Raw genomic sequence first — 144,179 nt, forward strand, 5'->3', positions numbered from 1 at the left:
TACGCCTTTAATCCCAACACTCAGGAGGCAGAGATAGGAAGGAATGAGGCCATCCTGGTCTATAGAGCAAGTTCCAGGACAGCCTCCAAAAGGATAGAGAGAAACCCAGTCTCAAAAAAAAAAAAAAAAAAAGAAAAGAAAAGAAAAGAAAAAAGAAAAAGAAAAAAAAGAAAAAAAAAGAAATAAAAAAAGGGTAAAATAAGAAATAAAATAAAAAATCTCCAGTCTTTCGCCTGATCCACTGAGGTCAGGAAAGTAAAGGGGAACTGAGAGATCTAAAAGGCTAGCCAGTAAGGCTATGTGGATGTGTTAAAAAGGGGTACCAAGCTAGGGGTACCAGATTAAATCTCCAGGCCTTAGCCTGACACTAAGGTCGGGGGGACCCTGAGAGATTGCCCTCAATTGGAGGGTGGATTGTGTAAATCTTAAGGCTTTTTGAATGAGGGAACATCCTGGGTTGAAAGTTGGATTGAAAATGGGTGAATAGCCGGGCGTTGGCGGCACACACCTTTAATCCCAGTACTCGGGAGACACAGGCAGGCAGATCTCTTGAGTTCAAGGCCAGCCTGGTTTATAGAGCAAGTTCCAAGACAGCCTCCAAATAATACAGAAAAAAAAATGGTAACAAGCTGGGTGGTGGTGGCGCACGCCTTTAATCCCAGCACTTGGGGAGGCAGAGGCAGGCGTATCTCTGTGAGTTCGAGGCCAGGCTGGACTGACAGCCTCAAACAATACAGAGAAACTCTGACTTAAAAAAAAAATGGGAAAAAAATTTGTAACAGTAAAGAGGTACTGGTATTAAGTAAAGAAAAAGAAAAAGAGAAAGGTATATAGAATGGAAATTTTTGTTTACATTTAAGTTCTATTTTGTGAGTCATCTCTAAAAACTTTTGGCCAAAAGCTTGGCCTCTCTACCTTGCATCTACAGTTACAAGGAGTAGGTACAGCTGTACCCCATGACTGTAGCTCAAATGGAGGAATGATAAAGAACATACAGGACTTTTTAACCTTTTAGTTCAAGGATTGGCTGGAGTTGTTCTTTTACATAGATTTCAATTAAGGAAGCTTCATTGCAACAGACTAATCATGACCTAGGGAAAAAGGATGACTGAAAGATGCATGTATGTTCTGAATGTATGGTGTGGCCACACCGGTATGTATGAAATGTGATTGTGAATGCGTGAGTGTGAACTGCTTATATGATTAAAAGGATACTTAAATCCCTTCAAAAATAGTTAAGAAGCTACCTAGATTGCTTGAAATATAGACAAAAGGAACATCCAACCAGTCTGTTAATGTTTTAACAGAAAAATTTAAGATACAAATGAGGCCTTGTCAGCTAGTGAGAGCTCTACAGGTTAGATTGGGAAAGACTGCTCACAGACTTCAAATAATTTTCAAAAGTTATTTGGACACAGTATAGCTTACAATCTTTGAGTGATTTTCAGAAGTTTTTGGGAAATATTTAATGGATATGTCCTTTTTAATGGGCATCTACAAATAATCTAAGTAGTAATCCCAATTTACCTAGATAGTTAACCAAGGAGGGTAGACAAATCCTTCTACTGTTATGGTTCAGCTTCAACAGTTCAAAAAAGAAAATTTTTTTAGAAAATAAAAAGGGGGGAATAATGTCCCCAGTCCCCACATGACTCATCAAATAATACACTCCTCATTTAAAAATTTTATAATGTGAATGCCAGTGAGCTTCAGACAGATTCTGGCATGATGGAACTTGAGCAACTATTGCTCAGGTCAAATGGAGACATCCATGCACTAAACAGTGGAGAAGACCCTAATTTGGGGTCGAGGGCATGTTTGTGTTTTCTTGTAGGAAAAGAATAAAAGCTTCGACATGGAGCAGAGAAAAACTGGACCTGAGTCCATGGGAGCCTACCTAAGCCAGTTTGAGTGAGATCTCCTAAATCAGTGTTCCTGAACCTTGCTGTCATCGAATCTAGAGCCCAAGAAAGAAAGAAAACAGTCGGTTCGAGATTTCCAGTTTCTCAACAGACCTGCTGCATCAACCTTCCGGACCCATGAGTTTTCATCATGAAGCCAATAGAGAAAAAAGGACCCATTTAAAACCTTTGGACATTCGTATGGACGGTGATGAGGGGCTAAAGCCTCTTTTCAGTAATTGAACAGGACATGGTCACTTGAAATATCAGACTTGATGGTTCCTGTTTCTGGAATCACGACTAGGCCAGTGTATTTTTCTGGAGAGATGCAACTTGTCCTAATGCGACAAAAAGGAGACTTTGACTCAAGTTGCATAATCAGCTGACGTTAAATCAACAAACTGCATCACCACAGGAACAAATTGGTGCTCTGTGGATAGTGCAACAAGCCTATTGTTCATATTTTTCATAATGCTACATGTGTAACATCAATGATTGTACCTAATGTATCTGTGCAAGTGCACTTTCTAAATGCTTTCCTGAGCAGATCTTGGAACAATTGTAACTTTATCAAATTGTAAATCTAAGTCACATGCAGGTTACCCTTGTAACAGAATGTAAATCACGTACATGTTACCCTTGTAACAGATGAAGGCTGGTAGAATGTTATGGCCCAGATCTGGTGATGGGTACGGTGATGGAGAGGCGCTATGTCAATGGGGGTCCTGGAAATGGTGGCAGTGGCGGTAGGCATTCTGGCTTTATGCCGGGCTCAAACGTGCCTTGTCCCAGAGGCAAGAGATCCGTAACCAAGTATTGCTTAGCCTAGCCCATGGCAATCCCGATAGCCATGAAGGTTGGTTACAGATGATTTAAAGTTGGGGTGCTCTGATGACGGGCCACCTGTGGGGAAGACCCCTCCCGCCTAAGACAGGGGTTCAAGGTCCCCCAATGACGGGAAAGGGAGGGTGACCCTACTTGACCTAAGCCAGGAGTGCCTCATTTAAAAATAAAAAGGGGTGAATTGTGGGAACACCAGACCTTGAGCAGAGACCCACTTCCCCTTCTGCCTGGGAGTAGGCAGCTGTAAGACAATGTTTACTAAAAACAATACAATGCCTGGGGGCATTAAGTTCCTGGAAAAGGCCTGCCCGCAGAAACCACCCTGAGCTCGACCTTGTCCAAAGACTAACCGCCTCTTCTGCCACGCTCAGATCAGTTTCTGGGGTCAGAGCAGAACCAGCCAGGGTAGAGGAGAGAGCAGAAGCTTCTCTGGTGGGAGCCTTTCTTAGGAAGTTTTCTTGAACCTTTTTGGAGCCTGCTTAAAGTTTTCTTTACATCGTTGAACGAGTCTCTGTGTTGTCAATCCCCGACACCCTCCGCACGTTCTCGGACACAGGCCGCGCAGCAGACGCGACACGAGGCCATTGTTCTTGTAAGATAACAAGCCACCTGTTTCCACTCCCCTAACGAGTTAGGTTGACCCAGCTGGGCTGGATGTGTTGATCACACATAGGTGGGAGGTACCAGGCAGGAAACATGCCAGGATGTATGCTTGCCCCTGATTGGATGTAGGAGGCACACAGGCAGAGAGTACGTCAAAATATATGCTTGCCCCTGATTGGACCCGATGGCAAATATGGCGGCCTTATGGATGTGCCTTTATAAGCCTCAGCAAAATGTGACCCTTAGTCATTTTCAGGGAACCCAGGAATGGACCTGGCTGGAGTCTATCATCCTGGCCAGAATTTAATTAATGATTGCTTCAAATTTGGCTCAAAACTGTGGTAGTGGGTTATTCTCACTCCTCCCTCCTGTTTCTGATAAGAGGCTGCAGGGTGACTCTGGGGTAACATCTAACCGTGATAACATGTAACCATTCACCACGAGGCTTGGGGGGGGGGGGCTCAGGACACATCTTTTACTGTAAATGGGGTTCTGATGAGATGCTTAGACAATCGCAGGTTTATGGCTGACAAGGGGGAAGGCCACACACACTTAGCCTTAAGCTTAGCTCCCTGCTGTTCAGCATTCTTCCTTGAAAATGCCTCTCTATAAAAGAATGTCACCTCTGTGTCAACAACCTTCACAGCCATTGTTAGTAACTGTGCTAGCAGTCTTGATTCCCAGCTGGGGAGGGGCTTCAAAGGTTCTGCAGCCAGGGGTCTCTTCCAGGGGTCCCAGAATTTTCTCCGCCTTTCCATCCTGCCTTGCTACCATGAATGGGAATGAGTCGGGGTAATCGTGCCGTCCACATTTCCCTGATTCCCCGTGAGTGTAGCACTAAAGAGTGTGAAGTCCACATCCATACAAGAGCCTTGGTGGGCATCTCAAGTGACGCTCTTCCTTCCCGAAAGACAGGCAGACTCTTGCTAATCTTGTCTGAAACCGACAACACCTGCAGTTATTAAAGCAATATCCTCCGTGCCCCCATCGCCCTGAGGCTGGAAGACATTGGCTACACAGCATTGTGGATCTCCACACGCGATCTCCACGAAAACCAGCTTCTTCCTGGCATGTGTCCATGAACTAATCCATTCTATAGATGGTCTGGAGGACAGTCCCCGGGGATCAAATGACCCTGCTCTCAGAAATTCCCTTACAGAGTAATGTCAGAACCAGCCGGGTTCACAAGTTAGGCCCCCAAGGAAATGGGTCAGCCCTCAAGCAAGCTCTGGAAATGAAAACGTGGCCTTGGGCTCAACTGCTGGGGAGAACTTTGAGTTGAGCTAAATGTAACAACCAAGCTGAAAGACAGCCAGTGCTGGGGCCCTGGGCTCTGTGACTAACAGAGAGAACTCTAGGAGGCTTAGTTACCACAGGTGGGCCACAGGGTTCTTTTAACTCTCTTCTGAAAGTAAATGATTAATGAGTCTAACTCCTAGTGTTGATTGTATAGTCATTTTAAAATTGTGGTGGAAAAAAAGGTAGTGGGGGCAGGGAGAGGACGTTATTTGTGGGAAGTTGAGGTGCCTCTCTGGAGTTGCTCAGGGGTGATTATGCAAACTGATTTTCTTTCTTAGAAGATTGCTTACCAGGACCTGTTTAATTTTTTCTTTACAGTAGTTACAGTGTTGCATAAAGCCAAGGGCAAAGCATTTGACTTGTTGTGTTTCTCATTTCCCAAAGGTGTAGGATGGGGTGGGCGTTCTGTCTCCTGGTGGTGCTTGTCCTGCTTCATGTTTCCTCTTTCCAGCCACAGGGAGCCCAGCATGGAACCCTCCCTATGCAGATGCAGGGATGCTCAGATGAGGGCGTGGTTCAAAGGGCTAACAAAGGGCGTGGCGAGTAACCCCCACTGAGGAATCTTAGTATCTAAATAATCATCTTGAATAATTCAGGTGATAACAGGTACCCTCACTGCTTATGAAATGCTTCGGCCAACCAATTTGACATAGAGTATCAGATATAGGTTACTAGGGACAGGGTACTGTTAGTTTTATAAAAACCAGTAGATGGGCCAGGTAGCTCAGGCCTATAAATCCTAGTTACTTGGGAAGCTGAGGCAGGGGCATTGCTACTGTGGGCCATGGAGTGTGTTCAAGACCAGCCTGGGCAACGTGGTGAAGTCCTATCTCAACACTTAAAAAATAAAAGGGAGTATATGTAGGTCGTTGAAATTTGCCAAGCATTCAGGGGACACTGGGTTCAACCTGTAGCACCACCCAGGGGAGAAGGAGAAGCAGCCATCCTGTGAGACAAGTCACAGAGAAGAGCTTACCTTATTGACTACAGAAATATGGAGGGATGACTCTGTTCTTAACCGACACTCTAAATAGGTCCAAATTTTCATTTGTTTAGATTTAAAGTCAAACGCGTCTTCTTCACCGCAGGTGAGGTAACCCAGGGGACTTTGCTCTGCCACTAGAGCCCAGCTCTGACGTAAGGCCTCTATTTGCGCTTCTCTGTGGTCCTCCATATTTTCCTCAAAGGTGGCTGCACTACCTGTGTAGGAGAGGTACGTTTCCTCCAACTTCCTCCACCAGGATAGGCAAAACATTGGCAGGAGGAAAGGGAAATAAGCTATTGGCTTATTTATATCCACACAGTGCCCTTCATGACAAAGACGTAGCTGAAAGAAGCAGTTAGGGCCAAAGGCGTGTGCGGTAAGTTTGACGTAGAGGGGTAAATTACCTAGTGTGTCCAGACAAAGGTGCTTGGGCAAAGGCAGCCAACTGTGGCTTCCTTTAACAAAGGCTGGAATACAGATTTCTCTTGGCCTCAACTCCCCCATTGTGAGTTCTTAGGCACATTTTTCAAAGAGTTTAGGGGCTGACTCAGAAGGGAGCACAGGGATCATTTTATTCGAGTTTGAGAGAAAAACCAAAGGGCAGGCAAACTATAAATTTAGGCAGCTGCCATGAGGAGGGAGAAGACAGAAAGAAGCCTTTGAAGTTGGCCACACAGCTCGGCAAGCAGGTGAAGAAAGGGCGGGTCTTCTGGGACCCAGTGAGAAAGCCCAGAGTTTCAGAGAAAGCATCCTTAGGCTTTGGGCTAGTATCCAAACAGAGAAAAAAGAAAGAGATGCTTAGTTCTGGGTCCCGAGGGCAGCCCATTCCAGACTCTTGTGTCCCTGGACAAAGGAGAGCACCAGGTCACTTGCTTAGAAATAGAAACTGCATTAAGGGAAAACCTCCCATGACTAGGAGCATTAGTGAGCAGAGGAGAAAATCCCCCAAACCCCGTGTCACAGGATGGTTACCTTTTACAGGATATTTACACCACATCTGTGTATCACTGTTTGCTGATGTCCTGTTAGTAAAATGAAGCCCAGGAGGGGAGGCTTCTATTCGTTCTCTGACTCTGCCCAGATTAACCCTGACACTGCTTCTGCAGGCCTTATACTCCTGCAATACCGGCTCTGGCTTTAAGAAAATCTCTCTCTCTCTCTCTCTGTCTGTCTCTCTGTCTCTCTCTCTCTCTGTGCTGCAAGGAGGGGCCTTGCATATGCTTTTAGGAAGACAAAGCAAGCCTAGGCAGCCCCTCTCCAATTTGCTGTTTGTCAAGAGCCTTTAACTCAAAATGATCAATATCCCAGAATGCCATGTGGGGGCAGTATGTCCTGCAAACGTCTTTCCTACATCTCCTAATTCAGCAGTTGTGTGTATTCAGGGAGCTGTGGAACTCACTGAGAACTCTCAAATTGGTAAGAGATTTCTCACAAAGCCTTCGAATTGAGTTTTGCAGCCACAAGTTGAAGAAAACACAAATAAAAATAGCAGAGCTGAGTCAAGAAAGCCCTCCTTGCTCTGAGCTCAGTTCACTCTCGGCCATTAAATTCCTACAAATGTAGGCGTATGATCCTTCAGCAGTTTCTTGTCCTCTCTTTTGCTCCATTTTTGTTTCAGTTCTAGTCTCTTCCTTCATGTTTTCCTCCTAAAACTCCTTTTAAATGGGTAAGCCCTGAGACTTTCGAGTCTTCGTGTGTCCTGCATTTTGTTTTATTTGCTGTGAAGATTCTCGTCAGAATCACTGTTTGGGTAGTCACTGCTCTCCAGAGGGAAAGGAAGAGTGTGTGAGACAAGGGTCAGGGCTGTGGAACTAGGCTCAGCTGCGGGCTGTGGAACTAGACTCAGCTGCAGCCACTGATGGATACCACAAGAATGCAAGCTTTGCTTCGGGTGCTACGAACCAAAGACCCCAGTTTTCTTCGGTTGAAGCTTCAGTGAGGCTGACTGATTTGAATAACTGCGGAGAGTTTGGAATGTTGCAAGTCCAGAGCCAAACTATCTTGAGCCATCTCTAGCCCTCTTACCAGCCATACATTATTCTCCTCTGTACCTTAACCTGGAGACTTTGTGACCAGTAGACAAATCATTTGGATGTTCAAACAGCCTTGGTTTCTCATAGGGTTGTTTTAACTTGGCAGGCACCAACACAAAAGCCAAAAGTGTCAGCCCCATCTAAGGCCTACAGCAGATGTTTCTCCATTTTGCTGGAACCCGCCTCTCTGATGTTTCCACCAATGATTCGAAAAGTGTCTTGATTTACGACTTTCTTTGTTCTGCTACTTTAAACCCTTAAGGAAACTACTTCCATGATGGAACACGGATTTGGAGATAACCTACTTCCATGCTCCTGGGTCTTGGTCACTCATATTTAGCTACAGAACAAAATCTCTCCCTCCCTCCCTCCCTCCCTCCCTCCCTCCCTCTCTCTCTCTCTCTCTCTCTCTCTCTCTCTCTCTCTCTCTCTCTCTCTTTGGTTTTTTGAGACAGGGTTTCTCTGTGGCTTTGTAGGCTGTCCTGGAACTCGCTCTTGTAGACCAGGCCGACCTTGAACTCATGGAGATCCACCTGCCTCTGCCTCCTGAGTGCTGGGATTAAAGGCGTGCACCACCACCGCCCAGCCAAACTTTCTCTTATCCCCTTGAAAGTTGTGCTTTTTCTCTCATAGCCTTAGAAGACTGACAAAGGAAAGGAGAGGTGAGGATGAAAATTTACCTAGATGCTGCTCTAAAGGGCTTAGAGTTCTCTGAAAACAGCCCAACCCTTTCATTCTGTGATTAGCAGGTGGTCTCCCCTAAGGCCACTGTGGCGGTGGGGGTTGTGCCCACAGCTGGACAGGGAGCTCTGCTAAGGAGCCAGCAGTAGTCAAGTACCTCAGAAAGAGCTTCCCAGCAGGGATGCCCTTTACACATCCGTTTGCTGAGCCCGTCCGACGAGGATGAAATAAACTCCTGCCATCCACTGAGCACCCTAGAGGTGTCCTCTCTTCTCCTACCAACCCTTCCTTAAGGCAGAGTCCACAGTGCACAGTGCACCATGAGCTAGCTGCCCTGCCGCGCCTGTATCGGAGGATGTGTGGAGTGAGGAACTGTCTTTTCCCAGGTATCTATGCTTTGCCTTCGTTTGCAAATATAGGGACTATAAAGGGCCACGCTGCTGAAACATTGGCATCACTGGGGGTTTGTTTCAAATGAAGAGCCCCCCATCTACCCCACCCCCAACTCCACACCCCCAGGCTTCACCTCTGACCCATCCTATCGGAATCCATTCTAACAACATCCTGGTGAAGTGCGTGGACATTAAACACAGTTTAAGATGCTGTGACCACAACCTGGGGCGCTGATTCATCTTTGGCTTGCACGATGATGTACCTTTTCTGCCCATTAAGAGAGGGAGGTAGCCGGGTGGTGGTGGCGCACGCCTCTAATCCCAGCACTCTGGAGGCAGAGGCAGGTGGATCTCTGTGAGTTCGAGGCCGGGCTGGTCTACAAGAGCTAGTTCCAGGACAGCCTCCAAAGCCACAGAGAAACCCTGTCTTGGAACCCCCTCCCCCCAAAGAAAGAGAAAGGGAGTGAGAATTTGGGAATCAGCACCCATTTCTTCTCTTTAGTAACTTTACCTGAACAATCCCCAGGACACAGTTTGCCAGTCCCTGGGAAGTTGTACAGTTTGCTCCCGAGGTTGCTGGACCGGAGCCATCCATCTGCCAGGTGGGCATCCCCATACTGGTACATGTCCGGAAGACTCCAGAGGTGCTTCTTACCATCACTTGGGCCTTAACCTGGTGTTGTGCTACCCGGGGTTCTGCTCTTGAGGGACAAAGCCCCTCTCAGGTGGCAGGAGTGTTAATGCTGCCTCCAATTACCCACAGACTAAGAGGGACCTTCCCTCCCTCTGCTGCCCGCAGAGTGCTATCCCTTGGAGCTTCTCCCCATGTCCCTTCCAATGGCCCCCTCAAAGCGGGAGAGCAGGCTTGAGAGAAAGCAGGGAAGGCTCCTGGGCAGGCAGAGGAAGGAGTGAGCACATGGCAAACTGCTCACCAGAACGAGCGCCGGGTGTTGGAGAAACTCATCTGGGAACATATCACTCAGCAGTAAGGCTTTCCCTAAACTCTCCAAGCTATGCTCGCATGACCATACGAATTTTAGCAAACTGTTGCTAAAAATCTGCTCCCTCGATACTTTCATGAGATGGAGTCTGGGGTAGAAGGTGTGGAGAGGAGAATCTCCTCCTGAGCGGGCTCTAACACTTACATTTCAGTGGCGGTGAGAAGCTGGGGAAACGTTAGCCATGGGACTGTAACCCTCCAGAATTCATAGGCGTCTCCCTGGCGTGCCACGTTACTAGATTAGACAGACCGAGTGGATTAGGAGAACCTGCCATTATTATTGTGAAGGAAGGATGATCTCAGAAGACCGAAGGCACTGAGAACACTTAGAAATAATGCAGCTAAGCATAATAGTGCTGTCTCCTTCCAAGACATAAAATCTCACTGGAGAGTAAGGTAGACTAAGTCACTACGGGCAGGACTCTACCTGCTCCTGGCCCTGAAGCCATGAATAATCAACTCACCTGTTAGATTAACTGCCCTCCCCCAGGTCTCTTCATCATTCCCTGCAATCGGCTTTCACCCCTTTCTCCCCACCCCCCACCCTCCACCCCCGGGTCTGTCCCATGGGTTTGCAGAGGTGTAAATGCTAATTCTGGACAAAGCTCAAGATCCCACTCATGGGATTCCACCCTTGGGCCCAAAATCATCGGTGTGAACAAGCTACCTCTCCTCCTAGGTATAGTGGAGGAGAACGTTTATTGCAGAAAAAAAGAAAAGGGAAAGCATAGCCAGAGGGTAGACCGGACCCTGAGCCATGTGGGGAGGGGGGGAAGGAAGTGGAGAGAGAGAGGGGAACAGGTATACAGCCACCAGGAAGACAAAGGTACCAAAAGGAGCGAGTACCAAAATGGCTGGACTATATAGGGAAGAGAGTGCGGGGGAAGTGTAGCCCAGAGGGTAGAGGGAGGGGTGAACCAGCCACACCTGGTGTTACCATAGGGACTGAGGGGGGCTGGGAGAGCCTGGGGACCAGAACCACTTTGCTATGTTAAATAGGTGACTCAGCCATTTCTCTTAACACCTTCCCTATTCAGTCCCCTGACTACTAAACTACTAACACACACACACACACACACACACACACACACACACACACACACACACACAGAGCCCTCACAAGGGACGACCAAGACCTTTAGGCCCTCGGGCACTGTGACTTGGCACAAGCTCACAGTATAAATCCTTTCTTTCTCCAGGAACCACAAATGCTTCACCACACCATCTTGATCTGCAGACTCTGGCCTGGGCTGGTTGGTTCTCCATCTTTACAGAGTGTGAGACTCTCTTGGGGTGGCTGTGAAAAAGGAAGACTCCAGGGCCTCTGGTGGAATTTTTTTAGGCACCGGCTCTAGCCCTTGGCTTTTATTTCCAGTGTGCCAACTCCAAACGGCCCACTCCCAGGCTCTTTGAAGCTCGCACTCGCTGTTCCTCCGAAGCCTTCTGATTCTCTGGTTCCCTTCAGAGTCGCAGTCCAGTATGTCTGCTTCTCCCCACCGCAGGCCTCAGTCCTCTGTCCCTCCGGCTCAGGCTGTGCCCTCCTCTGCTGCCCTCCTTTCTTTACAATACTTTTTCTGGAAGCATCTTCTAGTTCTCATAACTCTGCTCTTTCCCCACACCCACCTCCCTGCGGCCCTTTCATTTTCCCTGTAGGAAACTATTGCAAACCTTTTCCATTGTAATTCTGAGAACCCTAAAGTTGTTTTTTGCCACTAAATGACAGGATACTACTTCAGCAGTTTTATAGATATATTCAGGTTTTCTTTTAAATGAAAAAAATTGAATATTAAGAAAAGTATTTTACGCTGGGTGTTGGTGGCACACATCTTTAATCCCAGCGCTTGGGAGGCAGAGGCCGGTGGATCTTTGTGAGTTTGGAGCTAGTCTGGTCCACAGAGTTCCAGGACAGGCTCTAAAGCAACACAGAGAAACCCCGTCTAACAAAAACAAACAAACAAACAAACAAAAAAATATATATATTACTAAATAGGCTAAGGAAAAAAAAACAAAACAGCAAACTTAGGTCCTAAAAGTATGGTGCATTTTTGGGAGTTTTGGGAGAAAACATGTCTTAGGAATAAAACGGAGGTTTTCCATTTCAATCATTATTTGCTCATTTAAATCCTTTTGGTAGTGATCTCCAAAGGGATGTAGCTTAGTTGGTACTGTGTTTGCCTAGCATGAAGCCCCTAGTTTTTGTAAACTGGGTGTGGTGGCCCTGTAATCCCCGCCAGTTGAGGGGCAGAGGTTCTCTGCTATCTATGCAGTTGGAAGATAGGCTAAGAAACCTAAGGTTCTGTCTTGACTATTAAAAAGCACGCAGGGCAGTGGAGGCTTATTCCTTCCATTCCAGCGCTCAGGAGGCAGAGGCAAGCGAATCTCTGAGTTCCAGGCCAGCCTGGTCTACAGAGTGAGTTCCAGGACAGCAAAGGCTATGTCCGAGAGATGACCTGTCTCAAAAAACAAACCAAAAACTATATAGCATTCAATCTAAAATAGAATTAAGAATTAAACCATTAAAACTTGAAAAGACAGGTTGTACATTATACATAAATCTTTTTAAAGTGTAGTTTATTATATTCCATGAAAGTGATTATAAAGGTCAGGTGTTGGTGACACACGCCTTTAATCCCAGCACTCAGGACGCAGAGGCAGGCGGATCTCTGTGAGTTCGAGGCCTGGTCTACAAGAGCTAGTTCCAGGACAGTCTCCAAAACCACAGAGAAACCCTGTATCAAAATAAAACAAACAAACAAAAAAAAAAAAAGAAGAAAGTGTTAACAAAGAATTAAACCATGTACATTATATGTAAATCTTTTTAAAAGAGTAGTTTATTATCCTCCATGAAAGTGATACCATGAGATAAGATCACTCTGTTCCACTACTTTACTGACTATGCAAACGGGATCTTGAAGCTTCAGGAGAGTTGAACTCCTAAAACAGTCCCAGCCCAGTGCAGTATGACTGCCACCTAGTGGCCAGATATCCTCAGCACAGGGGTCCTGACTGCAAGGCTCATTCTCAAACTAAGGCTACCGCTGGGGGGCGAGAGTGGTTCTATTTTCTGCAATGCCAATTCTCACAGCGTCCAGGGTTGTTGTAAGAAATACATATTCGTTGGTCTAATTTCGAAGAAAGTTGTACAAGGACCTTTAGTGAGTCGAAGTAGTACTCCCAAAAGCACATTGCCAAGGCCTGTCCTTCCTGTTGACTTCATTTTAGTTCAGTAAACAGTTTGCAATTTTAAAAACAGCACTATCATTTGCTGGGCTTTGAACTGCTGGAGTCAGTAAGGAAAGAGCAGTGGTCTAAGGAGACAGACAACATGTCAAACCCTTCGTAAATTTGGCACGAGTACCTCCACATTCCCAAGCTTCCGTATCTTTCAGAAGTTCCAAGACCCGCCCATTCTTTTTTTTTTTCATTAACTCTTAGTTTTTGAAATTTCAACATAATTACATCATTTTCTCCCCCTTTTTCCCCTCCGGCTCCTCCCATTTGCCCACCCCTTGCTTTCTTTCAAATTCATGGCCTCTTTAACTACTGTTACGTGTGTGTGTGTGTGTGTGTGTGTGTGTGTGTGTGTGTGTGTGTGTGTGTATTCCTAGAGATATAGATACAGCTGCTAAGTCCATATAATGTTACTTGTGTGTGTTTCCGGGGCCGACTATTCCTCCTGCTCTCAGCGTTCCTTGGTTGCCTGTGTTAGGGTTGATGCCTCGTAAGCTTTCTCCCTTCCGTATCATCGCGTCTATTGATGTTGTCCTTGTTCAGGTCATGTCTAGGCAGCCATGTTGGCGAGTCTTCCTGGGGGCAGTTTCACTGACATTTCTAGGAGATGATCTCACAGCAAAGTTCCGGTTTCTCTGGCCCTTCCAATTGTTCTGTCCCTGCTCTGCTGTGACTCCAGAGCCTTAGGTGCAGGAGCTGTGTTGGAGCCGATCCATTGGGATTTAGCGCCATGACTCCGCATTTTGGTCAACTGTGCTCTTCTACAGCAGTCTGTCTGTTGCAAAGAGAGGTTTCTTTGATGAGGTGTGAGGCCTATATATACCTGTCGGTATAAGGACAAATAGTCAGGGCTTATGCTGTTTTGGTAAGGTGTAGGCTCCCTTCCAAGATCCATGACTTCATTAGTGCCAGGGAGTTGGACGGCTCGGTTTTCAGTACTAGACATGGCTTCCCTCTTGTTGAATGGGCTCCCAGTCATTTCTGAACTCCAAGCCCAACGTGTTCAGATATCGTGGCTGAGCTGTCTCCTCAATCTTGCCACCATTAGCAATTTTAAAGCTGACCCATATTCATGTTTAAGTTATGCTGATGCCTCTAGGAAGCCAAAACTCTTACAAACACCACAACTGGCCGGTTGCTGCACTCATTTTTGCACATTGTCACTGGCATCTATTAACCAATAGATGAGGGCCAACAAAGTAATAGAAGGATAAGGCCCATAGCGTCCAACAGAGCTCAGCTGACTTGCTTTCATTGTGTTGAGCCAGTGGCTGCTTTTGCTGCCGAAATACAATAACTGGAAAGTTGGGGTTTCATTTCAGCCCATGCTTTCACTGTTCAGAAATCAGTGCCGAGATGAGTTAGCACGACCTTTCCATGCAGATGGTGTCTCGCTTCATCAGCACGAACAGCACCTGTCACACTAACCCTCAAATGCAGATGTTAGCATATTTCAGGACACCATGTCTTAGAGTGGAAAAGTGCAGTGAAGGCTTAGCAGGAGTCTACTGATCTGTGCTGGAAGGCTACTCTGTGGTTCTAGGGTACTCAGGAGCACGGGCAGTGCAGTGCTCTTCATGCCCCAGGACCACGTGGGCTTTCTGGTTGCTGGAACGCTGTGGAGACACTGCTGTCCAAAGTCACGTGGCTTTCCTGTGATGGGAGGTTAAATGTTAAATACAGATGACCCTCAACATGGACACAAAGCCTCTGTTGTGCTTGGGTGTGGAGGAACTTAAGTAACTCTACATATTTGCTCTTAAAAAGCCACAAGAAACAAACCTTCCCCCAAATAAATATTTTCTGTATCTAATCAATAAATCAAGAAAGAAAAAGTGTGTTTCATCTCAACATGGTAGTGTGACAGAGATATACAAGTACATTCCACCAGAATGGATGTTTGGCCATGAGGAAATTCACATAATTTATTCAATAGAAAGTAGAGCTAGAAAAACCATATCTTCATGGTTGGAGTTACAAGAAAAGGCAAAGCTTCTGTTGGGCACTTGACAAGTGAGAAAGAGTTGACCCCACCGTATAGGGGAAGGACATTCTCAACACAAGGAGAGATGGATATAAGCATATGAACACTCTTTTACTGGATTAAAATAAATCTGGTGTTAATTATAATCTTCCATGGAGATGAACAAAGGTGATAATAACTCAAGACATCCTCTCATAAATGACCTGTGCTATGCTGGAGCAGAGCAAAGTTTGGAGGCAAAATATATATACTAAAACTTTATTATTATTTCAAAATTTCTTACGAGTATATACTATATGTTGAGCATATTTACACTCGCATTATTCCCACTCTCCATTCCCCACCACTCCCCATTTCTACAAGTCCTCTTTGTCTCCCCTATACGATTTTGGATTTGCTTTCATTTAGAATAGATAGATATAATTTGTGTGGCTATCTGAAATGCAGAAACTACAGACAAGAGAAAAAATAATATTTGTCTTTCTGAGACAGGTTTAATTCGCTTTCGCTTCATAGCACTATCTCCAGCTGTATTGTCTGTCTCCATCTCCCACAAATCATGTAATTGCCTTCTTCTTGTGGCTGACAAGTATTTCTATTGTATACGTAAATTATATTGTCCTTCTCCATTCCTCTGTGGTTGGACGCATGTCTTGGGTTCACAGCTTCCCTATTATGAAGCAATATGGAGTCTTAGCTCTTTTTTTAAAAAATCATTAGTTCTTAGAAATTTTCACATACTATTTTCTCTTAATATTCACCGCTCTCCTAAGTTCTCCCAGCCTCACTGTACTCTGACTGTTTCCTTTCACCCATGAAGTCCGGTTTGCGCTGTCCATGTATGCTTGAATGTTTGGTCTTCCATGGGAACGTCGCTGGTTTACCAGGGCCACACTGTTAAAGAAAACTGACACTTCCTGTCCTGGCAACTATCAGTTCCCATTAGCTCCTTGTCTGGGAGTGGGACTTTGTGCCCACCTTCCCTCTCCATGTTGGGATTTTGGGTCTGCTTGAGCTTGTACAGATTTTACATAGGCTGTCACAGCCACTGTGAATTTATGTGTGCAACTGCGGTGAAAAGCTTCTATTAACAGTGCACAGTGGTTAACACAGAGACCCATGACTGCATGCAGAGAATAAGTGATTGAAGAAAATTCAGCCCTCAATGGGACCTCAGTATCACATGCCTTCCTCCCAAGGCTGGGGGTGGGGTGGGGACTGAAGGGGTGGGTACAACAGCAGAAGATCCAGACAAGGTCGTTAACTACGGAGAAACAGAGTCTCCCAGACACAATAGGGCAACTGTAGACACGGTTCTTCAACCTCCTCCAGCTTCTGCTATGGCATAACCCTTCTGTGCACTGTGTGAATCTGTGTCGCTGTGATTGGTTTCATAAACCAGACGACTGGCCAGTAGTGGAACAGGATACAGTTAGGCAGGAAAGCCAACGTGAGAATGATGGGATGAGGAAGGGTAGAGTCAGAAAAGTCATTAGCCAGATGGAGAATAAATCGGACACACAACACGGGATAGAGATAAAAGCCACTGGCCTCAGGGCAGCATGTGGATTAATAGTAGTGGGTTAGGCCGGGCGTTGGTGGCGCATGCCTTTAATCCCAGCACTCGGGAGGCAGAGGCAGGCGGATCACTGTGAGTTCGAGACCAGCCTGATCTACCGAGCGAGTTCCAGGACAGCCTCCAAAACCACAGAGAAATCCTGTCTCGAAAAACCAAAAAAAAAAAAAAAAAAAATAGTAATGGGTTAGATTACAAGAGCTAGTTAATAATAAGCCTGAGCTATTGACTGAGCATTTATTATTTGTATTAAGTCTCTTCCTAATTATTTGGGAGCAGGCAGTGGGGACAGGAAAACTCCACCTACAAGCTCCCTGCTCTTTGCCTACTTAGACCATTTATTTTGCATGAGATTGTAGAGTCTGAAGTTGTAATATAGACATACACAGGTGTGACTGATGGACTAAGGAAGTCAGCAAAACTATGTCTGCTTAAAATCACCCTTGATCTCTCTGTTTCCTGTTCCACCAAGATATGGGGCAGTAAGGAGTCCCAGATACATGCTCCCCTGCTGTGGACCTACCTACTGCCACGCTTTCTCCACCACCACTAACTGTGTCCTCTCAAACTGCGAGCCAAATTACATACTTCGTCCCTCAAGTTGCTTCTTGGCTGCCATTTGGTCACAGAAATGAGCGCTGTACCAAATAAGGAAAACTGATAATGAAAATGAGAGCAGTAATTATGGCTAACACTGACCATGTGGCTCTTAGACCTTGGGGGATGTTTTTTCTGAGAGAATGCAGCAATGTCTAGAGTTGAGGGATAAAGCAGAACTAGAGTGTTGTAAACTTACACTGGAGCTTTCTGGTGGTGTTCAGAACACAAGAATGCCCAATGAAAGATTAAGTTTGTGAGGGTTTACAGCAGAAACCAGGAATCTATCAGGAACTAGGCTATTCTGGGAAAAGATCTGAAAATTTGTGTGAGACCAAATTCAAAAGTAAGATAATTTGTTTGGTGGAAATTTGAGAAAGCATAATATCCACATTGTGGCATAATATCCATATCTTAGTCAAATTTCTGGTTGACAAAGAGCAGAAAGATACGAACATTGAGCAATAATGTGAAAAAGGAATGCAAGTTTAAAGTTATAGACAAATTGGCTACAAAACAAGTATTTATCAATGTTGAAGAGGTTAAATTTTATACCGAGTCAGACAAGTTATACTTATATGTAGGTGGCCTTATCTAATGTAGAACCTGGGGCTGCTTATATGAACAAGAGAATAAAATGAAATAGAGCACAGATAACTTAGAGCATAAATTGGCTCAGCCTTTGAGATCATTTCTTGTCGTAGCAGAGATCACAGAACTGACTGACCTGAAGTAAAATTCATCCTTTCATATTTAAAAGCCCACCGAATTAGGAGGGGCTATGGTGGACATCACGTTGGGAAATTGGCTGCAGTGAAAAATGATTGGCAGTTATTTCTGTAGCTCTCAGCTCAGTGTGAAATGAAGACTGTCCTGTCCATGAGTGGGAAGGACAGGCAGATGGAAACAGAGGGAGGGTCCTCGATGGTTAGTCTGTTAACTGTATTGGAGACACTCAGATTAGTAAAACACACCTGTGTGTGGTCTGTTGGGGTGATGCCTGAGATGGCTTAGTCCACCGATGGATCCAAAACTTGAGTGGATGATGGGAAAGTGGTGAATTAAGGAAAGTGGAGCCTCGCTGGTGGGTGTGGTCACTGGAGGGAGTCCTTGAAGGGTATGGCTTGGTCCTTCTGTGTCCTTCTCCGGCATTCCAATGTTTTCTTGCCTGTGTTACTTGTTCAGGTGGGTTGTCGTATCACCAAAAGGTTGACTGACATGGGGCACCTCATTCCTCAGCTGTGGCAGCTTTGGTCCTTGCGGTCCTGGGCACAGCTTAAGTCCTTCATTTCTCATTCACACTGCGCATGGAGATAAAGAGGCCATGTTTAACAGAGCTGAGGTGTCCAGAGGACCGTTCTCCCTGTTGATGGGAACAATGGGTTTGTCAGGTGGCTAGATGAAAGTCAGATATTGTGATCTGTGAGTCTGGGAAATGTGGTCAAGGGCAGATAGTCGCCATGTGATCCCGGGAAGAGAGGACGCATGAGGCTGGCGTCCTCAGTAAGTAAGACCTTATAGAAATGTGTGTGTGTGTGTGTGTGTGTGTGTGTGTGTGTGTGTGTGTGTGTGTGTGTAGTTATGGGTAATGCTTAAGACAGAACTAGGCAATGAGAAGCCCCAGACACTGGTCGACAACATTGTAACTAATAGAATCTCTGTGTGTTATTTGGGATTGACGTGGCTCTGGGCCTAGGCTGGCGGGAAGAATGTTCATTACACTCTACCTCTCATTAGAGGACTGTCAAGTATTAGGTGTCTTTCTTCTAATGAAGTATATTTTTATATTTGGGTTTTTGGTTGTTTGTTTTGAGATAATGTCTCATTCTGTAGTCCATGTTGTCTTGGAACTCCATATGTAGCCCAGGTTGGCTTCAAGCTCATGGTGATAGTCCTAGCTCAGCCTTCCACATACTGAGATTACAGATGTGTGCCACCCAACTTCTAATGAAATTAAAATTTGGACAAATTAGCACTGTCTCTACTTATTGTTTATATAAGCAGTCATGATGTTAATGTCATAACTTAAAGAAAGGCTTACCAGATTTTAATAAATAAAATGTTTCTGAAAAGATGGCCAAAGGGATGAGGGGATGGCATCAAGGATAAAGTGCTGACTCTGTGACTGTGAAGTCCAGATCCCAAGATGCATCTGAAATCTAGGCAGGAATGGAGGCTGCCTGCATCCCAGTACTCAAAAGGCAGAGACGAAGATCTCCAAGGCAAGCTGGCTAGTTAGACTCACTGAACTTGGCTCAGAGAGAGACCTTGCTTAGCTAATAAAATGGCAAGTAATCAAAGACACTTGGCACCAATTTTAGGCTTCCACACACCCACAAATGTGTGAGCACATCTAACACACACATACACACACACACACACACACACACACACACACACACACACACACACACACACACACACTTGATGATTCCAGATGTAACTCATTGGTAGAATGTTTGCCCAGAATGCTTGAGGCCCTAGGTTTAGTAGCCAGGATAGCTGGGGGAGGGAGGGGGAGAGAGGAGGAAGCTATATCAACAAAGAATAAGATAGTTCAAAATTGTTTAAACTACTTTGTACATACATACCTTGAGAGGGTGTCTGAAAGCAAAAATCAGGTTCCTTAATTTTAAAAAAGAATTGGAGAGAGATGGCTGAGTAGCACCAGCTGCTCTCACAGGCGGTCACAGTTTATTCTCAGCACCCACATGGTGGCTCACAGCTGCCTGTAACTGCAGTTCCTCCAGTTCCAGGGAATCGGATGCCCTCTTTCGACGTCTGTGAGCACTGGGCTTGCACACAGGGCCCATGCAAACATAGAAGCAGACAGAGCACTCATGTGCATAAAATAAATAAACTTCAATAAGAGCAACATCTAAGTGATCTAACATAAAGTGTGCTGTTAAACACGATCTAATGTAAGGTGTGCTGCTACATACTGCTATGCACATCCAGCATTTTGCAGACACCAGCTCTTAATTGTGGCAGATAGTAGCCAGCAGTGCTGGCTGGGCAGATCAGAGGGTAGGGCTAAGGAAGGTAGAATGCCTGGGGAAATTCAGTGACAGGGGGAAGGCTGTTATCAAAGGAGAAGGCAATAGATAGGGAGCAAGATAAGAAAGGGAGGCCAAGGAGACTGAGAAAAAGAAAGGGGTCTTCTCAGGTTGTTATCCCCCCCTTCCCCCCAAAAATATGAAAAATGGAAAGCCCAGATGTGCTAAAGTTGGAATGTGTGAAGAAGATAGTGAAACACTGAACAGGGGGCTACAAGAAGGGAGAGGCAATCTGTTGTACTGGCTGTCCTGCTTCCTCTGCCCAGCACACACTGGTCCCTCCCGCTCTGCAAAGCCCTCTAATCAAAAGGACTGTAGCTGCTCGCGTATGCTCTGCTGTGTGTGTGTTATCAGGGCAGAGTCTCCCCAAGAGTGTCTCTGGTCACTGAGGAACTTCTCAGGGGCAACCAGAGGAAGCCTGGGCCTCGGGGACCACTGGAAAGCAGAGATGAGAGGAAGATTCCTTAGGAGACATCAGCTTCTGACTACTGTGCAGTCAGGTCTTCATTCTAGCAATTTCCTTATGATCCCAAATGGAATAGCCCCCAGTGAACCCTAGTTCCACTGGCAGATGGAATTCTCCCCTGTGTAAGAGTCTAGATGATACCACAGCATCTCCAGCATGCATCAGCCCAGTGAAGCCCAGTGAGCACTGATGTGGCCCTCGGGTACCTGCTTTTCTGCAACTTTCCTGTCCCTTCTCACTGAATCCTTTCCCTTGTTTGTTTGCTTTTGGTTTTGTTCTGAAACAGGGACTCATACAGAGTAGCCTTGAACTTGTGATCTTTCTGCCTCTACCTCCTGAATGTGGGGATTACAGGATTCTATGTAGTGTTGGGGATGGAACCCAAGGCTTTAGTGTGTGTGTGACAGCCTCAGCCCCTAGTCCTTCTACCTAGTTCCCCAACCTAAGCCTCAAAGGGATATTGGAAAGAAATCCTGAGACAGTACCAAAAACAAGCTAGGAACAAGCAGGAGTGATTGCTTGACTCTAATTTTTTATTTTCAAGACAGGGTTTCTCTGTGTAGTCCTGGCTGTTCTGGAACTCACTCTGTAGTTCAGGCTGGCTTCAAATTCACAGATCCACTTCCCTTTGCCTGTGGAGTGCTGGGTTAAAGGCATGCACCACCACTGCCTGGGTTCTTTCTTTCCTTCCCTCCCTCCCTCCTTCCTTCCTTCCTTTTTTATTTTTACTCTAATTTTGTTTAACCCACTCAAAACATGTTTCTGATGTACAAGCTTCCTTGGTGTTCCCTGTGCTGTTGTATGAGGTGTGTGTGCACATGCAGCCTCCTCTAGAAGCTACAGGTAAACAGGACCAAGGAGAAGCTACAGTTTGGCGTCCTACAAAGAGTTTCAGTAGTCCAATCTGGGTGGGTGGTCTTTCTGTTTGCTTTAGCAAAAGCTGACTTGGTGATGCACTGTGGGTGTCAGAGGTGTCAGAGGTGCTGGGAGTTCGCACACTTCCTGACTGACAGAACAGCCCTGCCGGTGCCTCAGGCCCAGGGTGGCAGTGTCAGTGGGAGGAGCAACCAAGTTTCACTTCCTAGCTAGTCAGCCTCAGCCACGGCAGGCTCCTATCTTACTGAGGAGCGGTGTGTCCGGCACCGAAGTCCACCTCTCCCTACAGCACCCGGCAGGGAGTCAACAATCAGCAGCAAGGGGACGGATGGGCAGAGCAGAACTTGTAGGAGGGAGCATGAGTACCCAGGACCCCTCAGAGCTGTGGGGGCGATCCGATGGAGGAGCAGAGCTGCTCCAGGACTTGGGGTAAGAGCACCTTTTCAGGGAGTGTGACTCGTCACTCCATTCCACGTTCACGTCCATCAGAGGGCATCTTCAGTAAGTCTCTCCCTCTGCCGCCCTGACCCTCACCTGGCCGCGCTATTGACTTGTGGGAGCTTCCTTCTGTGGGGAAGGGCGCTAATTCATTGCAAGTATATGCTATTTTTTTCTCCTAAAAGTGAGAGCAGATTGAGAGAATGAGACAAAAAGCAACTTCTGGGCATCCTTTAACAACTGAGGCAGAATGGGGTGTGTAAGCGGGAATGAAAAGCCTGCTTTCTTCGATAGTGTGCTGGTTTATTATTAACGTGGGGCTGAAGGGTTCCGAGAGCCGCCTCTTGGCAGCCAAGTGTGTCACTGGTTCCACAAACAGCAAGGCTACACTGCAGCACATAAAAGGGATTTTTTTTTCAAAAGAAAAAGAACGAGGAAGTTTGTACGACAATTTCGTTTGATACGGTTCTTTCTTCTGACATGGCAGTTGGTGAACTCTTGCATAGATGTAGTCTGGAAACGAGGTAGCGACAGTTCTGACTTAGATGGGTAAGTAAGGTTAGTTAGGTGAGTTGACTGGAACGCTTCAGAAGGGAGGCTTATGACCCTGCTCGTCCGGACATTTAGTCAAGAACAAAGGGCTATTCAGAGAGGAAGGGGGCTTCCTTGGGGGCCAAGCCTCGCACCCACACTGTGCGAGGGGAAGCTGGACTTGCCATTTATATAAGTAGCTGGAATTCTTCATCACCCAGTGGGATAAGACCTACTGTCATTCTGCAAAGGATGACAGTGAGCACCAGAGGGCTTTAAACCCGGCCCTTATCAGTCACATCAGCGAAATAAAGCTGACACACCTGTTAGAGGCCCTATCCTCCTCTGAAGATGGCTTGAAATCTCTGTTTACACTGAAGAGATTGTATCTTTTTGTGTTATTCTACCGTGAAATCTCCTCGCTCAGCTGGTTCAGTGGGTAAAGGTGCTTGCCGCCCAGCCTGACAACTTGAGTTCCCCCCTCCCCAACCCATGTGGTACAAAGAGAGAACCAAGTCCATAGAGTTGTCCTCTGACCTCCACATGAATGACACGGCAGGCAGGTACACACACACACACACACACACACACACACACACACACACACGCACACACACCATGTACGCCTATAATAAAGATGCAATGAAGATTCTAAAAATAGCTCTCAATAATTCTTTACATTTAAAGCCGAGGTCTCAGCTGAGACCTGTACCCTCAGTTGGCAAACCAGACTTGACAGCTAGGATTTTCAATCAAGGAAACTCCTTATGAGGCCATCAGTCCAAGAATCTCTTTGTGACTCTTGGAATCTAAGACAGGAGAGGTAAGGGCTCCACTGAGAGCTTCCAAACTGGGATTAGGGTCAAGCAATGCAGCTGCAGCCTTACTGCCCAGCTCCTGAGGCTTTGAAGGAGACCCTAAAGGAGAAGTCAGACCCAGGAAATATCCACCTCTGTCTCTAGTTAAACAAATCCCGAAAGCAGGATCTATGCTTCAGAGCTCTGAGCACACAAAATGGGCCTGACCATGTGTCTGTGCCTGGCTCTCATGCAGATCCCGGGGCACAGTGAAGCCACTGCAGGTGACACACAGGCAAAGTATACACACCTGGCACTCAGTCTGGAGGGGCCAAAGTAAGTGGTGCATTTGTGTCCAGACTTCTCGACTTCAGAAGACCTGGGCCTTTGCTTGAATGTCAGAGCTTGGTTTCAAGAACAAAGCACTCTTCAGTTGAAGAAACTGTCCTATAGTGTGGTTGGATGCCAACTTTCTCTGTGCACAAGACAGACAAAAGGACATTTTTATTCGGTTATCTTTTTATTCTTGCTTTTGTGCCTGACAAAAAGCCTCGTGTAGCTCAGCTTCTAACTCAAGGTAACTGAGGATGACTTGAAACTTTTGATCCTCCTGACTCCCTCCCAAGGGCTTCAGCACCACACCCCAATATACGCAGGGCTTCCAGTATTTGAGACAAACACTCCACCAAATGAAGTACTTCTTTGGTCTCTGTTTTGTTTCAATTCTTGGTGCCAAGGCACAAAAACAATCTGCCTCTTGGGTGAGCATTTGTTTCCTTCAGCAAGTTTCTAAAACAGGACTGGAATTGAGAATGAAGGTGTACAATGTATGTTCTATGAAGCGTTAAGCACGGCTTTATCATTTATTTTAATTCTGTTAGGCGTGCCCTTAAATTTTAAAATCACTAGCAAGTCCTGCTGTTCTGTTTGGAAGTTTGAGAGCTTGTGACTAATAAATCATTGAGGGGCATTTTACATAGAAATCCACCCATTTCAACTTCAAGGGTGCAGCTGACACTATAGTAAATGTGAGCATGTTTTCACCTCCCTTGAAAACAGTCAGGAGCACAGTTCATTTAAACATAACCTGTGGTCTACCTGGTGGGGAATTCCTTCATTTCCAGGCACTGCCTGTTTGAGCTATTTGCTCTACAAAGGAATAAACAAACACACAAAACTGCTGGTGACTTAATCTCCATCCTGTAAAACTGAATATTTAATCAGCAGAAGCCTGATCTGGCCCCCAGCACAACAGCAATAGGCTTTTCACAGGAGATAACCGGGGAGTCTTGGCAAGGACCTGTTGCCTCTGGCGGGATTCTGGACCCTAGTCTTTGAACATTTAAACCACTTTGGTGATGCATGCATGATCTGTACCAGCCTCCAGAATAATCCAGGTTTTTCAAAGCTCTGTTTTTGAAAAAAACATTTTTTTGTAATGGATATATAAAAAATGTCTAGGTTTTAAAAAAGAAGATGTCTAGGTTTAATGCCTTGAATTTCAAGTCATTTTAGTGGATCTTTTCAGTCATTAGGTGTGTCTTTTTGTTTTGTCTTTTGTGGTGTCAGGGCCTTGTGTGTTTTCTATAGATGTAAAGAGATAATGTAGTGTCGGTGCACACCAGCAGAAAGGGTGTGGAGTTTATCCAGTTCTTTGGTCCCCATTTTTCTTCAGGCTCTGGAATATGCAAACACTGTGAATTGAACCCAGGACTGCAGCAAATCCGTCTCTGGCCCTCCCAGAGCACACAGGACTTAGCAGAACACTGGCGGCATCGTCTCTAAAGGAGACTTGGACTCATCAACCACTCTGCTCCATTAGAGTGCTGGTCCTCTCCAGTGCATTAGTGAGCCCCAAAGAGAAACAAAGCCCTGTTTGTTGTGTAGGAACAGGGCAGGCCCAGGGAGAGCGGGGGGGGAGGGAGGGGGCGCGGGAACAGCTCTGCTCTGTGGGACCAGCTAGGTCAGCTTTCCACACCAAGAGCTGGGGGTGGGTCAGGCCCTCAGCACTCCCGCCACCCAGCTACGCTCGCTCGCCATGCCCAACAAGTCACAGGGCCCAAGGCCACAGCACCATCGGAACTCTCAGGGCCAGAGGTAGTGTGGGTGGGCCTCATGGCCAGTTTTCCTGTCTTATTTGATAAGGGATTATAACCCAACCACGGACACTCCTACACAGCATGTGACGGAGGAGCAGCTAGGTCACACAGGTGGAGACCAGGGCGGGGGTGGGGGTGGGGGAGGACCACACACACACACACACACACACACGCACACACACACACACACACACACACACACACACACACACACACACACACACACACACACACAGAGGGAAGGGTACGGAGTCCTATGGGTCTTTTCCGTAAAAGACAGGTCCAAGGAAAAGCTCCAGACGAGTCTCTGAGCTTTTAATTGGTAATAAGGTAGAGCCCTGCTATCATAGGAAGATGATTCAGGAAGGACCGCCGTTGGCATGGCAACCTCTGCTGACATAAATGAAAGTGTCTGCAGAGGGTACGATGGATGTAGATTAAGTTTCCCTGCGGAATCTTGCCTGGGAATGCAAAAATAGGACCGCCCCTCCCGCTACCCCCACCCATCGATCCTACTCCTAAGAAAAAGAGGAGAAGCTTACAGTCGTGTTCTTTCTAAGAGCCACCTGAATTTGAGCGGCCACCGCCAGGAATGCCCGTCCCTTCTCCTTCACTACTCCCCAGCCTCAGGCAAATTACTCAAGAGTTAAGACTCAGACCTGGGAGTTGGCTGATTCCAGAGAAAAGTAAAACAAGAGCAGAGGCCTGATTCTTTAAAAATAAATGTTTGTACACACAGGTACATTCTCCTCCAGGACTGACGTTTTTAGTAAGGGTAAATCAGTTTGGGAGACTGAGGCAGCGTAGAGCTGAAATCATAGGTTATGGTAACTTTTAGCTTTTGGAACTAGATGGCCCACTGTTCATTGTGCAGAGACATAGGGAGATTGTTTTTTTAATGAGAGTTCACCTGTCCTTAGAGGTATTTGATTTGCAAAGTGGGTAGCGCCCATTTTGGGATGCTGAAGCAGGAGGATTGGTGAGTTTGAGGTCAGCCTGAGCTTATGGTGAGGCCCTGTCTTTAAAAGGGAGGAAGGGAAACAGAACCTTTGTTGTTTCTCACATGGAAGAGAAAGCCAGAGACTGGCAAAAAACAAAACAAAAAACCCACAAAACAACAACAAAAAGGTCAGATTTTTAGTAAAGTTACAAGTAACAAATAATTTTGACTTCATGACATTACCTCAACGATGATGAATGCAATGAGTCCCCATTTCAAGGCAGCCGCTTTGTGGACCCTCACTCCGGCCTCCCCAAACACACTTATTCCAACTGTACGTGTAAGGAGTCTCGGGACCTGAGTCATGCAGCTGGCTGAAGCTCCAGATGGCCAGGTCCCAGGCACATGCTTATTTTACAAACCGGGTGGTGGCTTCCCTGTGTGACAGTCATCAGCCATGCTCACCCCATTCTGCGGAATTGCTGCATTTAACCTTCAGGATTACCCACAGTGCAGTGTTAGGTACAGACCGTGGTGACTTCCAAAGCCAAGTGTCCTGACCAGGTGGCAGACCTCAGCAGTGGGAGTCAGGAGCATGGGGGGCGGGGGATTAGTACAGCTGATCGATTCCCGCTGTGCAGTGCTGCTTTCCTGAGCCCGCCAATTAAACAATGATGGTGACCATTCCGTCTTGCAGGGTTACCACTCACAACATTCTCACGGCCTTTGCCTGTAGGAACTCATTTAATGCACACCCTGCTGGTGCTTCTGACATGGCAAAGTGAGGAACCTACTACCTCTTAACGTACGCCCAGGTTTACAAAACCCACACGCTTGACCACAAAGCAACTTCCTGATTTTCCCTAAACTTCTCCCTTTTCGTTAAAATGGTACACTTTTTGGTGCATGTGTAAACTGAAGGGAAAGAGAAAGTTCCATGGCTTCTACAAACCAGCACAACTCACTAGAAAAGGCTGCAGTCTTTCACTCCCTCACAAAAGGCGGGCCGCATCCACAGGCCAATATTCCAGCGAGCCAGAACCTCACTGACTTCTGTGTGCGTTCGACTTTTCTGGGCTAGGAAACAAAACAGGCTAAGAACATTTTCAGGTCAGAAGTGTCAACAGAGACATGACACCCGGAAGAGTGATGGGGCTCGTTCTTCTGTGGACTCTTCTGGAAGCCTGAGTTCTAAAAGTGGACGCGGTTCTTGTGTGGCTCTTTGACGTTGTGTAAGCAGTGGACTGTCTGGGATGTTTTGGCTCAAGCCAGTTTCCTCTCCAGTCGTCGTCTCCTCCTCCTCCCATGGGTGATCCCCTTCCGCTTGCACGTTTGGGAAGTCGCCCCACACGTCCTGTCCCTCGCGTCGGGAGGGGCTGCTTTGCTGCATTCTTCGCTCCGTCCACCCATTCATAAACCCATCTCTTGAAGGACATTGGGCAAGCCTGGGAGGGTGTGGAAAGACAGCACGGGCTGTGCAGAAACAGACAGCACCCTGTGCCTAGCAGCAGTGTGGGCCGAGGGCTTACAGTGCCGGGGAAGCCCTGCCCCTGGAAGGACACAGGTGGAAGGGGTGACCCCGGATGTTTGTCAGCCGAATGAGAAAATACAGCACTTTATCGGGAGGGATGGGGGGGTGGAGATGGGGTGGGGTGGGGGTGCGGTAGGGGTCATGAGTAAAGAGGTTCAACTGAGGAGTCTGGAGCGCTAAGACATCCTGGGCATTCGGTCTGGCTTGCTCGAGCAAAGCAACCACCTGACTGCTGTAGAATTTTACTTTTAGGACCAGCCCCACGACTTTGTGTTTTAAACCCTTGCTTTTCACACTCTGGCTCCCGCTAGCTCCCTGCTCTGCCCTAGCCTGGAGCCCTGCTATAGTCTGAACACTCTCCTCAGGCTGCTCTGCTGCAGGCTCTCCCCACCCCTACCCAGTACAAACCCTACCATCACGTTATCTGTAGTCTAAAAAGTTGACACATTTAAAATACATACGTGTAGCCATTATAATTTATATTGGCAAGAGAATCACATGGAAGAATGCTGAATTTTGGAGCCACATAAGGGTTTGTATAGGCCTGACATCAAGATGGAAGAAACCTCCAATCGGGGCTTCCTCCCAGACCCCAGATGAGGCACAAATCACACCCAAACACCTGTTTTCGCAGAGAGATCCTTTATTAAGTGGGGAAGAAAAGTTACAGTGGCTGCTTTCTGACTCATGCAGAAAACAGCGGCAAATGACCTTGCAGGTGTCATTCTTAGGAAGGGAAAGGGGAGGTCCCTGTTAGAATGGGCTAGGATGAGGTGGTGGAGGACATAGGGGACCAGGGGGAAGGATAAAGAGGAGACAGACATGGAACATACCCGTAAAGCCATTTAGTTTATAAAGGTAAAGGAGAAACTCTGTGTCAGGATGAGGCGTTAAATTTTAATTGGGCATGTTAATTGGGTGAACCATAGAGGAATTTTGAAAGCTGGACTTTGGTAGTCAGCCTCTGGAGGAGGAAGTGGCCAAACAAGGAAACAGACCTTGGTGGCTAGCTTTAGGAAAGTAATGTAATGTTTTTTAGCAAGGTAGAGGGATTAAGGACAAGGGCAAGTCCTGTCAGAGCTGGTGTCCCTTCAATAATACATCAATTGGATTTTACAACTGCTCATCAAAAAGTATATAAAAGACACAGCAAAAAATTTTAAATGTATTCTCCTTGCGGAATAGATACTATTGGTTCAGAGAGATGGCCCTGTGGGTAAAGGCAGTTGCCACCAAACCTGACAGTCTGAGTTTGATCCCCGAGACCCATTTAGTGGAAGACCTAATTTCCATATGTTGTCCTCCAGCCTCCATACATAACCAGGGCATGCACACCACACACACACACACACACACACACACACACACACACACACTCATGAACTCAGGCACGCACGCACGAACACTCGTGCACACACATGCACACAAAATAATGGGTATTTTTAAATGTAAGCATTTGTTTAAACTATTTCCTACTTTTCTTTGTGCTTGAAGGTGTTTATAATAAATAGTTAAAATTGTATTAATCTGTTAATTACTAAAAATAGGGAAATAAGCCAGGAAGTGGTGCATGCCTTTAATCTCAGCACTCAGAAGGCAAAGGCAAGTGGATCTCTGTGAGTTTGTGGCCAGCTTGGTCGACAGAGCAAGTTCCAGGGCAGCCAAGCTGTTACATAGAGAAACACTCTCTCTTAAAAATAAATTAAGAGGCCGGGCAGTGGTGGCGCATGCCTTTAATCCCAGCACTCGAGAGGCAGAGGCAGGCCGATCTCTGTGAGTTTGAGGCCGGGCTGGACCAACAGCCTCCAAAAGAATACAGAGAAACCCTGTCTCGTAAAACCAAAAAAAAAAAAAAAATTATGGGAAATAAAAAGTTAGTCTTTTCTACCCAAAGAAAAAATGACATTGTTTAAAATCTTGTCTTATAACTATATTTTTCTGTGAACACACACATGACATACACAGGTTGAATTGTATTCATAATTTTGCTCTTGGTCTTTGTCAGAACAAGCGCTGTGTCTCATCTTGGGCTTAGGGTCTGTTAAACTTTGAATGCTTGGATTAGTCTGGATCCCAGAGGGTCTGAGATAGACTTGGTTAGTGGATGATACAGATTCATTGGTTGTTTGTGGAAAAGTGGAATTAACGACTTGATCATCACATTTTATTTTTCAGTAGGATAATGTGGTAGTTGAACATGATGAAGGGCCATAGTTCAGGGGCCCAGACTGCCTTAGGCAGTTCACAGACTGGTGAATGAGAAATAAAGTGATAATTCAAGTAAGGAATGTGGGTGGGAGCCAGCCATTCCAGGGAGCACTAAAAAAAAAAAAAAAAAAAAAAAAAGTCCACACCCTAACAAAGCTTAGTTCTACTACTTTTGTTTTGTTTTGTTTTGTTTTGTGTGTGTGTGTGTGTGTGTGTGTGTGTGTGTGTGTGTGATCAAAGAGCCTTGAGACCCACAGATACCTTCTAATTCCTCCTTTGTTTGCCTGAGTGCTGTGTATTTCTAAAGCTGCCTGGGTTTGTACTCCTGTTCCAATTGCACCTGTGTCTTTCATGTTTTGGGTTGACACTTGACACTTCCCAGGTGTCAGTGCTAGGGTGTTCAGGGATTAGGCCACCTACTTTACCCCTCCTTTTGGAAGGGAGCCCCTTAGGAGCAGGACTGGAGGTCATTCATTTTACCTTTCCCATATGAGCCTACTTTTTGTCAAAGAACAGATGTGCAAGTGTTTGTCCACCAGCCAAGACTAGAACTCAAGGCTGCTGACTTCAGCCTGGTGATGTCATACCCTCCTTACTCAGTCCCCTTCCATCCAAGGTTCTCTACTGGTCAACTAAACCAATACTGGTTGAAACCACGCAGTAGAGACGAGACGGAATAAGGACGTACAGGCCCATAACTCTGACATCCCTGGAGATTTAGGGCTCTTTCCTCTATCCACAAGGGTGGGTTGCCACTGGCAAGCATACTCCTAAGACAGCTAGCCCTGAACCAGCACTTTCTGAGGCATACAAGGGTGATCAGAGTGAATGCACGATCAACTTAGTTTTCCTCAGAGACAGAGCCTTCTGAGGGAACCTTGGGTTTGCGATCCTTGACAACTTCAAATTGCTACCCACAGAATGGTTTTCCCAGTGCAAACTAAGCATTTCCTCTGTCTCACACTTTGAGGAATGATGCTCTGACACTGTGCAGGCTGTCCTGGGGACTGAACACCAAGAACTTGCAGTGATGAGATGCAGTTTCTACCCCTCTCTCCAGTTAGTGGCTGTGGCCTTCAGCTGCTCCAGTATCTAACTCCTCTGGGCATATGAATCTGTCTCAGGGCTGCACTGTGAGTTTCTCTTTATGTGACTGCTGTGTTCTTCACCTCCGTCCTCTAGATGACTGGGTGGCTCTCTCTGTGTGTTCTCTACATTACTACTTACTGCTCCTAACTGCACACAACACGAATACGTTTGCCTGTTGAGTGAGCTGTGGGATCAAGCGCTCTCTGTCTCCCTCTCTACCCCTCCCTTCCTTCCTCTTTCTTCCTCTTCCTTTCTTCAGTCTCTTCTCTCCTTTGATTCCACTTGGAGGTAGGTCCTGAGGAGAGAAGCGCCACCCCCTTGTTTTCATTCTTTCTTTCCCTCATCTTTTGAGATTTGGGTTAGCATGTAACCTAGCCTGGCCTAGAACTCCTAATCCTCCTGTCTCAGTCCCTTGCCTGCCGGGGTTTCTGACCTACATACTGTGCCCTGCTGTATCTCTGTCTCTTTGATTCCTGTGCCTCTGAGTCACAGCACCCTTTCCTCCATGTGTGGGTGTGTGTGATCTCCCGGAAGCCCTGGTCTCATTCCTCAGATCCCATTAACAGGTTGATCCTGCTCCTTCAGTTGCTAGGTAATTGCATGCTGTGTCCCTGCTGTCACCCATCAGTCACCCATGTCTGTTTCCTAAAGCCTGGGGCAACTAGCCTCACCATTTAACTCTGCAAGTAGGGTACATTAGTGGGACGTTCAGAGCAGTGATAAGGAAAGTCCCAGCCATGCTGGTTCCATCACCGAAAACTCCCTGCTGGAAAGACCGTGGGGAGACTCTGCCTCCCCCAGACAGTGCTGCGCCTACCTGAGCTGTTTTTGAACTTCCTCAACCCTGTGTGTATAGCTTCTGGTTGCCTCACTCTACTTGAGAAGTTAAGTTCAACCCTGTGGGTGTGTGCATTCACACGTTTCTATAGACAAGGCCATCTTGCTTGGATACAGCCTGACTGTAGTACATCACTGAGAGCTCTTGAGCTAAACAAGAAACATCTTTATCCTACAATGACAATTTCCAATGACACACAGAGAGGCCAAGAGCTTTGCCTCCCACACAGTTGAAGCATCCAGCACCGACTCTAAGTACAAATGAACACAAATGAAATCAACGGCCAAGCAGTTCCATGTTACAACTCAGGAGCCGAGGTCAGCTCAACCAGAGTGAAGGCAGCTTGGATCAGGAAAGCCCAGTGGAGTCATTTCATGTTTTGTCACCACTGTATTCACAGGAATGTGAAGTCAAACTGTAGTTTCAGCCACAGATCTGTGCTATGTTTTAGAGAAGGAGACTGACACAGCATTACACATTTGTCATTTCAGGGACCGTCACTCAAAAGTGAAAACAGTTTTGAAACAAGAGAAAAGAAAGAAAGAAAATTGTTAGTACTTACTCTAGCTGTTCAACTCCAGAGCCTTTTATCTGCTTTCCTATAATCAGGGTTTCTAGTCCTGAGTTTGGTTCAAATGTCTGTCCCTTTATAACTCTCAACAGAATCCAAGTTCCAGATCACTGCCCTTTGCCAGGAAGGGGGGATGTGACTAAATATATTAACCTGTAGGCCTGGGTTGATAAGATATTTTCTCACCAAGAAATACTCTATGGCTGACGTGTTGTTTAGTAGTAGAGCACTTAACATGTAGAAGGCCCTGAGTTCAATCCCCAGTGCTGTCAAGAAGGAAGGAGGGAGGGAGGAAAAAGGAAAAAAAATACCTTTAATTAGTATGCAAACCAGCAGTTTTTCCAACATTCTTTCGCATTACACCCCAACATGGACCCTGTGCCTCAGCTAGGCATTCTGCCTTCTGTATGTGCCATGCACGGATTGACCCCAATGTCTGTGCTTGTGTCCTCTTGAGACGTCCATTCTCTCACTACCTAATAGATCAATTATCCATCCTAAAGCCCAGACCAAGGTCGTCTTCCTTCAGGAAGCTTCCCTGAGTCTTTCCTACCTCCCAGGAGATCCAGTACCATACAACACACAGACGTCAGCCACAGGGGATTTCTGATTGTGCTAACCTGAAGATCCTTCTTCTTGCCATTCCATTCTGAAACCCAAGAGCCTTGCTCTTTTCTCCTGATGCCAAACATCAAACTCAAGCCATTAGGGCTCCAGAAGTGAAAGGAAATTCTTAACATCCAGGGTCTTTCATATTCATGTTTTTCAAATTCTTAGAGGGTAACAATTGCTTGATCCCCAACAGGTCAGGGGCCTAGGGGACAAGAACATATATTTCTAGCAAGATCTCAGGTGCTGAAGATGTGGCTAGCCCATATTTTGAGTAGCAAGGCTCTGCATTCATTTCCAAACCACAGTGGCAACTCATTAATGGTCTGGTAGTGAATTTAGTAGTTTATATAAATACTTGCTCAAAATAAACATAAAAACATTGAAGTAAAAAACACATAGAAGGATTTTTTTCTTGTAATTGAGCATGCTTTATTTTGTTTTGGGGGGGAGTTTTTCATGGTGTATCCCTGGCTGTCCTGGAACTCACTCAGTAGGCCATGCTATTCTTGAAATCACTGAGATTCACCCGCCTCACACCACATGGCTTGGGTGTACTTTTAACATATACATAAGTGTGTGTGAGAATGCAATGATACACGCCGTGTGTTATTTCAAAAGTTTTATAGTCTGTTCTTCAAATGACAGAGCATAGATGAGACATAAACTTAGACCAACAAATTAAAGTAATTCCAAAAGAAAAAGCACCTTGGTGTTTGCAGCACATTGGAGCAGGATTCTAGAAGATTCTAGCATGGAAAGGTGCTGGGATGAAGGTGGGAGGGGCAGAACTGGAGACAAAGTCTCTGGATGCAGCCTGCCTGTGCTCTCTGTGGTTGAGTTTATTTCCTGCACCCCACTGAGAAGCAGCTATGAAAACTATTTACTGTGTGGGTGTTTCCTAATTTGCTACTGTATCATGGAAGAGATAATACCACTGTTTCCTTCAAGGTCAACTGCTGGCTTTGATATTCTTCTAAACCCAGTGCAAATTCTCTGTTCCAGTCTGATTCATAAATGCTCTGTTATTGCCACTGACCTTGAGACCCACTGCAGAAATGTATAAGCCACAGGGATAAAAGGTGGCTATAACACATTGCTTCTAAAACACTGCTACCAATAGCAGTTTCTTGAGCTTCTTGTTTCTTTAGAGAAAGACCAAAAAACTTGAAGTAGGACAATAAGCCTTATGGTAAGCTGCATAGCCATATGCTACCAGCAGCTAGAAGAATGTCTGGCATATTTGTGACATATATCTTAGTTAAAGCCTGTGGATTCTTCTCTTTTGAAAAAGTTAAGAAACTGGGGGAAAATTTTGCCCTAGAAGATAGCATCTCAGCATGTGAAAATAAGGTTTTCTCCCTGGATGCTGTGACTCGTCATCTTGATGTGTGACAACCTGAAGTTTCTGCTGGCCGGGGACCACGAAGCTAAAGCAGTTGGAGCAACCACAGCTGCTGAAGAAGAGATTCCAGCGAGAGCATGGCTTCTTCTCACAGCACTGCTTGCTCCGTTCCCGTGTTCCTGGGTCCAAGACGGATGCTCCCTAGCAGTTTTCTCTTCGAGCTGCCCGCTGGTCAGCTGGTTTCTTACTGCACTTCATGCTAAAAGCACCAGTCTTGCAAAGGAACAGAGAAAAATGACAATGGGGACATTTGCCCACAGCGGGCTCTGTGGGAGATCCCTTCACACAACTCTGTGTGAGATCCCTCATGCAATTCTGAAGAGACTAGAGCAAGCTCAGGCCACCTTGTGTGTGCCCCACAGCAAGACCGGCAAAACATGGGGCTGCTCCGTTTGGCACATCAGAACTTTGCTCTTAGATAGAATTCAAGATGCAAAACTAAAAAGGTATTCAGAGGAGATGAGGGCTCTGGGTGATAAAGGAAACAAAAGCCTGTGATAAAAGGAGACGTTGAAGATGACAGAGATGCAGAGAAGGGGACACATTCCAGGTGCTTCCATCTGTGAGAGGACTCTGCTGAAGAAGGGGGCATTAGCGAACGCAGGTTTAGGAAACCGGAGACTGAGGAGACGTATGCAGAAACTTCCTTCCACAATCTCAAGCTTATTCTTAGTGCTCAGGCTGACACATGGTGCCACAGCCACATCACAATGGATGCCTGTGCTGTTGACCAAAAGCTGTTCCTTCAGATGCCGTCTTAACACCATTGATCTCATCATGCTGGCATTATCTGCAGGACCCGCCATCTCTCCCTCACCGCCACCAGCACCTTGGCACTGGAGGTCCCTGTAGTTGCCAACCACCTCTAGCTTTCTATTACCTGCAGTAAATGGAAATGATACAAATTAGAATAAGAAAATTAAACCACAATGGAGACTTTGCTAGGGACAGCTGAGTGAATCTCACCGCTTTGTGACAGTGCTGACCTACTGAGTCCTGCCGTATTTCACTGGTGTGACCGTGAGCATGTCTCCCCTATGATGTCCAGCTATTGTTTCTCTGTCTTTGGATATAACGGAGCTGAGGTCCAGACTGGCGAAACAGATTGCCTAAGGTCTTGCTTCAAGCGGAGGGTATCACCTGGCTTGGGACCCAGGCAACGTGACTATCCCAGTTGCCACAGTGCCCTGTCTCTTAAAGACCAAGTGAAGGACTTGCCACTAGGAGAAAGGTCCAAGGTGCAGAGCCGCGGCCTAGAATGCTCTCATCCGTATAGAATTAGGGAGTGGCGACTGAGGGCCAGAATTGAATGCTAGCTAAATTCACGGGCTATCTCTGAGGAGACACCATTGTGTGGTAAACTGTCTCCTGGAGAAAGAAACGGGGAAACTAAGGCTCAAGGATAAGACAAGGGCTTTTTTTCCTTCTCTCTTTTAACCACATATATGTATTACCTTTTCTAAACCCACAAAGATCAATTAAAAACACAGGCGCATGAAAAGATAAATTTGAATCTCCTTGGGACTTTCCCGGCTCCTCGGATATTCGTCAACTTGAAACAGTGTTTGTTTGACTTGACAGACCAATGCTCACTATAAAACACCAGGCTTCTTTGGGCCCAGCTTCATGTTTCCCAGGACCGTGGACTGCAGGGTCGTCCTGCGCTTGGGAAAGTGTGATGGGGCAGAAGGAAGAGAACGTGGTCGATGCTCTGACAGATGCTTTATTTGTACTTTGTTTTCTTTTCCTGTGTGTGTGTGTGTGTGTGTGTGTGTGTGTGTGTGTGCAAGCCTGCTTGCGTGTGTGGACACGTGTTTATGTTGGGGAGGAGTGCACGCAGCGGCGGAGGCTTAGCGGATATTGGGAATCTTCCACCTAACCCACTGAAAAGCGTCTCTCAATCAAACCCAGAGCTTGTGGCTATGGCTGGTCTTGTGAGCAAACTTGCTGTGGAGATCCCCTTTCCATCTTCCCAGGCTATAATAACAGGCAAACTCTGGGCCTCACACTTGTGGGACGAATACTTAACCACCGAACTGTCTCCCAGGCCTCTGGTATGGCTACTTTAGCTTTAAACAACAGTATTAGTTTGCTGGGCTCCCTTACGAACTGGGTGCTTTGCCAGAGAATAATCCTCTACTTCACAGCTTTGTGGGCTAGACATTCAAAACCGAGGCATCTCTGGGGTTGGCTCCTTGGGAAGGCTGTGAGGAAGAATGAGTTTGAGGTCTCTGGCTCTCTGCTGCCATCCTTGTCACACGGCATTCTCCTGTATGGAAATCTCTCCAGTTTTCCCTTTTTACAGGAGGATTCCAACCACACTGGGTTGAGCCCACCTGCTCGCCTCATTTTCGCTTCTCTCCATATAGGGTCACATGCTTAAGAACTGGAGGTTAGGATGATGTGGGACATAATCAGCCTATATCACACTTGAGAACTGGAGGTTAGGATGATGTGGGATCGTCAGGACATAATCAGCCTATATCACACTTAAGGACTGGAGGTTAGGATGATGTGGGGACCGTCAGGACATAATCAGCCTATATCACACTTAAGGACTGGAGGTTAGGATGATGTGGGACATAATCAGCCTATATCACACTTGAGAACTGGAGGTTAGGATGATGTGGGACATAATCAGCCTATATCACACTTAAGAATTGGAGGTTAGGATGATGTGGGATCGTCAGGACATAATCAGCCTATATCACACTGCTACGAGTAGTCCCTTCCATCCCTCACACTCATCCAGGGGCTACCTTGTCCTCTGCTGGGACTGAGGGCTTGGCCTCTGGCATCCTTAAGATGGAAACTATTGCTAGTTAATCTTGGAGAGAAGACTCCAGTGAAGGGTCACTCATGGCTCATCCTGAAGGAAAGCACTGTTCTGTTCTTTGTAGATGGTATCACGGCAACCTCACAAGGCATGCGGCTGAGGCGCTTCTTCTCTCCAATGGACGTGATGGTAGTTACCTGCTAAGGGACAGCAATGAGCAGACTGGACTCTATTCTCTCTCTGTGAGGTAGGTGCTTAAGGACTTGGTAGATTTCATCCCATCTGTCACTAGTTCGGTTTACAGCACTCACACTATAAACAACAGAAACTCCCTGATTCCTATTGAGTCACCAGATATAAGGATTTCAAACTCTGAATGGTCAGACAGTAAAGAAATCTTCCCAGGGCTGGAGAGATGACTCAATGGTTGAGAGCATTGGGCTCTCAGAAATGATCTAAGTTAGGCTCCTAGCATCCGTGTAAGGCAGTTCACAACAGTCCATAACTCAAGCTTCAATGAGATCTCATAGATCTACATGAGCACTTAACACTTACAGGAACACACACACACACACACACACACACACACACACACACACACACACACGCCTTCCTTGTTCCATTCACTAGCAGGAAAAATATGTCAAAAGCAAAAGAGACTCTGGGAATTATTTAATCTTAACCTATCACTGGACACATGAAGACCCTGAAACCCAAAGTGGTGGACTGTTTGACTTGGCTCAGTCAACACTGGAAACAACACTATCATCTGAGTTCCTGGACTGGGCTCCTTTTTGCTTTTCCTTTCTTGCCTGGGAAAGCCAGAATGATTGTAACCACAAGTTTTCATAGTCACAGACTCAAGAAGATAATGTACAACTTTAATTTTTTTCTATGGACTCCACTTTTCCAAGTGGTGAGTTCATCTAGCTCCTCCAAGTTGCACCTGGCTTGTAGCCTTCAGCCCCTCCCTGGTACCTGGAAAGCCGCAAATTTTCTTGTGTTCTTGTAGCTTTGGCTGGACATGCATGCAAAGGTTCTACAAGTTTTCCTGGGCCACTAATAATGGCCATTGTATGACTGTGGTAGCATCTCCACAAATCCAGGAGCCCTTGAAGGAAATCACAAGTTCCCTTTTCAGTGCAATCCCTCAAGCCAGAATGGTCCTCCCTTCTCCCCTTCCTGTGGGACCCTGGCTTCCTTGAGCTCTCTGGATGGTAGATGGCAGTAGCTGTATCCCGGATGCTGTTTATATATCCTTCCCATTCAGTGAAGCCATTGCAGTTTATTTGGTTTGGGGCTTTGTTTTTAATCCCCTTGTCTCTCTCTCCACCCCCTCCCTCTGATTGGGAACAAAACTAGATAAGAAAATAAGAAATTATTTCCTAGGTTTGGGAGGTAGCTTAGTTGGTAAAGTGCATTCATTGAAAGCATGAGAACCTGAGTTTGGGCCCCAAAACTGAAAAAGAAACGAAGGGAGGGAGGGAGGGAAGGAGAGAGGGAGGGACGGAGAGAAGGAGAGAGGGGGTTAGATATGGTAATATGTATTATCAGACCTATTGCTGTGGAAACAGACACTGCTTATTGGATAGCCAGCTTAGTATGCCTTGTGAGTTCTAGGTCTGAGGTAGCTGGTGTCTGAAACAATAACCAAGGCTGACTTCTGGTCTCCACATGCACATACACAGACATGCACATGAATTTGCACATACAAGTATGCCTGTAGGCATGCGAACATTTATGCATGTGCACATAGAAATAAACACACAAAAAAGTATTTCCCCTAACAACTGCTGACAGGCTTCTGTGAGTTCAATAGCAAAGAATTAGCATTGCTTATCCTCTCTTTAAACTTGGAACCTTCAATATTCATTTCTACGCTACGAAACAAATTACCAGAAAATGTAGTGGCTTAAAACAACACAAACTGATCACACCACTCTTCCCGCATGCATGAAACTCCAGGCCTAGCATGGGTGGATTCTCTATTCCAATTCTACCAGCCTGAAATACAGATGTCCGCCGCAGCTGGGGCTCCTGTCTGGGACTCAGTATTTCATCATCACTTCCTCCTTTCATGCCTTTCTTTCATTTCCTTGCTGTGGTAGCACTAGGGTCCTTATTCTCCCAGCTGCCATTCAAGGACCAGTGTCAACTGACGATGCCACTTGAGTTCATGCTATGTGGCCTGCATGAATGTATGCAGCATGGACGTTTGCTGCCCTCCTAGCGGGCAGAGCATATTGCTCTGATGTCCTCTTCTGTGGACAAAGAGATTCTCTTTCATGGAGCTCATGGGAAGAAATCAGGCACACACAGAGATTCTTCCTATTTTTTTTTTTTTTGGTTTTTCCGAGACAGGGTTTCTCTGTATTGTTTTGGAGGCTATTGGTCCAGCCTGGCCTCGAACTCACAGAGATCCGCCTGCCTCTGCCTCCTGAGTGCTGGGATTAAAGGCGTGCACCACCACCGCCCGGCGATTCTTCCTATTTTAAGATGAATCAATGCAACGATTTAATGATCCACAAAGTCTCTTCACAACTCCATCTAGACCTGGATGACTGGAGCAGGGAGATACACTCTATGGGACTAGGTTTGGGCGCCTGTGAACGCTGCCTGCCGCGCCTTTGACTCCCTAGCAGTGAGTCTACTCACCAATTTAAAGGGGAGAGGGAGAGACGGGTAGAAAATGAGGGACATTTTAGGCAGCCCAGTTGGAAGGGTATATCTACTAACATTTTGATGTTACCCTGGCAAGTTTTATTTGTAAATTTTCTAAATAACAGGACTAGAGTCTAGGGTAATAGCTAAGTCTGTGCAAGAAAGAATAATTGAGTTTGACTCCCAGCTCCCATATAAGAAATTGAGCATGTCAGTGTGTGCTTATATAGTCCAAGAACCAGGGAGGAGAACACAGAAGTGTCCTTAGGGCTAACTGGCCACAGCCAGCCTTGTTGAATCCATGAACTCCAGGTTCAGTAAAGACCTTGCCTCAAAAAATCCGGGTAGAGCTGGGTTGTAGTGGCACACGCCTTTAATCCCAGCTCTTGGGAGGCAGAGGCAGGTGGATCTCTGTGAGTTGGAAGCCAGCCTGGTCTACAGAGCGAGTTCCAGGACTGGCTCCATAGCTACTGAAGAAACCTTTCCTTGAAAAACAAAACGAACAAACAAAAAATGCATGAGAAATAACACTTGACGTTAACCCCTGACGTCCACAAACATGTGCCCACATGTGCTTATGCACACATGAGAACATATGTACACATACACAAGGAAAGCAAACAAATAGGAATATAAAAAACTACCAGTCCAATGTGGAATTCTGTTTTAGTGGGGAAAAGAGTCTTGCTTTCTCTTATTGACAGTGAAGTTGCACGTCTGAGAGGTAAACTGCATGTTAGGTGCCGTATTGCATCGTTCTCCCAAATATCCCAAATACACATGTAGAATTATTGGATCACAGATACAATTAATGCTTCATCTATGTGTGACTCATCTGATCATAAACTATTTATGAATAGATTGCATGCATTTCATCTTCCTGAAAAATTAAAATATAAACAATTGGTTTTCATTACAAATATTTGGTGACACTTAGGCGCGTGGGGGGATGCAGAGGTGACAGAATCCATAGGCCAGTTGTTTAAATGTATGATTATTTTTTATCAATTTATTTGTTCATTCCCTCAATAATAGATATTTGAAAGCATGCATTCTGTACCAGCCATCTTAATGCAAAGACCTTGTAGGCAAGAAGTATAGACTCAGCACCCATAAGTCCCGAATCTTGCTATGAAGTAGAGTGTAGCAGTAGCACAAAAGAAGGCAGGCTAAGTGTTTGGGTGACTGAGAAAAAAAATGACCCTCAGGGTAAGCCAGAATTACCACGTGATACAGCTGAGAAGGTGGAATTCACAGGAAAACTCAATGGGTCAGCAGAGACCAAGGGAAAGGTGACAGGGACATTGGAGGTAAGGAGCAGAGGTGGAAATAACTCCTAGAACAGCAGCGGATTGGACAGGGGTCCTGAAGCAGCCTCCCCTGACATCAGCATTCACGGACAGCCCCGTAGAATCTAAGTTCTGGTGGGGCGCCCGCCTTCACATGCTGAATCTTGGTCTGGGGATCTTCACAAACCTGACAGTTGACTCTAACGATTCCGAAGTCAGGGTGTGGATGACACGTGGGAGGTGGGGCTAGGAAGATAGAATGGGGACAAATAAAGTGGGGGGGGGGGAGAGAGTTTATGTAATGCTTTTCATATAAAAATGTCAGCCTTAGAAATGTGACATTTTATTCAGTAGACAATCTCACAGGTAAGGAGAATACTAGGGATATGCAATTGATAGACTTCTGACTGACTCCCAGACAAGCGAGGGCCAAGGACAAACACCTCATTTCTGTCACCTCTGCCTTCCTGAATTCATGCCCTTTATGGAAATTAACGTTCAAGGGCCTTTGCGGTCAGTCCAATTGAAGGTGGGGAGCAGTCTCTTCCCTTCTGGGGGAGTGAAAAGCTGAGTGTATTCTCTGCCAGAAGAAATGCATGACTCTCATGGATTTTGATGGCTTTGTGCTCCACAATCTCAGGCTGAAGTTGATGCTCACACATTGCTATTATATTTGCCTTCTAAAAGAATCATCATTTGTTAAATAACATTAAACACTTTTCTTTTCTTTCAGAGCCAAAGACTCTGTCAAACACTTTCACGTCGCATACACTGGGTACTCATTTAAATTCGGCTTCAATGAATATTCAACTTTAAAGGATTTTGTCAAGCATTTTGCAAATCAGCCTTTGATCGGAAGTGAGACAGGTAAGCCATCTTTGTTCAGTTGTTGTTGCTATAGACGACTACCTGGGATGTGTGATTTATTTAAGAAGGGTATTACAATTCATCTTTCTGCATGAGAATTTGCTTGCAATCTGGTGACTTCTGCTGGCGCTAAGCACTTGCATAGTGAGAGATGGGATTAATATATTAAAGACCAAGCCCTCACCAAAGCCCAAGCTTGCCTGGAACATGTGATCCTTCTGCCTCAGGTTCACAAGAGCTGGACTTAAAGACATGTACTGCCACACCAGGCTCAAGTCAGCATCTATAACAAACCTATTCTTGGTATAATCCATTAGTCCACTAATCCAGGAACAACATAATAGATTGATATTTCATGATTGGGAGTAAGTCCAAATCACCTCTAAAAGTTTGGTCTGGTCCTTCTGTTTAAATATCATAATGACAATTAAATCTAACATTAGGATTGAAGAAGACAAATTATATTCAAACCATAGTATAAACTGTACACTTGACCTCTAAAATACTGTTTCAGGAAGAAGAAGAATGATATAGATTTCAATGAATTTCATACTTGTTACTCTTGGGTCTTATGCCTATGGTGGGAAATTGCCACATTTAGAAAAAACTTTTGTATTGTTGTGCCACATGGAACATTAAAAAATATGTGCATGAAGGGGCTAGAGAGACAGCTCAGCAGTTAAGAGCACTTGCTGTTCTTGTGGAGGACCTGGGTGGGTTCCAAGAAGCCACATCAGACAGCTCACAAGTGGTAGAAGCTTCAGTTCCAGGGGATCCAACACTCTCTTCTACCCTCGTGGACATGGGCATGCATGTGACGCTCATACAGACAAACAAGGGTGCACATACATACACACACACACACACACACACACACACACACACAAACAAGTACTGTTTAAATGTAAAGATTGGATTTCAGCACCCTCTTTAGGTGAAAACAAGGTATATTCTGCATATATTCCACAAAGCACATTATCGTACTAATAAATTGATGGAATATTAACAGCTCACATAGGCAGGAAGATCTTCGTGAGTTTGAGGCCACTCTGAACCATGTAGTTAGTTCCAGGCCAGTCAGCACTATATAGTGAGACCTGATCGAGACACAGTATCTTTAGAATGTTTTATTTTATAATACATACAGTAAACGAAACACAAGCCAGGAAAGAGTTTTTTCCTCATCATTTTAGGCATGAGCACTGAGAGGGAACTGTGCCTGTGCCGTGAAACTGATATATTTAGAAACATTTTTTTCTTTGCATGTAGTGAGACCCCGAGAACTTAATCTGAAGCCTTTTCAAAGATAAATTTCACATGAAATGTCCACAGCGATCAAGTGCTCAATACTGAAAATGTTGCTTAGAGAGCATTTCCTATGAACAATAAAGGCCCACATCTGATTCCTTACAAAGTTTTAGGACTGCACTTCCGTATGACTTGGAAGGACTCAAAATTTCCCATTTCAGTAGTTAGACAAATTGGGATAAAAATATATAGAGAAAGCCATTTTGTCAGACATCATTCCATTGGTGTAACAAATATTTACACCAGAACTAAATGGACGTGTAAGTAGGAAAGTTTTATTTTGTCTGATGGCTTCAGAGGTTTTGGTCCGTTATTCTATTGTCATGATGGGAAGACACAGCAGGGAGAACCACTCCGCTCATGACCAGGAAACAAGTGGCTGCGTCCCATTTATTATCTCCTTCAAGGGCACACCACTTTCTCACACCGGTTCCACCTTCCCATAAGGCCAAGCAGAGGGCCACGCCCTTAAGACATGGCCTTTCAAGGACTTTCTCCGCACTCATGCACACAGTGTGCTGGCACGCGAATTATCTAATGTGTTTGTCTATAAGCTATAAAGCAAGTAAGTAGAAGGGGCCCCGCTCCTGAATTTATGGTTTAGAATTCCAGCTTTATTTACTCTAAATGATGAAAAATCTTCATTTGTCAACAGTGGGAAACTTAGTAACGCAGCCAGTCACCAAGAATTTGTCCCTATCAGTTTCTCAGTAAACTCCCCAGTGGTCTTTGTGCTCGACAGTGTTGGGGAGGGGGCGGGGGCGGGGGAGTGTTGCTATCACAGGTTTCTGCTTTTGCTTTAGTGTCTCTGGGACCGACCCTAGGATGAGTCAGTGTCTAGCACAGATGAAAGCCACACAACAGTTGCATCTCTTTGAACTGAAAATACCAGGTCTGTGGCAGAATATTCTGAACTTGAACCTTAAGCTTTAAATCTCTCTTTCCTGACGGGAACCCTTTGGGTCAGCCCCGAAGAGGACTTCCATCTTTAGCCAGCACTGTTCTCATCAACAAACGCACGTGGGAATTCTCATCCACTGCTGTCTTGACCTGAGCAAGCATTTCGATTTCTCTAATCCCTGCCCTGCAGATTTGTTTCCTGGTTATGTTTAACTCCACACTGGATTTTATTCAAGGCTTGGTCTCTTGAAATAGAGGAAAGTGTCTTAAAGCCCTTCTGTGCCCTTTTCAAACCACAAGGAAGTTATCCTGGAGTTTCCTCATCACTCAGAGCTAACATCAGGTGCTCTTCTGTTTCAGGTTTTGAGGGTGGGCCTTGCCATGAAGCCCAGGCAGACTTTGAGCTTGGGATTCCAGGCGGGCCCACCAGGAGCCAATGCATAAATGAACAAGAAGAAAAGGACTATTTTTAGAAGGTGGCGTCCTGTTTTCCATTCAGTATTCATTCCTCGTGGTGACAGCGGTGACTGTGACTTTTGCAGCACTTCTGGGCTTAGCAGTCATCGTGACTTCATTTTGACTACCTCTTTTGTTATCCCCCCATATTTGCTGTCAGTGTAGGTGTGTGAGTAAATGAGTCCATGAAGTAGTGGATGTTTATGAGGAATCCTGTAGCTGTCAAAACCGTTATCATTGTCTGCCCACCTTCTCTTCTCCGTTGCACATCCTGCCTGCGGGCAGATTTCAAGGCAGGCTAAGACAGAAGTGAGTGTGGTGTATTTTGAGTGACTCTTCCCACCGCAGTATGACCCTCACACCGCATTTGGAGCAATATACAACCTCCCTATAAACACGCCGTCCTGACTAAAGAAATCCCGTGGCCACGTGTAGTAACACTTGCAGTTCTAGCACTTGAGAGGCTAAGCCAAGAGGATTACAAGTTCAAGGTGAGCCTGGGCTACGAAGCAAGGTAGAGGGTAGCCTGGACTGAATAACAAGACACTGGCTATAAAGGGGGAGGGGTGATTAATGTGCCAGGATTAATAGAGTGATTCTCCAAAGTTAAAATTTTCTGTCCATTATTGCCATGCTCCCTAGTTTTACTTATTTTTGGAAACTAAGGTTGCTATCCTGTCCACTGGCTATCCTCTTTCCTATCCATTATCTGATAAACAATTTGCTGCCTTTGGGGCTTGATTCAGCTGATGGATGTGAACACTGAGTTAGAATACACTCATTCTCCTTGCTTATCTGTCCCCACCAGATGAAGGCAAAGCCACTAAGGCTTGTCCAAGGGACAAAACTCATGACATTCGAGTGTTCTAATCTGCCCACTGTGGGAGTAATAGGCTTCCGGAGAACAAGATAGCACCCTGAAGTCACGATGACTGCTAAGCCCAGAAGTGCTGCAAAAGTCACAGTCACTGTTGTCACCACGAGGAATACTGAATGGAAAACAGGACGCCACCTTCTAAAAATAGTCCTTTTCTTCTTGTTCATTTATGCCTTGGCTCCTGGTGGTGCCTGATGGTGACTAAATCCAGAATCTGCCTTTCTTTTGTCATGGATGATATTCAAAAAGCATAGTTCTTTTAAACAGCACTCAGTAGACTTGGGTATTTGAGAAACGGTCTTAGTATAGTTAATTTTTACTAAGTGTTCCTCTAATTAGCTAAGTTTCATGAGCACAGTCATGAAAATGTAGACAGTGTTTATATTTATATTGACGTATCCAAGTGTTAGAAAACAAAAAAAATGGCCTTTTCTCATATTTAAATAGCTTCCAGTGAAAACTGTCATGAAAATTTGTTTGCTTTTAATAGCTCAAGTCCCTTTAGTCACCTAATCCACACAGGAAAACACGCACAATGCTCCAAGTTGGGTCTCTGTTTGTGACTTCTCCAAATGGTGCAGTGTTGAGCATAGGGTTCTTTCCCAAATGTCAAATTTCCACTTCTGACTTTTGCTTTGATGTGGGGATGCCCGGGCTTTTGGTAAAAGTCACAGCTGTCATTATTCGCTTGCGGCAATAGTTGTCTTCCTCAGGTAAGAGTTTAAGAACTGTGTGTGCTGTTTCTAGAAGCAACTTGATGGACAACTTGGAATTGTGCCAAATCACAGCTAGCCATCACTTCCTCCATTCATGCTGGCCAGACATTAATGTTTTTCAGTTAGTGAGTGAGGTGTGTTTGCAATGAAGAAGGTTAGGGGGTGTGAACTCACAGGGAGGAGTACTTAGCAGGTTCCAGGTATTCGGCTCAGGGGTTTTCACACGTATCAAATTATTTAATCTTCCCAGCTGCCCACAAGAACACATGCAGTGACCTCATTTTCAAATGAGGAAATAAAGAAACAGAGGTTTTAAGTTACTAGAAGCTCAGAGCTGACACTGAAATCCAAGCTAAGCATCAGAAGGAACAGGTACTTTCCAGACTTGCTACATGGTGGAGACCTATTATTCTAAAGAAGGTGGATCGGTTTCAACTTCCACCTTCTCTGTTATGGCTATTTGGCCTGTATTTAGGTGAAATGCCATTTGAGAGAGGCTTTAGTATTTGTATCACATCTACTTTAATATTTACTTGTTTGTTTGTTTGTTTGTTTGTTTGTTTTTTCAATGCACACGTGGAAGTCAGGGGAGATCTTTCTGGGGTCCGTTCTCCCTCTCCATCAGCTGGGGCCCAGAATGAAACTCAGGTCATCAGGTTTATCATGGAGCACCTTTGCCCATTGAACCATCTCACTGGCCATCTCCTCCAAACTTGCATTAGAGAATAAAATCTTAGCATAGAAAAGCTACCCGGAAAGCATCCTCAGATGGCAGGCCTGACTGTATATCTTTTGAGAAAGGACATCAAACTGCCTGAGTAACTAAGTAAGGCAAATACAAATGGAAAGATGAGTGAAGGAGCCCTGGAGAGGACAATGGGAAACAAGAATGAGAGGAACTGGGAACAATGTCCTTCAAGGGAATGGTTACAAAGCTTCTCATCATCTTCCTCCACTGTGGGACCCATGTGTTTGAATTGCTTTCTAGACAGTTAGAAATGGAAGGGATCTTGGGACCAAAATGGAAGGGATTTTGGGGCCTTTTAATTTCTCCTTTACAAATGAACAAACAGACCTGGTGAGAAAAAAAATCTTCAAATCTTGATCTATACATTTGAACTCTTGCCCACAACGGAGAGGAATTTGCATGTAGCAGAGGTTCCCATGGCAACGACACCTGAGGTTGGGCATAACTGTAGTATGATGAGCAGACCCACAAATTCTGCATTCCACGATAGCTTCGATCACTCGCCAACCCAGGGTCCTCAGGTACATTATGCTACCTCTACGAGCTTCAGGCTTTGGTTTCATCATCATCTAATATCAAGCTTGTGGTAACAGTTCATACTTTGCTGCCTCCTTGTGAAGACAGAATGGCTTCAGATGTGAAAGATGCTTAGGATGATTCGTGACACAGGTGTTTGTGGTATATATGTTTTATGATTTATTAAAGCCACTGGAGATCAAAATAGCAAAGCAACCATACTAGTTAGCTATAGAAGCTGGGCAGTGATGGTACACACCTTTAATCCCAGAACTCAGGATTAAGAGGTAGATGAATCTCTTGTTAGTTCAAGGCCACACTGACCACACAAAATTGATTCAGTCCTGAAGAGAAACATCTTACACAAAGATCACACACCTTTAATCCTCATGAGAGGTATTTATGACAGGAACAGGGTCTCAGGGTTGGCATTCTTTCTCCAGCCACATTGAGGATAGGAAGGCATTCATTCTCCAGCCACCTTGAGGATAGGCAGTAGTCTGAGGCTTGGTGAGAGCTCATGGAGACAGGATCAGCCCTTTCAGCCTGAGGTAGAGGTAAGAGCTACTGGCTTGGTTGCCTTGCTTCTCTGATCTTCAGCTTGAAGCTTGAACCCCCGATATCAGTCTCTAGATCTTTTAATTTTCACATTACAAACGTTCACCATTATGACTCCTTTACTAAATGCCTTGGTGGTCATTAAATTCTGTCAGACTCAAGGCAGGATCTGTGAGCTCTTTGATATAGCATGAAACAATTAATGGCAGATGTGGCCGTCAAATGTTTGTAATGTCTCCTCAGTCTTAAGTCCTGGTGTACTCATATGTGTGGTAGATTCAAGGGAGCACTCCAGAATAAGTGACCTGACTTGGCTTAGACATTTGAATGGAATCTTCTTGTCTAGCTGACTAGTCTACTTCCCTTTTCTTAGTGTGTTTCTCCCTGGGAGGCTAACCATGGGACAGTAAAGCTGCTATGGTTGTAAATGAATGTTGGCTACAGTATGTCAAGCAAACACCGAGGCAGACAAGAAGAAGAACTGGACTATTCATTTAAGACCCCACCCCTAAAAGGCCGCACCTTACTGGCAGGGACAGAAGAACACATTGCAAAGCTATTTTCTGAAACCCAGAGCAGTAGAAACAAAACATGGGTGACTAATATCTCATATTTAATTTAGTAAGCATGGATTGAGTGTCAGTCACCAGATGGACACTGTTAGCCACTGATAAAATAGAGAGGTGAGTTAAGTATCATTTATTTTCTATGTATGAGATTTTTGCCTTCATGTGCGCCTATACCACAAGTGTGCCTAATGTTCACAGAGATCAGATCCTTTGGAACTAGAGTTACAGATGATTATGAGGCGCCATGTATGTTCTGGGAACTGAACCCAGGTCCTCTGCAAGAGCAACAAGTGCTCTTAACCACTGAGTCATTGCTCCAGGTCCCTCAAAAACCATTCTTGATCTCAAACACTTTATGGTCCAGCTGGGAGGTCTAACAAGCTAACTTTAGTGCATAAAATAAATATGGAAATAAAAGTTTCTACATTCTGTTTTCAAATCAACACCCGAGGCCTGAGGCCATTCCTGTCTTTTTCTGAGTTTTGTCTACAGTACATCTAGAGTTTCAGCTAGAGGAGTCCCTTAGCACAATCCTGGTGTTGGGTATGGAGCTATAGATGTCACACATGCTGTCTGTCAGTCCATCAATGTAGAATGCCTATGTTGGTCCAACTCTGATCATCTGAGAACTGTACCTCTGCTGAACATGCCTGAAGCCACGCTTCATGTCTGCGGCAGGAAACAACCTTCATGAAGTTCAGAAACTGAAGTGAAACTTGGAACCAAGTAGCCAGGGCAGGCAGTTTCTGATCTGCTTCCCTCTGTGTTCTCTGCCATGCCCATCCCCCCACCTCTCCACACCCACCCTCCTCCCCATTGCTTTTTAATCTGACTCTCCTAACCAAGTTCTGTGCTTCCTTTGTCTAAATTCACCAACCTAAAGCTTGAGCTTTGGATGGAAGTCATGAGTTGTGCATCTGTAGCTGGCTAAATTTGAAAACACTGGCGTACGGGGGTGGGGGGGTAGGGGGGGTGTTTTGGTACATTCACCCAGAAGGCCAGGACAGCTGAACAGGAGAGCAAAGGGACACAGCTCAGCAGTCACAGCCAGTCAGGGCTGTCAGTGATGGTCATGTCTGCAGGGGCCTAGCTCTGCTCTTCTCAAAAATGGACTTCCAGCCATGTTTGTGAAGCAGGAAACAGCAGTCAGATATACTGAAGTTGCTGAGCCTTCTTCTTCCAGAAGAGGAGCCAAGTGAAATGAATCCAATTAGTGTACACACACACACACACACACACACACGCGCGCGCGCGCATACATGCACTCACTCACTCTAGAGCTTGCACGCACATGGAGGGGGAGAGAAAGATGGGGGAGAGGGGAGGGGTGAGTGAGTAATGTAAGAGGACTTACAGTGTGGGACTAGAGAGAGAGGGCCCAGCAGTTCAAAGCGCTTGCTCTCCTTGCCAAGGGCCAGAGTTTGATTCCAAGCACCCAAATCAGGGAGCTGAGGTGCCTGTAACTCCAACTCCAGGAGATCTGACACACTCTGACCTCTGCAGACACCAGCATGCACACGCAGACAAATACTGACACACACAAATAAAGCCTTTAAAAAAGTTCTCAAAAATTTAGCCATTAGAGTTCCATTTAAGGACTTTTAAATGTTCTTTATCAAAGAATATTATCTGTTTTATAATCTTTCTGCAAACACCCTTTATCTAGTGCACAGCTCAGCCCTGTGAAGGAAGTTTGGCTGTTTGCACTAGTTAGAGGAAGAACGAAAGCAGATAAGTGCAGCTTCAGGCCGGCAGGTACAGCGGCACAACCGGACAGCGGCACAGGGGAGGGCCAGTGAGGCCTGGCATCGACTATGGGACCAGGGATCTTTCCACAGTGCCCGAGAGGCTGCCTGGACTATTGGTGGGGGTGTTTCTTGGTGGTAGGACACCAGCCCTGAGCTCACCCAGCATCTACAGACTGAGCAGCGTTCGCGTGGCCCTCCCCCTCCAGCCCACCCAGTGTCTACAGACTGGGCAGTGTTCACATAGCCCCTGAGCCTGCTCACAGGCTGCTCTTGACTTAGATGTCATGCTTTCACTCAGACTGCTGCCCCACATATGACTGATGGATTCTCAGAAAGGGTCACGGTGATTGAAAAAGAAGAAAACAAAAAGCGCCAGCAGTGTGCAAGAGCGGGACTGTGTCCCCTGATGACTGCCAAACCGTTTGTCATGAGCCCGGTGCGGCTGATGGGAATGGATACACAGGAGGGCCCGGCCCTGTTCTTCTCTAAGGCTGCATCAGAGACCCCCTCTTTTGTCTTTGCTACCCACTCCCTACCCCCACTCCTCTCCCCACTCCCCTCCCCTACCACGTTTCTGGCAGCCAGGGTATCTGACTTGACAGCCAGTCATGTATAAGCACTGTATAAGTCATGTGTAAATCATATAAGCGCCGTACAGTGTTTTGGAGGGTACAGTTATCATTGATATTCTAGGCTTTTGCACCACCAAGGAGGTATTTTCTATCATTATTTGTTCCTCTTTTGCCCCCAATTTGTGTCAATCCTTTCTATAGTATCTTCGATTCTTCTTTTCAAAGATGGCCTTCTATGGACACTGTCACTCCTCCCCAGCGTCTATCTTCTGCCCTTCTTTATTCATTTCCTCATAATGCATCTTACACCAGAAATGCATTGACCTTGTGTTTCTCTCTGGTCCCTGGATCTTGACTGTAATAGTAAAAGCAGATACCCCATGTCTGCTGTGGCAGCCCCATGGCCAACACAAGCATTTGACACAGAGTAGAGCAAACGACCTAATGATTGAATTACTTATTTCCTGAATAGAGCTGCTATAGAGAAGACTTCTCCAGCCGTGGTGGTGCACGCCTTTAATCCCAGCCCTCGGGAGGCAGAGGCAGGAGGATCTGTGAGTTCCAGGACAGGCTCCAAAGCAATACAGAGGAACCCTGTATCAAAATACAAAAAAAGGAAAGAAAGGAAGGAAGGAAGGGAGGAAGGAAGGAAGGAAGGAAGGAAGGAAGGAAAGACCTCTTAAAATAAAAAGCAAGGAGGAGGCTGGGGGTAGAGCTCAGTGGTAGAGCTCTTGCCTAGCTCATCCAAGACCCTGGGTGTGATCTTTAGCAACCCCATCCCAGAAAATTAGCAAGAAGCCATTGCAATAGAGAAAAGGAAAAAGACTTCGGCTTTCTTTGTAGTCAAAGTTTCTAGTTTCTGATTGACTGATCTGTAAGGGAAGTTCACGGAATGGGAAATGTCAGGATGCTGAGTCAGAAGTTCTTTGAGTCTCCGAATGATGTTCCCAGGGCCTACTTGTCTGGGCTGATTCCCTCTCTGCCTGGCCCCCTCTTCTAGATGGGAAGTGGAAACAGTTACAGACAAGCTTCCGTCTGGTCTGCTCAGGCCATACTCACCCAAGTCCTAGGCTTCTTTGGGGTGCTTGGAGGTAATGGAGAGGGTTGGGAGGCCACAGTTTTGAGGCCCACTGATTTGTTATATCTGTTTCAGTGCTGCTATGCAGTAAGGGCAGCGGCATAGACCCTCCCTGAGCCCTGTGCTTTCTGGTTTGTCTTCGTGGCTCTGTTACAGCCCACTTGCAAATTTTCTGGTTATTGCTTAAGTCTAGGTCAATTGCCAAACTTGTTGCGAAAGCCTTTCTGAATACTCTAATTTGTCCACATTACCCTACGGATCTCATCACCCTGTTCATTTAAATGACTTTATTGATTACTCATCTAAATCATGTCTATATCTCTGCATCCAAGCTGTGTGCCTTGTGTGAAGTTGGTGCTCTCCAAATGCTAAGAAGATGAGTAAGCACATGTGTATAACAATGGGGGGAGTCAGACGGCTCAGCTGGGAAGAGCACTTGCTTCACAAGCTTGGTAACCTGAATTTTACCCCACGGTGGAAGAAGAAAACCGACTCCAAAAGCTGTCCTCTACACTCCACATATAACACACACACACACACCACAATCAATCCATCAGTCAATCGATAAATAGACTTTACAATCTAGCCAGTCATACTGAATTATATGTATATATGTGTATTTCTGTTTTCATTCAGGGACTCTGATTGTTTTGAAACATCCCTATCCAAGACAAGTAGAAGAACCTTCCATTTATGAATCAGTCCGGGTCCACACAGCAATGCAGACAGGAAGAACAGAAAATGACCTCGTGCCCACTGCACCTTCTGTAAGTGCCCACCATGCTTTCCACGGAATGTCATCAAATGTGGAAAGAACTAAAGTTCATGCACTCATATGAACCTTCCATCTTGAAGCCAACTGAGTGGCAAATGCTTGTAATCCCAACTCTTGAAACTCTGAACTTGAGAGTTGCTTTGAGTTCAACCCCGGGCTAAATACAGGGTTCCTTGTCAGCCAAAGCTGTCTTGTTGCATCCTGTCCTGTCTTGAAAAGCCAGCAAACAAACAACACAACAATGTATTCTAGAGGGAGTATAAAACTTGGAAAGTAATATAGTATTTGAAGGCTATAATTTAGTTCATCTGGTCCAAGGAAAATTAAAGACAAAACAAAACAAGTAAAAAAACAACCCACAAACTCTTTAGCTGAGGGTAGCTCAGTGTTTCAGTGCTTGCCTGGTGCTGTGAGGTCCTGGACTCCATCATCAGGAGCGCTTGTGAGCATGCACACGCGCGCACGTGCACACACACACACACACACACACATACACGGGGTGCAGGGGCATGCCTTAGTGATAGGATTTAAAAACTTGGAAAATGTCACTGGAATGTCTCTCTTTAAATAGCCAACTAGGTTCATGGTGGAGTAGATGAGAAAATTGCTCACTGAGTAGACTAAGCAGTCTTTCTTTGACAAGCTGCTTAAGACTTAGAAAAACAATTTCCTTTGCATTTCAACCATCCTTGAAAAAAGAAAAAAGCCTTCTCCAGCTTCACCACAAAACTTGGAGTGGAACTGGGCATAGTGGTGCATGCCTTTAAACCCAGCACTCGGGAGGCAGAGGTAGGCAGATTCTGAGTTCAAGGTCAGTCTGGTCTTCAGAGTGAGTTCCAGGAAGGCAGGGACTACATAGAGAAACCCTGTCTTGAAATACCAAAAAAGAAAACAAAACTTTGGGGTGCTATTTTCCCAATTTTCAAGCATCACTGACTGGCACCTGCAGAGAGAAAGTATTCAGACTTCTTTGCAACACGAGCCCCCTCTTGTATGAGTGTTACAGAATCGCTTCTTGTTGAGCCACAGCTGTAGGTTCCTCCTATACGCTCCGTTCCCCAGTGCCACAGCTCTTCTTACTGTCTCTGCCTAGCAGGCTGAGTACTTCAAGTAGGAGAAATCTCCATTTTGGCAGATGATAAAAATGGCAATGCCCAAGTCAAACACCAAGAGTCAGTTCCGCTCCTGAGAAACAGTCACTTGTAGCCACTCATCCTCCAGCCACATCAAAACAGACGAGGCCTTCCGATCTCCAAAGTGATATTTCTTTTTCCATTCTGACGCCAACTACGCTGGCTGGGCGTGATGGTGTGATCTGGTAATTCCAACAGCGGGGAGGTTAAATTTGAGGCTAGCCAGGGCTGTGTAGCAAGATGCTGTGCCAATAAAAGGGGAAGAATGCTTGGGTATGACTCAGGGGGTCAAGCACTAGCCACACAAACCGAGGACCTGGGTTAAGATCTCCACGGGCCACGTAAAAGCAAGACTCAGTAACGCACATGGCCTTATCCCCCGTGAGAACATGGCAGGTGGAGGCAGAGAGCTCTGGAAGCTTCAAGTCTACCCTGGTGTATGTCTCTCAGGTGGAAGGTGAAGACACTCAAGCTTGCCCTTTGACCTCCATCTACATGCCGTAGCGCACACACATGCAGCATATACACAGGGGCCATTGCCTGTGTGTTTTGTAACCTGGATAGTTAATGGTATGCCTTATTTTTACCATTTTCCTACAATCCCTCAAATATTGGTTAGACATTTTTTTGTGTGTGCCAGGGATGGGGGGTGGGGGAGGGCTTTGTTAAAGAGTTAGCGAAAGGAAGCATCAGATGTTTAAACTGGAGTGACATGTAGTCCAGAGTCAGAGGGGACCAGAGACCAGACCACACCTACCTTGTGCTCAGCTCTTATTTTCTATCCAGTCAGTTCCCTTCGCTTTCCTCTTTCTCCATTCTTAGCTCTCTAACCCACCACAAAACCACCTCTCGTATCAGCTGTCTGCTTAACTCCACATTCTCCTCTGTTAGACCTTTGTTACTGAGAAAAAGTTTATACAATACATTCTGATCACACTCTCCTCTCCCACAACTCCTCCCCCATTCTCCCCATCTCCCTACCCACCTAACCCTTTTTCTCCCTCTTTAAAAAACAAAGACCAAGAAATGTAGCACAAAAACAAAACTCAAAATATACACGCAAAATACCAATAAGACAAAAAAAATGCCCCCTAAAAGCAAAGTGAAACAACAGTCTACAAAAATCCCAGTGAGTTCGCTTTGTGTTGGCCAACTGCTCCCAGGCATTAGGTCTACCCTGAAATGTGGGAACCTGGTCAGCACACCCAGTGAGATGCCATCGAAGAAAATGTTTTTCCCTTTGCCAGCAGGTATCAGATGCAGGTAGTTTCTTGGTGAGGGGTGGGAACCCATGTCCCACCTTTACTAGACTTCTTAAGATTCCTGGTCAGTGAAACGCTCATCTCCTACAAGTATCTTTCATCAGTAGTAGGAATCAGCCAATGTGTAATTTGTAGCTTTGACCTTAGCAGGGAAGATTAGGGATCTTTAGAGCAAATTAAGGAAGTCATATTACTCCCTGTTTGCTTCCTCCATGTGTCAGATAGTTCACCCACCCAAATATGTCAGCACTGTAACACAGGAGGGAATTTTTAAACAGTGTTTAGTGCTTGGTCAACAAGGAATGCACATTATATAATGAGAGGTCCATGAAATTTATTATGTAATGGTACTGACCAAAACAATGAAGACCTTTTTAATAGATCCTGAAACATATCTTATCATTTTCCTTTGGAAACCTGGACTGACATGGTTGAGGGAAGAATTCTGGTTATATTGGAATCCTTGTCCCCTGCTGAGAACAAGGGCTCTTCGATTACTTACTGTCCTAAACAGCCCTCTGATGTGGCACCTCTGTCGCCCAATTGCAAGGTCTGAGGTGTCCACACTTCTGTTTTCTTTTTTGAGAATTCAGTTCCTGCCCAAGCCCTGTCTGTGGAGGAAGAGCATTACATCACACTTACACAAGAAGAACTTGCTTGAAGTAAAAATGAAAGTGTCCCCATTTCCCCCAAATGCAGGTGCTTCCATAAAATTACTTAACATCCTTTGTCAACTGCATCTAAGAAAATTATTATTTATGCATTGTAAACAGCAAAGCTTTGGGTTTCTGGGGTAAGATTAAATTTAATTAATTCATTTGTTAATCTGTTTTAAGTGTCCTCCATAAACCTAGCTTTAAGTGCCTTGAGTTTTGCAGTAAACTAGACAAAGACCCACTCTCACTGATTTCCATTCCAGTGCAGATCTTAGAGAGTAATCAGCCTACTATTCTAATACCAATCGGGCTAAGGGGAGGACAGGACAACCTCCAATGTTACTTACTCTGTTATATGGTTGATGACATGTGATAGTTCTTCTTGGGTGCCTCCCTTGTATGCTTCCAGTATGTCTATCTTCATGCCCATGTGTATCCCCCGTTTCTGTGTGTGTATGTGTGTTTAGACTCTTCATTACAGAGTTACAATATTCATATTTAACTATACCCTGTGAATATCTTCCATGCATTATATTGTTTCGTAAACACAATTAAATAAATTCCTTAATATTTTATTATTAAGTATGTCAGTTTACTTAGAACAGCCATTCTGTTTTTTAATGGCATTTAAATAATTTCAAATTTATAGAGTAACTGAAAGAATAATCCAAAAGGCTTTGCTTTTCCTTAGTCATTTAAGAATAAATTGCTTATAGGATGCCTGATCATTTTAAATATTGCAGTATGTATTTCCTACAAGCAAAGACACTTGCTTACATGGCCACACACAAACATCCAAATTAGGATGTTGCTATGCTACCACTATATCCACAGATCTCTGTTTCCCCAAGACAGCCCTTTAGAGCCCGAAGATCGTGTCCTCAGTTTTATGTGTCCTGCCTCTTGAGCATCTTCCCTGTCTCTCGGGAGTCCTCCCTGTTTCTAGAGAGTTTTTCCTGTCTCTTGAGTATCCTTCCTGTCTCTTGAGAGTCTTTCCTGTCTCTTGAGCATCCCTCCTGTCTCTTGAGAGTCCTCCCTGTCTCTTGAGAGTCCTTCCTGTCTCTTGTGCATCCCTCCTGTCTCTTGAGAGTCCTCCCTGTCTCTTGAGAGTCTTTCCTGTCTCTTGAGCATCCCTCCTGTCTCTTGTGAATCCCTCCTGTCTCTTGAGAGTCCTTCCTGTCTCTTGAGAGTCTTTCCTGTCTCCTGAGTATCCTTCCTGTCTCTTGTGCATCCCTCCTGTCTCTTGAGAGTCTTTCCTGTCTCCTGAGTGTCCTTCCTGTCTCTTGAGCATCCTTCCTGTCTCTTGAGAGTCCTTCCTGTCTCTTGAGAGTCCTTCCTGTCTCTTGTGCATCCCTCCTGTCTCTTGAGAGTCCTCCCTGTCTCTTGAGAGTCCTTCCTGTCTCTTGAGCATCCCTCCTGTCTCTTGAGCATCCCTCCTGTCTCTTGAGAGTCCTTCCTGTCTCTTGAGAGTCCTTCCTGTCTCTTGAGAGTCTTTCCTGTCTCTTGAGAGTCCTTCCTGTCTCTTGAGAGTCTTTCCTGTCTCTTGAGCATCCCTCCTATCTCGTAAGCATCCTTCCTGTCTCTTGAGAGTCCTTCCTGTCTCTTGAGCATTCTTCCTGTCTCTTGAGAGTCCTTCCTGTCTCTTGAGAGTCCTTCCTGTCTCTTGAGCATCCTTCCTGTCTCTTGAGAGTCCTTCCTATCCGAACTCCTATTTTTTATTAAGTCTCCCCCTCTCTCATTTATGAAAACTAAAGGCCAATCCTCTCATGAACTTCCTTATGTTGTCTTGTCTCTTGTTGAGTCATGACTAGGTTGGAGTGTGTCATTTGATAGAGACATCAAGAGGGACTTTTGTGCACTTCATTGCTCCTCAAACCCACCAGGTTTACAGTTTCTCCCAAGAGGATGGGTTTGATCATTTGAGAGGTATCACTAGCTTTCTTTACTTAAAAGTAACTTTATTGCTTTTGTTATTAATAAAGATTTCAGGGAAGCTACTGGGGACTGAACAAATATGCATACTCTTTTCCTTGCTAAAATTTGGCTCATCAGTCAGTGTTTATTAGCTTTCTTCACTACAGCTCTGGTTATTGAGAGTGGTGAGCCTTGGATGTTCTTGCTTCTTTTATGCTTACTAACTGCCAGGATGCTGTAAGGAAAAGCTCTTCATTTCTCACATTATCTAGTGTTTTGAGTATCAGTGGATTAAGATCCTGACTATCACAATTTATTTGGTAAGAGCCCTTTCAAGGTGGCTTCTGTGTCTATGGCCTCCTGATGTTTTGGTAGCTTTACTTTCTGATATAGCAAGATACCCCAGACTTAGCACATGCTATCCTTGTGCTCATATCTAGAATCAACTATTTTTTAATTGCCTTTGTCTTTTTAAAGTGGTACTTTACAATCTATATCTGAGCCACTTATACCTGTTTTTATTGAAATGTCACTTTCCTACCTGCTGGGGGATAAGGAAAAGATACATGTGTCTGCATGTATACCTATGCATTTACATCTGTGTCTATCCGTTCATCTATCCATCCATTCTTCCCTCCATGGATACACAGCACTGACTGAATCCTTACCAAAACCACAAGGTTCATTCTAGGTCTTTCCCTTTTGATAGTTGTGACACCATCCTCCCACAGGAGATATATGGATCCCATTATCTGGATTTGCTGATCAATAGAGTGTAAGGAATCTCCATCTACTCCTTCTCCTGCCCACCACCCTACGCAAACTTCCTGCTCACTCAATGATCCGTTCCAGGCCACTGCACCCTCCTCTCCCTGCAGATGTCTGCTTTACTGATGCCTCTGTGAAACTACACTGGTTGCCACCTCCACCCATTTGGAAAGAAGCCCTCACCACCGCCAACTTCATCACCTACACAAGCTGCTGCTCCCACAGCATAGCATCCATCCACACGAACTCTCCCTGTTCTCTGCTTGGGCTACAGCACGCTGTGACAAGGGGCATGGACGTTCACACACTCATTCCGTCTGAGGACTTTGGATGTTTACAGAACACAGTGAGGGAGGCAGCTTGGTTAATCCTTGATTGCTGAACATTTAGGTTGTCCCTAACCTGGAGCTCTTTCAAACGTCTTTCCTGCTGCTGTGTTTAAGGATAAGTCTGCCGTGTGATTATTTCAGTCCTTATATCTGGAGGCTACGGACCAAATCATAGTCTCAGCAACTCCACCGTCAGCATTTCACCTGTCAAAACCACAGAAATTGCTAGACTGTTAGTATATTAGATAGGGGTAACGCTGAATGAGTAGTGTGATCCCTTAGCTTGAATTCGGTGACTAATTATCTCGGGATCCTTTATAAAACATTTCACCCTTAAACATTTCATCTCTCTATTACCTACAGCAACCCAAAATCACATTTTGGGGGGGGTTCCAGACAGGGTTCCTATATGGCTTTGAAGGCTGTCATGGAACTCACTTTGTAGACTAGGTTGGCCTCGAAATCACAAGAGATCTGCCTGCCTCTGCCTCCCGAGTGCTGGGATTAAAGGCGTGTGCCACCACCACCTGGCCTAAAATCATAATTTTTAGAAATTAAATCAGTTTAATTTTTTCTTTTAATTTTCAATTTTTTTGTAAAACAATTTAAGTGTACGCTGTATGTGTTTTGTCAGCATGTGTATATGTGTAGCACAAGCATGCCCGGAGTCCTCAGAGAACAAAAAGGGCATTGGGTCCCTTTGAACTAGAATAATGGGTGGTTGTGAATTACTGTGTTGATACTGGGAATTGAATCCAGGTTCTCTGAAAGAGGAAGTGCTTTTAACCACTGAGTCATTACTCCAGCCCCTCAGTTTAGTTCCTTTATCATCAAAATAAATCACAGTGATTACACGACGTCGAACTCAGCAATATTGACTAGCATTGTTGAAATGCACACTTAGGGGGTCCATCTTGACTTCTCTGCCATCCGAACTCCAGAAGCGGCTCTGGGTTATTTCTCATCCCTGGTTCTTGGGACTTTGGTGGTTCCTCTCTTGTGGGTAGGAGGAATTCACCACAGGAGAGGACACTCGGGAAACTCCCATAAAAAGGGCCTTGGCATCAACAAAGTCCTCCCCAGTTCTCGTCTGTTCTCTTCTCTATAGTGAAAGGTACATTACGAGAGCATACTAGAACAGAATAACCTCCCAGGCATTCAGTTTGTTCAGGAGGTTACCAGACTACGAAGCTCTTTGTCTTAGGACCCAGCGCCTATGTAGATTTCCCTACCATTCTGTAACTCATGGGTGCTAAGTGCCGCTGTTACAGTTGAACTAATGAAACATAGATTAAAACAAATGATTCGTTTGTATTTCAAATTCCATTTTAAATACATGAGTATAAACACATCTGTACTTCTGAATGGCTTTGGAGTGGAGAGAGTGTGTAGGAGAAGAGAGGCTGTAATAAAGCAAATATTGGTGATGCTGCTTCTTAGTTCTCTCTTAAAACTTTTTTTAAGAAGTCCTAAAATAAATGAATTCTTTTACTTTTCTTAATATGCTGTCCCAAATGTCTCTCTGTATGTCAGTATTTCCAAGACCCCCACTTGGGTGCCAGTGTCCTTAGATCCAAGACCCTTATATAAAACAGCACAGTATTTGCATAAACTATCCACTTCCTCCCGTATACCTCAAATCAGATTTCTTATCACACCATTGTAATATAAACGCCAGGTAAATGGTTAATAGACTGTTTGTTTAGCGGATAAGAAAAAAGGATCTATACATATTCAGTACAGACTCAACGGTTTATACAAATGTTTCAATCCATGGTTTGTGAACCCAAGAGAGAAGAACTGATAGCTACAGAGACTGAAGGCCAATCAGTGTCCAACATCCGTTACATATACTTTTATGCTAGGATTCCTATGGCAATACAAGCTGCTGCTGTTCTAACGAACACCACCTGTGGTTAGTTGTTTTCAAATCATCAGCCCGAGTTAATAGAGACCTTCCCAGCAATACCTGTTGATCCAGGTGACCCAGCCTGCAAAGGGCTCCCACAGCACCTGGGAGAGTTTCGCCAGCTAGGTGAAGAATCAAAGAGGATCAGTTAGAGATCATTGGCAAACATGTTCTTCATAGAACAGGACAGAGGGCCAGCCTGTAGCTTGGTGTTAAGCGCTTGCCTGGAGTAAGAGTTCACCCCTAGCACTGTAAGTTAAAATAGGAACACAAGGCTGTCTGTGACAGTTCTGGGCTTCATTCTGGCCTTTTTCTTTTGCAGCTTGGCACCAAAGAAGGCTACCTCACCAAGCAAGGCGGCCTGGTAAAGGTAAGGGAGTGTGGTTTGTTCATGCCACCACAGGAAAGACACCACACCATAGACTCAACTCTTAAAATTGGCAAATGTTTCTAAAGGAAAATTGTAAGCTTATTTTAAGCCATTTGTATTTCCCCTGAAAAATGTCTTGACGGTTCTCTGGCAGAGCCCTGTATAAGAGTAATCTGTAGTTCGTATTAAAAAGGAAGCACTGTGTAGTTCAGTGGGAGGGTTATGAACAAAGGAGGTAAATGAACTCTTGAACATTTGTGCTCTATTTTTTCTTTTTACAATAAAAGTCAAACTTTTATGCAATGTTTACTGAAAGGAAGACCAAATGCATTACTGGTGCTTTAAAAAAATGCTAGCCGGGTGGTGGTGGCGCATGCCTTTAATCCCAGCACTCGGGAGGCAGAGGCCGGCGGATCTCTGTGAGTTCGAGGCTAGGCTGGACCGACAGCCTCCAAAACAATACAGAGAAACCCTGTCTCGTAAAAAAGCAAACAAACAAAAAATAATGCTATTGTCGGGTGGTGGCGCATGCCTTTAATCCCAGCACTCGGGAGGCAGAGGCCGGCGGATCTCTGTGAGTTCGAGGCTAGGCTGGACCGACAGCCTCCAAAACAATACAGAGAAACCCTGTCTCGTAAAAAAAGCAAACAAACAAAAAATAATGCTATTGTCGGGTGGTGGCGCACGCCTTTAATGCCAGCACTCCGGGAGGCAGAAGTAGGCAGATCTCTGTGAGTTTGAGATCAACCTGGTCTACAAGAGCTAGCTCTGGGACAGCCTCCAAAGCCACAGAGAAATGCTGTCTCGAATCCCCCCCCCAAAATTATCATTTTGGGTTGCTATAGGTGATAGAGACATGAAATGATTAAGGGTAAAATGTTTCGTAAAGGATTCTGAGAGAATTAGTCACTGAATTCAAGCTAAGGGATCACACTACTCACTCAGTGTTATAACATGCCAAAGTAAAGATAGTTTTGATCTTTACAAGTCCAGGGCGCCTGACTGCTCCCTGTCTGCAATTGCACCTTTAAAGTTCGGTTACATTTCCGTGTGCCGTGACCGCCATCATCCAATAAATTGGCTCCACTCTCATGCGATGCGTGGGTGCTTGTCTGTTTTAGGGGTCAGAGTCCTTACGTCTTCCTTCTCCTGTGAACAAGCTGCCTAACTCTAACCTCATCATGCAGTCATCCATGTCCTCTATGGACTGCGTACTCCCTAAGGATGGGAGACATTCCCATTCGCAGCCTCTTTATTAATGTTTGTTTTGTATTCAGATAGGGTCTCACTCACAGCCCTGGATGACCTCAGATGTACAATCTAGAATGTACAATCTTACTTCTGAGCGCCCCCAGTGTTAGGATTATAAGCATGAACAACCATGCCTGGCCTGAGTGTTTATTCCTGAATCTTCTATTGTCCCTTTTAAGTGGGTGCATTGCCAGCCAAGATAGGTCAGGGCTTTGTTAGGATGTACAAAGGAATAGTAACAGTTTTTTCTGTGAGTCCATGGCTCTTCAGGTAGGATTTAGAGTATCATGTTGTTAAAGGTTACTACACCTCAACTGGCTTATTTGTGAAATAATAGTAATAATGATGATAATAATAATAATAATGAGAGATGGCATTGCTTAGTTATCATACATTTAACTAAATACACATTATATTTCAAGAGTATACATGAATATATATGTAAATTTGTGGTGTGGGGATATATCTCACATTAGGTTCTCAAAACTGAGATATCTTTTTATTATAGTGTTAATAAAATAGAAACTTAAGTGGCTTGTTACAAATCACCTTGAATGTTTGCAACAGCTGCATCTATTCAATTAAATAAGCTAGTGGTATTTCTATTATGATCTTAGAACACAGAATCGTCTAATTTTCTTGATACTTTGAAACTTTTCTCAAAAGTAATACATAAGAATATTTTAGGCCTACTTTATCCAATCTTTTATATACTTAAAATGAAGACAATCTATCAAGTTTAGATATTATATTCTCTACTCAAACTTAAAATTCTTTCTCCTCAGACCTGGAAAACAAGATGGTTCACTTTGCAAAGGAATGAACTGAAGTATTTCAAAGACCAGATGGTGAGAAAGATATTAGCATCCCTCTCTGCCTTAGACAGAGCTCTGTAAGGTTCCCCACATCCTCTGAAACAAGAGTCTAGAGACCCGAGTTCTTTTCAGCTTGTATTTGTTTATAATGGGGGTGGGGCGCACTTGCTACAGCGTTTGTTTGGACAAGCTGTGGGGTTATTTCTCTTTTTCCAAATGTGGTTCCTAGGCGTCATCGGGTTTGATTTGACCACAAGCATCTTTACCCACAGAGCCATCTGGTACAGTCCAAGGTCTGGGCTTCTGGTTCTGGATCTGCTCTGACTCTGTGAAAAGTGATTTGTCTCCAGAAGCTGCTCTTGGTCAGCTCAGCTGTCTCTCTCCGGAGCACGTGGCTCCCTCTGTTCCAAGCTGTGAAATTCTTCCCTTGCCATACTCTGTTAACAGTCCCAATTTTCCCTTTTATTACAAATCTACCCATTGCTCGGGTCCATTTTATCATGCCAACTGAAAATGATTCCCCTTCTTATTTTGTATACAAATTTTCTGCAAAAGTAGAAGTTTATGAAAGAAAAAAAGATGGAAGAAAATACAGCTCCTTTCCATGTGTTAAAAATCTGTCTCTGATTGCTGTAAATCAACAGAAGCAATGCCTTTTTGAAAAGATATATTATCTTATGTGTGTGAGTGTGTGTGAGTGTGTGTCCTTTAGGTGTGTGCACATGAGTCTTGGTACCAGACATGGAGCCCTTTGGTTCTGGAGTTGAAGGCAGTTTTGAGCTGCCTGGCAGGGTGGTGAGAATTGAACACAGATCCTCTGTGAGAGCAAGTCATGTCTTGACCACCGGGCTATCTGGGTGACCCAGCAATGTCTTCCCATTGCTCAGTCTGTGAAAGACTAGATCCCAGACCCCAGTGTGTGCTCCCTCCGTCAGGGTTTCCCATCGTCCATTATCTTAGTGAAAGGAAATTGACAACAGTTGCATGCAGCAGAAACCTTGAGGGTTGAGGGATGGACACACACACACACGTGTGTGTGTGTGTGTGTGTGTGTGTGTGTGTGTGTGTGTATGTGTGTGTGTGTGTGTTTATTCTTATGACATTGTTTTTTGTTTTGTTTTGTTTTGTTTTGTTTTTCCCAGTCACCAGAACCAATTCGCATCCTGGACCTGACGGAGTGCTCTGCCGTGCAGTTTGATTACTCACAGGAAAGAGTAAACTGTTTCTGGTAAGTTACACCCAGAAAGGAAATTTTTCTAAAAGTCTTTTAAGCCAGGAGTAAAAAGCGACCTATCTTAATGTCCACATGTCTGGATGGGAAGGACATGGACCTCACACAAGGGCGTTCATGTTAGTGCCTCCAGCTGCAGAGGACACAGTGCCTTGTCTAAAGTGGCTTCCACAAAGGCAGGTTGGCCAGGGTCAGGCTGTGTCCTGCACTGTTAGGACATGGCAGCCATTCACATCTTAACACAACCTTAATCCCTTGAGATTCTCCTCTCAATGTAATTATCATTTCACCAGCTTTGGAGATAGGTGGCCTGTATTGTTAGGGTGGTGTCTGGCTGATGGATTAAGTGTTTGCCCTGATATAATCAGAATACTATGAAACGTGTCTGATACAAACAGTGTCTTGATAAAGGAAGGCATGTCTTCTTCTCCACCAGCTTCTGTCTGAAAGATGCTCAGACATAGCCAGCCTGGAAGACGTAAACGACTCTCTGTCTAACCTCAGTGTATTACGGGCTTGCTGGGCTTTCTTTGTCACTTCTTTTCCTAAACTGGTTGAAAGTTGTAAAGATGTACCTCTTGAAAATAAAGATAGCATGCATAGAGCTTAATTTCATTATTACATCTGGGAAAGTGCGCGATTTGTGGTACCAAGCAGCCACAGACATCTTTTTAATTCCTGCCATATGATCTAGCAAAAGTTTGCTTTTCTTGAGTCACAAGAATTTGAGAGGCAGATGTCACCAGGTCCTACCCATGAAGTCCACCCTTCTCTTGCCTGCCCTCCAGCTGACTCCTTCAGATCCAAGTGGCTACTTTCAGCTCTGGTGTTTTCACAGATGTGAAAAACGCATCAGCCATGCCTGGCCCTGTGTATCAGGAAAGCCAGTGTTTCCCTGGAAACCTTGCCTTGTGAATCGTCTGCATGACTCACTGGCTGCAACATAAATGACCATAACGTCATCATAGCCATAGTCATAGCTGGCTTAAGATAATTAGAATTTATTGCTTGGGCTTCTGATTGCCAAGAAGAAGGGGAAATTTGTGTGAATTTATAGAGCAGCTCATAATGTCTCCCCCAGGGAGCATCAATGACAAGTGCAGAAACCAATTTACACTCATCACTGTGTAGAGCTTGTACAATGTCAGCATCCCTCCCTCTCCACCCTACCTACTCACCCACCCACCCATCTACAGGCCTGATAGCTGCAAGATGTGCTGCTTGGGCCTTAAGGTGACAGGATTCTGAATTTCAGTTCAAGGCAGGAGGATCAGGAATTCAAGATCATCCTCCTCTATGCAGCAAGTTTGAGGCCAGCCTAGGATACATGAAAAAAAAAAACAGAAAAAAAATAGCATTTGTGTCTTGATTGTAAGGATAGAAAGAATGACCAAGACATGTTCAGGTTGACTTTATCACTTAAATAACTTTGACTAAATAATCAAAGGCAGCATAATGAAGACTTACCATACACCTACATACATATAATCTTCTGTGCTGAAAGGAAGGTTCGTTTTCTTTTTAACAGAGATTAACTCACGGAAAGAAATGGGTGTAATAGCAAACTGAGGCATTTTGGTCCCCTTTTCCTAGTCTTTGTATCTCCTGGTGGAAGTGTTACCCTCCTTAAAGCAGCCAGTGCAACTGAGTCCTTTCAAGAAACCCTTATCTGCCTGGCTTGTCCTTTAACCCACAGAGAGGTTCTGGACCACTGTGCGGCTCAGCTGAGTATATTCCACAGCCAAAGGATGTGGGTGTGTCCTGGACATATACTTCTTCTTTGAAGTCTCCTGGGAGAATAAATCTCTCCCATAATAATATAAACTTAAACCATCCTAGGCCTGTCTGCCATTGCTGGCAGGAGCTGCTCTGTATACACCGATTCTTCAAGGTCACGATGATAATTATAGGACTCCTCAATTCTCTCCCCTGGAAGACACTCATACTATTCAACCAGGATATATACAACTAGTCAAACTGACTATCACACATTCTTTTGTTTCGTCAGCTTAGTGTTTCCATTCAGGACATTTTATCTCTGTGCAAAGACAGGAGTTGAAGCCGATGAATGGATCAAAATACTGCGATGGAAGTTGGTGAGTTACCAAAGTCACCAGATGTCTAGTCTTGATAACTAACATGTCGATGACTTCAAGTAGACTCCATTTGTCAGAGGAGGCCCTGGGATCAAAGGGAAGTCTGTTTGCAACTTTGTGGGATATCCCATGCATGCTTATGGGGTGTAAAAGAAAGAGGAGGCTGTAAGGAGGGAGGGTGGCCTCGTGCTGGAGTCTCAGCCTAGCCTTGGCTGCAGCTGCTGGCAGTCTTCCTGTAAGCTGTGTTGGTCAGAAGAGAATCTAGGGATGGAAGGTCTCAGAGAGGGACATTGACCTGTGCTTCGACTTGGAAAGCCTTTAAATTGTCCAGGAGGGGGCTTGGTTCCCAGTGTCAGCTGCACATTGCATGTATCAAGCACCAAAGGTGTTTTACCTTCCTGCTACATACCCCCAAGGGGAAGACACTTAAAATAATTCACCAGTCCTTACGTCGTTCACCATGCACGTTGTAGGGTTGATAGCCAAGTGCATGCTTACTAAAATTTCCCGTAGGTGTAATATGTTGTTGGAGGTTTTCTTCAGGACTGCTGGTCAGCTCTGTCCCAACAACTGGCCTCCAAATAACCACACAGAAATTTATTATTAATTATAAATGCTTGGCTGATAGTTTAGGCTTGTTACTAACTAGCTCTTAAACTAACCCTTATTTCTTATCTATGTTCTACCACTTGGTGGCAGCCTTTTTAGCACAGCATGTTCAGCTCATGCTTCCTCTGTGTAGTGCTGAAAGTCCCACCTAACCTTTACCCTACTAGCTATTGGCCATTTAGCCCTTTATTAAACCAATCTGAGTAACAAATCTTCACACTGTACCAATGGATTATTCCACAGCAGTAATATATTAGTCTGGTTTTTGTTTCTCTCATAAAATCCATGAGGCTACTTAGGAAGTAAAAGGTTCATGGTGTTTGAGGTTCAAGGACACAGCACTTACATCAGCTCAGCTTCTGATGAGGACCCCTTAGTGGAACAGAAAGACAGGGATATGTGGAGGATGGAAACCTCACACTTCCAAACAGGAAGTCAGAGATCAAGTGGCCTTGAGTGGTGTGGGTCAAACTCAGACTTCTAGAACTCTCTCCGGGGCAGTACTCCCTTCCAGCATCAGTGTATCAGTGGCATAAGAACCTCCTGCAGTGCTACCACTTTGGGGAACAAGCCTTTATGTACTGTCTTGAAACCCTTGGAGAGAGAGAGAGAGAGAGAGAGAGAGAGAGAGAGAGAGAGAGAGAGAGAGAGAGAGAGGGAGGGAGGGAGGGAGGGAGGGAGGGAGGGAGGGAGGGAGGGAGGGAGGGAGAGAGAGATAGTGTGTGTGTGTGTTGTAATTATTTTATCTATAGGAATTGTCTGGAAATGGATATCCTTAAGGCCAGGCTTATAGCTTAGTAGTAGGAACAGTCCTCCCTGGCAAAAAAAAAAAAAAGTTGGGAGGGCGGTGAACATTGCTGAGCATGAGTGTCTTTTGGAGGTATCTTTTTGGCTTGAACTTCAAGTTAATACAGTGCCCATTTTGAGACTGCTCTGAGTGGGGAAATGCTTTGTCATGGCCAACCTGGACTAAAGTGACTCCATTTGTTTCTTTTTTATTTTTTTCCGAGACAGGGTTTCTCTGTGTAGCTTTGGAGCCTGTCCTGAAACTCTCTCTGTAGATCATGCTGACCTTGAACTCACAGAGATCTGCCTGGGATTAAAGGCTTGCACCACCCGGCATGACTCCATTTCTAATTCAGTGTATTTTGTTATTATCCAAATGACACCCAATTATTATAGAAAATTTACATTGAAAAGTAGTGCAAATGTAGACTTTCAGACTTCTTCCTGGGCAACTGGATCTTTAAGAACACAGCCCTTCTCTGGTAGTTTTCACCGGTGTGCCCCCCTCCCCCACTTAACCATATTATCACCAGCACCTTCCTAAGTCCACAACCACACGTCTGAGTCTTCCTTTTGATTGGACAGTGTTGGGTCATGCTTTCCCAGCAATGGTAGATCCATTCCCAAAGTGTACACATAGTAACAGGCACTCTACAACGTCTGAGGGAAAATGGAAAACTACCGTTAAAGCGTGGTAGCGGTGTTGGTAAGTCATAGCTGCACTTTACTGCTCAACATTGCCTTCCTTACTACCGCAGTCAGTATCTCAAGCGACTCAATAGTAGATGTACCTTTGTTTTGTTACAGTCAAAAATAAGAAAACAGCTGGACCAAGGAGAGGATACTGTCCGGTCGCGGTCATTCATCTTCAAATAGAACTTTCTTGACTCAGGGGCAAGGTGGAATGTTCCAGGTGCTCTGATCTGCGGCAGGCTTCAGAGGAAAGGTCATTAAGGATTTTCCTCTGAAAACAAACACAAAGTAGACTGTGGTCTGGTGCTCTACACTGTTTGCTGATTCATGGAAAACAGCTGGTGGGACCGGCCATCCGCTCTACAACACGGAAGCAGCACCCACTGATGGAAACCGCCTAACCTCCACTTCCAGGTGGAGTCACTCAGAACACAGTGCAAGATGAAGAGCTTGTTCGTGCTCACGGTGGCTTAGGCTTGTTGACTTTGGCTGCCTGGCATCCTGCCCCAGATCACCGGCCAGCACAACTAAGCTTCGGTTGTGTAAGGAAACAGTGGTCATGTTGGGGCTCAGGCTGCCCTTTTAGGAAGCAAATTAAGATAATAAACACCAAGGACTTTCCAAGGAGGGGCTGCTTGTTTTGTTTATATACCAAACCTCACATAGGGCTGAAGGGTGGCTCGGCCACTAAAAGGGCATCTGCTCTTGCAGAGAACATAAGTTCAATTTCCAGGACCCACAAACACCTGTAATCCAGCTCCCATGCCACTGACCTCCTTGGGGACCTGCACTCAGGCAAACACACTCCCTCACACATATGCACATAATGCAATAATAATAATAATTAAAGATAGTTTCCAGCTGGGTAGTGGTGACGCATGCCTTTAATCCCAGAACTCAGGAGGCAGAGACAAAAGGATCTCTGTGAGTTGGAGGCCAGCCTGGTCTATAAAGTTCCAGGACAGGCTCCATAGCTACTGAGAAACCCTGTCTCGAAAGACCAAACAACAATTTCCAAAATGAAAATGTAAAAATGTTCATATTTGTTTCTCCTTTCAAAAGGCTTAGAAATCAGGCTGGTGAGGTGGTTGTAAGCCATCTTAGCATTTGCCATGCCATGGTTGACAACCTGAGTGGGATCCCCCAAAACTCACATAAAAGGTAGGAGAGAACCAACTCCAGAAAGTTGTTCTTTGATTTCTACATGTATGTCAGCATGGGTGCCCCACAGCATACACACACACACACACACACACACACACACACACACACACACACACACACGCACGCACGCACACACACACACACACACACACACACACCACACACATCAATTTTAAAAGCTTAGAAATCCATTGGATCCTTTACTGCTAAAGCTAAACTGTGAGAACTAGATAGGAAAAAGTAAATTAATGTGTAATAAAGGGTGAGAATGTTTTAAACAGCATGAAAATGCACTTTGAGGAAGGGTGACAAGCTGTGGGTGACTTTTAGTTTAATGATTATCATTACAAATGTAACACACTTATAAGACTAAGCTTTCTTTGGCAGCCATTTCTTCAAATTGATAGAGACTTCTCCATAAAGGCTGCCCTCTGTGTCTTTCCAGGATCGGTTGTAAGAGTAGCCCTGGGCAGCACCCCACGATTATCGAAGGGCACTTTCTGTCATGTAGCTGTTGCGAAGTTGCAAACTAGAGTATGAGGATTGAATTGGAATGAAGTACTGGTATTCATGGGCCATGGGTAGATTCTTAGCTCCTACTATCATTGTTGATGTGGCTTTTAACAACAGTTAGAAGTGACACAAATGGGTGACAAGCCAGCAAGTGACGCAGAGCTGATGGAACTGTTCTTTCGGTTCGCCAATGTGACAGAGGTCTTGAGCCAACAGCGTACAGGAATAATTGACTTCACTTCATGGTTCTCAATGTTTCAGCTCGCCATGGTTAGTGTGTGGTGTAGCTGCTCATATCACAGCAGGCAGGAAGCAGAGCAAGGCAGCAACAGGAGAGAGAGGAGGCAGACAGAGACCCCAGGAACCCGTTGTGAGTGGTGTACTTCCGACCAGGGCCCATCCTCCACACTCTTCGACATCCTAGTAGTCTGTTCGAATTCTGATCCATTTGGATGAAATGAATGGACCGTAGTGCCTTCAAAGACATACCCACAAGGTGTTTCCTGGTATTCCTCAGGTTGGCATCAAAATTCATTCATAGTACCTTATTAAATATTTTCCCCTGTTGTTAAAACAGCTAAGACTCAGAAATTGTTTTCCCAAGAGGGCTTTTGGAGTTGGGTTGTTGATCACTGGGTAGAATACTTACCTGTCTGACTACAGGGGGGGGGCATTTATTATGCTTATTTTATATGGAATAAACCAAGATCAACATAAAATGTATTTGTCAAGTTTGCAAAATAAGGAGTAACAATGGCCCCTCCCTGAGATGTATGGCTTTGTTTCCTTAGAAACAGTCTTTCTTCATGTGTGAAATATTCTTTTTACCTTCTGTAAAATGTTTATTTATATCCTTTGGTTTTGTTTATTAAATAAAAAGTACATGATTTTGTTGTATATGTCCAATTTTTTTCATAACATTTTTATTGTTTTTTTAAGGTAGAAAAGCCCAAATTAGTAGATACTGATATGTTAGTGATTAGTAAAAGCAGTTTGTACTGCCTTTTGGCCAAGCACGACTCAGCTTGAGAGGGCCCTGGAGAAACAGCTGAATCAATGGGTTGTTGCCCTCAACAACCTGCTGACTGTCACCGGAAGCTTTTGTAAAATCATGCTTGCATGCCCACCTATCTTGTGGTATTAGAATATAAAATGAGAACACAAACTGGACCCAGGATGCAAGTCGTTCAGGAGCTGTCCTGGCCTTGGTCCACCCTGGATGTCTCCTCTCTTCCACTCTCATAAGTGTGGGAATGTTTTCTCCAGAAAGATTCCTGTAGACTTTCAAAACTTAAATATAACCGATTAGTCATAAATAGCAATGCTACTTCACAGAAGACTAGAAGCTTAGGAAATATCCACATTCCTCCAAGGATTTAGTTGGATATGGAAAGGGCAACACACACACACACACACACACACACACACACACACACACACACACACACACACACAGCAGTCAATACTGAGAGGGGTCTGCAAAGCAGAGCTGGAAAGTGGGCAGGGCATTAGACCATCTGTTAGCGGGGCTGGCATGAAATGGGAGCTACCGCACACACCCCTAATGCCTAGGACCAGGTCACATGCTTGTTCTTCTCATGGCTGTCCAGTGAGAACATCATACTTTACCTCCAGAGAAGAGCCTCGTGGGGAGCTCTTCTCTGGAGCCAAATCCAAAATGGCAGAAGGGAGGATGCTATGTGCGGATGGCAGACCAGAGCAGGGGGGTGTGGGAGAAAAGTGAGTGAGGTGTGTCTGTCCAAGTTCTCCTAAGAAAGACACAGCCAAACGTTAGCGATAACTGTCAAGATTCTGGGAAAATGTTGCTCCACATGTTCCTACTAGGATGGTACTATCTTCCCTTGGATGAGGCGAGCGTAGTGCAGTTGGAGAAGCTGTCCCCTGCTTCAGAGCCCCTGGGCATCCGAACACAGTGAGGTGCCTATCTGTTTTCCTATAGGCGGGGCATGCAGCAGTGATTAGTCTCTTCCCCTCCCCCACTCTGATGACAGGACCCTGCTCGGCACAGAGAGCATGAAGACTGTGGAAGAGGACATAAGACGCTACTTCCCCCTTCTTCTATACTTCAGACGTCACTAATGTCTTCCTTACGAAGGAAACCATACAGTGGAGAGCCAGACTTGAGTCGTGGCTTCACACTGTGTAGCCAGACTTCAAGTGGAGTTGTTTAGCCGCCTGCGCTGGAGGACCAGTTTTACTTCTTAAAACATTTCTGACCTATCATAGACAGGGCTTTTATAAAAGTCATTAAAAAATGATTTAAGGGGACTGAAGAAAGGACCAGAAAGATTCCTAACACCCACATTAAAGAGCTCACAACCATCTGTAACTCCACTGCCTCTTCTGACCTCTACAGGCACCCATACACATACCTAACCCCTCACCACACATACACATACATAACAAACTATATATTATATATTACATATTGTATATTGCATATAAGTGAAATTATAAATCTCATTTTAAAGATCAGATTCAGCAGACAACAAATTAGTGTTGTATGCCCCACCCCCTCCAATCCCAGTGCTTGGGAGAGGCAAGGAGTTAAGCACCAATCTCTGTATTTTCTACCAGTATAGAATGGCCTGGGCTTGGGCCACATTCTGAGTAGCGCAGGTACAGCTGTCTGGAGCACAGCTGGGAAGGAATCTATGTGAGGTTGGCAGGCTTTGGGATGCAAATTTCAGTTAAGGGAAATGGGCAGGACTCATCCAATCAGCCGGAAGATCTCTGCAGTAAGGGGAAAGGCCTGAGTGGAGATGATTTCCACTTCTGGGTGTACTCCACAGTTTGACCTCAGTTTCTTGCACAGACCTGTGTGATGAATACACATACATATAAACCCTGATCTGCTGGAGGACTGATATAACTTTCTCCCCAAATACCTCATTTGTTTTGGTGCTTGAAGCATTTTAGAATTTTTACTTATTGTGCATGAGTGGCCAATCTGAGTTCCATCCCTAGACAGAGAACTGACTCCCCCACTGTCCTTTGACTGCACACATGTACATGTATGTTTGCACACGCAACACTAAATAGACAGAATTTTAAGTTACTGGTTTCATGTTACCTTTGCAGAGGAATATTTAGTAATTTCCACCTGCATGATTTTACAAATGATGAAAAATGTATCCCATACATTCCCTGAGATAGAAACCCAACAGCAGCAGCCATAGCTAATAACCCAAGGACAGCGCCAGCAGTTACGCCATGAAAAGCCATCCCCAGAGCACACCTCCAGTCCACATGGACTCTACAGCTGTGCAGGGGGAGTGCTGGAGACTTGCACACAAGCAATGCGTGTGGACTAAACCACCCAGCAGCAGACGACAAGGTGAGCCAGAACCTGAACGGCTGATCCACTCCTGAGCCTCTTAGCATATGAAGCAGATATAACCTCCTTCCCTGTGACCCAGTCAGGCTCATGGGTGAGGTTGTCTTGACAGAGAATTATTAGGTAAAACAATCTCCCAATATAATCCTGCAAGCAGCGTCCACTGCCTATTCATGAAGCTGGGACAGAATTAACTACATCCATTACAATTGTGAAAGTCTGAAAAGAGAGGCCTATACAAAGCTCATTCTGTATTTTTAAAAATACTATTTTATTTATATTTGCATATGAAAAATGGCTATACTGTCATTTTATGTACATACTGGTACTGGAAACAGAATTCAGTAACACGGCATTTTCAATGTATAAAGAACACAACCATGGAAGCACTGTTACAGAAAGTAGAAGAGAAACCATGAGCAGTGATTTTCGTTCTCACTGAAGAGCAGCACCCTCGAAGAACATCAAATCCACCGGTAATACTTATCTACACTGAGACCGCATACAGACCAAAGTTAGTGATTGTACTTATTATCTGCACTAAGCCATTCATCTTCCTCACACTCTATACCAGGAAATAAAATATAATCTTAAGAAAAATATGTCCTCAAAGAAGAAAAAGGAAAATATGTCCTCACTATTATTCTCAGGAAGAGTCTCTGTGGCTTGTGGAGCGAGAGCACTACGCAGCAGGTGTGGGGAGCACTGTGAGGCAGGATGGCTTGCTGGCTCCAGAGCATCTGTGTACCGTTCTGACCCCCATGCGCTGGACAGAGTACCACCCACTGTCAGGCATCCACACTAACTCCATGGGAGCTGCACCAGAATGAATCATTTGTGTGGCGTTCCCAGATCTCACTAAGTAAGAAAAGACCTAATACACATAAATACAACAATTGATCTGTCTATAAATTATAGCTATAGGCTCTTCTTTAGTGTAAGGTGGAAAAGCGGCCCTCGGAATACACAGATAAAGTATTACTGTGGTCTAAGGATTGCTGGACTGGTACAGTGTTGTTGCAATGAAGACAAGGTACACATCAAAACCACTGTTAGATTAAGACACTTCCACAACTTTTATCAGTTCTTCAAACAACGGAGCCAGCTCCTTTTCTAGGCTGACAATTAGTCCTAAAAGAGATTTAAAAGATCAGAATGTTAGAAAATTTTTCTTATGAATGCTGAGCTAAAAGCAACCCTTTCTTCTCCTGTTGTGTTTGTCAAGAGAATCTCACCACAGCAACAAAAAAGAAGAAACTATCTCTAAATTCTCAGTCAAACTCAACTTTTTTTACAAGTATTCAAATTTTTAAAATTGTAACTAGTGGGTCTATAAAATTAAGCATCTGCTCTGTGTTCTCTTTAGTTTATGTTCTATAAGCCTTCATTTCTGTAGATTGTTTTAATGTGAGTATAAATAGCATACAAAACACAACACTGAACTAGCTTCAACTGCAAAAAAGCCCAATCTCTTGCACCATCTCATTTGCATATGAACATGACCCTGTAAGACGGAGAGGTCCCTGTTTTGTGGACATGGAAACTAGGAATCAAGTTCAAGAGAACGTGGGGCTGAGCCACAAATGCAGATTTTCTCACTCCACGTCTGTCATTCCTAATGGATCTTGCTGTACATGCCACCACGCCCAGCTACAAGCACACCACTATACAGAAGCAAACTGCATCTGCAGGACTTCTAACATACCTGTGTTGGCATTACTGCTGGCTATGAAACTCACCACCAGAGGTAAACGATTGAACTGAACCACCTAAAAGGAAAATAAGATCTAAACAGTGTGTTGTGTGGTGAAAACACAGTTATGATGTGGCTGAAACAACACATTTAAACAGCTGACCTCTGACTTTTCAAGGCAGGTCTTTTACCATCACAACACAGGAACTGTGTTGAAGAATCACAGCTGTGTAAGCTAATGGCACCATCTACTGGAGTTCACAGCACATTCCATAGTACATAGTACACATCTACTAGTGTACACATCTACCATAGAACACATCTACTGGAGTTAACAGTGACTTAATACAGCACACTTCACAGGATAACAAGTTCTTTATTTTTAAAGGTTTTAGTATTTTTCCGTAATAATTATTTCCTGACACAAAAATATCAAAGAGGCTAGTCTTAACATAAGTACTATGAAGACTAATTTTTCTTAAATTCTATCCTCCTCGTGTTAAAATTTAGGCTTATACCAAAATCAGTTTATAAAAAGATATAAAAATGATAGATGAGACAGGGAAGCATTTGGTAGCTACATATTGAATATACTAACCTGGTAGGTATTGTAGTAGCAGATGATACTTTTATTTTTTGAAAGTCCGAGTTTGCTGCCTTGGTCTGTTGCAAGGGCAAAGGTGGATAAGAAGCCAGGCCTCAGGGCGTGCTCTGGAGCACTGTCGTTGGCCACTGGGGAATGAGAATTAAATAAAATTATACAGAGTAGGAAGAAAGAGTTTAACAGCAACGTTCAAAAAACCCATAAAAACCTAGGCACAAAGGTACATTTACAGTGTTGAAAACCCTACTACTACTACCTGGATCTCATCAATTCAGATGGGAAAAACTACTTAATCAGAAGTTCAGTTTTCATAAATCAGGGAAGATACGCTGACTTCCATGTAATAAAGTGAATATTCTTGTCATCTAATAACACACTAGAATAAAATGGAAAACGCTATAAAATTGTTTGCTCTCATAAAGCCCCTAGAATCACTGTCTCTCATAAAAGCTTACAGCCCCATAGCTGGTTGCCTGCTTCATCTTCCTGTCAAGGCTGGGATAGTGTTAGCTGCATCAGTTAAGTATGGAGTCTTCCATGTTTCACAGATTCTGCGCAAGAACACCAGCGCTGAAGAATCACGCAAGTCTTCTGTGTAGAGGTAAGAAAGACAGGAGACCTGCCCACAGCCACCCACGCTGTGTGGTAGACGACACATTGATAATGGATTCTCATGTCTTGTCACCAACTCAATGCACAGCTGTGGACAGGCAGTGTCCTCTCTGGACTTCATCGTGTTAATGTAATAAAATGGAAGAACTAACCTAGGTGACCTCTAAGGAATGTTTTAATCCTAATGTCTAAAACTACCTGATATATTTGTCCTGATGTGGAAACGAAATTGTAAAAAAAAAATGTGTACGGCATTGTTTAATCTTAGCTAGGTAAAACTAGCAACATCCACTTGGATCATACCAGAAGATACAACAGTAAGCAATCTGAGTTCACACTAACTCTGTTCCAGGGATTGGGTGCTTGCCTGCCTTGCACTCTCACTTTCAATACGGAAGATATATTTCACAGTTTGCATTATATCATAAGCATCGGCAGTGAAAAACTGGGCCTGTGGTAAACGCATGCGGAGACTCCAGATGTTAACAAGGTCCGGCTGGCATGTAACCCACTACAGGTCCCACACCCAGTCTCCAACAGACAAAAGTACACTTCCTCAAAAAACTAACACAGGCTTTCCAATTTGTTGAAATAAGCTTTCTATGGTTTTAATTATTTAAATATTAGACATACTTTGTTGTCAAAAGTAAACATGCCATAGGCACAAAGTACTCAGTATTACCTTTAATAACAGGCACCCCGTCTCTATCTGACACAACAATTGCATGGAGCCCTTCAACACTACAAGAAAACAAAGTTCGGTATTACAAAAACATTTTGATTTCTACAAATATGTATTTTAGTCTCATGATGGTAATTCTCAAGTGTGTGTGTGTCGGAGTACAAGTGTACGCTCGTATCGGTGTCTGTCTGTAAGTACATAGATACCTTTGTCACCAGATGCGTGTAGCAGCAGAACTACATGACTGAACAACAGGCATACATGAAGGCAAAACACCAACGTACATAAAATAAAAATAAATAAATCATTCTTTTAAAACATAGATGCTCAATATATTACTTAAAATGCTGAGACAAATCTGTCCATCACAAGGTTTTCTAACTTCCACAGTAATTAATTTACATAGTAACTAGTGCACCAAAAGCGGAGGTAAAAAGTAGGGTGTTCCTTTATTGAATTACAAATCCACAGAGACACAAGTCTAAGAATGTACAACAGCCACACTCTGAAGCACTCCTTTTTAGAATTCAGGTCACAAACAGAGAAGCTGTTTTCAATTCTGTACCCAACAGGCCAAGAATGATGTGACTCGCTTCTACTAATAATAATTGTTGGGCCACCAACCGACACATTCATAAAAAGTAAATTTTATTAATCAGCAAAAGTCTAAAACTTACTAAAAACAAAAACCTTCATTCTAAAAACAGTGTTCTATTAGTATTAAAGGCATCCACTGGGGCTGATGCTGTGGCCGAATGTTTGGGAAGCACGCATAAGGCCCTGGGCTCAGCCCCTCAGACTCCCCAACCCTGCAATCCTGCCTCAAAAGGCACAACCAAACTGTTTCTCATATAAAACATCAGCTACTTTAAAACATGGAAACCCTGAGATGCTTCTTTTTGGGGTGGGGGGGTCACAACAATTTTAAAATACAAACCTAAGAACAGTATTTAACAGAGAATTAAACATGTTAGCTCACAACCATCTGTAGCTCCAGTCCCAGGCGACCTGACACCCTTTGTCCTCCAGACACCAGCCATGGACACAGTGCACATAGGACACCCCACACATAAATAAAAATTTAAAAATAACAAAAATGCATGAACTCTACCAAACCCATTTGCTACGGAAAATACTCTTCTGCCCCCTTTGGAAGTGCCGCAGAGTGAACCCAAAGCCTTCTGAGTTCGAGACAAATACTTTATCACTGAGATACACTCCGCCTTTATGATACTCTTAAATTGCATATATTTCTTGTATGAGCCTTACCATATGGTGACTTGTTTGGTTAAAAGGTAAACTGTCCGAATTCAAAAAGAAAACAAACATTTACTTTCAACTAATTATGGTCACCATTACAGCTGCTCAGATAGGAAGCCGGGGTAACCAGTGCAGGTGAGCTTACGGACACGGATGGAAAGCTACTGGATAAAAACATCGCAACAAACACATCAAGGGAAACTCCAGGACTTCACGGCATGGGAAATCAAAGGATGAAACATGGAAAGCTGATGAGAGGTGAGGCAGAGAGTAGAAAAGATGCCTGGCCCTAATCTGGGGGCAAACGAAAGGAATACACACCCTGAAGTGACTCCATAAAACAAAACAAAACAACAACAACCCCAAACTCAGTTTCTTTTTCTTTTTAGCTGCTGTGGCAAACATTTTTATTTATTGTGTGTGTGCTAGTGTGTGGTCAGAAGACAATGTGTAGGCTTCAGCTCTATACTTCAACTATGCAAGTCACACCACCCACATCAGGTTTTACAGCAAGTGCCTTTACCTGTGGAGCATTCTAACCATCCTTGTAGTTCCTGAGACAGAATCTCCACTTCTGTCACCTTCCAAATGCTGGGGTTGTAGGCCTATCCAGCATGCCCAGCTCACTTTCACAATGTTTCTAATGTTTTAGTACTCTAAGCAAATACTAGTTAGTGGATTTGTCTGTGTGCTGGCTAGATTTTTGGCAGGTTGACACAAGGTAGGGAGATCTGGGAAGGGGGAACCTCAGTTAAGAGCATGCCTCCTCCCTTAGGCTGGCCGGCGGGTAAGTGATTGATGGCTGGTGAGGGTGGCACCACCTCAAGGCAGGCGGTTCTGAGCTGTAGAAAAAAAGCAAGCTGAGCAAGCCATGGGGAGGCAAGCCAATAAGCAGCAGCTCCTCCAGGGTTTCTGCCTCAGTTCCTGCCCTGCCCTTCCATGATGAGATAAATCCTTTCCTCCTGTGCTCCTCTTAGTGTTTCATCCCAGCAACGGAAAGCAAATGAGGACAGCCTGCGTTCCCAAAAATATTTGTAAGCAATAATGAGAAAAGCTTTAATGTTTGAAAAGAGATAAGGTCACAACTACTATTTCCTCCGCTACTCACTAAAGTTCCCCAACATGGTTTTAGCCCATACCATTGTTTCTGCTGTCATGTGTTAGCGTGCAAAGCTATAACTGCCGTCATGATGGCCATTTGTGTGAAAAAGAACCGGTAGTTAGTCTCTATAATTTGCCATCTTATTCAAAGGAAGAGAATCAAAATTAGCTTAATGGTTTCCCATTATTTCATTCAATACACCAATAGTGTTTTCTTCATAAATACATAAGAGAAATACAACATAAGTCAAAACTAGAACGAATTGTCTTTGATCTTCATTGATCTATAATCAGAGTAAAAGCTTAAGATAATATGCAAACACATCCAACAATTCAAGCAAGAGTCAGAACGATGGTTCATTTTTCCAATCCACAGAGATAAACTGATATCCAGACACAACCACTCATAACTCTAGACTGAGGAGATAGGAAAGGGTTTCCTGGAATATTCCCCTAGACTATCTCAAAGGTTGTTCAACCCAGTCTGACTGCTTTGTTCTGGAACGTGTAAACACAACGCTCAAGTCACAGTTCCCTTCCCTCCTGTCTCATCCTGGACGGTCACCGATTTGTGAACAGTTGTGACTTTGGAGAAAGGAGGCGCTGTCAACAAAGGCACCCTTTTCCCCATTAAACTACGGTGAGTTTCAATGAATTCAAGTGAGGAAGTCCTCTGGATCAGTAATCTACGTAAAAAGAAGTTTGTAACATTAACACCAAAGCAGAGACGGGCTGAGGTTTTAAGTATGAACCCTTGTCTGAGGCTTGTATTCGTGGATTATGTTGACTCAGCAATGACATTAAAAATAATGGCAAGTTCTTCATTTGTTTCCTTAAATTTACTTAAGAACTTTAAACTATAATCCAATAAACAACTGTGATAGTGCATTTTAAAAAACTTGAAAGTGGCAAGAAATCTAAGTTCTGGGCTCCAGCATCTATTTCATATTGAACATGAAAAGTCATGAAACAGCTCTAGCTTTATATCATCTATCTATAAACTCAAGCCATTACTTATGATACTTGAGATTAATTATGAATTTAAATGTGGGACATAATTACCATGACACATATAAAATGCTAACCTAAAAAGGTGAAACAAAATTCCTTGTAAAATTAATGTTACACAGAATTTATTCAGCAACAAGTTAGTAATTTCTTACCTTGGCAACTTTTTGTACAGGAATCGCTTTAGATCCTGAAAGAGAAGAATTTTTAAAAATCATATTATAGTATGCTTTTCTAGCTCTGGCCAAATCCCCCTTTAAGGGACACGAAATCACCATTTTTTAGCTGGGCTCTCATCTTTTACTTGTGTAACTTGGAAGGAGTTAATTAACCTTTTTTCTAGGTCTCAGTTTCATTGTGTTTCATTATATATAACAGGGATAGTCACAGACCCTACATCCTAAGAATGTGTAAGATTTTAGCAACGTGTGTATGTTAAGATTTGTAGGTTAGTGTACCTGGAGTAGGGAAACACAAGTACACATTTGCTGTAAAACGAAATCATGTGTTTGATAGTGACTCACTTCCTGATAATACTGTATTTATTTGGGAACAGTCTATGACCCTCTTCTCGTGTGCATACAGATGTTCCACAACCGTTTTTAAAGATCCTAAGTCAGTTGAACTACTCTGATATTCAGTTTCCTGACCAGGATAACGCCAATGTGATGTATTTAACATGGAGCATGGTTCATGCGTATCTTATTCCATGTAACCACCACAAACTTCCTGACGCTCTTAAACAGACACACACAAAAAAACGGGACACAGGTAGCAAAAGGAGCGCCCGTCAGAAATCCTTTTAGATTGCAACAGTGGACCTACTGAGCATCATGAGTACTTAGTGGGGAAGGAATCAGAGCAGCGTCCCGCGGGACAGCTGCTGAGAGAAGGGAGTCAGCCATCCTTTAGAATGTCAAATGTTAACTACACGGAGTTCTCGTGTGCCCTACAGGATTGGGAGGCGGGAAGGACACTTCGGGGGTCCACCACAACCATTCCTGCTAGAAACTCAGGCCTTATTAGGCCCCTGCAGCAGATCCGGGAAGAGGGCCGGGCTAAGGACGGAACAAGTTTCTCCCCACGCAGCAGCCCCACGCAAACCTCCCACATCCCCTTTCTACGGGGAAGGGGTGTCAACTCACATCCGCCATGACGAACCCCTTTCTCTCGCTGGATCAATCTGCACGCCTGGAGGAGAAACGTTCGTGACTCTCCCTGCATCCCGGGCTCATCGCCCTCCCCAGACCCAGCATCACCAGGGCCACCCTCGGCAGGGCCCGGCGAGACGCCGCAGTCCTGGGTCTCCGTCGTGGGAGCCAGGCGGGCAGCCCCGACGTCCCCCTCCGCCCGCCCACCCCGTCCCAGCGCCGACCTCTGCAGAGCCACGCGCGCTCCAGCCCGGGGCGACCTGCCCGGGGGTCCCCGCAGTTCCGTCGCCTCTCCCAAGCCTCCTGTCAAGCGGCTGTCACATGACTCGTGACCTCTGCCCCGCTCCAGGAAGAACTTGCCCTCCGCTCGCGACGATTCGGAAGTTCCGGGCCGGCCTGGGAGACTGCGCCTGCGCGCTGCGCCGAGCGCTGCGGGGCGGGCACCTGAGGTCCCCGCAGCCTCTTTTCCACCCCTGCAGCGGAAGACGTTCCTGTGCGGACTGTGCATACACCTTTTCCAGACCCATTATCCTAAATCTTTTCTTACGAATGAAGACGTTTGAGGAGCACGAACTGAATATCATCCTTATTAGAAGTCCCAGGTCCCATTTTTATTTATTTATTTTTCATTAATTTACTTATTTTTGTCTCGCCGGTTGCGTACACACTCTTCACTTTTCACCCAGAGTCAATGCAGGAGCAGTGAGGGGTGGGCTCAAGCTTGTCAAGTCTGTTTTAAAGCGGGCTGTCTCTTTGGCTCTGGGCCTACATTGGTTGTGTCGTCTAAACACTGTATCTTTTGTTTGGTGTTTGTACATTCAAGAAAGCCTACTGTAAGGGGAACACTAGCCAAAAGGACTCTCCAATCGCCTTGGCCCAAATGTTTCTCACCATTGACGCTTTGGTAGCTCTTTGTGGTAAAGGGCTGCAGTAAGGTCAGCTTAGTGGACTCCTGTGAAAACGCAGACACCAATAGAAATCACCTGGGTAAAAGTCATGGCCCACGGGGCCAACTGTCTGATCTTCTCAGGAAAAGCGGAGTTGATGGCTTTTGCGGCAGATTTCCTCTTACCTCATGTATTCGTAACAGTGGTGTACCTTGAGAAGTAAGATGTATGGGGATACATTCCTCATCCTCGTTTCCAATCCCTAAAAGTAGGGCTCCAACACAAAGACATAGTGGAAATGTCGTGTAGGCATCTCCTCCAGCTGTCTGAGAGGGTGACACTGTTAACTACGCAGCTCAACAAATGACCCGTCCTAGTCATTTCAGATTCTTACAAGTGACATGAGAAGTCCACAAGGGACGTTCTTAAAAGCCACCCCCTCTTTTCCTTTTCATTATTAAAATACTTCAATTAAAAGTTACTATATAATTTTGAGATAGGGTCTCACTGTATATCTGGTTGACCTAGAATTTGCTATGTAGTCCAAGCTGGCCTCCACCGCACAGAAATCTTCCGGCCTTTGTCTCCTGAGTGCTGGGTCTAAAGGGCTGGCCCGATTTCTTTACTGTGGGATACTGTATAATATGATTCAGATCCCCATTCTCTCTGGTCTCCTAACTCTTCAAGTGACAGCATTTATTATTATTATTATTATTATTGTTGTTATTATTATTGTTATTGTTATTAATTTTGAAGATTTACTCCTTCCACAACCAATTCGTTCTGAACCTACACTTTCCAGCTGTGTTCTGTCTTCATTTTCTCTTGCTTACTGAAAGTTGAAAATTATCTTTCCTGTCTCACTCTCTGCTCCAACCCAAAAGCTCTTAAAACACCAGCGAACCTGTTTCTCCTTACAGTTGAATTGGAATCATGACTCTCTAAGTCAGCAGTCATATTTGTTGGCCTCTTCCCTTACACCCTGTTTTCTCTAACAATGACTTTTACACATACATCTTTCAGTTATTGATTGAAGCCCTCACTTCTGTTCAGTGAGAGTGAACCAATATCCACACACGTCGATCAGCTTATCAGTCTAACAGTCAACTTAGCTTTGACTCGGTATTACAAGTTTCTTTTCATGACTGATTGATTCCATTACTTGGTATTGGCACATCAAGATGTGGGCATGTTGAGAGACAAGTGATCAAGGTTTTACCAGATAACCCACTGGAGATACTTAAGACCCAAGCTACATCATCACTTAGAAATAGCAGACAAAACTGCTAAAATTGTTATATGACTAGCTGCTCAGCAAGTTGTTAGGAATACATTGCTGCAGCCTTCCAATAACAACTAAAATTATTCTCTAAAAACTCAAATCTGATACCATGACTCCTTCCTTAAAAATCTAAATTTTTGGACACTGGCTTGAGGTGTAATACCATCGCCATGATTCGTATATCATCTTCTGAAGATTAGTAGGACCGACCCTATCTTTCGTCTCTCGACTACTTGGGAATTCTTATACTAAATCGTTACACAAGTTTATTTTGATTTCCATAAAGTTTTTTCAGACAGTATTTCTCTATGTAACACCCTGGCTGTTCTGGATCTCACTCTGTAGACCAGGCTGGCCTGGAACTCACAGAGATCAGCCTGCCACTGCCTCTAAGTGCTGGGATTAAAGGTGTGTGCCACCACCACCCAGTCCCATAAAGTTTTAATGCTTTCATTCTTTGAGAATTTCATACAATGTATTTTGATATTTACCCCCACTCCTCTACTCTGAGTCCTCCTAGGTCTGCCCCCATGGCTATACCTCCCAAACTTTGTGTCCTTTCCCCCCCAATAATCCATCTAGTCCAGTTTGTGCTGCTCGTATACTCCTGGACCTGTAGGACTATCCAACGGAGCACGGTCAACCTACTAGGGACCACCCATAAAGAAAAGTGACACTCCCTCTCTCAGAAGCTATCAACTGTTCATAGCTCCCCAGTTACGAACTGAGGAGCCCATGTACCCCTCCCACTCCATGCTAGAGTGCTGACTAACTTGATCTTGTGCAAGCAACCACAGCAGCTGTGAATCCTATCATTTTCATGATAACACCAGTTGACACACACTGCATGAAGTTTTTCTGTAGTAGTTCACCTCACTCTTCTTCCATCTTTTGGGTTTCAGCTTAAGTTTACTTTCTCAGTGAAATCTTCCTTGACCTTTCCAGAATAGTTTAGGTATTCTAGATAAATGTTCTCATTGTACTTTATGATCCCCTTACATGTATCAAAATTAAAATTAGATTTATTTCCTTGACAATAGTATTTTCTTAGAGCTTTGTCTTGTTCAGTTAATATTCCCAGCTCTTAGCTCATTACCTGTTATACACCAGGGATTTATACATTTATTGAATGGCTCAATGAATGAGAGAATGAGCATATAAAGAGCATAAAATATGCCAGGCAACCGTGGTACACACCTTTAATCCCAACACTCAGGAGACTGAGGATCTCTATGAGTTTGATATCAACCTGGTCTACAGAGCCAGCAAGTTCCAGCACAGCAAGAGATACAGAGTGAGATTCTGTCTCAGAAAACAAAAGGATAAAATATAATGATGACAAGCCTTTTATGGTGAGAACATCCGTTCTTTTTATTATTATGTTGAGATAAATTACAGAGACTGAAAGACAAAAATTCATAAACCACTCATTAGAACATTCATTAAAAATCAAAAGCAGCATGAGAGTTCTCTCAGGAAATCTTATATAAGTCTGATATAACATTAAATTTTTACAAATCAGACCTTTCATTTTTAAACCTAATTATGTGATCTTGACATCCTTTACCATAGCACTTCATTTTACTAACACAAGGCTTCCATTAAAATCTTGCCAGACCTTGAAAATCTGTATCACACCTTGGAAATTACCACATCTTAGAAAAAAATAAATAAAGTAAAACTTTAAATGGAAAGTCTCACAGAGCAATCTAAAGACCATAATTAAAGCAGAAACAAAGTACTTTTTAATATAAATAAGTTACAAATACCAATTGCTTCTTTCTTACTGTAGTCACTCAACTCAGTTCATTTTGAAGGCAATGTTGAAAATGCTAGTGCCGCTCATTATCCCTTCCAGTGTTAACGGTACCATTGGAAAGCTAAGCAGAATCTCATGATGAAACCAGCAGGATTGCTGGCACTTGCATCAGGTGTCTGTTGCCTCTATGCAGTTATTAGTCATCTCAGCAACCAGTCACCCCACGTTTTAATAACTTATTAAAACAGGACTTTTCAAGAACCACTTCAGGGTTACCAGATTTGGAAAGATACATTTTTATTCAACACATGGGCCTTATAATAGGAAATCTGTATTAGAACATGGAAATCAACTGAATGACTTCACGCCAATGAAATTCTGTTTACTGACAGCCAAATTTTTAAATAAGAATACCTACTACTAATGGAAGCCCTGCTCTGTGCAAACATTATGGTAGTTATTAAACAATCACACATCTGAGGTATTAGCTGGAAAATATATACATTTATATATATATACACACTTATACATGGACACATTCACAAAATATTCACAAATCTATTGGCCCCTACACCAGCAGAAGATCAAATTAATTGAAAAAGAATCACATAATAGGAAAAAGTTACACAGGGGGGCATTTACAAAAATGTGGTTACATAATCCTTAATATAAGGAGCATGTTCTGAATAATTGCTTTGAGGAAAAAATGTTTCCATTTATATGAAAATATCTGTCTTATAGAAATGAAACTAAAAGGGAAACCTGGACTCAGGACTATGAAGTCTACCAGATTATTAAAGGTTGTGCAAGAATTGTTTGAACAACCTGGTTCTCTCTGCTTTTGTTTTTATTGTATTTGAGACAGCCTTACAAGGTACCCAGGCTGGCCTCAAATCCATAATTTCTCTGTCTCACTCAGTCTACTAAGTGTTGGGACTACATGTATGAGCTACCATGCCTGTGTTTGATTTGTAATGGAAACTGGGTTTTAGAAAAAAACAAAATATGGAGGTTATTGTCAGGCTATTCTTTTATTTTCATTGGTTTACAGAGCATTTTAATGATTTTACCTACTCTGATATGGCTACAAGGGTTTTTAGCCATCTCATGATTAAAATTCAGGCTGTGTATTTTCATACACTTTCTATACAGATAATAAAAAATGTTATGGGTTTCCTTTCAGTTTGTCTCACTCAATTAAAAGATGGCCAGACTCATACATCAAGTGGAGAAGTTAAGCAGACACTCACTCCTTTTTAAACCATTTGGTCCTTTGTGACAATACTTGCCTAATCGAAAGGGTGGCTCAGCTCACATGGCCCTCTGGCTTACCAATAAATATTTCACTGCTTTAAAAGGTGGGAGTTTAAATTAAATGTCTCAGAACACAGTAACAACTCCATCAACAGCTGCATTTCAAATATTCCTAATACAGATAAGGAGAGCAAAACTTCATTTTAGTTTACCACGTTAGTGTAAAAGTTTGAACAGCAAGAAAAAATGAAGCATAATAGTGCATTTGGAATTAAGGGCTAGCATTGCACATTCCTGTTCTTATGAACACCCGAGCTGACACACAACAGAGTACTCTGATGCACGAGCATGTGCACACACACACACCCCATATGTTCTTTAAGGACCTTGATTTTCCTTAGCAAAATTATCATTTGAAAATCATAAATAAGCATGTGGTGGTTATGAAATGATTATGCACTCAAATGCAGTCAGGTCTCAAAATGTTGTTTTCACTTATTAGATGGAAACCTTGAGATTTCTCAGTGTTCAATTAGCCAATTTGGTCAAAAAAAAATCCTAAGACTTCAAAGAAGACTAAATAACTAACTGTCAGTGTATTCAGGAAGAAGGTAATCAAAGGGAGGAGAAGCGCTGCTTTCTTTCCTCCAAAGTGTGTGTGTGAGCCTGTGGGCATGCTGCTCTACATGTAAATGGAGAAAATGTCGATTACTGACAAGTAGAGCTACTGTTCCCAAACTTCAAAAAACAAAACAAAACAAATAAAACACTTAGAAACCTAATTAATATGCAAAGGTAAAAGCTACTGGGAAAAGATGAGGGTGATCAAATAAAATTAAACTTTGTGTAGCTATAAGACAGGAAAATATTGGAGTTTGTATCACGAGAGTAAGTAGCAAACCTAAAAATCCTTCAGCTCAAGCAATATAAATACAAATAAAATGAAATTCAAAGCCACTAGGTAGTATTTTCCACAACAGAGGCACCATTAAGGACTCAGTTTTTACTGACATACTTTATATGTAGCTTAAGAGACCAGGCACTCAGCCAACCATGCCAACGGCTATTTCCAAGTTTTGTTTAATCTATTCCATAATGTCATAAATGTGATGGAATGCAGCAATGAACCTGAAACAATACTGTCCAAGTCATGTGACTATGCTATGTTAGCTTCTCTCCATCTGATTACCTGACCTATCTTCTCTATCCCTTTAAAGATGGGATGTAAGTAGGTTTGGTTCATGTAAATATCAATCACATTAATGTAAATTTCCCACTAAAACTGGAAAAAATAGCTTAAAAACTTTCATTCAAGTTCCTACAAATTTCCTGATAGATATGAGCTTTCAAAGTTACTTCGAATGCTCTATTTTAAGTGATTATTCTACAGGCTCAAGATAATGTGGAGACTTCTATGGCGTGCACTCCTTCTGCAGTACGTGTACTGGCAGCAGGACGATTCAGAGATCAGCGTGGCCCCATGCAAGGACGACACGACAATTCGTGACGTTTCTGTATTTTTAATCCAATGAAAGGCAAATAGAAACTACGAAGAGCACAATGAACTACTTTGCAGAAAAAGAGAAAGAGTGGGAAGGCAGGGGCACGTCAAGACTAGCAGATGCAGAACCGGGAGGGCCACAGAGCATTCGGAAGTGGAGACAGAGCCTGGCAAGTGCAGGTTTCCATTCAGATAAAAAGGCAACAAACTGCTTGCTATGTTTTGTGCCATAGGTGAGAGCCGCAGCCAGCTACTGCCAGAGAAACTTGTTTTTGTAGTGGGCAGAAGTGACTTCGGAGCTCATAATGGTCACAGTAATGAGAAGATATGATTATTGAGTGCTCAGCATAAGTGGGACATCTGCATTACCCCCTCTGGGGCTCAGAGAACATTACAGAATGGGGGCGGGGTGGGAATAATGCAAGAAGTGGTGACGTGTTGTGGAACGCTGTTTTCTGGCTATGACATAGTCATCACACTGTGATTCTACACATGGTCGCTGTAAGGTTGGGCCAATCTACATCCTGCTGTGAAGCAGGAGGGGCTCATGAGGCTGCACCCCACCCTGAGCATTTATAGGTAGTTGTGGTTAATGAAGGAGGGAGACATTTTCTTCGGGGTTGCAAGTGCTGGGAATGTGCCTATGTTTCTGTAAATAACCCCTCACCCATGCTCTACATGCAACCATAATGAAAACTCTTTGGGTCACCATGATCATCATCAGCAACAACAAAAAGACAAAAAGAAGAGGATCAGTGGAGTAGGAGGGGAACAGGAGAGGGTCATGAGGAGTGAAGATGATGGTATTATACATGTGTGTATGAAAATGTCATAATGAAACCCAAATGTCATATATAATTAATATGTGCTAATAAAACAGTTCTTGAAAAACGAAGGGAGTAAATGAAAAAAAAAAATTAAGCATAGTTGCCAGGGAGAAAGAGCTATATAATGAAGAGGCTGAAGTCTCTCTGAGGACACTACCTTGAAATTAAAAGAATCTGAGGGCTGGTGAGATGGCTCAGTGATAAAATACTTCCTGCACAAGTCTGAGGACTCCAGCTAAATCCACAGATTGAACAAGGTACAAAAAGAGAACTAACTCCTGCAAGTTGTTCTCTGATCTCTCTTGGTACACACACACACACACACACACACACACACACACATACCACCACCACCATAAGCATAAGAATAAATAAAATTTATGATAAAACAATTTCAAACAGTTGCAAAAATCAAGGAATGCCCAGAGGCTGACTCATTCACAAAGTCTGAAGCTGAGTGTTCTAAGTTAAAGACTGCTAACAGCAAGGGGGGGGGGGGGGGCTGAACGGATGGAGATGATCAGTGCAAGTCTGGCTTCAGAAGAAAGTCACTGAGTTGAAACAGTGTATACAACATGTCATTCTTTAAAAGAACGAAGACTTTAAAAGTGCAGTGGACTGAAGAAATTCTTAAAAGTAAGAGAAAAGAACTTACATGAGCAGGAAACTCAAGAATTTGGTTGTCACAGAGCTTTAACAACTAGAGAATTTGAAACAGATACTTCAATGACTGTGTTAAACATGAGTCCCATGATCTTCGTGGGAAATGGAAAACTACATATTCCTCGTAATGAAAATAAACATTACAGCCAGGTGGTTGTAGCACATGTACCTTTTATCCCAGCACCCAGGAAGCAGAGACAGATGGATCTCTGTGAGTTTAAGACCAGCCTGGTCTACAGAGTGAGTTCCAGGACAGCTAGGTCAACACAGAGAAACCGTGTCTCAGAAAAACAAAAAACAAAACAAACAAAACAAAAAACCCCACTTTATTACCAGATTTGGGTGTATATGCCACTAATTCCAGCATGAGTGGGGATGGGGCGCAGACTAATCTCTGAGTTGCAGGCCAGCCTGGTCTACATTGAGAGTTCCAGCAAGCCAGGGCTACATAGTAAGACTCAAAATAGAAAAATAGAGTGACAGAATGAGCAAGCAAGCATCACTGAAGCAGCATGGCAGCCCCCTCAAGGACCAGACGACTCTGAGATGCATTATCCCTCATCATCTTGTACCAGAGAACAAGATCATCAGGTGACAAAAATGCAATGAAATTAAAGGAATAATAATGGCTCGGTGCAATTCAGAAATCTGCGAATGGAATGCTGAAATGGCAGGTGAAGAAGATTCTAGTGAAAGAGAAGTGGAAAAATACAAACAGCTATGTTCAGAGGCATGCAACCTTAGAAAACCATTCACACAAACTAAACAACACTAACGCAGGCCAATTGTCAGACTGGAAGTTTGCTGAAGGAAGCAGAACAGAACTTGGAAGGCTCTGAGAACATGGTCCAGAGAACCCTGGGATTGTGAGCGTGGCACTAGTGTAAAACTCAGCTCCAGGTCTATTCCAAGCAAAGAGCAGTGATTCCTATGTCAACCCTTGGCCTTCATGAGAGCAGGCAGAAGAATCCATGTACGAGGTGATCAAAATTGACAAGATACATACTGAAGAGGTAGAGGCAGTCACTGTGGGACATGGTCCTTTGAAATTATTCCTCAGGATCTAGAGTCAAGATTCAACTTTAGAGAGTAATAAAAATATGAATAGATGGTGAGGAAAAGGTTCTTACTAAAGATGACGAGATATACAGCATTTTGATAGTGTCACATTAAATGTATTATGTGAAAACTTTACTTTCTTTGTAGCACTCCTATTTTTAAAGGTCATGTTTCTAGACATGGTTAGGGGTCCAGACTTCTAAAACAATGTGTGTAATTTAGCCCACTATTATAATCAAGTATATACTGAAGGGTCTGACAACAGGACACAAGAGACCGTTTTAAAGAAAACTCAACAGATGACATAATTGGCAGTATTTAGAAAAGAATCCTTAAGCAAAAGCACAGCCACTCTACCTAACGTTCTAGTTCTCGAGTAAGGGATTGGGGCAGGGGCAATGACAACAAGCCACCAAAAATGTGTTTGTACTTCTTTAACTGTAAGAAGCAAAACCATTAAGCCATCACTATCGTTACACACAGAAGACCAGAAATCATTTCAAACCCAATAAGCACCAAAACTTCAAGTCCCAGCTGTGTTTTCCCACCATATATTACAGATTTGGTTACAAGGAGCTTATTCTAGTGATCTGATGAGTTGCCTGGTGCTAAGTGGAGCTTAGCTCAGAATGCTCTGAGAACACCTTGCTGTCAGTCACTGCTGTAGCTGCTGCTCTGAGGACACCTTGCTGTCAGTCACTGCTGTAGCTCTGCTCTGAGGATGACCTGCCGTCAGTCACTGCTGTAGCTCTGCTCTGAGGACACCTTGCTGTCAGTCACTGCTGTAGCTCTGCTCTGAGGATGACCTGCCGTCAGTCACTGCTGTAGCTCTGCTCTGAGGATGACATGCCGTCAGTCACTGCACTAGCTCTGCTCTATCCCTGCTCAGGGCTGTGTGTGACCCAACAGGTCATGTGATGTCAAGGAAGCCAGCTGCAGTTGGAAGGCACAAAGCTGTGTGTTGGTGGTCATTTTGTTCTTATTACTTATTGTAGAAGAATCCATTTGCTTTGGGGTCCTGCTTCAGTTATCTCCATGAAACTGAATTTCCATGGGAAGAGAGTTCATCTTTTGCTTCGTAAGCTTCAGTAGCCTTGAAAGACACATAAATGAATATTTGGGGCTAACTTTTAATTACCACAATTGTGAATGGCATAATTGCAATTTACCATTGAAAATGCATTTAGCATAATACTTATCATATTTTCTTTAAAATCTATCTTATAGCATTTTGTTCCTATGTATGGCTTAGCAATTCATAAAACTAAAGAGCATACTGATAGTATACACCAGCTCATTTATCTCATTACATATTCTGGAATATAAGAACAATATTAAAATGTCAATTCCTTCTACGCTGATAAAAGATTTTATATAAAGTTTTGCTTTTTCTTTTTGAGAAACTTTTGTTGTTTAAACTCCACACACCCAAACACCTACTGGAAAATGTGACTGTCATAGACATTCATTCCATCAGCCTAAACCAAGTGTCTCATGGAGCTAAACGCTAAAATAATTTAAATAAAAGGCAAGCGCTCATATATACACAAAATCATTCTAAAATATTTACATGGCAAAGGAATAATGGAGAATCACTAAAACTGGCAATTGCTACAGGTGTGATAATCCTCTCCAGACATCATAAGGGATCATGTAAGGTTTTAAAGTGAAAGTAATTGCGGAAGCATACTAAAATATTTAGTTTTCAGTTCTTACTATTGAAATGAGCCAGTAGGTCATTAACAGTCCAAGATTTCGGGAGTCAACTACTCAGTTTAGTCTTTAATCAAATCTTCGACTTCACGGCGAAATGAAATTACAGAAAAGACAGAGTCCATCGGGAGGAGTAGGCGGGACTTCCGGCTTATCCCCCCTTGTAGAGACTGGTCAGTCGCTCTAGCTCTTTGCAGTTGTCCATGCTGAGCGCATCCGCCTTCCTCCGCAGCCGCTCATCACGGTACACTTTTGCTGCATACTGCATATCTGTTTCTGGAGACAAAATGTTGGCTAGTTACTAACCATTTGCATCACTTTAGTTGCTGACATTTAAATAACACTTTAGAGAAGTTCATGTATGTACATACATATTTCTCTGAACTGCCTTTGAAGAAAGAATCAAGTACAATTCCTATAAACCATCTCACTGGGATTCTTTCTCTGCTTTAAAACAATTTTTTTGGGACAGGATCTCTACGCAGACCTGGAAGTCCTGAAGCTCACTATGTAGACCAGGCTGGCCTTGAACTCAAGAGATTCTTCTGCCTTTGCCTCTGAATGCTATGATTAAAGGCCTGAACCACCACACCTGTCAAGTGTTTCCTTTATATAACTTTACTTTGAGTTTAGCACACAGAACCAACACTAACAGGAAACAAGGCTAGAGTCCTGCCATCTTCTTCCAGAGTCCTTCTCTTCACCTCTGAGGCCAGTGGTTAAGGCATTAGAATGCCCTCTCAGCCTTTTCTAAGATATCACCTGAAAACCAGGACTGCCAGGGCTCTGTTTGCTGTGGTTTGTGATCATTCCAACAGCTATGAACACAAATTAAGTGCCTTTAATCCTAGAGTTCAGGAAGCAGATGAAGGTGGATCTCTGAGTTCAAGGCCAGCCTGGTCTACACAGCAAGTTTCAGGACAGCCAGAGCTATATAGAGAAACCCTGTCTCAAAAACCACGTCCACAAAAAGAATACAAATTAACATAAACTCCTCCTTCCCATCTTCCTCCACTTTCTTCTTCTTCATGAGAATAGGTTTCATTGTATAGCCCATGCTGGCCTCTAACTTACGATCCTTCTGCATCAGCGCCCTAAGTGCTAGGACTGTGTGCGCTTTCACACATGGGGAAACACTGGAAAATACAGCATTCTCCCACATAGATGCAAACACCGCCCACATACATCTTGGAAGAAGAACCATAATTCTGCCTGCCAGAACTGATGATAAGACATTACAGATGGACATATTACATGGTTTGACCACAGGAGAATCAAACGGCAATTGAGCTGGAAGCCTCCTCCTTCCCAGAGAGTGACAAAAGGGGCTATCGAGGCCAATGAAGAATTATTATCAACAGTCTTACTCAGCTGTGATGGTTTGCTGATCTGCTAGGCAGTGTGTGCCCGTCATACAACAGTGCCATGGTTGTTATAGGGTAAACTGAACACTCTCTGATTGGACTTGAGATCCACTCCACATCTGGTGCTGTAAACCTGGTCAAAAGTCTGTGGCTGTGACATCATAGGCCCAACTGGAGAAGCTCTGCTGTTGTTTTGCAAAATGGATACAACAAACTTGTCTTTAAGCACTTGTTGACACCCAGTGATTAACATGTCATCAGCTTTGCAAAGAAAGCTCCTATTTGCAATGGGCAGTGTTACTGCAGACTCATAAATGATCAAACTATTGAGCCAGGCTGACTGCTGAAGACTCTGCCCACCATGGGGCATTCCTGTCACCCCTCTGAAGCTCAGGAGAATGGAAGGAAGGAAGAGATGGAGACTGGAGGGATGTGGGCTGATGTCAATCAGGCATGACCGATGGCACTCTCATGAACTCACAGTAGCTGTGATCTGCAAAGTTTCACTAGTATTCTTACATGGAGGGGGCGGGAGGCTCCACCCCTCTCTGAGGATCTATAACCAGATAATTGTTGGTAGGGGAAGAGCATCATGAGGCCCAGCACCTCCCTGAGGGGCTATTTGCAGTTAATCGTTGCTGAGGGAAAAAGAGAGAGAGATTTTCTTCAGTGGTGTCTCAGAACCACTGCTAAGAGGCCCATGTTCCTGTAAAAACCCATGCTTCTGAAAGCATACTAATTTACACACACACACACACACACACACACACACACACACACACACACAGAGAGAGAGAGACAGAGACAGAGACAGAGACAGAGAGACAGACAGACAGACAGACAGAAAGAGACAGACAGAGAGAGAGATAGGATTAGCTGGGAAGAGGGAGGGGTCAGCAGGAGTATGAGGGGAACAAGGTGGGTAATGGGAGGTAAATAAGATCAAAATATTTTAAATACAAGTATTAAATGTCACAATAAAACCCAGTATGGTTTGAATGAAACAGGCCCCCACAGGCTCATAGAGTGGCACAATTAGGAGGTGTGGCCTTGTTGGAGGGGATGTGGCCTTGTTGGAAGAAGTGTGTCACTGGAGGTGGGCTTTGAGGTTTCAAGTGCTCAAGTGAGGCCCAGTGTCTCTCTCTTTTCCTACTATCTGTCAATTTGGATGTAGAACTCTCAGCTACCTCTCCAGCACCATGTCTGCCTGTGTGACACCATGCTACCCACCAGGATGACAACAGACTAAGTCTCTGAAACTGCAATCCATCCCCAGTTAAATGTTTTCCTTTATAAGAGTTTATATTGAGTCTCTTTCACAGCAATAGAAACCCTAACTAAGACATATAGTGGCAAAAATAAATCATAACTAAATACTACATAACACTTAACACTGACTGGTATAAGCCACTATGTTAAATGCTTACTGAATAATACGTAACAATGATAAAGTAACTAGCTTAGCAAGAAGTAACTTGATCTTCTAGGTAATATGTGACTGGAAGAAGCATTGTATAAGTCTATCTACTCAACAAAAATATTTATTAAACACAGTAAGACAAGAACCATTTAGTAAGTTCTTACGCTGTGCCAATTATTATGTTATGTCACATGTATGAAAATCATTACAATCAACCCCTAATAGACATGTTATAATACTTCTAGGGTCTCCAGACACTAAAATACACGGATGCTTAAGTCTCTTACACAAAACATATGTGTTTGCATAGCCTACACATACCCTCCATCTTACTAATGTTGCCTAATATGGTGGGGATGTCATGCAAATAGTTGTTACAATGGATGGCTTAGAGAACAATGACAACAAAAAACATTAGCACATGTTCAGGACAGATACAATTGCTCTTTTTCTGCAGAGTTTTGATTGACAGCTAACTGAATCCATGGATGAGGGATGCCTCAAACATAGAGGACTGACTGTACTTATTTATATTCTCAATTCCAATTATAAACCAGGTAATTTCCCTCCTTAAGTAGTGAAATCTACAACAATATTTCTAAAGACTCTATAGGTTTTCTAAAATGGTAACAATACTTGATAGACTTACTCTGCTGTCTTTCCTTCCAACAGTTATTTCGAATATTAGTCACATAATCCTCTTCCACGCTCTTTTCTACCTTTTGTAATAGTGCTCCTTTATATTCGCTTTTAAAGTCCTTACTGACGTAATAAACAACGCCCAAGTTTTCCGTCTGCATTTTAATAGTTTGTCCTGATCCACTGCAAAAGAGATACATGATTATTCTTCTTTTAATTAAGACCGTATCCTAATATGCTAATCAAGTAGCAAAAATAAAAGCAGTTTAAAGTTAACATCAGTATTTGTTATATTTTTAAAAACTTTTCAGAGTACACTGTTTTGGTTAAGCTTATTTTATCTTCCCATCACTTAACTAAGTCATTTCCCACCTAATGAAATGAGCCTAAGACCAACTCTTCTTTTCCTTTTTGTCCTGCATGTCAATATATTAACATTACATTAAATTCAAATTCAAACATAGCACTTTTGTCCTTACCCACAGTGGGACAGAAATGTCCAACACCAAGAATCATACAAACATATCACTCATTTTAATTATTTTTAAAATTGGAGATTTTCCTGTGAAAGAGTTGGCACTCAAAGGCATCAAAGGATCCTTCAAGGGAAGAAAAGACACAGCAACCATTGAATTTTGTAAGATTTCACTTACGATCTGGGGTATAAGGAGTAAGGAGGATTAGAGACCATCAGCTGACTCAACAGTGACACGAGGATCAATACGATAATGGGCATCAGCTGGATAAACACAGAAAACCCTCCCTATGAAAAAGATCAGAGAAGAGAGCATAGTGTGACTGTCAGCAATCCAGTGTTGCCATGCATTCTTATGGGTACAAAGGACATTTGCGGCATCCAGGGCAGTGCTTCCAAACCTGCTAAGTAAACCCGACTTCCTGTTATAATCCATAAAATACAAACTGCCCAGGGCTTGAAAACTAATCTGACCTCATTTTAGAGATAAGGAAGCCCCCTCCTGTCATACACCCTGAGACACCTGGGTTTATACGGGGATACATATATGTTGGAGGCAGCTGAGCTCGGGCATTTTCCTGTCTAGTCCAGTGTCTTTTCCATTCCTTTCCTTTCTACGCAAGTTGCTCACTTAATACAGGCAATCAGGTGTACCTGCATTAGAACTGAGGTTTTTCAGCATCATTTCTAAATCTTTCAGGATCTATAAAAAGAAGCATTTCAGAACATGCAAAACCAGATACACCATTGTCAGAACTGTGCAATACCAAATCAGAAGAACCACACTGCACCACCCTCCCTGACCTCTACTCCTGGGCCACCATTAGTCTCACAGGATTTGAGTCTCTTTTGAACACTTGCTAAGAGAAAACTCATTATTTCCTAAAACAACTTGCCCTAGTTTTAGACAATTCTAATTGCTTTCTGAGCTAGACTTTGTCATTCTGAGATTTATAGTCACATTAGAAACATACATCTGCTCTTTCTTCTTCTCTTTCATGTCCACTGTGTCGGTGCTGATGTTGGTGGTTGTAAGCAGCCCGGCCATTTGAAAATGAGTGTACACTACCTAGAAAATTAAAAACCAGGTTAAATTGCATTGATGAGACTAAAAGCATATGCCACCACGCCTACCCTTCCTGAACTAAATTAGCGGATGTTTGTTTTGAGCAATGAATGTTTACTGCCTGATCTTGCTTCCTTCTTCCAAATCAGATATGAGCTACCATTCCCAGCTTTCTAAATTTCTTTGTGAAAATGGGAATAAAAGCTTCTTAACAATGCTACCACATGAAGGGCTATCACTGTTGGTGATTGCTCCTACAAACCTTAAGTCTTTGTTCTGAAAATTCTGATTTCTGCACTTAAATGAATCAAACACGTCTAGAAATCCAAAGAGAGCCTTATAATTAATGTTTTTAAAATGCTAGTATATTAAAGTATAAGCGGGTCACAGATGGGCACTCAAGTTTTCAAATGGGACAAAGAACCAGAAATGGCTATTATTGACAAAGCAAACCATTTTATAACTAACAGAGAACTGCAAATTAGATATTAAGAAAAAATTATTGCCTCAAAGATTTCTGACTGTTTCCAACATATGTTCAGTCAAAATTCCTAGTTCCTACTGTAACAAAATAAAAAGGCACCCAAAGAGTTCATGTATCAATCAAACTGCTACTTCAATGGAAACACAGATGGAGACATTTACATACATTGGCATTAACAGTCCAGGCACTAATGTCAATCACCCAAGGCAGGTACCAGATGCTTCCCCTAACTGTAACCACTGAGATACACCACCTCTGAGTCTCCAGCCTATATTCCTTCCCTTCATTTTTTTTATAAGACAAGTCACCTGTACTTAATGAAAGTATTCTCTACGTAAAAGAGAGGCTTAGTAACAGCGGTAACCCTTCATGTTTCCCCTCCTTTGATAGAAAGCCAGAACTGTAGAAAACAGGGAGATTGTCATGTTCAAGTCTGTAACCCCAACACTTGGGAAACCAAGGCAGGGGGTTGCTGTAAGGTAGAGCTTAGCCCGGGTTACACAGAAAGTTCCAGACTAGAGTGAAACTGTCTCAAAACAGAACAAATTCCAGATGAGAATGCTGGAGATTTTTATGAAGTCTAGCTGAGGAAGTAAAATGAGCTTGGAGTACCTGAAGGGAATCCGCCACCAAAAAAGATATTGAACAGGTCCTCTGGAGTTATGTCGGCTTCACAGCCTCGGTGGAAGTTGAACCTGCCGTTGTTTTGGTGATTACAAGCTTGTTCTTCACTGCCTGTGAGGTCATACTGTTTTCGTTTCTCTGGATTGCTTAAAACTGCGTAAGCATTTCCGATCTCTAAAAAAAGCAACGAGCAGCAGCATTGGAAAGCAATGTCTTTAGTCCACAGAGGATTGATGATGCTCATACAGCAGCATCAACTCAAATAATACTTGAAACCAGTTGAGAAAAATCACAAAACGGCAATGATTTACGTATTACGTGTCTATTTTGCAATATCACAAGCTATGTCTTTACACAACTAGCTGTCTGTACTAGCCAAATCTTCCACTGCCTTGGAAATAAAGGGATTGCATCTCTCCCCCTCCATCATTGTAGCATAGCCTTTAATATCCTGTCCCCCACACTATGAGTTCTCAAATTATGCCATTCAAGATTGTTCAACCTACACACCACGAATGGAGGTCACATACCTTTAATCCCAGCACATGGGAAGCAGAAGCAGAAGGATTAGAAGTTCAAGGCCACCCTTACAAACAAGACTGTTCAAAACAATCTCAGTGGGATTCATCATGTATTAAGAACCTATAATTTCTGCACTTCACTGATTAATATTTTCCCTATCTCAGTAAGTTGTTTGGGGTCAAACACTCAGCACAATATACATATCTACTACTCCAAGGCATCTCTGCTGGAATCTACTTTTTCATTTTGCATACTACCACCCATTTATTTCTGAACAACTTGTTTTCCTTAAGATAAAAAGCCCCATGTGAGAGTAGGGACTGTCTATACCTCTACTTGCAACGCTCAGGGGTCCAGCATGAAGTCTCACGTGTTGCTGCTATTGTGTTTTGGTTTGTATTTGGGTCTCACTATATAGCCAAGACTAGCTCTGAACTATCAACCCATTTAGTGTCTGTGCAAAAATCACAAATGCTCGCAGTTCCTTATTATTTAGAGAATTAAATACAATTTTTATTTTGGTGTCCAAAACTTTACTAGCTCATTTCTACCTCACTGTCATTTTTTGCACATAAAAAAACTTCCATTTTTTTCTTCAAATGTTTTACTTTGTGGTAATTACAGATTCATGTACACTTTTAAGATATAAAATAGAGATTTTCTACACATTTTTCCTAATTTCTCCTAGTGATAATATCTTATCAATTGTAACAAAATATCATAAAGGGAGTACTGACATTAAGTCAGCAGAACATTCTACAGCCATCTTTTGATTTTCTAATTCTTCACTTTGTGAATGTGCATGATGTGTGTTGGGGACACATAGACCATGGCTACAACCTGATCAAGTTGGTTCTTTCTGACCACCTTTCTGTGGATTCTGGGAATGGAACTCAGGTCACTGGGTTTGCATGGCAAGCACCTTTATACTAACTGAACCAATCATCTCACTGACACTCTTTTATTTCAATCCTGCTCCATCCTGCTTCTCTTTAACCCCTGATAACTACTAAACTATTGGCCATTTCTCTAATTGTATCATTTCTAGGATGCTGAAGACCCAGGTGGGGATGCATGTACATAATGTAAGCACATGAGAAACTGAGACAGAACGACTCTGAGTTCAAAGTCAGCCTGGGTTACATACTGAGATTGTCACACACATACTAATGTGTGTGTGTGTGTGTGTGTGTTTTAACACAATATAAAAGCAGGGTTACTTCATATAAGTGAAACTCTTTGGAACTGACTCCTTTCAATGAGCATAGTATGCAGACAGATCCAGCTAGTTACAAGTCAGAAGTGTGTTCATTTTTATTACTACATACTACTCCATGGTATGGCTACAATACTGTTGGTTTAACTGCTCATCCCCTCAGTGCAGCTGCGCTCTTTCTAGTTTAGGGCTATTACAATAAAGCTGCTATGTGCCTTCACCATAGGTTTATGTATATGTAAACGTTCATTTCTCTGGGATAAATGCCAGGAGTGCATTGCTCAATTGTGTGGTAGCTCAGAATTAGTTTCTTGATCAACTTCCAAAGCTGTTCTGTAAAATGATTCTCATTTCACTTCTCTTCAACATTACATGAATAAACTATTCCATGCACTCAGAGCTTTTCTATGCTAGCCATTATGATAGGTGCTGTGCACTATCTGATATCTTGGCTTTACTCTGCATTTCTCTAGTGGGTAACGATGTTGAAGTCTTTCCATGGGCTCCTTTGCCATGTGCAAATTATCTCCAATAAAATGTCACTTCTTTTGTGTGTGTGTTTTGTGTTGTGTGGCACATGTGTGCATGTTCGTGTATGGATGTGATATGTATACGTACAAGCTTCTGTGTTTGCATGTGTGCAAAGCCATCAGATAACCTTTGGGTGTTGTTTCTCAGCTACAGTCCATCTGAGAATCTGAGATCTTCTCACTGACTGGAGCTCCGGTGAGCCCCAGGGGACTCAGCAGGGATTCTGAGTGTGTGCTGCCATCATGCTTTTCTTAACGTGGGTTCTAGTAAGCTAACTCAGGGCACTTTACTGAGTCACCTCCCAGCCCCTTCTGTGCGTTTTTAATGATAATTATAAAAGCTTTTATTAGCATGCATTAATTAACTAATTAATTATACACAATAATGGGTGTCCCTGTGACATTTCCATATGTGCATACATAATGTATTCCATCTCGTTCATCCCCATTAGCCTCCCGCCTGCTCTTGTCCTCCCACTCCCACTTTTCTTCCCAGCTGGCCCCAGTTCTACTTTCATGTCTTAAATGTTTAAACATATTTCATGTGTGTGTGTGTGTGTGTATGTGTGTGTGTGTGTGTGATGCACATACATGTGCAAGTCAGAGGACAACTCTGGTATGTCTTTAATCTCCAGAAGGTTGATTGTGATGTCTCTGCTGTAGATTTCCTTTGCTTTAACTGCTTGGGGCTCATTCAATTTCTGATATTTAAAAACTTGCCTTTTTGGGTCAAGTTTGGGAAGTCTCCAAACTTTCATTACCAGCACTGTCAGCCCCATCTTCCTCCCCACCCTCAGAACCGCCGCTCCAGACGTGAGCATTAGATCTCTGTTACAGCCATGGTCTCTGAGGCCGTGTCTTCAGACCTCTATTACAGCCTTGTTTAAAGTGCCCACTTTTCTGTTGTCTAGTTCCTCTGGTCTTTACTCATTCTGCCTTTTCTTCCATTCATTCCTTAGCAGGTATTCCAGACCTTTACTTCTGGTAATGAATTTCCACTTTGTTCAGATTCTGTATTCCCTTTCCGATCTTCTTTGCCATTAGCTCACTTAGGTTCATTCTTCAGAACATCTGCATCATAGCTACAGTAACATCTTTACCACGGAGCTCTGCTGACACCAGGTGAGGGAGTGGGGAGCTCCTCACCAATGCTGACAAGACATGGGGTTTCCAGACTCATATAGGAAGGACTATAGCGGTCTCCTGGCTAGAAAGAGAATGGGTGCCTCAGTGTTGTTCTCTGTGTGGTTTTACTGACACTATGTCACTAAAGCTTTGATACTTCCAGATGTCATCTGTAATTCCCCTGGTGATGGTAAATCTAAACTACCATCATGAATAGACCATAAACTGCCCAGGCAATGCATTGGGTAGTAGGTACTGAGGGTAGGAGGGGGAGCCCAATGGAGGAAGTATGCCATGTGAGTCATGCTGTTGGAGCGGTATCTTTTTCTGGCTTCCTTCCTGTATCTCTTTTCTTTGCTTTCTATCTACCAGTCTGTGAATAGCCTTGGCATGGTATGGCATGCCATATGCTTTCTCTTCATGATAGACAAGACACTTCTTAAACCATCCATATACCCAAATAAATCTCACCTCCCTTAAGTTATGTGCATCACGTATTTGGTCAAGCTGGTGTGAAAGTAACTAATATGCCACCCCAGTAGGGAGGAGAATGCTGTTCATCTCTAGGGAAGCAGGGGTTTGACCCCCACATAATGCCACTGACACTCCGGAAGGGCAGGAAAGGTAAAAGGGACTATGGACGTGAATGAAAACTGAAGCTTTTCCTGCAGCTGGAGAGATGGTTCAGCCATGACGAACACTGGTTCTTACTGAGGACCTGGGTTCAGTTCCCAGCACCCACATGGTGGCTCACAACCATCTGAAAGTCCAGCTCCAGGGGATCTGATGAGGACATCAGGCACATACGTGGTACACACACATACATGAAGGCAAGCACACATAATAAACAAATAGTTTTAAAAAAGGAAGAAAGGAAGAAAGGAAGGAAGGAAGGGAGGGAGGGAGGGAGGGAGGGAGGGAGGGAGGGAGGGAGGGAGGGAGGGAGAAAGGTGAAGTTCCCAATGCTTCCTCCGCCACTGTCCCGTCAGGGCGGGGAGTCTAGTATGGGTCACTATGAAGTCAATTTCTTCTGTAGTATTTGAGCACTATGGAACTACTTTTTTTCTTCTATATTTCTTGATATTTTGGGGTTGCCAAGCCTCTATCACTGAAATTTGGAATATGTAAGGACAGATCTACCAGACACTCAAGTGTCCCCTGCCACACTGCTCCCTAGTCCTGAGAACTGTGTTCATAGATCTCACCGCCTGTTGGTTTTCCTGTGTCCACTTGACCTGTTCATTGCGTGATGTTCAAGTTTTTCATCTGCCTGGTATGAGGAATAAGAACAAAGCTATAGATTCTATCCAAAAGGCCACTGGTGTTTAAACTACTCTGCCTCATTCTCACATCTAAGCCTTTACCCTCCCTCTCTTCTCTACCCATAAAAATCAAACATCTCAAAAAAAAACAGTTCTCACTTAAGATATGAATGATTGTCCAATGACTCATACTAATGTTTCATTTTTCATCTTTTCTCTTTTATGGCACAGGACTGAATTACTCATGAATGCTAGCTAGGTGCTGAACACTTAGCTAGACGAATACCCAGCTCTTTAAAAAATAAAGGGGTGGGGGACTCTCAATAAGTTACCGAAGCTGTCTTGAATGTATTCTGCATTCTGCCATTCCTGCAAGCCTTGAACTTGTGACCCTCCTGTCTTAGTCCTCAAGTGCCTGTGATCACAGTTTTCACACACAGGCCCAGCATTACCTGTCTTTTTTACTTTTCCTCAGCCATCCTTTTCTGTCTGGGTATTTAATTACAGTGAGTCTCCTGGGAGACATGGAATAAGTCATTTTGTCATTTATGAAACAAGGGTGACACTAGCCCCACGACTACTTCACTGTGTGAGGGAAGATATGGTTAAGACCGGCCCCATGTAATCCAGGCTGGCCTGTATGTATCTGACCTCAAACTCCTGATCCTCCTGCCTCTTTCACCCAAGTGCTGACAATACAGATGTGTGCCATGAAGTATGGTCTCATGGGAATTTTAATGAACATTAAATGAAAACAAAAAGGAAAAACGGGAAATGAAAAACCACAATATGCTTGTCAGATCTCAGGCTTTACTATGCTGTGACTGCTGTGTGTGAAACACATCTCCTTTTATGAGTTACAAATTCTGTGAGGATGAGGGGATCTCAAATCCCTCATTTAAGTTAAGAAAAAGCCCCAAAGGTAGGAATTAACTTCTTTGTTCTGAGAGACTTGCTCTTGAGTCTACAATGTTAATATTAAACTACCAAACCTAGCACTAGCCATAGCATGTGATCTACAGTTATTTATGAAACAAACAGCTAATGCCCCCCTGCTATGACATTGTATATACTGACATTGTAACTGTCTGACATACCTCGGTCTTGGATGACAATCTGTACTAGTACTCTTGGGTTTTTCTTTGTTTTGCTGTGTTGTGTTTTGCTTGTTTTGTGGGATGGTAGATAATAAACTAAAGGCCTTGTGAATGGGAGGCAAGCATCACTGAGCTACACCCCACTGAAGTCCAGGCATGCTTTAGTGGTGTGTATGCCAGAGAGAACAGAGGAAATCCATGCCACTGGAGTAATGTGCAACACATGGTAAGGTATGCTGTGAAAGTCATTCTGCATATCAAATATTTCTCTGCTTTGGTAAACTGAGCAAATTTCATGGAAAGACAAAATAGCTTCATCTAGTCTACTGCTGTTAGGAGCATTTGTCTTACAAAAACACAAATTTAGCGTTTGACCTAACTTCCTAATCTAATTATTTTTATTTTTCTATTCATGAACAAAATAAAGTGCAAATGATTTCCACTTTCTATAAAACAATGTTTCAGTTTCCATATAAAAGACAAGTTAGAGGCTAATGCAATGGCTCAGCAGGTAAGGGCACACGCCACAATTCCCAGACAAGCGTGGTGCAAATTGTCCTCTGACATCCACACACTAGTGTGCTCACACCTGAACATGTGTGCAGGCACGTGTGTGTGCAAACACACACAAATAAATAAAACGTTTTTTTTTAAGTAGAAAATACAAAACATTGCCTCTGTTCAGGGAGAAATGGGTTGATATCTTCAAACAAAGACTGGTTAACAGTACAATCAGACATTCAGGAAGCCTGCCATGTCTGTGACAAAACTTACTACAAGACAGCTAACTACATTTACTCACTGAAAATCTGTGGGTTACAGTTTGGAGTTTCTGTCCAGTTTCTCCTGGATGAAAACTCATTCCTGAACTCCCAATTCTGATCCCTTGGGGACCAGTAAAATGGCTGTGTGAGCCTCGCCCTAGAGATCATCATCTCCCAGCATGCTGATCAGTATTATTTTTCCTTTATAAAGCAGAGCATTAAACCACGACTATGCAACACTCAACCTTTACAGCCATCTTTGTGAGACCCCACTGAGTGCATGGCTGACTTTGTCTGGGACATTTGTGCTGTTTGCTGCTTCAAAGGGGCAACAGCAACTATTGCAATACAAGCACCTATATTCTTAGTGTTTTTATAAGACCAATAATATTCGCATGACCTTGGGCTTTTTTTTGTGTGTGTGGTAATATAGACCTTGTGCACAGTAGGCCAACATTCTACCATGCAGTTAGAGACAGCCTAACATTCTTTCTTTCTTTCTTTTTTGTTTTGTTTTGTTTTTTTTGTTTTTCTAGATAGAGTTTCTCTGTATTGCTGTCCTGGAACTCTCTCTGTAGACCAGGCTGGCCTCGATCTCACAGAGATCTGCCTGCCTCTGCCTCCCAAGTGCTGGGATTAAAGGTGTGCCTAACATTCTTTTCTGTTGGTTTTCGAGTTACTTTTATTTTATGTGTGTGTTTGCCTGCATGCATCCATGTCCCTTGTGCGCTACTGGTGCCTACAGAAGCCAGAAGAGGGCATCAGGTACCATAGGACTGATGTTACAGCCATCATATGGGTTCTAGGACTTGAACCTAGGACTCTGGAAGAGCAGCCAGTGCTCTTAACCGCTAAGCCATTTCTCCAGGTTGTTTGCTTATTATTCTTTCTTTATGTTTGGTTTTTCGAGACAGGGTTTCTTTGTGTAGTCCTGGTTGTCCTGGAACTCACAGAGATCCGCCTGCCTCTGCGCCACCACCCCCACCCCAGCCCCAGTGCTGGGATTAAAGGCGTGCGTCATCACCGCCCAGTTTGTTTATTATTTTTTGACATAGTTTCTCCTGTAGCTCTCACTGACCTTGAACTCACTATGTAGCCAGGGAGACCTTGAGTTCCTGTACCTGCTTCACCTGCTTCTACCTCCCACGTGCTGGGATTACAGGTATGCACAAACACATGTGGTGCCAAGTCTAACATTCTAACTACTGTTTACTCTGACGTGTATGAGTATTTTGCCTGAATGCTTGTACCACATGAGTGCAGTGCCTGTGGAGACCAAAAGAGGGCGTCAGATCCCCTAGAACTGGAGTTAATAGACAGTAATTCAACCTGGGTCCTCTGGAAGAACATCAGGGACTTTTAACCACAGCGCCATCTCTCCAGTCCAGGGAGAAGTACTGACAACACCAGGAGATCACAAACATTTGGATCACTAATATATTCTAAGCATTTAGAAACAAGAGACTCATCGTTTTATTGTTTGTCCTGACACTTTTATACACTTACAGAATGCATTCTAAGTGACGACACTCCCAGCTTCTCCTGTACTCCTCCCCTAGAAATTCTGCACTGTCTTCCTTGTGTGTGAGCTTCTGGGTTTAACCAGGGCCACCTGTGTGATCATCGGGGTGACACTAACCATCTGTCTGGTGGGCTCATGAGACAATGAAAAGAGTTTAAATTAAACTGCTTAAACTCATAATGCTGAGCTGTTCAAATACAGTTTCCCATAATTCCTTTTCTTAGCTTTTTATTTTTTGTGTATGTGTGCGTGCGTGTACCTACATGTGTGCAGGTAACAGGATGGCCTGTGGGAATCAATTCTCTCCTCCCATCACCTGGGTCCAGACCAACTCAGGTCGCCGGGCTTGGCTGCAAGCGCCTTTACCTGCTGAGCCGTCCTGCTCGCCCCAGGCTTCCAATACTTTCCACACAACTCTGTTAGGTTACGAAAAGGCCGCTTTACTTTTCCATAAGCACAACTTTGGCAGTGCTTTCATTGGACTATATCACTAATTCCCAGATGTATTTTCCTTGGCAACTCCCTTCAACAAATAAGACTGTTCTGTAAACAACATCTTCCCTCCCCTATCTACCTCTCTCCAGCTACTACGGGAAAACAAAAACAATGTTACAGTGCATAGCCCTGTTGGCCGGGAACTTGCTGTGCAGAGCAGGCTGGCCTCAAACTGTGATCCTCCCACCTCAGCCTCCTGAAAGCTGGGGTTATAGGCATGCTCCATAATGCCTGGATGGTGAACAATTTTATGAGGGACCAAACAAGTCTTCTTTTTTGAAACATTTAAAATGTAAGTATCTCCTTCATTCCACTATAAGACCTCAGCATGCTACTGAAAACAAACACTGGCTCTAAGAATATCAAATTCACAAGATTCAACAGTCACGAGGTTACACGTTTCACTGTGGATAACACATTAATCTCTGCAATGAAACTATAACAAAGCTTGAAATTATTGCTATTGCTCTTTAATTTAATAATAAGCCCAAGGCACAGGAGTCCTGCTGCCAGCAGCCCTATCTTTGAGAGAGGAGCCTCCCTGGAAAGACAAAAGTTCAAGGAAGCATGTGCAGACACGGGGAGGAAGAGCGATGGAGAGAAGAGACAGTCATGTCTCTTTTATTACAACATACGAGATAGGACATTGGGAAATCAGTTGTCCATTATTCATACTTTATGTAATACTTAACTAAACTCATCAAAACTTAAAGGAATATTGGGGAGCGAAATAAAAAAATACAGACAAGAGATAGGAAATCAACCTGAAGAAGCAAAAGGAATCATATTACTAGAAATGCACACAAGGAAGGGAGAATTGTGCTGTGCCTGGCTGTGCCTGTGACCTCAGTACTCAGAGGCAAAGCAGGAAGACTATTAAGTTCAAGGCCAGCCTGAGTTGCACAGCAAGACCCAGGTTCATAAGCCCCAGCTCAGCAGCCAAATGCTTGCCTACTATGTACATGGCCCTGAGTTTGAACTCCAGCATCATAAAACCTGACCAGGTGTCACAGAAAGATAAAAACACTACCATCATTCCTAGAATCGTCTGTCTAGGAAATCCTGGCTCCAGACTATATCCAGGAAAAACTTCTTAAAACTGTCACTTTCAGTTGACTTGAAGTCAGATGTCAATGCCGGAGGAAGTGAATGCAAACTATCAATCGACCTCCTCACTAAAGTAGAAGGTACGCATGCTCTAAGAAAAGTTACTTAGAATTGCGGACAGCAGCCACACTGCATTTGCTTGGCTCAGTAATAGAAGCTAGTACTACAGTTCTGAAGGAGCTTCAGACAGTCCTCACACTGGCCTCTAAATGCACCAGCAGAAAGGCAGACTTGCACGTTCCGAAACCCTACAAAGTGCGTTCTAAAGAGAAGCTTTATAAGTTACTTTACTTTTGAAAGCATCCGTGGCTCCAGGGGCGTGGTTTTTGTCTGGATGAAACTTCAAAGCAAGCTTCCTATAAGCTTTTTTCAAATCTTCATCACCAGCATCTTTTGTAACTCCAAGAACTTCATAGTAATTTTTACACTTGTTTATGCTGCGAACAAGAAAGGTGTGACATAAATTTCAAGCAAGAGCACAATGTCACTATTAGAATGGTACAAGGAATTTCTGTGGATGTGGTGATCTAGCCAGGCTGTTTGCTCCGTTCTCTTAAGTACACAGACAATTTCTCCACCCACAAGACTGTCCACATGACGGTTTGTCAAAGTTACAGGGAAGTACAGCCCACTGTGATTACAAACAAAGGGCAGTACACTCACTGCAGCTTACGAGGAAGAAAGTCTTCAAAAGTGTGTCAGAAGTAAGGAGTAAACATTGTAAGAACTGTTAGTGCACAGTGCAGATCTAGCCAAGGCTAAAAGCAGGGCTACGGTCTACCCAGGAGCTGTGGTGCTCTCCCGTGAGAAGCCAAGACAAGCTAACTCCACATCACTACCACTGAGATTTACCTGAGTTACTCTAAAATATCAGGGGTCCTGTGCTAATAAAACATTCAAAAGTCATAATGGAGATTAAAGAACACTAGTTATAGCCCATTTCCATCAGTGCATTCCTAGAGACTACTTAACAGTCCATTCATTCTTTAGGTCTTCACCAAGGTTTGCACACTGAAGTCTGGAGTACTGAAAGCATACCAGGAAACACCGAAGGGATTAGAGAACACTGAGAACTCTAGGGTGGCAATACCCTACAACCAAATTGCCTGACACCCGAAAAGCCAAGGTAGGTGTAAGGGCCGGGAGTGGAGCCTGTGGCCAGGAGCACACCGCATGCACGGGTGAGGTTGGGAGTGGGGCTCCGTCTCCAGCAGATGTGCATTTCTTTGTACAACATTTTCTAACTTGAGCTATGTTCCATGTTCCATGTTCCATGACAAGAGGTAAGCTACCTGGGAGAGCTGGTCACCAGGGGCAAAACTGGGAAAAAATGGGGTAGGAAGGGGAAAGGGGGGCAGAGCCCAAGAGGAAAAAAAAAAAAAAACACAGACCAATTCAAAAGGAGCTGAGGCGGGTTTCACATCACAGTGTTTGGTACTCTCGCTTTCTAATGAAATCATCCATGATGCATTGTGCCCACGGAGAAGAAACAGAAAGGACGATTACAGAAATTCCAGTTTTTTGGAGATGCCAGTGCTAGGGGATGGTCACCAAGGACAGCAGCAGCTGTGGCATGGAGCTGGCCTCAGTCTAGGAGACTCCCTGCATGTGTTGTCGCAAGCTCATTGGAGCCCACAAGACTGAGTCCCAGAAGCCTGACACTGAACTTCACAGTGTGGGAGGGGCTTCAGTGTGGGAGGGGCTTCAGTGTGGGAGGCTTCACAGTGTGGGAGGGGCTTCACGGTGTGGGAGGGGCTTCACGGTGTGGGAGGGGCTTTACAGTGTGCAAGGGGCTTCCGGTGTGGGAGGGACTTCACAGTGTGGGAGGGACTTCACAGTGCAGGAGGGCCTTCACAGTGTGGGAGGGACTTGGGTTTTGCTTTGATCTGATTTCGACTGTGCCCTGATTCTTTCCTCTTGGAGTAGGAAAAGTACTGGATTTATTTATTTGTTTGTTTGTTTGTTTATTTTTACAAGCGCCCACGGTTGACACAATTTGAACTTTGGTATTGGGAAGGTGTAGCGGTAAAAGGCGGAGCTGCAGAGCACCTACTGTGTGCAGTCCATGGGGACTACAGGTGAAGAACTTGGGAGGCAGAGGCCGGTGGCTCTTTGTGAGGTCGAGGCCAGTCTGGTCTACAGAGTGAGTGCCAGGACAGGCTCCAAAGCAATACAGAGAAACCCTGTCTGGAAAAACCAAAAAAACAAACAAAAAGAAGAGTTGCCTTGGTCATGGTGTCTCTTCACAGCAAAAGGACAATCACTAAGACTCCTTTCTCAAATCACAGCCCTTCTCATTAGCTATGTTATTTTTCTCAGATCAAATACTGACTACAGAAACTTAGAAAGAACGGGGTTTATTCTGACTCACACTGGGGAAGTCCGTTACAGCAGGGAGGGAAGATGTGGAGCCTGAGCACACTGAAGTGCAGTCACCACACAGAGAGCAATGCTCACTGTGCTCGGCCTTCTCCTCCATATGCAGTGCAGCCCACGGAAGGTGCTGCCCATCCAGAGAAGATCTGCCCACCCCAATCAACCTACTATAGAAAATCCCTCACAATGTGTTCAGATGCATCTGTCTCCAGGGTGATTCTAGGTCCTGTCAAGTTGCCAGTTGAAACAAGCATTTGCCATGTATTTAGTTTGTTCTTTTCTGAAAGATTCAAACCTTCTGCATCCTTAACAAATAAGACAAACTTTGAAAATGAAGTTTCAAAGGATAGATCATTTACACACATGTGCAGTCTCCCCCTGTGCTGTCTCAGAACTCTGCCAGCAAGACCACCAACAGATACACACCACCCACTCCCAAAGCCTGGGTCAGAGGCACAAACCAAAGCAAATTTCCTTTCTGAACAATTTTAAAAGGCAGGGGGTTCCCATCACCTATTTGTGAAGAGAACATTGCATAATGAGGCCCACAAGAACTGTCTGGTCCTCTGTTTGTATCTCCTTTTGGTGGGTTGGAAGTACAGAGGCAGGAAAGGAAAGCCATTTTTTCAACCCCCTCTCTCTTTTTAAATGTGTTATAGATGTTCATTTAAATTGATTCCAGTGGCTGGGGATATAGCTCAGTTGGTAGAGTGATTGCCTAACATGCATAAAAACCTGGGTTCAATCTCCAGCATAGCATAAACTGGGTGTGCTGGCAAAAACGTATGACCCCAGCATTCAGGAAGTAGAGACAAATCAGAAAATCAAGGTTATCTTCAGCTGCACAGAGTTCTAGACCAGCCTGAGCTATGTGAAACCTTGTCTCAAATAAATAAATAGACTCCAAATTTAACTTGTGCTTAGGGAAACACTTCTGGGTCAAGGCATCATTCCTTTGATGTGCCTAACAACTGTAATTTATCTTCTTCCTCTAATTTAAAGTCTGAATTATAACAAGACTGTGGTCTTCCTCCTGTGATCCCAGCACTCTACCGAGAGGCTGAAGCAGAATGAACATGAGTTCAAGATCAGTCTAGGTTATGTAGGAAGAGCTAGTCTAAAAAACAAACAAACAAATGGGCAGAGGAAGACAGGTGAGAACGAACAGTAAATCAAATCTGAAACTCCAGTTTCTGCAATTCAAACGAGACAGAGCTTTAGAGAAGCAGCCACAGACACTGACTGCAACTGCCTGCTAGATTCCACGCTGCCCTTACATGTTTAGATACAAAACCATCTTTTTACAATGATGTATTAAAACTTCAAATAAAAGTCATTTTCCTCAATTCTTAAGACCCATTTCAACTCAAAGACACAGAGCCTAGGGGCACAGACTGCTCCCTTGCTTAGTTACACAACTTTCTTCAGTCTTACTGTAAGTTTGCACTTATGCAATGGGCGCAGTATCATTGCATGGCTTCTCCCCATTGAGCCAAACTGTTACTGAGCAACTTGTTTGCATAATCATCCTCTCTATCAAGGCAGTGTACTTTCCTGAGGAAAATCCCTTGTGTATAAATAAAGCAAAACACAAAATGACAAGCTCAAGTTCTGCTCTCTGATCTGCTGCCTCACTAGGACCACACTTATGAAGTCTACTATGAATATATACACACTTTGCAACTAGGCAACTTACATACAAGGGACTGACTAGGACCACACTTATGATGTCTACTATGATTATATATACACTTTGCAACTAGGCAACTTACATACAAGGGACTGACTAGGACCACACTTATGAAGTCTACTATGAATATATATACACTTTGCAACTAGGCAACTTACATACAAGGGACTGACTAGGACCACACTTATGATGTCTACTATGAATATATACACACTTTGCAACTAGGCAACTTACATACAAGGGACTGACTAGGACCACACTTATGAAGTCTACTATGAATATATATACACTTTGCAACTAGGCAACTTACATACAAGGGACTGACTGAAATATTTCAAATAACTTAGGGATTTCACTTAAAAGACTGTTTCATAATTGGTCCCAGAAGGGGATTTTATATATACAATTTATATTATATAGATAGATATAATTTCTATTATATAGAATTAAAAGATACAGCAGAGTTATTGGCTTAGAGACTCAATCTGTAATGCAGGAAGTAATGTTTCTAAAGTAATTCGTCTATCCATAAAAAAGAACTATGATCGCAAGCATGGCTGAACCTTCAGTCAATGCTAAATCTGCATTCATTCCATTCCATGTGCAAAGAAACCCACACTTTATTAGTCTCCTCAAGATTCAACCTCATCAATAGCCGGGTGGTGGTGGCGCACGCCTTTAATCCAGCACTCGGGAGGCAGAGGCAGGTGGATCTCTGTGAGTTGAGGCCAGCCCGGTCTACAGAATGAGTTCCAGGACAGCCTCCAAAACAATACAGAGAAACCCTGTCTTGAAAAACCAAAAAAGAAAAAAAAAATTACAACCATAGTTTTGTTTGTTGGTGACATTCCCAAGCAAACCACTGATTCTATTTGGGAGTGTGTGCCACAAAAATCACATACAATACAATGTAATCAGAAAATTCATGGAGGAGCTGAAGAGATGTCTTAGTGGTTAAGAGTACTTGCTGCTCCTCCACAGAATACCCAGGTTTGGTTCCAAGCACCCACTGTTGAACAGGCCAGTACAGATGCTTGAATGCTAACACCTACAACCTCTGTAACTCCAGTTCAGTACAGATGCTTGAATGCTAACACCTACAACCTCTGTAACTCCAGTTCAGTACAGATGCTTGAATACTAACACCTACAACCTCTGTAACTCCAGTTCCAGGGGATCAGCCACTCTTTTCTGGCCTCCACAGGCACCAGGCATGTATGTAATGTACATATACACATACAAGTAAAGCACTCGAACATATAAAACAAAAGTAAATAAATCGGAAAAGAAAGGAAGAGGATTGATGGAGTGTTCTCCCAGTGTAATATGAGGCCTACAGGAAAATACGATTGTTTAGGATGCAGTTCTCAGCACACTTATAGCTTGTCCTCCAAAGATGCCGGGAAGCACGCTTTCTCTCACGTATTCAGTTACATTTGCTAAGGCGCGCCACATGGAAGCGGTCAGCGGCTCACACCTTTGGAGTGTTCGCTACCATTCACACCTGTCAAAAGTCCTCTTTCACGGCTTTAGTGACTGGGGAAGACATTTTCCTTGTTGTGAATTCAGACACAATGATACAGTCAAGCTTTAGAATTCACATATAAAGGGAAAAAATAAGATACGTATACATCGCCGGGCGTTGGTGGTGCACACCTTTAATCCCAGCATTCAGGAGGCAGAGGCAGGCAGATCTCTGTGAGTTCGAGGCCGGGCTGGACCGACAGCCTCCAAAACAATACAGAGAAACCCTGTCTCATAAAACCAAAAAAAAAAAAAAAAAAAAAAAAAAAAGATACGAATACATCAATATTAGATTCGAGACACAGTCATTTTCCTTATTAGATAAAAATCTGAGTCTCAAAGTATGTATCACACAAATTATGTTGAGAAAGACAAAGTGGAAAGGATGAGAACGGAGGCATCTAAAGGACGAGGAACAAGACCTACGCTGCTGCCTTAGCCATGCTTTCTTACGTTACTTCCCAAGGCCGTAGGACCCGCTCTCCCTGAGAACTCGGGTTGGTCATCTTCCCGCTGTAAACCCCGCTGCCCAGAAGAGCAGCTGCAGCGACAGCGCACACTTTCCTTAACTTCCGACAGGAAATAAAACAATCTATTCTGACGTATTTCATGCCTCAGGCCTAGCCCTTTCTTCTTTATAACATTAGTAATGCTGTATTTCTAAAACCAAGGCTCTCGCTGCTCAGCTCCGCCCAACTCTGCTGTGAATGGAGAGGCTCCGGAGGCAGAGAGAGTCACTTGAGGGACAACCAGAAGGGGCACTGTGGTGTCTGCCATAACTCCCAGTTTTCCTCTTATGAAACTCTCCCATTTTCAACTGCATATTACAACAAAGCAGTTCATTCTTTCACTATTACAGGCCAAACCATACATAGAAACAACGCTGAGATCATTATTTTACAGTTGTGGCTTGTTGTTGATTTAGGAGAACGGAACCTTCCAGAGAGTTATCTCCTAACAGGCTGATCTCACAAGGAAAATGAAACACGGGACATGAGGTAGCAACTCCATTTCCCTCCTGCTAAACTGTGCTCCAAACACCTTCCTTAGGCATTATAACACCAGTTAGGTTCTATGGAATCAACACTCGTGGGATGACGAGATCACATTGACTCCTACCTGAGAACTCCGTCTACTTGGTCCTTGGTGTAGACTTTTCCACCTTCGCCCCTACCCGGGGTGCTGTCCTTTGTGCAGGTGGGCTTGTTCTGGTCACCACTCCCTGCGGGTTTTCGGCAATGTGTGCTATTTCCAGCAGTGCTTCCATTTTTCATAATTATTTCCAATAATGCTGTGGAAAGACAGACAAAGGGAACTGTACCTTCTTGCGTCAGGATACAGATACAGGACTACACAAGAAAATTAAGCAAACAAACTGCAATGCTGTCTTCTAAAAAGATTTAACATGGCCTCCCCCTCCTTAACTTTCTTGGGTGGAGGAGGGTATATTATTCTGTTTTTCCTTTTGTTTAGACAGGATCTTGCTATGCTTTTGAACTGACCTAGAATTATGTGGCCCATGCTGGTTTGAACTCTCAATTCTGCCAAGTTTCCCAGTGCTGAGGTTACAGGCACAAGCTATCAACCAATTCATGCTCCATAATATTTCTTTAAATAAGAAACATCCTGTTAAGGCGTGATGGCACACGCCTTTAATCCCAGAATTGGGGCACAGAGGCAGGCAGATATCTGTGAGCTCCAGGCCATCCAGAGCTCACAAAACAAACAGTAAACGTTGTGATTCTTTTAGTACAAAACTGTCTATAGAACATTAACTGTCATTTAGAAATCACTATCATCTAATTGTTATGGCATGCTAATCACACAGTAAAACTGCAGAACACCCTCCAAAAGATATTTCAAAGTAGTTAATGAGACTATTTAAAAAAATAAAGGCAAGCAGATCTCTGAGTTTGAGGCCAGCCTGGTCTACAGAGTGAGTTCCAGGACAGCCAGAGATATACAGAGAAACCCTGTCTGGAAAAAAAAAAAAAAAGAAGAAGCAGAAATTAGATTTGCTTATTTTTCAGCAGCAACAAGAGGAACCAAAGGACACTGAGATACGATTTTTTTAATACGATCTTTAAAGTAGAAAGAACAATTGTCAACTTGAGTTGAGCAGTAATATTCTTTCACATACACAAAATAAAAACATTTTAAAGAGGCTGGAGAGATAGCATGCAACTAGGAGTGCTCACTGCTCTTGCAGGGACCCGGACTCAGCTCCCCACACCCACATCAGGTGGTTCACAGCCACTAACACTCTAGTTCCAGAGAGTCTAACACCTTCTGGAACCAGCACACATTTTTTGAAAACTGCATCACTCAAAGAATACTGTAATGTTTACATGTCAGACAGAATGAAATTGTGTCCATATGGGCAGAAATTACATTTTTATAATTGATTCATCCTTTAAAGGTGAGCACAGCTATTCCTAGATTGTAGTTCAAGTGACACTAGTTTTTTGATAGAGCTCAAGTGATTCGAACGAAGTATTGGTACAGAAAGAAGTAACTGTGATCTCTAGAGTAATCAGTGTGTGCCACAAAGACTTAGCAAGTCAGCAGGTGAAGAAAGGGCACTGCTCTGTAGGAACAGTCAAACTGCAACTCAGAAACCACTTATCGAGGCTGGGCAGTAGTGGCACACACCTTTAATCCAGCACTCAGGAGGGAGAGGCAGGAGGATCTTTGACTTTGAGGCCAGTCTGGTCTACAGGGTGAGTTCCAGGACAGCCTCCAAAGCTACAGAGGAACCCTATTTCAAAAAACAAAGAAAACAACAACAACAAAAAGAAATCACTTATCCAGATCACAGGTGACAAAATACACCAAAAAAGTGAGGATGGCTCAGAAGACGGAAATACTGCCACGTGAGCCTGACCACCTGAGTTCAAATCCCAGAACCCACAGGAAGGTGAGAGGAGACAGGCTTTGTGCACATGCACGCGCACACACATGCATGCACACATACACACACAGGAAGAATATGAAATAAGGGATAAAAATTCATTCAAGATGATGGGAGTGGCTGAGGGCAGCACAGGCCTATAATGCTGGCACTCAGAAAGCAGGGTCAGAGTCAGGAAAATCAGCACTTGCTCAAGGCCAGCCTGGTCTACACAATGAGTTCTGGGCCAGCCCAAGCTAACAGTGAGAACATACCTAAAAAAAACACTAAGTCAGCTAAGTTGGGCATGAGGGCACACCTGTAACACCAGTGCTTGGGAAGCTGCAGTAGGAGGGACTCAAGTTTAAGGCCAACCTGGGCTATACCACCCTGTCATTTAAAAAAGGCCAAGCTAAAAGAAACAGAGTTACTTAAAGCAACAGATAGTCCCACATAGAGAAATAAAACATATAAAGATTGAAAATTTCAAGATTTGAAAAAAAAATTGGAGGAAAGTAGCAGATACTAAAGATGAAGAAAAGTCAACACATGGAAAATAGATATCCTGAAAACAAAACAAAACATACAGCAATTAGATGACTTCTGACATATAAACAAAAAACATCTAAATGACATAATAAAATACCAGAAATCTTAAGAGTAAATGACATCTGAGATATACTCAAGTAAAATTAGCTGGGTACCCACACAAAAAAACAAAAACAAAAACAAAATGACTTAAATGGATGAAAAGTTAGACTGTCTTCAGGCACTCGAACAAGACCGGGGAGTATCCTACTTGCATACCCAAGAAAACAAGTATGAGCTAATGACTCACTACCCACTGACATGGTTAATCTTGATATCTACTTGACAGGCTCCAGGATGACTGACAGACAAGCCTCTGGACATGTTTGTGAGGGATTCTACAGTCTCTAGATGAGCTTAACTGGGGTAGGAAAAGCCATTCTACATTTGGGCAGCACAGTTCTGTGGGCTCAGGTCCTGAACTCCATAAAAAAAGGAGAAGGGAAGCTTAGCACCAGCATCCATCTCTCTCTGCTTCCTGACTGCAGATGCCTGTGACCAAGCAACCTGCAGCTCCCACTCCCAGGATTCCCTGCTATGGTGGGCTAGCCCATAGACTTGAGTCAAAATAAAACCCCTTCCTTAAACTTTTTTGTTGGATATTTTAATTCCAATAACATGTAGAGTAAACTAATACTTCAACAGCAAAGTGACAGGTAAACTGTCTTCAGCATTCTAAAACTTAAGGAGCAATGTTCTTCAAACTCTCCTGTGATCCTCTAGGACATAAGCTTCAGAAAGCCGAAAACAGACAGGTAGACCTATGGAATCGAATTGAAGACCCTGATATTAACCCACACACCTATGAACACCTGATATTTGACAAAGAAACTAAAACTATACAATTGAAAAAAGAAAGCATCTTCAACAAATGGTGCTGGCATAACAGAAGATGCAGATAGATCCATATTTATCACCATGCACAAAACTTAAGTCCAAATGGATCAAAGACCTCAACATAAATCCAACTACACTAAACCTCTTAGATGAGAAAGTGGGAAGTACCCTTGTATGAATTGGTACAGGAGACAGCTTCCTGAACATAACACCAGTAGCACAGACACTGAGATCGACAATTAATAAATGGGACTTCTTGAAACTGAGAAGCTTCTGTAAGGCAAAGGACACAGTCAACAAGACAAAACAGCAGCCCACAGAATGGGAAAAGATATTCACCAACCCCACATCTGACAGAGGGTTGATCTCCAAAATTTACAAAGAACTAAGGAAGCTAGGCTCCAAAACACCAAATAATCCAATTAAAAAGTGGGGTACAGAACTAAATAGAGGATTTTCAATAGAGGTGTCTAAAATGGCTGATAGACACTTAAGAAAGTGTTCAACATCCTTAGTCATCAGGGAAATGCAAATCAAAACAACTCTGAGATACCATCTTACTCCTGTCTGAATGGCTAAAATAGAAAACACCAATGACAGTTTATGCTGGAGAGGATGTGGAGAAAGGGGAACACTCCTCTACTGTTGGTAGGAGTGCCAACTCGTATAGCCACTTTGGAGATCAGTATGGAGATTCCTCAGGAAAATGGAAATCAGTCTACCACAAGATCCAGCAATTCCACTCTTAGGCATATACCCAAAAGATGCACATTCATACAATAAGGACATCTGTTCAACTATGTTCATAACAGCATTATTTGTAATAGCCAGAACCTGGAAGCAACCTAGATGTCCCTCTACTGAAGAATGGACAGAGAAAATGTGGTACATTTACACAATGGAGTACTACTCAGTGGAAAAAAAAAAACAATGGAATCTTGAAATTTGCAGGCAAATGGTATGGCACTAGAAGAAACCATCCTGAGTGAGGTAACCCAGTCACAAAAAGGCAAACATGGCATGTACTCACTCATATATGGATGTTAGACATAGATCAGGGGATTGCCAGCCTACAATGCCACTGCCAGATAATCTGGGAAACAGGGAGGACCCTAAGAGAGATGTGCATGGTACCTTAGAGAAGAGGAATGGGATGGGATCTCCTGAGGGGATGGGAACATGGGGGGAGGGGAGAGGAGAGGAAGCTGGGAGAAAGAGAGGAGGAGAAGAGGAGAAGAAAGAAGGACATGGGGGAGCAGGAAGGTTGAGTCAGGGGAAGAATAGAGGAGAGCAGGATGGGAGATACCATAATAGAGGGAGCCACTATAGGTTTGAGAAGAGATCTGGCACTAGGGAGATTTTCAGAGATCTACAAGGATAACACCAACTGACAATCTAAGCAATAGTGGAGATGCTACTTAAAGTCCTTCCCCAATAATGAGATTGATGACTACCTTATATGCCATCCTAGAGCCTTCATCCAGTGGCTGATACCCACAGCTAAACACTGAACTGAACTCCTGGAAACCAGTTGCAGAGAGGGAGGAATAATGAGCAAAGGGGTCAAGACCAGGCTGGTGAAACCCACAGTAAGAGCAGACCTGAACAAGGGACAGCTCATGGACTCCAGACTGATGGCTGAGAGGCCAGCATGGGACTGATCCAGACCCCCTGAATGTGGGTGTCAGTGAGGAGGCCTCAGCAATCTATGGGGCCTTGGATAGCAGATCAGTATTTAGCCCTGGCGTACAAATGGAGTTTGAGCCCATTCCATATGGAGGGATGCTCTCTCAGCCTGTACACATGGGAGAGGGCCTAGGCCCTGCCCAGGATGATATGACAGACTTTGAAGATCCCCCATGGAGGGCCTCACCCCCCGCCCCGGGGAGTGGAGGGGGGGATGGGGTGGGGGGTTTGGTTGGGGGGGAGGGAGGGTAAGGGAGCTGGGATTGACAGTCAAGCAAACTTGTTTCTAATTTAAATTTTAAAAAAGATAAGAAAATTATTTTTAAAAATCCAAAATAATGACATATACCTTGGCATGAGGACTGGTGGCAAACATCACATGAACATTGTAGAATTAAGACTGAGAGAAGATTGTGTGTAATAATACTGGGTTCTGACGATATAAATACTCTTCACATATTCTTTAACTAGTGGGCTAGAAAGTTACTATGGTTCTCACTCCTTCTGTTCCTTCTGTCAGCTAAGGTTTGCAGGACCTACAGGCTTGGGCCAAGAAACATTTTTGGGATCAAACTTGACATGGGATGTCTTTCTGTGTGCTGAGGCTTTTATTGGTTGATAAATAAAGCTGTTTTAATCTATGGCTAGGCAGGGTGTAGCTAGGCGGGAAATCCAAGCAGTTACTGAGGGAAGGAAGGCAGAGTCAGGGAGATGCCATGCAGCCACCAAAGGAGTAACATGCTAGAGCATTATGGGTAAGCCACAGCCTTGTACAATACATGGACTAATAGAAATGGGTTAGTTTATAAGAGAGAACTAACCAGTAACATGTCTGAGCCATTGGCCAAACAATTATATTTAATATTAGCCTTAGAGTGTTATTCCATAAGCAGCTCTGGGCACCTGGTGGGTGGGAGAAAAACCGGTCCGGTGGAACCGGGCGTGACCAAGAACAACTTCCAATACACAAACTGGCAATCATTGTCAAACACATGGCTGAGCTTGACATAGCCAGCATTTATGGGGCTGAAGAGTTTATTTACAGCACACAAAAAATGAACAAATAAGTGGGAGCTACATTGCCCATGAACAGCCGAAGTGACAGAGAAACAAAGAGTATGTGCTGGTCTGAATGAGAATGGTCCCCATAGGCTCATCTATTTGAATGCTTAGTCAACAGGAGGTGGCCCCATTTGGAAGGATTAAAAGGATTGGTATGGCCATGTTGGAGGAAGTGTGTCACTGAAGGTGGGTTTTGAGGTTTCAAAAGCCCATGCCAAGCCCAGTATCTTTCTCTGCCTGCAGATTGGTATGTAGCTCTCAGCTACTTGTCCAGCACTATGCCTGCCTGCCATGCCTGCCACCATGACATTATGATAATGGGGTAAGCCTCTGAAACTGTAAGCATGTCCCCAGTTAAATGCTTCCACTCACAGGAGTTGCCATGGTCATGGTGCCTCTTCACAACAGAACACTGGTGAAGACTGAGAATGAACACTGTAGCACTGGACTGAGGTGAGTTATGTGTATACGTGGGTTACGGACACCAGACACATAAAAGATGAAAATAACCATTACTCATAATGGAATGCCAACACAAACAACAGACACACATACATGTGCATCTATGTATTTCCCAGCTCTGTCTACGAAGAGGACTGGATACAATGATACTCCCACAGCCATGAATTCATCTAGCCTCTGTCTCTGTTTTGTTATTTCACTGCACTGAAAGAGGTCAGGCATGGTGCGGAGCTGATTCCTTTGGGAAGAAAATACAAAACTCTTATGGGCTAGAAAGTTCAATAACTGACTAAGGTAGGTCAAAAAGACTTAGAAGTCAGGTTTAATAGGACACCCTCTGACTAACCTTGAGCACCAAAATAATGATGAGAGGTTAAGTGGGGATCCATGATTCCATTAGGAACAGAAGGGCTAAAGAGCAGCTAATAAATGCGGAAGGGATTAAAACTTCATTTTTTAAAACAACTACCAGAACTTAATTCAGAAAAAAAAATCATCCATGCACATTACAAAGAGATGGAAAGTTTGTTGAGAAATAAGATATTTGTATGGTTTCAATGATTTTCCCCCACAAAATATTTATTAAGTACAAAGGGAAACAGTTGACTTTATAGTAGAAAAATGTGGCAATCAACAGCTTAATTGGGAGGTCAAGTAATCTCAATAGGAAAGGCCAAATCAAAACCATGTGTCTCTTGGTAAGTTATACCAAGAACAAAACATCAATTCTATGGTCTTCCTGCAAAAAAAACAAAAAACAAAAAACAAAAAACAAAAAAACAAAAAACTGATGTGAGACAATGTCAATCAAACCCAAATTTCAAGGAAGTCTATAAAATAACTAATTATATTCATCAAAAACGCCAAAGCCAAGAAACAAAAAGTATGAGGATGTATACAGAATATCCTGCCCCCTCCCCACCCCAACAAAAAAGCAACACGGGGCTGGAGAGACGGTGGCTTGGCGCTTGAGAGCACAGGGTGCTCTTACAGAGGACACAGGTCTGGGTCCCAGCATCCACAAGGTGGCTAACAGCCCTTCATAACTGCACTTCCAGAGGATCTGATGCCCCAGCTTGGTCTCTGCAGATACTGCACAAATACAGTGCACAGACATTCAAGCAGGCAAGTCACGCGTGCACGTAAAAACATAAGGATAAATAACTCTTTTAAAATGTGTAAAAGGGCTGGAGCTCAGTGGTAGGGAGCATCTGCTACTCTTGCAGAGGGCCTGGGTTTGATTCCCAGCACCCACATGGCTGTTCGCAAACGCCTGTAACTCCATTTCCCGGGGACCTGACACCTTCTGTCCTCTGAAGGCTCCTCAACACATGTGGTGCATATAAACTCATACAGGCTTACACACAGAAACACAAATAAAAACATTTTAAAATGTTAAAAATAACACACACCCTCCCCCATTTTTATCGTAAGAGATACAATGAGTCCACTGGCAGAATTTAAATGAATGCATGAGTAAATGGCCTAAAGGTGCTTATTATTATAATGGGTTATAATCTGAATGTCCTTATCTTATCAAATATATGCAGAATTATTCAGCAATGGGGCAACCTATATACAGCTACTCTAATTGGTTAGGGGGAAATAGACAAATTATATGTGTGTAAACAGAGGATGACTATGGCAAAGAAAATTCATAAAAACTTGAACCCTAACTTGAGTGTTTTGGGGGTTCATACTATTCAAGAGAGCCTTGTATTATTGTTCAATCAGCATTACTTAATTATGGGGATATGTCCTAAAGTGTTATTAGCAGTTTCACCATTGTGGGAACACAGAGTGTATTTGCACATGCCCAGGTGCAGCTCTACAAATATGATGTCATGGGTTTTCAAGAACCAGGGCCACAGCTAAGGAAATGTTTAAGCAAAGATTGAATGCTTACCTTGAATTGGAAAAAACAATATACACTCATAAGCTGACCATCTTTAAAAAGGCAACAACACACTAGCTAGGCATAGTGACACAAGCCTTTAATCCCAGCACTCAAGAGACAGACAGGCAGATTTCTGTGAGTTCCTGGTCAGCTAATATCAAAAAACAAACAAACCAAAACAGACAGATAACACACACACACACTGCATTTCCCAACCCTATGCTTTAAATACAGCCCCAAACAAAGAACAGACTAGTAGTTGCATTATCCCTAGTACCTGTACTGTGATGCTGAAACACAATTTTCCACTAAAAGAAACCAAGATTATAAAATATAGGGTTAGCCAGGCAGTGGTGGTGCACGCCTTTAGTCCCAATGTTTAGGAAGCAGAAGCAGGCAGATCTCCATGGTTCAAGGCCAGACTAGTCAACCGATAGAGTTGCAGGCCAGCCATAGCTACATGGTGAAACGGTCTCAAAAAAAGAGAAACAAAAACCAACAACAGATAAAAACAATCAAGCCTTTAGCATTCATTTCCAATATGAACTGAGTGTGCCTCTTTACAGAAAGTACTCTTAAAAGCTGTGGACCAGAGATGAAAATGGTCATCTGTTGGATATTTACAGGTGGTCAAAAAAATTCTATGAAGTTTAAGGCTATCTCTTTATCGTCTCATTCTTGGCTAAAATAATTATTCCTGGTATGCTAGACATCTATAGCTAGATATGGGACAATGTTAAAACAGGCTCTATGAGACTGCTTTGGATTTTCAGTAGTTACAATGACAGATGAAAATTTTTCTATGATACTATGTATATGGACTCTGCCTAACAATGGCATTGTGGCAGGGGTGTGTGTATGTGTGTGTACATATGCTAAACACTCCCTGGATCCACTAAGTAAAAAGTCAGCACAGGGGCTAGGAAGAGGACTCACTCGCCAGCATTTTGGGGAGCTCGTAAGTCCCTGTAACTCCAGTTTCAGGGGATCTGTAACTCTCTTTAGCCTCCCTAGGCTCCAGTACACACATAGGACATAGAAACTTATGCAAGCACGTATATACATACATAAGCAAATAAATCTTTTTAATTAAATAAATTGGGATAAATTCTACTACTTTGGAGCTCAAAATCCAGTTTTACTAACTAAAGAATGGAATTAGGAAAGTCTTGTATTAGCAATTATTGCACTTATGAGAAAATAATGATTTTCTCATTAATCTAGTTCTATATGCTAATGATGGGGAGGGTCAAACAGAAGCAGGAGCATCTCTGTGAGTTTGAGGCCAGCTTAATCTACATATCAAGTTCCAGGGCAGCCAAGGTTATATAGTGAGACCCTATCCCAAATAAATAAATAAATAGATAAATAAGTACATAAACAAATAAATACATAAGCTTTATTCTATTGTTGACATGCTAAAATCATCCTTTTACAGCAAAAAATATATGCGTTCATTGTTTTCACAGGTGAAATGCAACTTGTTTTGTCAATTCTCATTTGTAGACATCTACATCTAAAAACTGGTCATAATCACTATTCTATACATTTTACAGTTAATTTAATTTTGGACACAATTTTTATGTGGATGTATCAATATATAACACATCACATGTAACCACATGTGACTATAAAAGTTTTATTTCTAGCTGGAAAGATAACTCAACACTTAAGAGCATTGGCTGCTCCTCCAGAGAACCTGAGTTCGATTCCCAACACCTGAATGGCAACTCCCAACTATCTAAACTCCAGATGATCTCTTCTCCCCTACATATGCATACACGGGTACTCCCTCACATGTGCACTCACAAAACTAAACACGTAAATAACTTCCTAAAAGAAAATTTCAGCTCAAAAATGGCAGGTGGGTTGGGAGCACAGCTAGTTTGGTAAAGTGCTTGCCTAAGTGTTATCCCCAGCACCACACAAACCGGGTGTGGTGCACATGTATAATACCAGCACTGGAAAAGTGGAGGCGGGAAGATCAGGGCTTAAAGGCCATCCGCTACTCTATAGAGTTCGAGGCTAGATTCTATCTAAAAAAAAAAAAAAAAAGGAATGTGGAACTACAGAAATCACACTATTATTGTTACAGCTGCCAGATTCTTAGTTCTCCTTTAGAATGCAAATGTCATAATGTCGTGAAAAAAGATTGTTGTCATACTATCTATCTACTTACACCCTAGTACCTAAAACATGGCGTGGGGGCTAGGTAGATGGCTCAGCTCACAAGTGTCCATAACTGCAGTTCAAGGGGATCCAATGTCCTCCTCCCAACACTGAGAGTACCAGGCACACTCATGGTGCACGCACACACACACACACACACACACACACACACACACATATGCAGGAAAAACATAAAACAAAATGCTGCACGGCACAGAGACGTATGTATCCGATACATATGTGTTGAATAAATAAACTCATTGTTTAGACGAGAGAACTGCAGCTCAGGAGTGGAGATCTATACATACTTAAGGCACAAGTCCAAACCCAAACTCAACTCAATGCTTTTTCCTCACTACTAATGGAAAATTGGAAGTCATTTTCTGACACATAACTGGACAATACAGAAATAATTGTTTTAAGTGTGCTCTTTACTGAATTTTTAAATAAACCAATTAGGAAAAGAATGGAATGATCTTAAAGGAATAGAATATAAAGTGATTCCGATACACATGATGTTTTAAAAACTTATCAGATGAGGCCAAAGGAAGAACAATTTTCAATTTTGTGTTAAATATAAAGTAACAGAACAAAAAAGCAAAAAATAAAATAAAATATGCTTCATCTCTCACATGGATGGAAATAAACTAAAAGGATTACTTTAACTGTTATTAAGCCGGGAGCATATACAGATTATTTATGCACTTAAACTTATCTGTTCATTCATTACAGCAGATACTAAACAGCTTTTCTGTGGTTGTATGCCATCATTGAATTCAAATTGCTACCATGTTCTTGAAAAGAATAAAAATGAGCAGGGCATTGGCGGTGCATGGCTTTAATCCCAGCACTCGGGAGGCAGAGGCAGGCGGATCTCTGTGAGTCAAGACCAGTCTGGTCTACAGAGTGAGTTCCAGGACAGCCTCCAAACAATACAGAGAAACCCTGTCTCAGAAAACAAAACAAAAAGAAAGAAAGGAAGGGAGGGAGGGAGGGAGGGAGGGAGGGAGGGAGGAAGAAAAGAAAAATGTTCTTCTCTACTTGCCAGACATAGCTGGGCATAGACATCTTTAATCTCAGTATTTGGGAGGCAGTAGCAGGTGGATCTCTGTGAGTTCAAGCTTTTATAATGAGTTCCAGGCTAGCTAAAGATACATAGTGAGATCTGTCTCACTAAAAAGGAAGGAAGGGGGGCTGGAGAGATGGCTGAGAGGTTAAGAGCACTGGCTGATCTTCCAGAGGTCCTGAGTTCAATTCCCAGCAACCATATGGTGGCTCACAACCATCCATAATGACATCTGGTGCCCTCCTCTGACCTGTAGCAGACATGCAGGAAGAATACTGTATACTTAATACATACATAAACAAAATCTTAAAAAAAAAAAAGAAGGGGAGAAGGAGAAGAAAAGGAGAACAGAAAAGGAAAAAAAAAAGCTACACTTCGAACTATCCCCAATTACTATGAAAATCTAAGATTAAAACAACAATGTGTGGGGCTGGAAGGATGGCTCAATGGTTAAGTGCACTTGCTGCTTTTGCAAAGGGCCTGGATTTGGATTTGGTTTCAGCACCCACTCACAACCATAGCTTAATTCAGTCCTAAGGCATCCCATGACCTCTTCTGACCTCCATGGGCCCATGCAGTCAAAACACACACATAAAATAAGAATAAATTAAAACAACAACTAAAAACAATGTGCACAAAGTCTCAAAACAGTGATACTGTATCCTTCTACCAAACACTAAACCATACCAGTTAAGTAAACATACCAATGTAACTCTGAGTGTGAGCATTTGAAATTTGTGCTAGTCAGTAACTATGCTGAAAGGAACAGTCTCAACTAAAACATAGGAAGCAATAGTGTCCTTCATCCATGTCAGTGTTAAACTTGTCTTCAAGGAAAGAGCTTGCCACTTTATTAACGTGTATTATCAGATTACCTCCTTACTTGATAGGAAATTCTAAGAGGACGAAAATCCTCTTATATTTCTTATAACTAGAATTTAATCTTGTGGTTCCCCATTCATCATAAGAATAAAGGAAACAAAATCACAGGTTTTTTTTGTTTGTTTTTTGTCGTTCTACAAGCATATCTAAAAGATTATCCAGTCAGCTTTCTGAGCTGGTCGCTTGGGAACCATCACCCAAAAGCTCCGATTTCCCCCTATACAAAACCTTTATCAGAGTCTTTCATGAACATTCCAGATGTTTCTATTTCCTGAGTTCTTATTTAATTCCCATAAACATTTCCTGGGAATACTCTATGTAAAAGACATTTTTCACAGAACAGTCACACTGCTTTATTTTGGGTCATATCAACTCTGTGATGACATCTTCATTTTGCATATAATTAAAGCTTAGAATATCTTGTCCCTGGTTATAGAGACAGGCAAAGTCTGCATTTGAACTGTTTTTAGACTGCTCCACAATTATACCCTACCACTTTATTTGATAATTAACTACCCACCATCCCTGTAACACCATTGTACCTGACTTTCTCTCTTCCATTTCTTCATTTTTCCTATATCTATGACTTTCAGAGCAATAATGATGCTAAACTTTTACAGTGTACTTTAGGAGATTCAGAGATTCATTCTAGATGTTTACCTGATAGAAGCATGATAGAAGGTTGTAAATTTGGGCTAGTTTTAAGGATTCTTAGATGATTTCACTTAAGATAGAGCGAGTAGTAAAAATGTATTAGATGCTTTACAACAGCACCGTCTGTCCTCAGAGTATCCTGGGATCAGTTCACTGTTCCTGTTGCACAAATGAAAAAGTCAAGTCCACCTTGACTACAGTTGCAAGCCAGCTGGTAAAGAACCAGGCCTGCAAAACCAGGCTACCTTGCCGAGTGTCAACTCCTTCAATGTTCAAATTGCTCCTCCAGGGCTAGGTGATGCCTAATTGGAACATATATAACATGGCAGAAGGGGTGCACCAAAAGCCCAGGCAGCATAGCAAAACTTGAAACTGACACAGAAATGATCCACAGACAGAAAGCGAACATCGGCAAGCTAGAAATGCCAAGGAGTTGATGTCCCAAATATCCACAATAAAAAACAGCCTGCCTCCCAAGAATATGCAAATAGTCAAATAAGCACAAGGAAACTGTTCAACACCCTCAATCATCAGGGAGATGCAATCAGCACTGCAGGGAGGCATCACCTGACAGTCACTAGACTAGCCCCTATCAAAACAAACAGAAACTGGGGGTGCCGTGTTGTGACGGGACACTGGGAAACTGCACCCTGTATATGTTGCGCAAAATGGTGCAACTACTCTGGAAACCAATGTGGGGTTCCTCAAAATTCAAAATTAGAATGACTCTGACCCACTAATCCTACTTCTGGGTATAAATGCAGAACTGAAAGCAGGCCTGCAGACACTCATGCTCATGGGAGCCGTTTCACTACAGACAGGAGGTGGACGGAACCCAAGGGCCCACCTGGGACGGCTAGTGAGAGTCCAGCAGACCTGTGTGCAGACCCTGCGCTGCGTGAGGAGAGAACCTTCCCCCACAAGCTGTCTTCTCATCTTCACGAAGGTGTTATGGCACACCCCAGCACCCACACATAAGCACCCCCCAAAGAAAGTGTGATGTTTGAGTATGCATGTGCACACTCTCACCAATATACGTGTGTGCATAAATAACAGAATGTTATCTAGGATTTTTTAAAAAGGAAATCTGGCCAGGCGGTGGTGGCACACGCCTTTAAACCCAGCACTCGGGAGGCAGAGGCAGGTGGATCTTCTGTGAGTTCGAGACCAGCCTGGTGGGTTCCAGGACACTCAAGGCTATTTACACAGAGAAACCCTGTCTTGAAAAACCAAAAAAAAAAAAAAAATTAAAATTAAAAGGAAATCTGGCTAATGTTGCAATATGGATGAAATTTGAAGTTATTAAGTGAAATAGGCTGTCACACAGAGTTGCATTCTGTATGATTCCTCTTAGACCAGGTCCCTAATCAGTCTGATCTATGAAAAGTGACAGTAAGATCAGGGCTGCCAAGTGAGGGTAGAGGGGACCATTTGACTGCTCGAGGGTGCAAGATAAAATGTACAGATCCTATGGTGCACGATGTGAAAATACGTAACACTATGAAACCGAACACCTAAACATGACTAGAATAATAAATCTCACGTTGCACTTTTTATAATTAAAATTCACTTTTCTTTTACTATCTTTTCCTGTCCTAATCCAATGTAACAAAAAGATAAAGTGAAAGACAGCAGAAACAAACGATTTAAACGGTGTAAAAGAGAATTAAGGAAACAATAAAGTCAAACAGACGCCCTGCTTATTGAGTTTCCTCTTATTTCTCTTCACCTGGAAATACTTTAAACCACAGTAAAATGTCATTCCATCGGCAAGGCAAAACGGTAGTAGTTAAAGGCCGTTTGGAGAGAAAACTCAGCTTCTGTTCTGACTTTGCCACTTACTGTACGTACGACCTTGGGCAAGATATTTTTATTCACTCATTCATTCAGTCATCCATCCATTCATTCGCCAAAGTTTCTGCACATGGGTTATCCTGGGACTGTTATGAGGAATAAACGAGGGTCATACAAAATACTAGGCACACTGTTGGCGCTTTGTGAGTGTTGTGTTGACTGTATTACCTCGAAGCCTAGAGAGTTAGACGATGAATAAGGTGAATTAAAGTAGGGTAAGTCCATGCCCTACTCTTTAGCGATTTGCCCAACTTGCGGGTACTTACGGTGCCATATCAGATCAGACACTAGAAATCATTAATAACTTCGCCATCCCTGTCAAAAGTGGAGCTGTCTTGTAGAGGGACTCTCCCCATCTCCCTGGGAAAAGCAGTGTCATCTAAGGTATTGGAAAATACTTAGAACAGCTACATACAGAGCCCAGGGATGGTGAAGCCCGATAAGACACGGGAGTCCCGCTCCTGTCACTTCACCGGGGCCTAGGCTGATCTGGGGAGGGGCCCGGTCACCCAGCACCCCACAGCGCCCGCCGGTGTCCCCGAGGGCTGGAGCGGCCGCGGCCCGCGGGGCGGAGGGCGCGGGGGCCGGGGTCACGGCGGGGGCCGGGGCTCACCGCGCGCGGCCGGCAGCGGGTACAGCTTCTCGGCCTTCTGCAGGAAGCGCTGGGCCTTGTCGCGGTTGCCGGCGCTCAGGGCCTCGCGAGCGATCTGCACGCATTTCTCCGCCTCGTCGCGGTTGCCCTCCATGGCTCGCACCTGCCTCGGTGTCGGCGGCCGCGCAGCTGCGAGGGGGGCCGGCCGCGGAGGAGGCGAGGCGGCCGGGCGGGCGGGCAGGCGGGCGGGGCGCGGCGCGGCGCGGCGCGGCGCGGGGAGGAGCGGGCACCGCGGCGGCGGCGGCCCGGCGATGGGCGGCCTCGCAGCTCCGCCTCCTCACGGCCGCCTCCCCGCCCCCCCACGGCCGCAGCGGCGCCAGCCGCGTCCCTCCCGGGCCTGCCGCACTCCCGGCCCCGGCCAGAGCGGGTAGCCCGGGGGGATCGGCCCCCAACCTCAGGCGGGCCCTGGAGCCCGCCTTCCGCGCCATCGGGGCGGGGACAGGGTGCCTGCACTTTTCAGTTCGAGACCCGAGGCCCCGCCTCTGGGCCCTAGGTTTGAGAGGCCTCAGGCCTGTTAAGAGTAATATTACGGCATGGGTCCTGCAGGCGATTTAGAGCTGTGGACCCCCCACCCACCCACCCCACTTCACTGCCCTTTGCAGAGGCACTGCTGCCCAGCTCTTTTGGTTAAGTCAGCTTAACTCTTTGGCAGGAAGCAGTTTTCACCTACATAGGCTACAGTTAATACCTCCTCCTGCTCTCACGGTTAGTCTCAGGAAGTAGCATGCATGTTGTCTCAGTAAGGGGTAAAAGGACGAATGCATAGCAATGTTGACGTTTTTTCAAGCTCTAAGGAACATTCCTGATATTTATCAGTGTTTTTAATCAAGTTACTCTAGTCTATGAAAACAGTACAAATCCCAGTGACTAGTGTCTCAGTTGACAACAGTGTCTGGTCACTGAGAATATGATTAACTCCTGCATCTTAAGTTCACTCTGTGGAGGTATTTAGCTATATCCTGGGGGTCTCTACTGGTCCAGCTGTCCCAAATTGTGATAGTGCCTTTCACGTTACTGTAATTGTCAAACAGCATGCCTAATTCATTATAACAAAATTGGTTATGACTTGTTGATCTACAGATGAAGTTTAATTAGTAAGCAAAGAATGTACTGGAGCTGAATGAGATCTAGGAGACACACACATTCATTAAGCAAGTTTAAAACTAGTTTGGGATATGACCTTTATTGAGCTTATCCACCAGAGTGGAAATAATGTCTGTACAAAACCAAATGTTTGTTACTATAACTTCTGCATCACAATTAAAATCCAAACAGTTTTTTAAAAACAGTCAACTCAATCAAAACCCACTACTTCAGAATCAATAGCTTCTTTGAAGCCACAGTAACACTTAAATATGGTTAAGACTCGAATGCAGAAATTTGGTTGGCTGGAAGGCTAATTAAGCCTCCAACTTGCTCAAATAGAATTACAAAAAGGCAAAATTGTGTTTTTCACAGAGATACAGTCCACTGGAATCACCGACACTGGACAGCTGTTAAGAATATTTAGAGTCCTGAGATAATAAGGAATCCAGGCATCCTTAGACAGTCTTCTGTTGTCCTTTCTTCCCAATCAGAGACTTGTGGATGTGTGGGATGACACCTAGGAGAGTGACAAGAATTAATTCTACTTTTTGTAGAAACATTGAGAAGCAGGTAATTCTACAACTTAAAAGGTCTTAAAAAAAAGAGTCCAAACAAAGTAAAAACTGAGTAACATTGTATAAACCAAACTTCATAAACCCATAAACCACCATGACTTATAAAATATACTTAAATGCCTTCTTCTAGAAGCAATGAAAATTTGAGAATTTTCTTATTGGAAATGTAATCGAATTTTAGTGATAACATACCACCACCAGCAATTGTAGCCTTGATCAGGGAGTCCAATTCTTCATCCCCACGAATAGCAAGTTGCAAGTGACGAGGAGTAATACGCTTTACCTTTAAGTCTTTTGATGCATTTCCTGCCAACTCTAGTACCTAAAAGGCAAAATTCGGATCAATCTTTCAACTTCCCTTCAGTCAAGATCCACGAAGCTGGCTAAAACTCAGTGGTGTTTAATCTACCAACTGTCGTCATCGCCCACTACCTGGATGCCAAAAATTATGCAAATTATGCAAAAGAATGGAAGGGACACGCAATTGCTCTTGCAAAGCGCAGCAAACTCTGGCTGAGCAGGATCCTTGGTCGAACACTAGCTCCCTCTAGCGCGCTCTCTGCCTCCGCGCCGCGCTTAGGGCCTGGGAGTTTTCTTGCATCACTTTCCCCCCGCCCCCCCGAACCTTTTCCAGATCACAGGCACACATTCTCCCGCTTGCTTACCTCTGCGGTGAGGTACTCCAGGATGGCTGCGCTGTACACAGCGGCGGTCGCGCCCACACGTCCGTGGCTGGTTGTCCTAGATTTCAGGTGTCGATGAATACGGCCCACAGGGAACTTGATTTTTATGCGCACAAACAAAGATAGGAGATTTCAAAGACGGTAAGATGATGAGGTGCGCGCCAAAGCCAAGGACGGTGGCGCACCAAGGCGCCCTAACACACGCGATCGACGCCCCCCCCGCGCCCCAATATTCAGTCCCCGAAGGCCAAGTCGCGACACATCACCCACGCAAAGATGGAACACCCATGCAAGGCGCCCACAAACAAGCAAGGGGGGTGCAAAGATAAAGGCCGAGACTGCGGCTGCAGCAGCAGCTGCCTACCTGCAAGCCGGCTCGCTGAGAGCGGGAAACCGCCTTTGTCTTGGCCTTTCCGGAGTCCTTTCCAGCCTTACCGCCAGCCTGCGGCGCCGCCGACGCCCGCGAGCCCGGGAGGGACGGGAGAGGATAGAATTACCAAGGCGGCGCGCCCCTCCCCCACGGCCGCGCGTCCCGGAGGCCAGCGCGCGCTCGCCGCCCGCCGGGGTCTCCGGGCCGCCGCTCGCCCCCGCCCTCTCCCCGCCAGCCGCCCCCCCCCCCGCCGCCGACCCCGGCCGCGCGCCCCCGCGGCCGCCGCGCGCCCCCGCGCCGGCTCCCAGCTGCGCCGCGCGCGCCCCCTCCAACCGTCGCCTCCCTCCCGGAGCTCCGAGCTCACCAAACGCCTCCCTCCGCTCGTCCCGACCCCGTCTCCGCACGCTCCCACTCGCCGCCGCCTCGCCCCAAGCCCCGGGGACGGCGGCCCCGCCCGCTCGCAGCCCGCGGCTCGCGGCCGCCCGCCGTCACTCTCACGTTACCATCTCGGACCGTGCTGAAGATCGGACAACAGAGGGAGAGACGAGGCCAGGCGGACGCACAGCGAGATCGCGGCGCCCACTCCTCCGTCGTACCGCGATTCAAACTGCGCCGTCTCCCGCCTTCCTCGCGCCCTTTATACCGCAGAATGTTCCCTCATCCGGGAACTCGGCTGGCTCGGCCCACCAATGGCTGCCGCCCGCCTTCGGGACGCGTCCTTGAGGCTCCAGCCAATGGGAGGGCGCGAAGCGGGGCGGTGGGGCGGGCGCTGGCGAGCTCGAGCGGTGATTGGCGCGTGGGGGGGGGAGAGTGGGGGAGGCGGCGGGACGGGACCGGGAGAAGAAGGGCGCCGCGGCGGGAGGGCAGAAACAGAGCGCTGCGCCACCGACAGAGCGGACGCGGCTGTCACGTGCCCGGAGGGAGGAGCTGGGAGGCTGGGGAGAGGCGCGCTGGCGTCCTCCCCACCGCAGCCCCCCACTTCCCCTCCCCCGGTGTTCAGGGGACCACGTGAGCTCTCCTCCCGGTCCAGCCTGGGCCTCGCAGCTTCCCTCCGGTCGGCCTGGCCGTCCCTCTCCGCAGACCTCGGTTCCCTTCGGGCCCCTCCTTTGTGACAGGTGGCTCGGGTCGGCCTGTACTTGCTGAACCACTTGCCCGAAACACTGTCTCTTACCCCTGCCAGAGGTTGCTTTTCATCTTCTGTCCTCACCTCCTTTGACCGCGCATCGCCCCCCTCCGTCCTGTCTCCTAACAACAGTGGGGTCAAGTTACCTTGGTGATAACAAATACTTTTGTCTACACGCAGGAAGCTTAGGATGAAGCGTTATTATCATGAAATCATCAGCCGTAATTCCGCAGAGACCTCCACCTCAATGGGATGCGCCTGTAGCCCAGTCTCTAAAGTTGATTTATTGAATCACCAAAGCTATTATGTGTCAGCTTTCCGACACTAAACATTTTGCCACGTGAAAAATGTTGGGTAAATGTCAGTGGGGTAACTGTAACATGATTCACAAGCAGTTACAGATGGTTCATGTAATCAATTACAAATGCTGGGCTTAAAAAAAAAGAGTAGGACTCTACACATTAGGTACTGTCCTGATGCCAGTCACTTAGACATGCGACAATGCATGTGTACAGCACTCGCTGCTTGGAGACCATAATGATCTAAGTCTTTCGTATTTATTTATTTATTTATTTATTTATTTATTTATTTATTTATTGGTTTTTCGAGACAGGGTTTCTCTGTAGCTTTGGAGGCTGTCCTGGAACTCACTTTGTAGACCAGGCTGGCCTCCAACTCACAGAGATCCGCCTGCCTCTGCCTCCCGAGTGCTGGGATTAAAGGCGTGCGCCACCACCGCCGGGCTGTCTTTCGTATTTATAAGACTTAATATGTAACACTTTAAGAAAAATTATAGTGTGGGTGGAAATCAGATGACAGCTTGTGGAGTGAGCTCTCTCCACCTGTACATGGGTTGCAGGGATGGAACTCAGTCACGCTGTACAGCTCTTTTACCCGTGGAGTCCTATCACCAGCTGGACGCTACAGTACTCTTTTTATGTAATTGAATACTTAATGTGATGAGAATTTTGAAGCATAAACTCTACATTATATTGGGCTTCAGTTGGAAAGGTTTTATGAAATTTGAGGTCCTTTCTGGTGCCAGGAGATTAATGACTAGAGGACAGGCTCCCAACAATTTTGATGCCAAAGCTTATTGGAACTAAAGAATTTTAATGATGTCATCATATGATGACCATAAAAAAAACTGTGAATCTGCACTCCCAGCACTTAGTAGGCTCCAGCAGGAGAATCACAATCAGAAGGCCAGTCTGAACTACACACAGATGCAATTTCAAAAATGTAAGTACTGGTCTGTTGTGGCAGCAGCCCACGCTGTTACCATTCCACCGTTAATTCCAGCACTAGGGAGGCAGAGGCAGGCTGATCTTTGTGAATTCCAGGACAGCATGGTCTACACAGTGAGTTCCAGGCTAAGCAGTTACAGAGTGAGGAGGCCCTGTCTAAAACACAAAGAAACCACAACCAAATACCTCAAAGCAGTTTCATTGGCAGAGCAATAATAACCTAGCAATTTGCAAAGCTCGGAGCTTGCAGCCCAGCACTGAAAAAGAAAATTATAGAGCCAAGCCCAGTATGACAGTTAACCTTGGCTTCTGGTGAGAGCACTCTTGATGTTACCTCACAGCACCAGTGCTTTCCCCGCCTAATTCTCTGCAAGCCTCTTTTGCTATAAAGTCTAGCTAAAAGAATTTACTGGGTTTTTGTTTGTTTGTTTGTTTGTTTTGGTTTTTCAAGACAGGGTTTCTCTGTGTAGCTTTGGAACTGCTCTGGACTCGCTCTGTAGACCAGGCTGGCCTCGAACTCACATAGATCTGTCTGCCTCTGCCTCAGGAGTGCTGGGATTAAAGGTGTGTGCCACATTGCCTGTCTGTTGTTGTTTAAAACAACACTATCTTAATTCTGTAGCCTAGGGTAGCCTGGGACTTTCTATATAGATCAAGCTGAGTTCAAACTCATGATCCCCCTGCCTCTGCCTTCTGTGTTGAGCTTATAGGTGTAGACTATCATGTTTTCAAAAAAGGTTACTAATCTTTTGAAAACTCAAGTTTCATCCCATCTGATTTCACATGGCTGCTTAAAGATTAAAGAAAAGGGTATGGAAAGTACATGGTAGCATGTGCTTGACCGACACATAGTACATAGGGAGGGTGTGGTGATTTGAAAGAGAATGGCCCCCATAGGCTCATATATTTGAATGCTTGGGCCCCAGTTAGTGGAACTGTTTGGGAAGGATTAGGAGGTGTGGCCTTGTCGAAGGAGGTGTATACTGGGGATGAGCTTTGAGGTTTATACATCTATGCCAGCGCCAGTCTCTCTCTGTCTATGTGCCTGCAGATCAGGCTGTAATAGCCCAGGCCTGCCTGCCTGCCTGCCTGCCTGCCTGCCTGCCTGCCTGCCTGCCTGCCTGCCTGCCTGCCTGCCGCCATGAGGATCAGGGACTAAGCCTTTGAAACTGTAAGCAAGCCCCCAGTTGAATGCTTTCTTTCATATGAGTTGCTTTGGTCCTGGAAAAATAAAACAGAAGGATAAATAAAGTAATTTCTAGTCCTAATATGTTTGTCCTAACTGGTATTTTTACTTCTTTTGATGTAGAAACAGTTTAAATGCTACCCAAAGTGTGGCTGAATGAAAAATGTTGCTCATAGTCTTGGGCATTCAAACACTTGGTCCTGAGTTTGGGGAGATTTAGGTGTTGGAGCCTTGCTGGAAAGCTAGCTTCACACCACTTCCATCCAGTTCACAACGCTTACAATTAAAGATTTGAGTTTCACCTTTCCCTCCAGCCGTGCCTGACATTTGATAGAGACTTACCCATTGGAAGTGTAAGTCAAAATAAACATATGTAAGTTGCCATGGAAATGGTGTTTATCACAACAACAGAAAGATTCCTGATACAAAGGTTGGTACTGAGAATGGGGTGTTGCTGTAAAGAACCTACTCATGTCTTTTGGAGGAATGTAGAAGACTGTGGACGTTGAACTACAAAAGTTGTTGCATGGTGTAAGTAGAGCTTAATAGATCATCATTGTAGGAGCTTGGGAGACAGTAGCGCTGAGAGCCATGCAGACTGTGGGAACCCTGCCAGGGAGAACTCCATACATGGAGTGGAGCCAGCACAAGAAAGAGCTGTGTTTTGTAGACAGTAAAGCTGGAGGGGTGGAGCCTTTGATGCCAGAAATAGAACTACAGATTTGGCATTTGCCCTGTTGAGTTTGAACTTGCTTTGGGCCAGTATTTCTTTATTATGTTGTTAATCCCACTGGGTGAGACTAAGACCATTATCACAGTTTTCTAACCAGATTTGAAGCAAGATTTATTAAGTCCTGGCCAGGACGATGGACACTGACCAGATCCGTAACTGGGATTCCCAGAGTATGACCAGGAATTGCGTTAGTTAGGGACTCATAAAGGCACACAAAGCTATTGCCCCTTCATCCAATCAGAGGCAATCATGATTCCTGATGTACTTCCTGCCTATGTGCCTCCCACCTACATGTGATCAAGCACATCCTGTGCAGTTGGAACAACCAAGCTTGTTTACAGAAGTGAAAACACATGGCTTATTATCTTATGTGAACAATAACCCCAGCATTCCAGGAAGTTTATCTGTCCTTAGGCAACTGGGGCGTACAGGTTAAAGGCACTTTTGTTTTATAGATCTCTTAAGCACAGTAATTGAAACTTGAAACATAACTATCCCTCACAATGTCCTTACTTTTCTCTTTTGGAATGGTATTGTATTGTCTGTACCATTATGTGTTGGAAGTATGTAATTTGCGTTTTAATTTTGCAGGATGTTACAGTTAGATTTTCTTGAGTCTTAGAAGAGACTTTTAAATTGTGTTGAGACTGTGAAAGACTATGGGACTTTAAAATTTTGACTAAATGTATTTTACATTATGATTTGTCCACAGGCCTATGGGGACCAGGAAGTGGGATATTATGATTTGAATAAAAATGTCCCTGTTTTAGGGTTTGTTTCTATTGCTGTGATAAAACATCACAACCCAAGGAGAGAAAAGTGTTTATTTCAGCTTAGTCAGTTATGCCAAGAGGTCAAGGAAGAAACTCAAGGCAGGAACCTGAGGCAGGACTTGATACAGAGGTCATGGAAGAGTGCTGCTCGCTGACTTGATCTCCATAGCTTGTTCAATTTGTTTCCTATGGAACCCAGGACCACCAGGCTCGGGTTGGCATCACCCACAATGTGGGCCTTGCCACATCAGTCTCTAACATGTACTGTAGACTTGCCAACAGGCCAATTGTATGGAGGCATTTTCTCAATTTTTCCCTAACGATTCTAGCTTTCTCAAATTGACATAAAACTAACCAGCACAGCCCCTCATAGTCTCAGGCATTTGAACACTTGGTCCAGTTTGGCAGTGCTATTAGGGGAGGCTTAGGTACTTGTTGGAGGAAATACATCAATCCCATCCCCTTTCTGCTCCCCAGGGAGGGTGAAGCCTTCCATGAGGAATCTTCAAAGTCTGTCATATCACTTGGAACAGGGCCTAGACCCTCCCCCCTGTGTCTAGGCTGAGAGAGCATCACAGGGGTGGCATTTTCAGAATAAAATTTCACTCATTTCACTTCCAGGTCTCTCTCTGCTTTATGCTTGTACTTGACGATGTGAACTCTCAACTTCCTGTCCCTGCAGCCATGCCTATCACTTGCTGTTATGCTCCCTTGCCATGATGGACTTTTACCCCTCTGGAACTGTAAGCCAAAGTAAACTCTTTCTAAAATAAGCTGCTTTGGTCTGGGTCTTTTATCACAGCAACAGGAAAGTAATTAATATATGCACAACCAAGTCACCAGCCTCCCAACTGAAACCCCAAGTTTATTTGATACAGTAACAAAAATTTCCCTTTTCTTTCAAAAAAGAAGACAGTATTAGTTTATCTTCTTTTCACAGTAATTGTGGGGTGATTTCCCCAGTCCCTTTCCTGGGCTGAAAAGGGTATGATGCAAATGTGTTGTTATTTGGGGGTTATCTTTGCTGTAGTTGTGATCATACTAATACATGTATATATGTGTACATTGTTCAATGCAATGCCAGTTTTATATTGTGTGGTACTGAGAATCAGACCTGTGACCTCCCACATGGTAGGGAAGTACTCTATGTAGAGCTAAAGCTCCAACCCCATGATTATCAGTGTAATAAATACTCTTATTGCAAAAAATAAAGTAATATGAAGTAGATGGTACCACTATTATTTACTTTAACAGCTTACTCAGAAGGTACAGAGTTTCTGTTAGCAGTTACTATCTTCTCTCGGGTGCCACAATTGTCCTTAGTTTTTCATATAAAGAATTTGAGATAATGTCACACTTGGAAATTCTAAATTTCTCAACTACATCTTGCTTAAAATGCCTATTTTTAAACAGAGAGGAACAGATTTCCAAGCTATTTTAAAGGATATTAACATTTATAGACAATGATAGAATTTCTAACCAGAAAATTCATGTAAGAATCTTGATTCTCTTAGGACATGGGGTAGAAGGACTTTAAAGGCTCATTGATCTGTCAGTAACTGAATTTCAGTGTGATAAAATGTAAAATGTTGATTGAGAATAGAAGAATCAGACAGCCACTCACATTCAGCAAGGTGTCAAGTAAAGCAAACTCTGAGCCATGGTTTTTGCATTTATTAAATAGCTCACAGAGTCAGAGAAACCAACACTGCATAATTGTGAAAAGGCTTAATAAGGTGAGAACATTCACACGGATGCATTACTATCCATGGCACAGGAGCCATAGTTCTTCCAGATCCCTCACAGAAACATAGAAAGGGATGCCTTGGGACCTAAGAGAACCATTTAAATTAAAGTCATGTGTTTATAGCACACTTCTCATGACTACTGATGCAGCACTAATTCACAAATGCAGGGCATAAGTTGTAAACATAATCAGCAAAATCTACTGAGCCCAGACTTTAACATCAGGGAAAAAAAATTCATAGGTTATGGACTCCATTGTACCTTTTTAGTTTTTAAATATTTATTATTGTTTTCTTAATTTTATTTTTATCTGTGTGTATGGGAATGTTGTATGTTTGTATGTCTGTGTACTATGTGTGTGCCTGATACCCTTGAAGGCCAGAAGACGGCACTGAGTCCCATGGCACTAGAGCTGCAGATGGTTGTTAGCTACTATGTGATACTTGGAACTGAACCCGAGTTCTCTGGAAAAGCAGTCAGTGCCTTTAACTACTGATCCATGTCTATAACCCCCTCTATCTCCTTTAACTCAGTAAAAGCTATTGTATCAGAGTTTCAGAATTTTTGGACATTTACTATTTCAACAAAATAAATGGTGTTTCCTCCTCATGATATTTAATTATCTAATATTGTGGATAGATATTAATGCTGATTTTTAAGAGTTATGGGATATAGGGAATTATGCATTGATATTATTTTCTTAAGTAAGACCTTAATTGCCTATATTAGTATTCTATAACTCTTCTCTCTCCAGATAATTTAACAAAGCCATCGCACAATGTTTGTAACATAGCAAGGAGATGATTGTAGATTCTTAACATGTTTTCATTGTTCCTTTGTCTCCCTTTGTTTCCATATAATCAAGATGGCATACGGGACATACATGATAACATAGGATATGTAACACTCCCTAGCAGTGGAATATATGGCAGCACCCGGTCGGCTCTGCCAGCACATTTGGTACACAAAGCATGGTTAGCCAGTTGTTCAGCTTCGGGCATTCTGCCAAGCAATAGCAGCTGGGAGAAAGAACATACTGGTCACATATAGACGGTTCTGTCCCACCCCGTCCTAACAAGTCATAAATAATATATCACCACACTCATAGGTCCTTCCCTCAGTCTAGCTGAGATCAGACCAGGAGGAAACTTCAAACAATGGCTCAGTCATTAAGACCATATTGATGAGGGCCATCGCACCACTGAGACTAAAGATTTGATCAGGGGACAGCATCTCTAGTTTAAAGTCAGCAAATGTAGAGGGATGCTTTTGAAGACTATGTTTAGCTGGGTTAGTGTGGCTGGAGTGGCAGGTTGGTCTAAGGAAGTGACAGTTGGGAGGTAGGTGTGGCAGAGGTTTCCTGTTTGTAATATAAATTAGTAAATTGTCATATACTGTGTATACTTATTGAGGGCTGACTCTGAGAACAGGCAAACCTGTCTTATTTCAAGTAGTTCCCAAGTCTCCCTTGTCCTGGAGCAGACTGGGCCCTTGGCCCTGTAGCAGAGAGAAAGAACAGTAAACAACTATGGCTATTAAAAACAGTGTGCCCTTGGAAACAGCCGGAAGGCAAACGTTACTGGTAAGGCTACCACTGTTTGTCCCATAGTATAAAAATACTCATGTGGGGTTGGAAATCCCGAAACCCATCCAGAGACTCTCTCTCAGTCAGACACTCCAGCATGGCTCTCCCAACGAGGCTTCCCCAGTCATGTCTGACAGGGGCTGTAAACACCTGACCTGATGATGTTTTGCTGCCTATTACTACTACCTATTTGTTCCTTTACGGTTCCTTGCCACACATTTGGAGACTGAAAGCATGGTGTGGTGTTTAATCTTGGCTGCCGACTTGGCTAAATCTGGAAATAAAGAAAACTCATGCACCTGGATACTCCATGAGGGGTTTTCTGGATTGAATGATCAGAAGTGGGGAGACCCACCCTAAATCTGGATCATTCGCAGTTGTGAGAACAACCCTAAATCTTGGCCAGACCTTCTGGTGGCAGCCAACATAAAAGGCCATGGAAGAGGGAAACTGTTGCCTTTGCCTGCTTGCCCTCACTCTCACTGACCAGGTCATCTGTCCTGTTCCTGAGACATTTCCTTCACAGCTCTCAGAACGTACTTCTTTAGGATCCCAGCGCAGACTGAACACTGGCAGCTCTCTAGGACTTCCTGGGACTCCAGCACCAGATTGAGACTACTGAGACATCCAGTATCAAGGGTTGAACAGCTACCAGATCCTTGGCCTTTTACCAAGAGATAGCCATTGTTGGACTACTCAGCCCACAGTCTGTGAGTCGTGTGGGGTGTGTGTGTGTGTGTGTGTGTGTGTGTGTGTGTGTGTGTGTGTATTAGCTTATCAAGTCTTTTCCATTAGACAGCCCTGATACACTGGCTTCAAAGTTTATTCTCTGAGCCTGTGTCTACTTTCCTATCCCTTCAGCCTTAGAACTAGTCTTCAGCAGGACATAAGGTATGTTTGTTTTTTGAGACAAGGTTTCATATAGCCTCAAAGTCATGACCCTCCTGTTTCAGTCTCCCAAATCCCACTTTATTTGACTAGGACATAGGATGTCTTCAGCCATTGCTTGCTGCTATAGAAAAATACCTGACGCCGGGCAGTGATGGCGCATGCCTATAATCCCAGTACTCGGGAGACAGAAGCAGGCAGATCTCTGTGCGTTTGAGACTAGCCTGGTCTACAAGAGCTAGTTCCAGGACAGCCTCTAAAGCCACAGAGAAACCCTATCTCAAAAAAACCAACCAAACAAACAAACAAAAAAAGAAATAAAAGAAAAATGCCTGAGGTTGAGGGTTGAGTAATCTGTGTTTATTAATATTTAAGTTAGTATTCAAAATAATGAATTGTTTTTCATTATATTATTGACAAACTCCTATATAAAGGGCTGACTTTCAGTAAATTCATTATGACATTTTCACACAGACTTATACGCTGTGTTTCGATCATATACAGACCCCAAATGCTCTTCATATGTCTTCTTCTCAACTCCTTATAGTTTTGGAAGCTGGGAAGATGATGAGCACGGCTCCAGGATATTAAATCATCTGGTGAGAGATGCGTCTTAATACCAAGTTGGCACCCCACGCTGCATCCCATGGTGGGAAGGAACACTGTGTCCAGTCGTCAAGGAGATGAGCGTCCTTGGTAAGACCTTTCATAAGTGCATCTGATCTTATTCATGGGGTCAGGTCCATCGTGACACAATACGTCCCACTGTTGCACTAGCGACTGCTCATGTTTGGTTTCTGTTGCTCTGATAAGATACTAACCAAAACTAACACGGGGGAGGCAGGGGTTTATTTGGTTTTGACTTGCCTGTCATAGCCCATTATTAAGGGAGGCCAAGGCAGGAAATCAGGGCAGGAGCTGACCTAGAGGCCATCAAGGAATGCTGATTACCGGCTCATTCCCCATTACTAGATCAACTCGCTTTCTTATACAGCCTAGAACCACTTGCCTCCGAGTGGCATGCCCACAGACCAGTTTGATAGAGGCTGTTCCTAAATTGAGGTTCCCTTCTCCTAGGTGACTCTAGTCTGTGCCATGCTGACGAAAATCTAACGACCACAGAGATTAAATTTCAGCAGTGATTTGAGACCCCTCAAACATTTGGATCAAATTACTAGTTTTCATAAGGTGTACTAGTTACTTTTCTCTCGTTGCTCTCACCAGACACTTGGGAAGAAATCACTTCAGGGAGGTTCCATTATGGCTTGGGGTGATAA

General features: G+C 43.9%; 4 protein-coding genes across 7 annotated transcripts; 1 reads left to right on the forward strand and 3 right to left on the reverse strand.

Annotated features, from left to right (window-relative positions):
* The first annotated feature begins 21,720 nt into the window (after positions 1-21,720).
* Dapp1 (dual adaptor of phosphotyrosine and 3-phosphoinositides 1) lies at positions 21,721-71,389 on the forward strand. Of its 2 annotated transcripts, XM_005081963.4 has the most exons (9): positions 21,721-21,952; positions 37,480-37,602; positions 42,039-42,172; positions 52,855-52,985; positions 61,287-61,334; positions 63,371-63,433; positions 64,543-64,628; positions 66,640-66,727; positions 68,930-71,389. In XM_005081963.4, exons 1-9 carry the CDS (start codon positions 21,852-21,854, stop codon positions 68,996-68,998), a joined length of 843 nt encoding a protein of 280 aa, XP_005082020.1. In that variant the 5' UTR covers positions 21,721-21,851; the 3' UTR covers positions 68,999-71,389. The 2 variants fall into 2 exon arrangements, with proteins under 2 accessions (XP_005082020.1, XP_040607675.1); XM_040751741.1 differs by lacking the exons at positions 66,640-66,727; positions 68,930-71,389 and adding an exon at positions 65,068-65,233.
* A 2,713-nt stretch (positions 71,390-74,102) lies between these two features.
* Lamtor3 (late endosomal/lysosomal adaptor, MAPK and MTOR activator 3) lies at positions 74,103-82,332 on the reverse strand. Its single transcript, XM_005081964.4, has 7 exons — positions 82,186-82,332; positions 81,956-82,001; positions 80,966-81,000; positions 77,442-77,500; positions 76,142-76,275; positions 75,556-75,619; positions 74,103-74,981 (listed from the first exon to the last, which is right to left on the reverse strand). Exons 2-7 carry the CDS (start codon positions 81,962-81,964, stop codon positions 74,908-74,910), a joined length of 375 nt encoding a protein of 124 aa, XP_005082021.1. The 5' UTR covers positions 81,965-82,001; positions 82,186-82,332; the 3' UTR covers positions 74,103-74,907.
* Positions 82,333-85,475: 3,143 nt separating this feature from the next.
* Dnajb14 (DnaJ heat shock protein family (Hsp40) member B14) lies at positions 85,476-131,081 on the reverse strand. 3 transcript variants are annotated; one of them, XR_002385250.2, is made up of 9 exons: positions 130,869-131,081; positions 115,328-115,499; positions 108,910-109,055; positions 98,967-99,152; positions 97,779-97,873; positions 96,983-97,092; positions 96,340-96,512; positions 92,910-93,182; positions 85,476-92,286 (listed from the first exon to the last, which is right to left on the reverse strand). XR_002385250.2 is itself a non-coding variant. In XM_005081965.4 (8 exons), the coding sequence occupies exons 1-8, from the start codon at positions 130,999-131,001 to the stop codon at positions 93,058-93,060; spliced, it is 1,140 nt and encodes a 379-aa protein (XP_005082022.1). In that variant the 5' UTR covers positions 131,002-131,081; the 3' UTR covers positions 85,476-93,057. The 3 variants fall into 3 exon arrangements, 2 of the variants coding, with proteins under 2 accessions (XP_005082022.1, XP_005082023.1); XM_005081965.4 differs by having other exon boundaries at positions 85,476-93,182; XM_005081966.4 differs by lacking the exon at positions 115,328-115,499 and having other exon boundaries at positions 85,476-93,182; positions 130,869-130,972.
* A 990-nt stretch (positions 131,082-132,071) lies between these two features.
* Positions 132,072-134,271, reverse strand: LOC106022112 (histone H2A.Z). Its single transcript, XM_040751742.1, has 5 exons — positions 134,125-134,271; positions 133,616-133,693; positions 133,234-133,347; positions 132,761-132,890; positions 132,072-132,510 (listed from the first exon to the last, which is right to left on the reverse strand). Exons 1-5 carry the CDS (start codon positions 134,125-134,127, stop codon positions 132,449-132,451), a joined length of 387 nt encoding a protein of 128 aa, XP_040607676.1. The 5' UTR covers positions 134,128-134,271; the 3' UTR covers positions 132,072-132,448.
* Between the last annotated feature and the right edge of the window lie 9,908 nt (positions 134,272-144,179).

The sequence above is a fragment of the Mesocricetus auratus genome, unplaced genomic scaffold (genome assembly GCF_017639785.1).
Source record: "Mesocricetus auratus isolate SY011 unplaced genomic scaffold, BCM_Maur_2.0 Super-Scaffold_100009, whole genome shotgun sequence".
Taxonomy (NCBI): Eukaryota; Metazoa; Chordata; class Mammalia; order Rodentia; family Cricetidae; genus Mesocricetus; species Mesocricetus auratus.

Bases quoted from the DNA above. Each gene is read 5' to 3' on its own strand.
- LOC106022112 (XM_040751742.1), bottom strand. The intron at 133,348-133,615 runs GTAGGCAGCTGC...ATAAAAATCAAG, and splicing joins CTCAGCGAGCCGGCTTGCAG to TTCCCTGTGGGCCGTATTCA. The intron at 132,891-133,233 runs GTAAGCAAGCGG...TTTGCCTTTTAG, and splicing joins TGGAGTACCTCACCGCAGAG to GTACTAGAGTTGGCAGGAAA.
- Lamtor3 (XM_005081964.4), bottom strand. The intron at 76,276-77,441 runs GTAATACTGAGT...CTCATTCCCCAG, and splicing joins CGGGGTGCCTGTTATTAAAG to TGGCCAACGACAGTGCTCCA. The intron at 75,620-76,141 runs GTTAGTATATTC...TTTTCCTTTTAG, and splicing joins GCTACTACAATACCTACCAG to GTGGTTCAGTTCAATCGTTT.
- Dapp1 (XM_005081963.4), top strand. From the start codon at position 21,852: ATGGGCAGAGCAGAACTTGTAGGAGGGAGCATGAGTACCCAGGACCCC. The intron at 42,173-52,854 runs GTAAGCCATCTT...GTTTTCATTCAG, and splicing joins TTTGATCGGAAGTGAGACAG to GGACTCTGATTGTTTTGAAA. The intron at 61,335-63,370 runs GTAAGGGAGTGT...CTTTCTCCTCAG, and splicing joins AGCAAGGCGGCCTGGTAAAG to ACCTGGAAAACAAGATGGTT.
- Dnajb14 (XM_005081965.4), bottom strand. From the start codon at position 131,001: ATGGAGGGCAACCGCGACGAGGCGGAGAAATGCGTGCAGATCGCTCGC. The intron at 97,874-98,966 runs GTACTCCAAGCT...TTAATTTTCTAG, and splicing joins TGGTGGCGGATTCCCTTCAG to GTAGTGTACACTCATTTTCA. The intron at 96,513-96,982 runs GTAAGTGAAATC...TCTCTTTTGCAG, and splicing joins TACTCCTTATACCCCAGATC to TGGATCAGGACAAACTATTA.